Genomic DNA, 142,071 nt, shown 5'->3' on the forward strand with positions numbered 1-142,071 from the left:
GACAAGAGGTCAACAGCTGCAGCTCACACCTTGCTGGATGATTAGGAATGAACTGGATGGCTTACTGAGGTCATCAAGGCAGCTATTTGCAATTAACTCTTTCAAGCCTGAGGCAAAAACCTCCAATATCCCACACCTTGAGGTGGAGAAAAAGGGCATGTGGCAGTTAGCAACCTGTTATTAGTCTAAACAAGGAGAAGGAGCAGGAATGACCTCTTTAGGAGGAAGAGTAGTTTATGCTAAAGAGAAAGGATGTTAGGTCAAATATGTTGCGCATACACTCCTGCTTTGGCTTCACAATCTTTCTGTTGCTTCCAGGATGCCGAGACCGTCTGACACCAGACCATCAACTCCCATTTGATAAGATTCTGTAAGATGTTGGCTTGTCTGAGATGACACATACAGAATGGCACCGTGATGGGGAGGGAACCTGAACACTAATAACTAAATTATGCTGCTATCAGCAAGGAAATGTAACCAATCTACAATGTATAAAAGACAGTTTTAAAAATATTCCCAGCACCTCGGGCTGCCACAGAACACTAAGAAATGTACATCAAAGAATATGTACATAAGTGTATACTTGTGTATTCATATTTCTTGTTCTTTTTATGTAAAGCACATTGTGTTTACATGTGCTATAAAAATAAAATAGACATTCCCACTTTAGCTTTTTTTTTTTTTTTAAACAAACTAATAAAACTAATACTGGCAATGACAGAGCTGTTTGCTTACAAAAAGTACTGAACGCATAGGGAAACAGTTTGCCTCTATTTAAAGGCATCAAAATACCCCTACAAATACTTAAAAGTTCACTAATAAAAGTTGGAAATTACCCCAGTGCCATAGTATATAGAAAGAGTACCAATTTCCCACCTGATACAACATTTAATTTTACAAACTGCAAACCAAATAAACAGTCTACAAATACACACATAGGTTGAATGTCTTTATAGAGCTTTATTCTGAAGTAGAGCTGTGACATCCAAAAACACAAATATGTAGTTAATTCAGCCACTGAGTCATATTTTTATGTGGTGCAACATGATACACACACAAAAAATAACATTACTGAAGGCATGTTGAGACCCTCAAAGCCTTTTATCATGTTACCCATTATTTCGAAGGTATGACTTTAGTGCGCCATCTGCTGGTGAATATAAGAAACTGCACAAACTACAGGCTGATGGCAAACAAACATGTAACATAAACATTGTCAGCTGCATTGAATCCAAATTTTTACTTATAACCATAAAACTCCAGCACTGTTTGTCAAATATCTCTTGCATAACCCTAGTGTAAGTGGTAAAATAATACCAAAAGGTCTTAAGAGTTTTAAAAGAAAAACTAGTGACAGAACTTCCTCCAAATCCCAGATAAATTGTTTTTTTTTCTAGTGTTACAAATACTGATCTAAATATAGGGAAGTTCAGAGTTCAGAGATGTATCCTGTGTGGTTTCTTTGACTGCTCAATAAAAATCTAATGAAAAAGAAATTCATTAGAAAAACAGATTATGTTTTTACACATATCTACACAAAAAGCCTTAAATTAAGATGTAACATAAACGAAATGTGTAAGAAGCTTAATGCAGGCAACTGAAGAGTATTGCATACAGGTGTGGCTGCAACCCCACTGCTTTGTAACTGACCTGCATATGCATTTTTTTTTTTACTTTTAGACAAACATATTCCCCAGTATGTCCTTGTTTGTCTAATCTCCCTTTACCACTGTTGTGAAATTTTATGAATAACAAAAAAAACGGTTGTCGTGTTTTGTGACAAAAAAATGAAAAAAACCTCAAAACCCTTAGATGTCTATGTTTCCCAAAGAAATGAGGCAGATTTTCATTGGAAAATGGCTACAAATCTCCCAGTAAATGTGGAAATCATAATCCCTCTTGACCATATACACAAAATAAGCCTGGTAACAGGTAGAGTTTATAAATCGTCTCAGGAAAAATAAAATCTTAACTTGCTTTGGAAATTCTAGCAAAAAGTAAGACAACATCTTATTGATTCTCAAGTAGAGCCAAGAGGAAGGTCAGCACCATTAGGTGATTTGTACAGTCCAGGTTTGACAGGAAACAGATAAACAAATATACACATCATACAGATTTGTATTTGGCAAGACTTTTTTTCTTTTCTTTTTTTCTCTTTTAAACTGTTTAGCTTTTAAGAAGGCAGGAATGTGTCATACAGTGGGGAATGTTCAGTGTTCTCCCCTCTGCTGTCCAAGCAACATGAATTACTGCTGCAGTAAAGTGGCTGGAAGTGCCTGGCACAGTGAAAACTGGAGTTTATACATAGTTCTGACCACAATAATTCAGCTGAGATTGAAATGAGCGACTATTTGCACTAGCAGAACAAGCTCAAACACTAAACTCCATGTTTACACCATTTCTCAATTACGTAAAGACTTGGAACAGAATGCAGAGCGACACCTCCAAGTTTAAGATTAGAAAACATAAGACATCTGTTTCCCTGTAAGAAAAAAAAGGTTTAATTTCAGAAAAGCGCCCTACCGATTCAATGAATTACATCATTGCTGTGGTCATTTTAACTAGCAGGAATGGGTCCAGTGACAGGCTGCCCCCTAGTGACCCAACACCCTAATGAACTATAACGGTTTAAGAAGTTAAAACATGGAGCTTGTGTCAGGAGTTCACATCCTCTGCTGCTGTATTACTACTTAACAGTGTTGAATGAAACTGCCTTACCTGTGGCACCGTAACACTTTTTATTACAGACTTAGAAATACTAGAAATACCAGGAGAATATCTTGCTCCCAGCAACTCGGTAACTTGTCTCCAATGCAAACAAAATACTGAGTCCTCTGGTCTGAATAAGAATGCTGAGCATCAAGAGGCAACATCAGCTTCATGCTGACAAATGGCAAAAGCGTTTAAGTAGTTTTACACTGAATACAAAATGGTCCAATACAACAATAATAATAATTGTAGCAATGCTGGCCAGTCATGGACTTTGGAAAGGCTGGCTGTTTGTGGACCATAGCGTGCTGGTGCTTCATCTACACACACACACAAACACACACACACATACACACACACCTGTGGAGCTACAGGTATGTATCCTGCTCTGTGCTGCTAAGGCTTTGTGTGGATTGATGAAGAACAGATTCTTTGGCAGGGGGAAGGTCAGAGGGAGGCGCTCTCTGCTCGTGAGGCGAGTTTGTTTCAGTTTGTGGCACGATCTCCGGCGTCACGCTGCCATCTGCAGGTGGGGCAGGTGGTGGGGTATGTGGTGGGGCTGGTGGATCAGTGGATGATGGAGGAGGTGGGGGTTCACCAGGAAGAGGATATGGATTAAGGATCTCCTCAATGGGCTGGGATTTCTTGATGCTCTTCTTCTTCTTGCTCTTCCTCTTCTCGTCCTTCTTCAGCTGTGGAGTAGGCACCTCTAAAACAATAGTGGGGTTCTGTTGCAGGTCCTGGTGCCTGGGTGGCTCGGCCAACATGATGAGGCGAGCGCCATGCATTCTTGGAGGAGGTTTGAAATTCAATTCTCCACGGTTCTTCCTCCAGCGTTTGTGCTGAGAGTGATGCTCTCTTTCCACATCTCGCGCCGTCACTGGAACTTCGAGAATCTGCAAAAGGAAAATAGACACATAATCAAGTCACAGCTAACCTTAGATCATGATCTAAAAGAAATTGGGGGGGGGGGACCAGCCATTGATGGAAAATATCTTTCACGTTCAGCTGCTGTGATAAAAATGTGAACTTTTTCAGTAAATGCCAAAGGGCCTTAGGCTGCTCTGGACTAATTGTCACCCACAGTCATGACAGCCAATAATATAAGAGGGTGTATTGTTCAAGGAGACAGAGACTCTCACATAACTTGCTACAGGACCAGACACTGCACAGCCTGCACTCTGGTCAATATATCTGGGTATTGTCAATTTAACTCACTCTCAGACTCCACTGTTCTCTTTGCTTTATGTATGAGCTCTTACAGAGTCCTCTCCAACTCCATACCCACAATGAAACAACATTCTCTGCATCACTGGAGGATTGTGCAACATGACTTAATGTCATTAACAAACAACTGTTCCAGTCTTTGGAAGATCTTGGGATCAGCCTTTGTACATTTCACCCTGCTGTGTCCATTACTATTCCTGTAAGGAAAAGTAACTACTGCACCTCACTCAAAAAAAGTTAATATACCACATAGTAACCAGCTAGGCTGGACAGATTATATTCCTTTTCATACCACTCTTTCACTGACGCACATTTTAGCAGAGTGACCCTTAAACACCTTAGCAGTTCAAGGATGTATCTTTAATTGGCAACCCTGATATGTCCTTTACTCTTACCTCTCGCACAAGAAAGCCCTCCTGCATGTATCTAGGATCTATGGCCCTGAGATGTTCCATGGTCTCATACAGGCCCTGGCAGGCCTTCAGCTTCTCCCGAGTTCCCAATGTGCACTTAAGCAGCACCAAACCCACACGAAATATTATCTTGACTCCTGAAGGATGGAGAAGAATCCAATAAGTGAGCATCAGCGTGCAGATATTGTGATGTTCTGCTTTTGTTTAACACCAACATGCTCCAAAAAAAAAACAAAAAAAAAAACAAAAAACAGCTGCTCTTACCATCACAGAGGAACATGTCCCAGACACGTAACACAGAAGCCCAGGGAAGGGTTCTGGAGAAGGCACACATAAACCACTCAGTCATGTAGAGGATGGGATCAATCTTATGTTTCTCCAGATGCCGGTAAGCTAGCGGACAGAAGCGTCGCAGCAGAGCAAACAGAATTTCTCCATCTAACTGTATAGCTTCCTAAAAAAAGGCAGAAACAAACACAAACAGTGATGTCTTTATTTCTAAGAAATGAAACCTCACGGACATGAGGACGTTACTCAATTAAACCAAATGTTAAAGGGATCAATTTCCTTAACTGTTTCTCCATTTTGTTGCTCCATACTTTGTTGTCACAATGACATATTTTATTGGCAAGCATTTGAAATGAATTCTAGTGTAACTTAATTACACTAGATTGTTACTATAAATCATGATACAACAAAAGAGACAACACCCCACAGGTTTCATCAGGGAGCTGTAACCACAATATGCGTTTGACTGTGTTTGGTTACAGCTTGTTCTGTGTGAGGACATTAAGTCTAGTTTAAATGGTAAACTAAACATATCCCAATTTAACTGCAATTACAAAAAGCCTAGTTTGTGAGGAAAATAAGGTGGAATCCTCTTTTGAGGATGTTACTCTGCAAGCTTTTGTGAGTTTCAGTCTCACCAAGCCAGGACTGTAGTAACCAGGAAGAAACTTCTCACAGATTTGGACCAGGCCCCAGAAAGCATCCTGTGGAAACAAATACAGATGATGTAAGAAATCACACTGTTCATTTTAGAGGACATGTCTCTGCTTGTATGGAAGGTCGATAACACTGGAAATGTTTATTTTGACCATATAGTAAAGTCTTCAAACACACAAGCACATGTTCTGTTTTGCTGTAATGAAGAAATGTCCACAACAGCAAAACATTAGTCTCTAGTTCATCTCCACCATACAGTACAGATAGGCCTGTCACGATAACAAATTTAGCTGTACGATAAATTTTCTCAGAAATTATCACGATAAACGATAATATTGCGCAGAGCGCTAATGTGTCATTTTGAGACCATTCTCAACTAATATAGTGACATATGCCGTAATAATGCAAGTACACATTTTCAAAGGTCAATAAACTAAATAAATAAAAGCGCCTTTTTCACATACGCCGGGATGCCGGCCCAAAAGTTATGCGGCCCACTGGGAATCCTCCCAAACCTCTCGATTAGCCGGCATTGCTCTTAATGTGTATTTTGTCATATACGGTAGTATATAGGCTGATTCTATTTGCGTAATGTGCCTGCGGATTACAGGGGTTATTACGGTAGACCAGGAAGTGGGGGCTTTGTACTGACGTCGTAAGCTAGAATGTGTGTGTTCTGCTTACATGTGGGAAGCAGCGAAACAATAAAAGAGGAGATGCTTGCATCTATTATTTACATATTTCAGCATGAGAATCGGAGGTTTAGCGCGAGAGCGTGAGAAGCCACTTAAATACGCAAGTCTCACGGCCATTGCGTGTTGGCAGCCGTGCAAAACAAATGCGGCTTACCGGCTCGTGCTGCAACATGCTGCAGTCAAGTGTGACACTAGAGAGATCACTCCGCAAGAAACCAGAGCGTTTAGTCGAAATACTCCATAGTGAAACCTATTGTCATACACAGTCTATGGTAAAGGGGGGACGAAAAAAAATTATCGCGGCCGGCAAACTTATCGTGCTCTTATTTTCTTATCGTTCAATTAATTGACTTATTGCTTATCGCGACAGGCCTAAGTACAGAATAACAGAAGTAGCTCAGCAACTGTAAAATCACCTTAAATATTCAAAACACAACACTTTTAAGAGATGTGAAAACAAATCATTTAGAAAAACTTCACTGGAAATGACAAGTAACAGTAAATGAAACTTGCAGCAACAATGTGAACTACAGTAAATTTTTTAACTTTGAAGTGTAGTTTTTTATCTGCACTTACAGTACTGCCAGTTAGCTAAACTGTGTGAACTTAGTGATAAAATGAGATGTGAACGGAGTAATTTTCTCAGTTTTAGACCTAAGTGCTGCATTTGCGTGCACACAGAATGGCCAGAGGAACTGAAAAAACATTAACTGTGTGACTTCTCAAAGGTGACGCTACAGGAAGATCAGTGACCAAGTACAAACACAACTGCAGCAGCAGCAGAGCTGCGTTGACTTAACCTAACAAAGTGACAGAAAAACATTCAACATAAACAAATGCAGACCACAGCAAGAAATGCAAATATTATTACAGTGACACACACGAAGCAACTCGCTCTATACAGGATTCTGCCAGCAGCATTATATTATTGTGGGTTTAAAAAACCCTGATCTTTTGTGAAGTCACCAAGTCTAATATCAACGTGTTCTTAAGATGTCATGAAGCTTAAAAATAGTCTCTGGAACAGCTCAAGATTTATCTGCATATTATATCAGTACAGTTTGTCTCTCTGCTATTAAGCTAAAAATAGACTTGTCCAAGCTCACACATTGAAAGCAAGCCTCAGAAAAAGATAAAAAGTGCCTAATTTTTTTTAACTTAAGGTTCTTAGATTTAAGGTCTGAAGTAGCTCTTCAGAATAGGACATCTACACTAGAAAAACCAGATGAGTGTGTGGATAGTGGAGAGAAGTCATGTAGCACCTCAGCAGGCATGTGCATTAGCAACACAGCAGCAATTGGAGCCTGGGCCTGGCAATATCCCTCCTCTGGTCTGTAGAGAGTGTAGGCCTTAAGAACACGTAACAGATCCTGCTGCCTGCACAGGGTTACAAAATTTAGATAAATTATGTCAGACACGACACAATCATTAATTATGGTGTGAATTGTCACATTACATCACATCAGACAGCTTACCCGTGTCCTCCTCGTGATACAAACATCTCATGAAATGGAAACTGACGATGGAGATCTTTCTCAATCACGTCAAGCCATTTGGGGTCCCCTGGCTGACTATCCAACTCCTGACAAAGCACATGGAGGGCATGTGAGATCCATTTACAGCAGTAACAGCACTGATAATGACATTTTACATTGTAATAATGTAGAATGGAGATTTCATGGTTCAACAACCCAATTAATACCTCATGAATTGTAAACATCAAGCCTTCGTGTGTAAATTAGAAATTCAGCAGTTCATGTTAGACTGTAAACTGACCAACATAAAAGTGAACTGGCTCTAACTTCACGCAACAATCAGGTTTCAGCTTAACCAAAGAGGTACCACCAGTGTATGACCACAGTTTCAGTAACAATTTCAAATGAAATTTCAAAATGAAATGAGCCCAAAACAGCATCAATGCAGCTGTGTGGAGGAAGTGAAAGAAGAAAGCGTCTGACCTCAAACTTTCCTTGGTTCTGCTCCTTCTTTACCTTCCCTCCTGATAAGTACAGCCATGCACGACCTCGCAGGGCAGGAGGAATTCCCTTCTGGCACCGTAGTCTCACCTGGGACACAGAGTAATGCCTTAACAAATCAAATAATACAACAAGGTGCAAGTGTGACAATGGTTTTACATAAGATATAAGATATAATCATAAAGCAATAGTAAAGGTAATGGACATGGTTCTTTCTGTTGGTTCCCTTTTTGTTTTTGTGAGGTTCAAAAAAACTGAATGGCAGTTTTTGTGGAAACAAACAAAAAAACAAAACAAAAGAAGAACAACAACAATAAGATCAGTAAGAGAACAATAAGAGTATACTCTAATGTGTGGTCTGATTACATAAACACTATATCACATAGATTGGATTCTTAAACACAACATATTAACACAAATACATACAGATATTGTTTAAAAAAAATCACTTCTTTGCTTGGATCTGAGGCTGCAAAGGAAAAAAAAACGTACGTGGGATCAAAGTGCAATTACATGCCTTAACTCTAAGTATAACTTGTGATAGCAATGAGCTTTGCTGGACAGTCACAGACCAGTCTTGATGCAACAGACTGGCTGAACTGGAGTAAACATTTCAGTGACCATTTTGTGACTTTTCCCCCCCCTTTTATGTTGTTTTCCCCCCTTTTAAGGAGAGTACATCTTTTAATGTAATCTTTGCAAATATTTTCAATCATAAGAACAATGGGGGATTTGATTCTCTGACCATAACACAACATGCAAATAACAGGTTACTTCTAAATTTACTTTGTCCTCTCATGATCAAAATGTTTGGGCGTATCTTTAACTTATACTCGCATCAGTTGGCTCATGCAAAGTCAGCATAGCTCCACCCTTAATCTGAGACTGTCAATTTGTCACATGGTACATGGGGTGCTAAAGACTTGGGTTGTGTCCTGGCTTGCTGCTGACTCATTGAAATGAGGTGTAGTTACAGTTACGCTGATTGCTGAGAGCGTTTCAGACAGAACTTGCTAGACAAGTGGATCTCCAAAACAATGTGTCCACAAAATCTTTTCCTTGTGCAATCAAATAGTTGAAGCACTTGCATTGTTTGGACATGTGCATAAAACTAGTCAGCCCCAAAAATCAGTTTCCTGGAGACAATCGTAATGACATTTATGTATCAGCAACAGTGCAATGGAAGACATACAAAGCATCCACTAAACAGTTTGTCTTGTTAATAAGTACTGCTGACCTTATTGAATCTCTTAATCATCCACTTGTCCCAGTGGCTGAGCATGTCCAACCACTTCACCTCCCTTTGTCTGAGCACCTCTGGGGGCAAATCTTGAGCTCTGGACATACAGTGGAGACAAAATGCAAAATACTATTTTTATATATAGCACAAGAAATCACATAAAAAATTAACTGTAGAATGTTTTCATGCAGTAAAACTCACATTATATTCTCCAATAGGAAAGCAAGACATAGGCGAGTTAGACCTACATTATGAGTGAAGTCATGCTTTAACTGAACTATGTAATTATATCACTGGCACAAGCCTGTAATTGCAGGGTGAAAATGTTTTCAAAGAGTAGCCCTTTTTTAAAATTTAGAATAGCCCTCTCTCAGTTAAAAGTGTCTGGTGGATAAGTGCAAGATGTTATACCCCAGCTACCGCTTCAAAAAACCCTTAAACAGTTGCTAAGTTACTTTTATGCCCAAGCAGTGTAAGCTAAAACCTGGGTTTGAGACCATCTATAGGACCAAGCCAAAAGAGGCCCTGTAGTAAAGGGGCTCCTGAGCTGTGGCTCCAAGCGAGTCTGCCAAAAACTTCAGAAAACAGGAAACTCCTTGCCAGCTGGTGCTTGGCACAATTTTCACTCTCTCCATCCACTAGCTGAGCTCTGTAATGCAGGCTTTAGGCATGCAGTTACAAAAATGGGGGGGAGAATAAAAGACCTTCTTAGAAAAGGAAAAGAATAAAAATAAATAAATAAAAATAAATGTATGCTGCTTGAAAGGCCATGAATGACTATTCAAACTAAACAGCCAGCCACATCGAAGTCCTCTTTCAAGCCTCCTCCATTAAAGGGTTGTGTGCCAAATATCTATTTTTGTAACATTATATGAAAAAGTTTAGAAAAACTATGGTGATTTTTATTACATTCGTCTGCCTGCTTCTTGCCATATTCTACTTATATTTACCATGCTTTGAGAGGAAAATAGTGGACATAAAAAAATAAACACACAACACATACATACACACTGTGCCACGCAGCTGGTTTGGGAGCCCTGTTGTTCAGAGGCGTCTACTCAATGCCATCTTCCGAACTTGTGACATTTTATCACGATTATGAAATTATTGTTGATTAAATTGCTTACATCACCTTTGTTTAAGTAAACTGGGCGTACTCTTGCAAGACACATTTAAAGTTAATGGGGATGAATCACTGTTAGACATAAAACAAACTTACGACTCCTCCGAGTACTGCTGTGCCCCACCAATAAATCCATATTTATCGGTTTGCCTTTCACTGGTGAAGCCGTTGATCTCTGAGTCAGATCCCAAAGAGCTTTCATCGTCAATATGAATGCTGCTAATAGTCCTGATGCTCCTTGTGTCCAATGATTGACGGCCGTTCTCTATTTTGGCCATAGCAGCAGGAAAGCTAGCTGGCTAGCCAGGGTAGCTAACGTCAGCAAGCTTTTTGACAGCCCAAAGTCAATCAAACTGCACCGACGCCATGATTTCAAGACGTGAACAAAACTTTCTAACTATTGTTATGTTTGTAAATATATTTGCGCGTCTATTGCCAGGCCACATTAAACATGTTATGCATTTGCTAGTACAATTAACTTGAGTCCGAATTAACATTAGCTTGCTAATATTGTTAGCTTTAACTGCTCGTACATTAATCCGATCTAAAACTACTTCTAAACTGACCCTACCTTTAATAAACGAATGTTACATGGTGGTCTCGGTTTTTGTAAATTATTTATTCTATTCTGCTCCTGGTTTGGTGCGCTGCCCTGTTATACCGAGTGCTGAACATAGTCTGCTTCGACCAGAAACTCGAGTCTACAATCTCAGCTTGGTTTTTACCGAAGTTATGTTATGGTTACCCCTAGTGGCTGCCAAGAAGAATGAAATAAATCCTATATCGCTCTTCATATACTGTATCATGTGGTCTCTGGCATCTTTTCTAAACCCAAATCTAGATGTAGTCTATGTAATGTGCATTTTAATAGTGTGATTAGTTTCCAAACTTGACATTTCATTTAATAGCAACAAAAGCACATTTTATTTTTCAGCTCCTTTATTAAAACAAATTAACAATACAGGGCTCTACACGTTCTTGCAAGTTACATGTTTATTTAACTTCAACAATGACATGGACATATTAAGAGTTTAATCAATATTGTAGTAGGGCAGAGAATATATCTTTTACCATTCAATAACAGCATGCCTATCACACTGAGGTGTGTAAACAATGCAAACGTTACCATGACATTAAAATGACATGACAGGACTGAGACATCAATTTTTCCTTCTTGCAGAAAAGCTCACTTCTTTCTTCCACCTCTCTCCTTCAGAGCCAAATGGATGATAGAACCGTTGTTCATGTTGTAATAAGCCAAGGAGTTGGAATCCTTAATGAAAATGCCCTATAAAAAAATAGAAACAATATATTAGTTATTTTCATTTATTCAGATAAAAAAAGCTTAGATGAAATTAAATATATTTACCTCATACTGCAACTTCTGTTTTCCTGCTGGCATGCCTGTGGCTTCATGGATTTTGACTTTAATAACAGACACCTGTGGAGACATTACAATTGCATATCCATAAAAATGGAGTGTACATGCATGCATTCACTCACAAAAAAAACAGAAAGTGGTTTCAGGAAGAAAATAAATAAACATAAAATCACTTGCACACCTGGTCTGTAAGCGGAACAGTGAAATTCAGCACTTGGCCATTCAGCTTCCATTCGGTTTTGTCCTGCATGTTGGGGACTTGTACTTTAACTGCCACAGGACCCTGGAGACAGAAAAAAAAAAAAATTTATAAATAATATAAAAAAAGATCTTACTGAATGACAGCTCAGATGTTACAATTGATCACATGTATTCAGGTTAAATTGTTACTGAAAATGTTTGCTTAGTTTTTTAAATTATTGCAAATAAGGCCATAAATTATCACTGCGTTCACAAAAATTAATAATCCATATAAGCCATCGCTTATTATCCTTTATTTCTTTTTCTCTTGGCAAGTTAAACAGGTTTTGCCAGTCTAGGATTCAATCCTGTGCACTGAATGTTGTTTACGTGCAAGTTATGAACTGAGCCCTTGTGTAAAATGAGACGATGGCATTGGTAATTTACAAATGTAAAGCTGGATATTTTAATATATTGCTGTTCCACCAAACCTTGTTTCTGCGAAGGAACTCCTCTTCTGGAATGAGGTTGTCCTCCGTCTTCATCTTCTTGCTGATGGGCTCATCGTCATGAGGAGGAGGTGGGTGGGCAGGAGGTGCAGGAGCGCTTGGTGGTTGTGGTACTGGAGGAGCAGGCACAAACGCTGAGAAGAAACAGGTTTTTATTTTTAAGTTAAAAAGATTTACAAAAAAGAAAAAAGAAGACATGATTTGCCAAAAAGTTCAATTGATAGATTAGCACAAAGTATCTGTTCACTTTACAATGAATATTGTGAATGTTTCTGAAAGCTGTTGGGAAACCTTCATCTTACCAGTTGGAACAACCATGGGGGGTGGTCTGGGAGCCATGACGTGTGGTGCTGATGGTGGCATGGGAACCACATTGATGCGAGGAGCAGGAATCATTGGAGGCATCGATGTTATAACTTGCCCTGGTGCAAGGCGCACCACTGGAGAAACAGGGGGTCTTGGAATTACAGGTACAGCAGACAAGAGAGTGGTGCGCACTGGAGGTGCCATCTGTTCGTAAACCATATTTGAGTTATAAAAAGGCACAAATTCTTAACAAAAGCTTTACTGTTTTTCTTTCTTTTCTTAAGGACAGCAACTCACAGATAAAGGTGGGCGAGGGATTGGTGTTGGGGGAGGACTGGGTTTAGGCAAACTGACTGCAGATGAGGGCATGGGGGGTGGCTGATGAATTTCACTTGGTTTGCTTGGGCCAATTTTCTCCTTAGTGTCATCTTCTCCCACTAGTCCTTTGGCCTTGTGAATGGCTTCAATTTGCTCTTGAAGAGTGATATTGGCTTGTGCTGCCTGCTGTGTACGAGCCATGCTTCCTGAGTGGCCATCCCAGGTTACCTGACGAGGGCAAAAGAACAAAAAAGTTGCAGGTACAAAGAGACACTGTCATAAACCATCACCTTTTTTTCTGTAATTTTTCAGGATGAAAAGTGTGCTGACTTCATTTCATGCAACTCAAGACATTAAACTAGAAATGTGCAGTGAAACCCTTCAACTGTTCTCACCTTTTCCTCTGGCTTCTGGATTTCTTCTTCACCGATCTTTTTACCTATGGCTGTCTCCTCAACACCAAAGATATCAGTACGCCTCTCAGCAAGTTGTTTCAAGCTGCTTTCGATATCCAAACCAGGTGCATAGACTTCATCTTCTGTCTGCCTGTCTCTGATGCTGCGGTCTCTTTGCTCCAGCCAGCGTGGATCCAGCAGACCAATTCGCATGTGCTCTTGCATCTTACTGGCTGGGATCTTCTCACCAGTAATTGGTGAGATGAGATACTCATCTGGAGTTGACACTGAGGGTGGAGGCTTAGAAGCTGTGGGGAAAGAGAGCATGAGTTTAACACACATTGTACATAGTAATGGCTTGTTATACACTTGATCCTGTCTGATCTGAGGATACGTGTTACCTTTTGGATCATAGTCCTTGCGAATAATAACCTGGTCTGGAGTAGGAGGCAGTGGGGGTGGCATGGGGTTGTCTGGTGGCAGGGGAGCCTTCACACCTTCATCCTCATCATCAGATCCCTGAAGAGGCAGCAGAGTAATGGTGTTACCAGCAGTTGATATTTATGTATATAGTTTAAAACATTAGATTAGCAAAGGAGATGGAAAATAAAAAATAAATAAATGAATACTTTTGCACTTAAACCATAACTATCCAACTTTGGTCTCCTTAAGTAATTGCTTCAAAAATCTTAACCTCATCCATGTCCTGGACTTGGGTGTCTTGATCAGGTTGTGAAAGGTGACCATCAGCCCGTTTCTCCCGTTCATCCTCTTCATCCTCACTCTCAACCTCCATCTCCACTTCCTCACTTTCTCCATACTTCTCATAACGCTCCTGGATAAGGATGCGAGCACCAAGCTCCTCTGGAGTTGTTGGTGGGGGGAAGTGGCCTTGGGAAATAAATAACCATAATAAGATTAACAATTCTTGCAACATTTTGGGACTCAACTGTTGATGTTCATTGTAGTTAAACTACCTTGCTCATTGGGCTGGAAATCAACAGTCTCCACCACTACAAAGTCATGCCAGTCGATTTGCGCATATGCCACTCGTTCTTTTTCTCTTTCCTCTTCCTCCTTCTTTCTCTGACGCTCCTGGTACTTTGCCCACTCCACACGATACCGCACCTGTTTGTGCCATAAGATAGACATAATTACCCAGGAGAAATAATCTGTTTACCAATTAGTTGGACAGTTTCTGCTTAAACAGAATACCTGGTCCATAACCTCTTTTGGGTTCTCAGCCTCTTTCTTGAGCTTGGTCAATAAGCCTTTGGGTGGGATCAGTATCTTAAAGTTGAGAGACAAGATAATGATACTGTTAACCATCACCATCCAAACCAAAAACACCAATAAAAATCTAATAAAATAGTTTGTTAGGTTACCTTTGTGTACTGTTCAACCAGTTTAGTAAAGTAGTTGAAGAGGCTGTGTTGTGGCCGCAAAAAGTCAAACTGGTAGTTCCTCTGTTCTTTCTGCATAAGCTGAGTGAGAAATTGACGGCCATTGCGAGCAACAAACTGGGCAGTGAGTTTTACGACATCCAGGTCAAATGCTGAAATTGATGGAGGGTCTGCAATGAACTCAAACTCAGGGGGAGGCTCTTTGGGAACCACAGTCTCCTGAATCACCTGTGACTGCACCTATTGATAAATAGAAAACAACAGTCATTAGAAGATTTACTAATCGTAAGCAACTAAAAATAAACTTAGAATTAATGCTTACTTTTTGCTGTGGCGGCTGCATAGGCGGCAGCTGCATAACCTTAGGAACGGCTGCAGATGGTTCTTGTGCTTTACCCTCTTTAAATTCGTTGACTTTGTGACGATAGTAAGCATGATAAGGATCATTGGGGTTGAGGAAATTAAACTTTGGATTGTTGATCTCATTCTGACGGATTCTGGCTTCAAACTCAGGCCCATTCCTGTGAGATGACAAGAGCAGAGTTATGCTACGAACAAAAACGCATTTAACATAGCTGCTGTATATAAACATTTAGAATAACCAACCTGGCAACAAAACTGGCTGTTTTGTCAACAATATTTCGGACCTCTGGAGGTGGATATATGATGCCAACAATTGGTTTGGTGGCTGGCGTTTCTTCTGCTGGTGCATCATTCTATGGCAAGATTTACCATCACCAACCAGTTTAAACAAGATTTACATGAAGACTTGAACATAGAGATTTTCAAACTTAAATCACACAAGACATTTTAACTAATAAAAACGTTATTTAATCGGTTTAAGGCCATTTTAAGTGTTAAAAACCCACGAGATTTAATGTTTTAATAATAACAACAACAACAACAATAATAATAATAAGCTGTGGATAAACTATTTCACTGTAATGGCGAAAAAAATGGTACTAAAAAGGAAAAGGCATAAAAGAACTCAGTGAGCAAAACAAAGTAATTACAACTGTTTTTCTTGAAATCAATGTCAAAGTTAGTTTCACCACCAAAAAATCGCGCTGTACTGAAATGTAGTTATGTCTCAGCAGATATCTACAAGCTTATTTTATCTTCAGATACCCTGACTAAACGAGAGCATCACTGCTAACAAAGTTAGCACGTTGCGCTTTATGCATCTTACACAAAAGTGGACGCTGGGAGCCAGAATTAACTTATCTTCAATTAAATTCGTCCGTTGTGACTAAATGGGTCAATATTACTACAGTTGAAAGACCGAGTTGACGTTATTTATTAACTGCCAACAGACGACGTGTGCTAGCTTCACTGCTAACATTAGCTAACTTAAAGCGTTACCTTGTCGTTGGGCTCCGGCTGAACTATTTGAACAGGCCCAGGCGGCATGGCTGTATCTTTTTGTGAAAGCTACCTATGAACAGCCAGCCAACAAGAAGATGGTGAGTATCTTCAAAGTATTTCTACTATATATTTAGAAAGAAACGCAATTCGCTTTAACTTCGCACTTAATTTATCTACGGTTAAATAGTTGGCACGACGCGGTTTCCTTGACCCAATGGAGACGTTTTACTTCCGGAAAAAATCGCAAAGGATTCTGGACCTCTGAGTTTTTTTTCTTTTTTTTGCTTTAAGTTGCCAAGGAAACACATAGTCAATAAGCTATACATATTCACGAACCATATAAAAACAATCTGCAAGACATGACTGAGTTGTTGGGTCGTCAAGACTGTATCAAGAGCCTCAGAAAAGATCTGGTCGACATTCAGGGTGCAATTCTGGACGTCTTTTCCAGGACCGGACCAGTCCAATTTTTTTCCTGGAAGTTCCCTGACAAGCTTTCTTGTGATTTGGATATGTTGGCTTTGCTGGAGGAGTATGACTTTGTGGATGGGGAAGACGCTTTCAATCAGCACTCCCACATAGTTTTACTGGAGCTGGTGATTGACAGGTAACATTACGCACACGACACTAACAAAATACATATTTTAAGATTATTTGTCAACACTTGCTATTCTCCTTCCCGAACAAGACTACTGCTTCTTCTACAAAGTGTTAGTGCTTATATTGGGCAACAGAGGGGACTCCACAGGAGAGAGCATACCCAGCAGAAAGGTTGCCTATCAGTTGGCCTTGTGGTTAAGACCTATTGGAGTAATCTATTTCAGTTTGCTAGCAGGAGGGTAAGTATATTGCTTACTTTAGTGAAAATTATAGAGATTTAAATATGTACAAAATATTAACATTTAAATGATAACCGTAATTACTTTTTATGCTCTCTTTCCTTTTACAGGAGACCTCAAAAGACATGACAAAACAGAAACAAACAAAGGCATTTGACTGTAATGAAACGAAGACAATGTCACCCATCTCCTCTATATCTAACGCAAGCTGCAGGCATTCATCTGCCTGGTCTTCAACAAACTCATTTCAATTTTATCCACAGATGAATGAATCCCTCATGCCCAACCACAAAGCCCCATGCTATCCCAAAGCTGACCGTCACAATGTTAGCTGCCAGACTATAGAATCTTCCCTCACTCCCTGTGATGCATGTCATCAAGCACAATCTCTTTTGAGAACTACAGGAAAGACTTGTGTAGATCTGTTACAGAATGAGGGCCTGCCTTCATCTCTGCAGCCTCTTTCAGACATCATGGAGGCCACAGTAGAGTTGGGACATATGACTGCAGGTGATGTTGCCCAGTGGGCCAACGAGCAACTCAAGGACATGCGCAGACTGGCAAAACATCTCCAGGATGTGCGGGGCACAGTGCAGCCTCTTAAAGACAAAGTAACAGCAACTGAAATTGAACGCAACAGATTCAGGTCTCAGTTGGAAGGTGCACGGAAAGAGTTCAAACAAGAGGTGGAAAAACACCAAGCAAACATAGTCCAGCTGGAGTTTTCCCTGCAGAAAGCACAAAGATCCATGAAGGAGACGGAGCGGAAGCTCCAAGTGGAGCAACGAGAGCTGAAGAGAGGTAGAAAATGTACAAATAAACCTGATAATGTTCCACTGAGATCACATTTACTGCAGTTTATCTGTGATCATTTTCAACAGAAATTTTGTCACTGGAGGAGAGTAACACCAAACTAAAGGAGGAGGCAACATTGCAGCAAGAAACTATACACACACTTGGTAATAACATCAAGGATAGATTTACTATACATTTTTTATAATAATCATATTTTGTAGCATACACTGTTATGCCTAATGTTTATTAGTAATTTTTTTTGTGCTAGAATGTGAAAAAAATATGCTGCAGGAGAAACTGCAGAACCTGCAAACAGAGGCGGAGGCCTGTTACAGACTGCAGCAAAGGGTCCAGCAGCTAGAAACTCAAATCTCTGACACTCAACTTCTTTTTGACAAGGAGAATGCCAAGTACCAGAGTGCTTGTCGTCAACAAGAGGTCAGTGTCACACTGTTGTTGTGAAAACCTGAACTTCATTTTTCTTTAATCAGTCATACTAGTCAAGATTTACCATGGAAGTTTTTATTTTCTTGTGGTTGTGTATCCAGTCAATGCAGGCGAAACAAAAGTCTTTGCTAGAGAGAGTTGATGCTCTTGATGAAGAGAATGAGGAGCTGCAGAGGGAGTTGGGAGAGAGAGAAGAGGCCCAGATCAGCTTACGCAATCAGCTGCAACAGATGTCAGAGGTGAAGGAACAGCTACAGACTCAGCTCACTCAGCAGCAGGTGTGTACGAGCACTTAAATGGATGTGATCTACAGTAATGCCATGAAAAAGTATTTTTATATGTGGTGGCTTTGCATCTATGGTTTGTTTTTCTCCCACCAGGACTTGTGTGTAGAAGTTCAAAAGGAGAAGCAGGCACTAGAAACACATGCAGATCAGCTGAAAACCCGTGTGGCTGAGCTGACAGAACACGTTAGAGCTTTAAGGGAGAGGGAGAGGCTGCTGGTGGCTTTCCCAGAGCTCAACAATTGGCCTCAGGCCCAACCACAGAGTAGGCAGTTCCTTACTATCATCAACTGCCTTTATGTACACAAACCTGAGTTATTACACTCCTCTTGAGCTACTAGTCTGTGATTGTTGATGAGGCTGTTGAAAGTGTAAATTTAGTTTCTAGTCTAGTTATTTATTGCCCAGGCACCTATCAATAAATGTTTACTTACATGTTGTTCTTTGCATACAAGGTACAGGAGACATGCTTTTGGATATGGAGCAACAAATGCAGGCAAATAGTGTTCGTATGAAAGTACTGGAACAGGAAAATGCTACTCTGCACAAATGTCTTGAGAAACTGAAGCAAAAAGCACATAATAGTGTTACCACGGTAAGGAATTGTGAAAATAAGCAATTTTATATTTAGCAAATTTTTATCTGTACTTCTCGCATAGTTTTCAGGATCCTTGAAAATTGCATATTTGTATTTCTTTCAATAGGAAGTTTTGCTTCAGCAGGCGTGGAGCATACCAACAGAAAAACAACAAAGTGACTTGGGACAAGTGCAGAAGAGTCCAATGTAAGTTTTTCACTTTGTAGTTTTACTTGAATTGTTAGTCTTACAGGTTTTATAAGTGTGTTACATAAATGCTGTTTCCTTATTTCTCTACAGACAGAGCAGCAGTGAAGCTCAAGTAGGATACAGTAACAGAGAAAAGAAAGTAAAAGAGGCAGAAAGTGTTTTACAGTCAGCCAAGTCTGAGGATCATGTGCCTGTCCTCCCTTTATCCCTGCAAATTCATCCACAGACTATCCACCTTGACACAGGCGCCGCTGATGTTAAAAGTTGCATAAGAAACACTTCCTTGATCTCTCGCTGCAAAGACTTTACTCAGAGGAAAAAATAAAACCCTGGATTTGTAAATGCATTTAAAAGATGGTGCAACACTGTGTAAAGATAGCTGCAAAAGTTACACTCTACTCCTAATATTTATCCAAAATTTGTACTAATAATTTTGTTGTTTTAGTTTCAACAAGAGTTTAAACCATGACACCTCTCAGTACACTAAGTTAAACATGTCCCAAGCAAACTTACTCTGGACTTATAAAAGGGTGTGTGTTAGTGCTGTTTAAATAGAGTTTGATGGGGAATGGATATTAGGTTACTGAGTACCTGTTATATGATATGCGACTCAAAAAAAACCTGCATGTCTCTGAATGAATGGCTTTCACAGTGGATGAATCACATGGGTCTCAGTAAATGGGGAGGTTGTACAGCCTTGAATGTCGCACAAGTAATGTCAGAGACATTGTTTCTATGTTGTCTGACAAAATGGGTAACGTTTCCATGGAAACACTTGATTGCTGGATCCTCCAGATATATGCTCTGCTGGGCAAGACCTCAGCCGATCCAGTCTTTCAGTACATCCCTTTTAGTGCACAAAGAATAGGGCCAATTGTTCTGTTGTAGAATACCTTACGAGTTATATCATTAGCGTATATTTATCCCTCGTTGTCAGCTAGAGTGGTGATTACAGGTGACAAAGTTGTGTATGAGAAAGAGCGACACATGAAACACGTTATTAATTACCTTTGGATTGGCACTGACCTTTATTAAAACCTGAACAGACTCATGATCTGACTTTTCTTTCTCTGAGCAGACAGCTTGTGAACACAGAGATAATCTCTAACTTAACTAAACACTTGTGACATCAAGCATAAAACCTCAAATCTTAAGCTCTTTACCCACTGATGTCAGTAAAAGTTATGTTGCCATTGATTCACATGAAATAAGGCAAAGCAAGTTTATGTTGTACCTTTCAAACTAATACATCTCAATTCAGTTTTAATGCAATCTTCTAATACTTCGGTACGCAAAAATAGGTTTTGAATAAACATAACTACTTTTATGTGAACATTTAAATCATTAGTCAAACAAATATTGTTAGTTCTGTATTCAGCAGCCAGTATGAGTTTGAATACATGAATTATCAAGTTATAGGTTTTTATGAGAGAAGAGCACTGGCATGAGACATTATTGTAAGTCAAATTTTATATATTGGGAATGTGGTGGCTGAAATTGAGAATTGTGTATCTGATGATAATATAATAAAAAATCGAATACAGAATAAAGGATTTATCGATAATCTCCCAATATCAGCCAATTTAGGCTGCCTCCTGATGTTTTGTCCGTAACCTGATTAGGTCTCTTTTAGTGGCATGAGGAGGAAATTTAGTCAGTTGGTCACAATGTATTTGACTATGAATGTATCAGCTCTTCTGTATTGTTTTTGTAAATTAACATATTGCTGAACTGTAGTTCTACCTCTGCAATTCAGCCTCAAACCAGCACCTGATACACAAAACAACTTCATCTTATGGGATATGATTCTCTGACATGACACCTGATGTATAGTAAGAACACACCATAAGTTAGATTTTTTTAAATGCTGCTTCAAAACATTTATTTTTTTTTTAGTCTTTTGCATTGTACACAGATATACACTATAACATAAAGATTCAAAACTTATGTGCAAGTACAGAGTACAATAATTTTCAAAGGTAAGAAAAGAATCGGACCAATTATATGTGTGCATACTGGCATAAAAATGACAGAGTTAAGAGAATATCCGGCTTAAAAAAGCACAACAGTAGAAATACATGTACTGGGTCTGACATGAAAAGCATAACCATGAAACTGAATTTTTAAACTAAAATAGTTTGCAACTTGTGCAAAGTTGTATAAAATTCTCTTTAAACCTTACTCTTTTTTGAAACTACGCCAAAATGCCTCCTAATGTACATTCTCTTCCATATTTGGATTTTTCTTCTTTTTTTTTTTTTTTTTTTTGGTTTGACAATTCAAGAGGATAAAGTTCTGGATAAGGGTTTTTGTCTAACAGGCAGATAAATGAATCAACCAAACCAGACTGGCTTTGGAGATCAGTCTGTATTAATAACATGTTTAAGGCCATTGGTTTCTAATGTAACATGCAAATAATGATAATAATAATAATAATAATAATGATATTATTATTGTTATTATTATTATAAAACAGAGATAAATAAAAACAGAACTGACATCTTTTAAGTGCTCTACAATATGTGATATAAAAAATGCCAAATTTGACTTAAATTATTTACACAAGTGCAGACTGAAGGAATGTTTCTCCATATTATGGGGGAATGTTTTCACACATGTGGATTCCTTTAATCTAGGTCAACCAGCAGACTGGTGACAGGGACTGTCACAAATCTGTTGGGATTATGGAGGCCTCAGACAGATAAGGCAGATCCCAGGTTTAACAAAACAAGTGCCTGCTGGCCAATTTCTGTGTGTTAAGACTACCATTCAATAGCTTTGTGTTTGTCTATGTGCTCATTTATCTAATTATTTCTCTAGTTTCTCAGGGAATCAGCTGTAATCAGCATCAGTGTTTGATGTATAATCTCATGCTAAAAGGGTATTAGGGGAAAACTGCAGTCTAAAAATGCACGAAGAAAAAAAACTGCTCAAGATGAGCCAAAAAAAAAAAAAAAAAAAGCAGGGTCATGGAGTGAGATTTATGAGATTAAGAGGGGAACTCATTAATACTCAGTCAGTTAAAGGTGAACACAAACGGCTGAAAAAGACAGTAGCGCTGTATATAAAACATATTACACAGAAATGGTAACACAAGAAACACAACATTGACAACAAAAGAAAATATGAGTGGTAATAATAGAAAAAATAAATAAATACATTATCTTATAATATAGGATTAAATACTTTGCCAGAAAGTGGCATATTTAAGAAAGTCTAGAAGTACCACAAGGAGGAGATAAGTGAGATGGAATCAGATATTAAAGCCTACTGTTTCTTCTGTGGCATAAGGGAGAGCAATTTGAGAAAAGGCAAAAATGTAAACTGACAAATCTGCAGTCCTCTGCTTAACTTAACAAAACAAAAGATGCATCTAATAAATTATTTTTCTTAAAATATCTTCCAAAAATTATGTTGGTTTTCTAACAAAAAAGTTATTAATTTCTCTACAAGCTCAAGGACTGTGCTTGTGTGTGAAAAATAAATAAATGAAAGAACAATCCTCCACTGTTTGTAAGAAATAAAGCACCATATACATCCTACAACCATGTGGATTCTGAAAAAGTGGCAAGCTTGTAAGAGAAGAGCTGGTTGTGTAGGACCTCGATGCTAGTTTATAGGACATTAATAAAGCTCTCTACTTTAAATTTTAATATAACAAGATATACAAATGTGCTTCACAATACGACAGAGAGCATCTCATCCTGTGGTGTACATACTTTAGCAGAGCAACAGGAGTGAGATACAGAAAGTACACTAGTAGTAATACAGTATGCGTGGGACACAACAGATAACATCAGGCAGTAATAATGACGACTCCCACCGGTAACACATCATCTCTTTCCACCACAATCCTCAGCTGTCGGGGTAGTGGATGAGCTGATGTGGTGCGCTGAGGTTTCCATTTGACCATCGGGCTGAACGGATTGCACCGTCTCCACCAGGCTGCCGCTGGGTAGCACCACGTACCGGGCAGCCATGTCTTTGGGTTCCAACTCTCGCATAGCTTCCTTACTGTGCCAGATCCCATAGCCAAAATACACAAGAAGACCTGGGAAAGGGTCAGCACATAACACTTTACATGGGCAGTAACACTGGCTACGTATTTTGAAAGAAGACAATGATTATCATACTAGCTTTGTATAATAAGCTGTAAACGTATTACTTACCATCTTTCAAAGACCCAGAACAATTTGTATGACTAAAAAGCTTTTAATCTTGCAGATAGCTATAAACCAAGTATAAGCTAGAAGCCTGTTTTTTTTATTTTCCTCAGCCTACTTGTCATGTCAGATCAGGACATTTTTTTTGCAGCTCACTATCCACCAAAAGAGGGCTGACAAAACTTACCAGATGACAATGTGTGAAGTACCACTAATGTTAAACAGGACTGGACTGAAGCCAAGACTCATGAAGCAAAATTAATCCTATTTGAGTTAATGCAACCAATGAGGTATGCAAGCTTCGATTTTTCATGCATAGAGTATACAGAATGTGTTTGCTAATGTGTTTGCTCAGTCTACGTTTTATAGAATGTAATTATTGTGTTTGGAAGCAGCTGAACTATTAAATTAAACAAGCTGTATTTGTGTTTATTCTCTATGAGAATACTTTGTGTTTATAAACGGTGTGTCTTTTATTCATTCCTCAGGGCATGGTTGTCTTAGGTTCACGTGTGCAAATAAATACCATTAGACAAAGAATGCATTGTGTCTGTGATTCAACCAGAGAGGAGTTTCTTAGATATTGAAAATTCCCCTTAATGACCCATCACTACGTTGTACCATTAGATTACTACAGTAGCAAAAAGGGACACATCATACACTGAGTCTAGAGAAGGCATTTTGGGTATATTAAAGGCAATCACATGGTTTGATTTTAAATTTGTGTTCTTTGATGTCATTGTACAAAGGATGTGAAAGAAGTTATCTTGATTTTCTAAAGTTGAGCCTTGAAACCTGGTTGCACTAAGAAGTGCAAACCTACGACTGGTCCATAACATGGATGCAACTTTATGATGATTATCCCCATTGGCTTAGTTTTTTATTTCTGTGGCCAACTAGATGCTGTATTTGATGGCTAGAAACTCGGAATTTCTGCTCAGTTGACTTGATAAAAATTAAATATATTATCTTTAGAAATCTTATTTCTTATGCCCTAGCAAATATTTATTTGATCTCATTTCATAAAATGTTCAAATAACTAATTTTCCCCCTGCTGACAAGCATTTGCACTTCTGCTATCAAACTCTGGAATATTTTAGATCACTATTTTTCCAGGGTGTTTTGGCTATGAAAGATACACGCCTGGGAAGGAAAGCCTTTTCAGCCCAGGTGTCAGATGTAATATTTCATGAGTGTGCATCTTGTTAACTTGCAGCAGGCTGACAGTGGTGTTTAAATGGTTTACTGATCCAGAGGAGCCTTAAGCTAATACAGATAATCATGTTTCCCCAGTGATCCTGCCCTCACAGACAGGGCTTAAACACTGCTTGGCCATCTACATCCTCATAGAGCTGCTAATGAAATGGAAAGGTTTTCTGTTCTTTTGGGGGAAAATGTTTGTGCAATCTGGTATATTAACATATATACTACAAGTTTCACATGACACATTATTAGTCAGCCATATACTCCAATCCAGTATCTGTGTGGACAGGAAGTTGTAAGCTTATTGCTCACTGTAAATCCTTTTAGTTACTTATTAAGCTGTGCAACAAAAGTATTTGTTTAGCAGAAATATATTTGAGAAACTTAGCTGGCCAGTACATTTTCTGACTTTCTGAGGCTGTCTTACCTATAGCAATCCACACGGTGAATCGAATCCAGGTTAGCAGGCTGAGCTTCATCATGAGGAACACATTTATGAGGATACTGGCACCTGGAGTCAGTGGAACCAGAGGTACCTTTAAAACAATTAAATAAACAATGTGAATTATTTACTCAGTACATAATTTTACTCCATTTTGCTTTATTTTAGTTACACATTGGCTTAATCAATAGCATGTAAATGACAAGTTTGATCACAAAACTATATTGTATTGGTTACAATGGATAATTTAATTTGATGTTTGTTGATATTTCAAATTCTGAAATGATACAATTTCACTTTGAATTGATTCAGGATGCAGCCATTATCCTCATCATTTTAGAATAAGAATTGTTGGTTAGAGTAAAATAAATGTAAAACAATTACACATGTTTTTTGAGCCTGACTTGCTGATTATTGAATCAATGTATTGATGCAGATCGTTGTATTTTTATACCCCTATGAAATAACAACAGTGAAATCTGACCTGGAATGTTGTGGTGTTTTTTTGTGGCTCATGAACCCATATAAGCACCAAGCTGATAATGTAAGCTAAGCTGAAGATCACCAGTAGCATTGTGAAGCTCCACAGCGGCAGCTGCAGCTGTGTGTTTCCAAATTCCAACACAGCACAGAGGGATACTGAGCTCACAATCAGAGTCATCACGCCAAAGGCCACCACTTCGCCCGGCTCACAGTCCCCCAACAGCTTGTCCAGGTAAGGCTCCCAGTAGGCTTTCAATTGTCCCACCCCACGTCGTTCTCTTGTCTTCTGCCTCTCCACCAACTGGAGTTTGTCTGAAAAGGACTCATATTGCTTGGGCTCCTCACTGTCTTCGGTTATGGTCTGAGACTCAGAGGGGCCAGGAGAAGGCTCAGCGTTGGGATTAGGAGATGTTGAAGCGGTGCCCTTAGAACTGGTTTTCTCAGGCTGGAAGCGCAGCACAATAACACTTGCTGCTACGAAGGTGTATGCCAGGAGAGTGCCGATAGACAAGAACTGAACCAAGGCTTCCAGGTCAAAGATCAGAGCCAAGATGGCCATGAGAATTCCAAACACCAGAATAGCATTGACAGGAACTTTGGTAAGGGGATTGACCCTCGCGAAAATGGAGAAGAACAATCCATCTTCTGCCATGGCATACACAATCCGTGGTAGGGAGAAAAGATTGCAGAGTAGCACAGTGTTCATTGCTAAAAATAAGGACAGAGAGAACATAAGTCAGAATACATGACTGAGAAGTCAACACTGCAGCTTAACATAATATATTAAAAACTATTTAAGTTGCACTACTCAGTTAAGGGTTGACACTCACCACAGATGGAACCTACAGCCACAACAACTCCAGCCCAACTATAACCACGTCGAAAAAAAGCATCTGCTAGAGCTGAGTTGGGATCCAGCGTTCGCCAGGGCACCATTAGTGTGAGCACTGTGGAAACCAGGACATAGGCTGTTGCTGCAAGTCCTAGGGAGATAGCAGTGGCAACAGGAATGGCTTTCTGTGGATTCTTTGCCTCTTCACTTGAGGAAGCAATTACATCAAAGCCCACAAACGCGTAGAAGCACGTCGCTGAGCCTGCGAGTATTCCAGACAACCCATAAGGTGCAAAGCCTCCTTGCTCCTGGCTCCAGTTGGCTGGTTCAGCCAACATGAATCCAAAGACAAGGATGAAAACAATGACACCCATGCTAACAGTGGAAAATATATGGTTTAGATAAGAGGACACTTGAACTCCAAAGGAAATAAAGACCGAAGCAATGACAAGAATTCCTGCTGCAAGTAGGTCAGGGTAATGGGCAAGGAAGGGCACGTTCCACTGCATGATATGTGTCTCTGTAAAGTTCTGGATAGCATGGTTAAAAATGGAGTCTAAATACCCACTCCAGGCCCGTGCCACAGCAGCACCGCCAATCATGTTCTCCAGAATCACATTCCAGCCAATGAGAAAGGCCCAGACCTCTCCCACAGAGACGTAAGTGAACATGTAGGCAGAGCCTGTTTTGGGAATGCGTGCTCCAAACTCTGCATAACAAAAGGCAGCCAGTAACGAAGCAAAACCAGCAAAAAGGAATGATATAATGACTGCTGGCCCGGCCTTGTCTTTAGCCACTGTTCCTGTCAGGACGTAAAGGCCAGAGCCTACCATGCCACCCACACCCATCAGAGTCAGGTCCAGGGTGGAGAGACAACGTTTCAGGGAGGTTGCCATCATGTCACCATCTAGTGTCTTGAGACGGTTCAGTCTCTGACAAAAGCGCACAGCTGGTGCACAGCCTCTTGTACAGGTTGCCATAGCTACAGTGTTAGACAGGCAGGCTGGGTGGGTTGATCTTGCACTTGTCACACTCGATCCATTACCTGTGAAAATTACCTGGAAGAGATAACACAATATTTACACAAAGACACATGTAAACATGGGAATCAGATGTAGCTTTGCCTTCAGGGTGTGTTGTTGAAGTCTGTATTTTGGTTCATGTTTTAGACAAAGATGCTGATACACACATACCATCTATGTGAAGAGCCAATTTATATGATGTATCATTTTGGACTCATACTACATGTGTGATCAAACAAAATGAGAAGTGGCATGGAATATGTATTGTTTAAAAATGTTTCAATTTATAAAATAAAAACCATTTAATTATTGTACTGAGGACCCTCATGTGGTTTTGGTGCCTTCTAAATAAAGTGATCTTACTGAGAGCAACACAAGGAAAAGAAACATATAATGAGGTTTTTTTCAAAGAAGCCTTGTTATCTCTTCCAGAGAAAAACAGGGTGGACACAACCATTTTGAATTTAAGTTTTTTATTTATTTGTTTATTTTTTATCTTTTATATATTTCTTTTAAAGTCTATTTGTGGTATCTAATCAGAAACCCATTATGTTGGCACTGCCCTCACCGCCCTGCAGGCCCATAGTCCACGTCACCTAAAAGGCATCGCTGATGTGTAAAATTATTACACTAAAATATTATTTTTCCTTGTTTGACGTGATTCTTTTTCTTTTATTTTATATCACAATTATGCAGTATTTACCCTCCCTGTCCACGGTGTATCATCCGATTCCTGGCGTTGATAAACATATTGCGACTGCAGGATGCCTCCATTATAATTACGTAACGCTTTATTCCCGTCCACAAATAAGGCAGCTGTCATGAAGTATATGACTCTTTAATATAACAGATTCTAGCAAATGTATCCATGACCAACTAAAAGAGGCAAGAATACGACGGCAAATGAAATAATAGTTGTTTTAAATATCACATTAATAATTTATAACAAAATGGACAAGAGAGCAGGGGAGGATCATTCGTGCGCCTCACTATGCGCTGCGCTACATTACACTTTTTCATCCGTGAGTTAGGTGCGACCATCCCCGTTCTTCGTTGTAATCACACAAGGAAAAGCGTCAGCAGAAACAGAAAAAGATAGATAAGCGAATAAATACCCTTGCTGCTCAGGCCTTGTCATTTTTGCTGCGGTTCCAGCGCAGCATTGTTAGAAGTTACCGGGCTGCATCGTCTGGTGATGGAGCTGAAAGTGCACCGGAGAGGAATAAAACCATCATCCAATGCCTGTGCTGTTTCTTAAAGGCACAGTTTCCTTTTATCCAGCTTTGCGAGGGGTGGGGGGGCTTCCCCACCCTGCCGCACCCAACATATATTTTATAACCCCTGGCAAAAATGTACGGATTCACCACATTTGGAGGATGGTTATTCAGTTGTTTTATTTAGTACCTTTTTTAAAATAATGAATAAATTATATATATGACATATATTCTTTTGCACATCTAATCATTCATTGTTGAATGTGGCACAACAGTTTATGAAGCACACTGCACATTTATGTACATAGATTGTTTACTCAGTTTTTTGTTATCTTATCTTTATCTCCTATTTAGCTTTAAAGTTGCTTTCTTCTATTTATATTCTTTTATGGCATTCAGTGTGGACGGCAAAGTGAGAATTTCATTGTTCAGGGAAACTTGTTTCCTTACTGGGCAAATGACAATAAACACTTTGAATTTTGAATCAAAGCAGTTTTATTTAATATCCTGCTTTATAAAACATTTAATTTTACTAACCTATTTTACTCTCCAGAATCCCCAGTTACCAAATTTATCAATCTTTCATTTGTTGAACTTATTTGTAGTTTGTTTTTGTAATTATAGTTGCAATACTGAGACACACAAACTGCAGCCACTTAATTTTAGAGGTACTTATGTCGCCATCTTCCAGTTATTTGCCATCTCATGAGATTTAACCCTAATTAACTTTCCTTCAGCTACAATCTTGTTTAGAGATGTGATAACTTGGATCAAGCACTGACTCCGATATATATATATATATATATATATATATATATATATATATATATATATATATATATATATATATATATATGTTTGTGTGTGTGTGTTAACTCCAAATGATTATATATTTATATTTTAACTCCAAAAGCAGAAAAAAACCCACAGCTTCATCAAATCATTAAACTTTTTCTTACATGTTTAGAAACAGAACTTTATTACAAACTGAAAACACACAACACATACTACTAACAGATGATAACAAAGCCATAAATAGCTACACATCAGACCTACCCTTGTGTGCAGGAAATCAAAAGCGGGCTAGGGCTGCTCAAAATTTGAATTATAATTAAATTCTGCCCTTCTAAGAAACTAAGAAATACTCATGTGATTTAGAAGGATCTTTGCTCATCTCATTGAGTCTTTAAACATTTATACAGCTGAAAGATTTGTAACATCATTTCCAAGAGTACAAGCTTGCTTTTAAGCTGTCACTGTGTTTTGCTGCACTTCTGATTGTGCAAGTCTTCTCCAGGACTTGTAATGTTCCATTTGAAAGGGAACCTTTCCCAAAAGGTTTATGGTACTGATGTTATTCTTCAAAGAACAGTTCAGCACCTTCTTGACTTCTTAAAGCAAGCAGTGCTGCATGCTGACGGACGTCAGCTGAATCTTACAACTAGTGACATCAGTTCATACTGTAATTGGCTATGTTGTATTTGTTGTGGCACAACTGGATTTGCCTCTCATCTTTCTTATAGTAATCCAGATTGTGACTCTTTCTGCTGAAGCTTAAGAATCAGTTCAAGGAGGTTCATCTGCATTGTCAGCTCCTGAAACATAAAAAAAGGTTAGGCGCAGTTCATGTTAACATACTGGATCATCTACTGGATATTTTTCTCTATTAAACATTGGAGGTTGTCAAACAACCCCATTATCATTTGTGTTGTTAGTGAGCACTTCATCAACGATTAGAGAAGTGGGGGCATTAACCTGAGGATTAGTGGTGATATAAAACCCAGGCACTCCTGCCTTCTCCAGGGTGTTCTGTTGGTCTATCACTTTTTGATCCATTTCCGCTACAATCTTCTTATCCATCATTTTTTGTTCATCTCGCACTCGGATTTCCAATGCCTGAGAAACCAAATCTCGGCTGTTAAACAAACCAAAAAGCATACGGTGATACCACATCTCTGAGTAATGATAGGTACTGGAAATCCCATTCTTACCTCTAATTCTGCTTGTTGGTTTGACTTGAGAAGTGCAAGGTTGTGGGACTTACATGACTGCAAAGCATCTTTGTGCTTTCGTGCCAGATCTTGTTTCAGTGCTATCAACAAAAAAAAAAAAAAAGAAAAAAGAAAAAATAACACTAACAACTGCAAATTGAAACCTCAGACTGAAAACCTGTTTCAAGAAGCACATTTTTAAGTTGACATTTGTGTATTTCAGAAGACGGCAGGTTTTAGCTATTTTCAGTCTAACGGGCAGGAGGATCCATCTCGGATAAAAACCTAATAATCAATGTGTGTTTTCTCTGAAGCAGATCACAGACCTTGGTGTTCACAGTGCAGCTTCTGCCTTTGGTTATACAGATTCTTCTCTGTCAGATGCTGAATATCCAAGAGGCCCTGTACGATCTCATATACTGTCCCATCTATGAGTGCTAAAGCTAAGTCACTCAGCGTGTTGTAGGACAGGCGCTGCTGGAAGGAGCTAATCGTGGAGAACAAACAAAACAAAATGGAATGACCAGGATGCAAACACGAAACGTCCAACACAACCAGTTTTACGACTTTTGTTCAGAAAGGGAGTTCAAGAGAAAACAATACCTCGGTAAGCCTTTCACTAAAGTTTGTAGTTCAGATAACAGATAGTAATGTCTTTCTTGTTGTTTAGTAGAATCACCATCAATGACTCCCGGGTAACCATCCATGTTTCTAACTGAAAATTATACATACGGCTGGACAATGCTGGTCAACGTAATCACCTGTATAACATTACCCCGTTCAGCTAGCCTAATTGGAATAGATTCACGCTAAAACTTTAAAAAAACACAACAAAATGTATTTATTGAAGAATAAACTGTATCTAATAACCCTTGAAAACCAACCAAAACAGCGACTGAAGCTGCTAAGCAAACAGAAAAATGGATACTTCTTGGTTTTAATCATGCATTTGTATTCGTTTGTATACTCAGTTCTAGCTAAATAGGACCCTGAATTGCTGTCTGTAAAGATGCCTGACTGCAATTTCACATGAAGTAGCTTAATATGTTCAGCAGATGGCGCATTATGTAAAAAAAGCCGCCTATGAAAGAACATCGTGCCCAAATGTGCAGCTATTACAAATGAGAATATCTTAAATTATATAAATTATAACCATTTTATAGTCATTTACCGACACTATGTTCTATACTAACAGAATATAGTTGATCAAATCTTGTTTATTTCTGTCTGGCCCATACCTTACAGGTGATTTATCCAAATAAAGCAATATGAAATAGCAGCTTCAAACCTGGCAGTCTCACTGTGTTTAATTCGTAGCCTATAGTCTGTGGACGACGCTGAAGTTAGCTTCTGATTCGCTGAACGTGTAAAGGGTGATTCCATTGAATTAGCAGTAATAGACATCTCTTGACAAAAAACTACAGCACCTAGATTCTTCAAAGCTGGACTGAAATATCCAAAACAACATCCAGAATAATTAAAATACAGTTTATGATTTTTGAAACTTTTATTCTTTTTGTAAAAATGCAAATTAGGCTAATTTTATGATGTTTTTGCCACCTGGACCCCCTTAGACCTGGTCCTGTGAAAATACTACAGAGAATAAAACTTATAAGCTGCTCAAAACGCTGCTGCCAGGCTTCTAACAAAATCCTCAAAGTTTTCACATGTGACTTGGTTTCTGCTTTATTTCAGAGTGCAGTTCAAGATTCTTTCACTGACCTGGAGATCTCTTCACAGACAGACACCAGCCTATATCAGATGGCCTTTGAAGCCATGTACCCTGGCAGGTCCCCAAGGTCCTGTGACCAGGGCCTGCTGATGGTGCCCCATGCAAAGTTAAAAACTAAAGGAGACAGAGCTTTCTGTTCAGTGGCCCCCACTCTGGAACTTTCTTCCTTTTGGATTTGAGATTGATGGACTCTGTGGTTGCTTTTAAATCAGTTAAAAAACACATCTTTTTAAATCTGATTTTTATTCATTTTGTTTGTTTTTACATTGTTGGCTCTTGTGAAGCACTTTGTGATTTTGTATATTGAGAGCTGCTATATAAAGTTTTACTTATGTTTAATTTAGGATTTGATTGCATCTGCATGTATATAATATATGTATTTGTGTTTGTTATGGGGCTACCATGGGTGCAGATCCACCAAAGGGATGAGACCCGTAGCCAGAAGGATGATGAGGAGAATAACGATGAGGCTGAGTCAGGGGATATTCCCAGAGAGTTACACAAGCAGGGACCATGGCTGTTCTGGCTGCAACAATGGTTACATGATGCAGCTGAGACATGTCGTTTCACTTTGATTTAAATGTGATCACCTGACAAGCTCATCACAGTTTGTTAAATGCTTGTGACCTCACATCTATGGTGGTTTTTCTAAAACATGGTGATCTCCTTAACTTTGCAAACTACACCTGCATTAAGCTACACAGTAGTGAAGACAAAGAACGTTAAGGAACAAATAATTGTGTTGTGAATGTGAAATAACTGACTTAACAAATCTAATAACTAAACAACCAAAATAAAGCACATATTGTTTATATAAAACTGCCTGTTTAATACTTCTCTCCCTCATCTTCTTCCCCCACGCTATTAATGCCAACCTCTTTATACTCTATAACCTGGCCTCAGACAACTCTCCCTCCTTCATACATCAGATCAAACTTGTCCTCAAGCCGAGCCCAGGCCTCTGCAATAGCTGTGGTGTTGCTCAACATGCACACAGCCGTCTGGACCTTGCCCAGGTCCCCACCAGGTACTACAGTGGGCAGCTGGTAGTCGAGGCCTATCTTGAAACCAGTTGAACACCAGTCCACAAACTGGATGGTGCGTTTGGTTTTGATAGCAGCAATGGCAGCGTTGACATTCTTAGGCACCACATCACCACGGTACAAGAGGCAGCAAGCCATGTACTCACAATGGCACTGGTCACACTTCACCATCTGATTGGTTGGGTGAAAAGCAGGCATCAGTGATCTCAGCTATGGTCAACTTCTCTTGATAAGGCTTCTCTCTTTTTTTTTTTTTTTTTTCAAACCTGTCCGGTCCAGCATCATTGCAAGCAGAATGATAGTTGCTGTGTTGTGTCAAACAAATTTGCTTTGCCAAGGGGAGGCTTATGGGTATAAGGCTCCTCTTGATAATCTGATTAATTAATTTATTTATTTACTTTGAATATTGGAATCTGTGTAATCTTGCTGGACCTGACCGGAGGGGACAGAAAAAGAAGCAAAAGGGAAAGCAGAAAGAAGAAAGAGGAGACAAAAACACCACAAACAAAAGGCAACGACCCTTCAATCCACACTATCACCAGACAACAAACTGCTACATTTGTACATAAACACACCAAAAAAATTTCCTACGGCTTTTATAGAAAAACAGAGCTGCCAGTGATTAAGAGGTCTTAAATAATAACCAAATCGAAAAGATATATTACAAACTTATCACAACAACAACCAGATACAAACTTACAGAAAAAAAAAAAAAAAAAAAGATCTCTTAGAGTATAAACCAACTGGACAACTCAGTGACTTTCATGCATTGTTTTGCTCAATAACTATGTCATGTTCAAGGTCCTTTTAATCCCCTTCTTCATTTTGAGGCTCAGTTTGAACTTTGGGATTTAGTTGCTGCCATGTGATTGGTTGATTAACTATTTATATTAACAAGCAATTGAACAATAACAATAATAAAGTATGTAAGGGTTTATGGTTTTACATTGTTTTTACCACCACAGAACATAACAGAAAAACACTGCAGATGTAATGATGCAGATGTTATGAGTCTGGGTTCTTGACTGATTTGTATGAGTGAGGATACGGCAACATCTAGAATTTTCCAAGTGATGAAATGGATGGCAAGGAGATTTAGATCAGAAAATAAAATGATGTTGTATCTTTCGATGAAGACCTGACATTACATCAATGGCTTATTTGAGTCAATCACATGCAGTTGAAGCTTTTTTTTCCCCTTGAAATTACCTTATTTTACCAGCAGATGTCTCTGTTGCTCCATTTTGCTGCTCAGTTGTGTTACGTACTGTAGATGCAGGTGAGTGACAAATTAAAGGAGAAATCAAAACCTTTGACCCCTGTGTTGAAGCGATTTAGAGGTCCCATTTGCCCCCTTAGAAGGAAGAGTCGTCATCCATAGGGCGTAACGTGTAGGTCAATGTCTTTATGTGTTTGAAAAATTTGCTTGAATCATATATTCCAGCATTTGAAGTCATCATCACATCTCTACCATATGAACAGCTATGATACTTTGAACCAAATTGTCAGACATCATCATTATCAAAGCTCTATGTGAGAACATTCTTTTTGGAAGAGTGGTATCCCCTTCACAGTAGCTCCAAAGACTTGTAAAATCAATTAATCTGGCCATGAGATATTGTGCATCATGGGGTTCACTTGTGACTACGATCTCATGACTGTCTTATAAGGAACCAGCTGCACCGCTAAGTAAAACTGATTATTTTCATTACCTGTTCATAGAATATAAGTTATTAACATATTTGTTCATCCTGTCTGTGGTTTTAGTCAGAAAATGTTCTACAGTGGCAGCAAACTATGGACAGTGTACATTCTCTTGTTAAAGAAAGTTCCAATTTCTTGGTAAACTATGACATTTTTGCTCTCTAATGTGTTCGTGTGTGTCATTTCACCGCTAATCTCCGCCTGTCTATTTTCTTCCGTTTATCCAGGGGTCAGATAGTTGGGGTGGCAGCCAAAACATTGAAACCCAGAATTTCTCTTTCACAGACAACTTCTTCCAGCTTGTCCGGGGTGATCCACGTCAGCCGAGAAATGTAGTCCCTCCAGTGTGTCCGAGGTCTTTGGGGAAGACCCTCTGGGAGGAGGGTCTTGCCCGGAACACCTCACCAGGGATGCGTCCTAACCGAGATGTCGCCATCTAGGACATTCATGTGAAAGAAGGCCTGAAATGCTGGATTTAGGGTCAGCACACAGTCTATGGGTCAGAGTTACATCACATATTAAATAAATACACACGCATAAGCTATTTCAACACCCTCTGAGAAATAATGTGGAAAATGTTGAATAAATAAGGTTTTTTTTTTAAGTGAAATTGGAATGTAAAAACTATTTACAGAGGGCAAAAGTATATAGTTTTTAACTGAACATAAAATATTATCAGTATTTGCTTGTGCAGTAATTAAATAATGCACCCCTGGGGTTTTAATGTAATGCACTAAGTCCTGTTTGATTAAATAAATTAAAGTAAAGCAGGGTTTGATGAGACCTGTGTAACCCCATAATGATCATATTTGTATAGTAGTAGTTCAAGATTTGATCTGCATACACACACATGGTCTTTCAACTATACCTGTAGGCAAATATAGTTTCAAGTTACCATCATAACATTAAAACCGGGCCAAAATATTGAAGTGCTTTAATGGATGTCATTCAAACTGGAAAATAAGAAAAGGAAAAATTTCTTGTATATTCCTGAAACAGACATGAAAGTAGACAGACAGAGCCTGTTAAACTCCACTTATGTCCCAATACACTGGCAGGTTGTAATTGGAAATGGAACGCAGCCCATTAATGCTCAAAACAGGATGGAAACGTGTCATGCACGTACCAACATCCATAGCAACCACGTTAACAACGATCTTGCGAGACCTGACATACTGTTTAGTTTTTCTAGTTCTAATTTGTTTAAAGTCCATTGGGATTGAGAAGCAGCCTTTTCATTGTTGTTTGGCTCATAGTCACAGTTAAAATGTCCTAATTTTATGTAGTTTTTCCTGAAAATGCACTCCAGTGCTGAGGATTTAAGGTCTACTGGCATCAACTGGAATCTACTGGATTCTAGGGGACGGGATCAAGAGTCTTCCTGTATTAATACTGCTGATCAGCAATATTGATAAATGATAAGAGAAGTCCTGCAGACGACTCAACAGAGCACCACTGATTTATCATGGATTTTGGATATGTGGATTATATGTCATAAGAAATCATACAAACCATTTGTAGGCTGAATTGATCTGGGTAACCTAACACATGGCCTAATAGAAAAATGTCATATTGTTTTTTCATTTTGTCACTCATCCTGTATGTAGATCAAGCATGAATTGATCTATAAACCTTTTATTCAAACTTTCTGATTATTTAAAAAAATTATTGTGTGGATGAAAAAGTATCATCACACTGAAGAATAAATTGTTATTCATCTTTGCAGTGAATGGGGCATACAGGTCTGTAAATAGCTTACTTAAAGGAAGCAGTTAAAAGAATATAATAATACATATCAAACATAGGTCAAGTCAAGTCTGTTGGACTGAGTTTAGTTTCTTGAAGAGGTTTCACTCTCATACAGAAGAGTTTTCTCAGTTCTGATGGAGATGGTGGAAAATTTCACTGAAGTAGCCTGTAAAACTACTGATATATTAGAGTCTATGATGATTATTGAGTCATGAATCACCTGAGGTCTTGTTAAAATGACCATTGCTTATAGTTTCACTTGAAGCAAAGTGTAAATAAATGTGATCAATCTCCTTGGGATATCTGAAAGGATGCTATTGTAAATGAGGGAGAGGTGATAGATCCCTCCTCCTCTGTTAATTGAAGTGAATTGAACTTTTTCTACTAAGATACAGTAGATGGCCTCATTCCCTCCCCACTCAAACCACTTGTCTTCTCTGTCCAAGAATCCAGCATTGTGGTCCTCAGAAGTGTCTTTGATCATTACGGTGTAGGAAACAAACTGACTCCTAGCCAGATGAGTTGACTCTCCTGTGCTGAGCAATCCATTTGCTAAGTGGCTGTTTGGGTTCCTCAATGTAGAGCTCACCCCACTGAACTACATACACAAGCTTGCTTTTTGTGAGTGTTGGGTCCTTAATAAATTTCTGTCTGATGGTGGAGCTGTGTTTGAAAAACATGGGTACTGATTTATCATATCTGCCCCTGGGCAAGACACTTCACCCACCTTGCTTCTGTGTATGGATGTTTGATGGTGGTCAGACTGGCATGCTGCCACATTTCCATCAGTCTGCCCCAGGAGCTGTGGCTACACATGTACACACATGTACCACCAGTGGATTAATGTGTAGTGAATGATAATGATGGATTCAATGCTAAACACTTTAGGTGCCTATTGATTTCATTCAGACAATGCTTTGTCTTGTTTTTAAGGGGAAAAAAGCAACTATTAATAGAAATTCTTGCATTCAGAAGGATAATTTTGTTTAAGTTCTTTTCTCTCAAAGTAAGAAAGAAAACACTGAAATAAACATTGACAGTTTAGTTTTGAGGATTTTTTTTTAACTTCATAAAGGACTTGGAATGAATGTTTCACCACTTGTTTTTAAAGATTTCCCACTTGTCTAAAGTCTAGAATTTTAAATATTTCATTTAATCTTAACACACTGAATTACATGACTGCACTGGGAGATTATTTTTTACTTGATTAAATCTGAATCTCCTCAAGTTATGAGTTTTTTTTTTTCTTTCTCCATAAATTCAGATAGTTCACTTTCGCAGTGGACAAACTTCAAAACAAGCACATGTCGGTTTCAGCTTCTATTTTCTTCTGTCATTACGCACTGTTTATATGTCTGAGGGGCCCCAACAGAACATGTGGCTTCTTATTAAAATGTTTCATTGTGGCTGACTCTCAAATGCAACCTAAATTAAAGATTTTATTTTATTTTATTTAGTAAATAACGTAATTCGTATGTGTAAGCAAGATGTTAGCAGCGAAAACATTAGTTGGCGTCTTGTTTCTCTAGGAATCTTCTCATTAGATCATACAATGTTTATTCTGAAACCGGATACCGGAAGTTGTAACTTTTTTCAATATCAATCCCCACCACCCACCCACCCCCCGGCTAAATTTTATGGCTATGCATACAGGTGTGCCTGGACGTGCTTTCTTGGATACCCAGGATTGCGCGTTTACAATTTGAATGTGTGATTTTTTTTTTGTTTAGCTTTAAGGAAGGGACCGCGCGCCTGCAGCGGAGCGGCTTTGCTCTGCAGCTCATACTCTGCAACTGGGGCATGCGTTCAGTTAACACAGCGGACCAACAAGCTGCTGTAGTCGGGATCAGATTGACGGGAATGAAACGACGTCTTGGTCCTCTGTAATGAATGGCAGAGCCTCGATGTATGTAGGAGGATTTCGACTTTAATACGAAGAGGACGTAGAAATCCTAAATGTGAGAAGGCAGGTGCTCTTTCAAATATCAAGCTCGGTTTTATTCCAGTTTATTTGGCAGAGCGGATTTTCGTCCGGAGCCTGTTTAGACGCAACGTCTACCTGACAGATGTGTGGCCCCGCAGCTGCTACCTACAGGTCTGTATCACCAAAATGAATTCAAGCATATTTTCCTTCATTCAGGATGAGTCTTTTCACTCATTTTCATTGATAGATAATAAAAAGCAACAGCGCCTGCATCGCTTCTATGTCCCCCCCCCCACCCAACAGCTCTGTGCAAGGTATCTGAATGATAATCGGTCTGGTTTAGTTGTAGCATTATCTAACTGTATTTGCACCCGATATTTACCACAAAAGCTCATGCAGTTTTTATAGGTCTGAAATAATCAGTTTAGCTAAGATGCAGACAATAAATAAATAAATAAATTAAAAAATATAAAAAAGGAAAGGAAAAGGGGGCCTGCAGCACAGAACAGCTTAGATTTGTGCCATCTCTGCTGGAACTGTACCTAGAATTGCTCATGGGATAAATCACAGCATTCATTTACTAGTATATCTGTGTTCCTTGTTTCCTATACCTGCTGCAGATCTACTGTGTTTGGCTGTGAATCACTGAGACTCCTGCAGCTGCAGTTATCATCATCGTCAACAACATCTGCCACTTCAAACACAAGACACACGAGGACAGAAGCTACCTTTGAGCTGATCAAAGTGTGAGAAAGTACCTGCAGATGATGACTCTGGCAGGGCTGCTGAGAGCAGTATGAGATAATTCAGGACTACCACACTAATATCTGATTTAAGCTTTTTTTTTTGTTTTGGGGACTGATGAAAATGTTCCAGTGTGTCAGTTGACTGACAGAGTTGCAGTGGTGTTCTAGCACGGGACATAACCAGCAGCTCAGGCGCAGACACCACCAAGCAGATGGCTCGTCCAGGATCAGGGTTGCTGGTGCCCATGAACGGAGTGGGATACCCCCCTCAGAACCTGGCCAGGGTGGTGGTCTGGGAGTGGCTGAATGAACATGGGCGCTGGAGGCCGTACAGTGCGGCGGTTTGCCACCATATAGAGAATGTATTGAAAGGTGACGCCCGTGGAAGTGTAGTTCTTGGGCAGGTGGATGCTCAGCTTTCTCCTTACATCATCGACCTGCAGTCCATGCACCAGTTTCGACAAGACACAGGTAAGAAATGTGAGGTCTTCCTTTTTTCGGGGACAGAGGTTTCATCCATAGAAATCAAGGAAAGCACTGAAAAAATATACAACAGTATACCCAGTAGTTATCATGTCTGAAATGCATCAGTGAATTATCTTTGATTGTCTGGGCTGCAGATTATGCCATTCTGTCTCACTGGAGCAGAGCCAGTTTTGAGGTGGTTGCTACACAAATCCTGTATAGCTTTTGAGGGGGTAAACAAGAGTCCTAAGCGCCTTGTCTGCTTTGGGACTCCTATAAATGGACCACAGGTTGAGCTTCGAGGAGCTACAGCAAAGGGAACAGAGCACCATGCTGGAAAAATGTAATCATGATATTTTCACATGGGAGCATCTTCATGCAGCTGCTGGTATGCCATGACCTTGGCAAAGGTCAGCATGTGCTTGTATATACAGTGGGTGGTTACTTATCTGAAACAATACCATTACACACATGAATCTGTTACGTGGAAACAGTTACTGTGTTAGAACTGTTTCTGCTTCATTATTTGAGTGTTTCACACAATGGAAGCATTTTTCAGTTTAATGTGGAATCTGTGAGAAAGCACAAGACCAACATCATCTTGACTGAAGGGTCAGTTGCTTCTTGCCCAAACATGATAACAGCTAAAGAAGGGAAAATCCACTCTGTGCAGTTTCTGTTTGGTTCACAGTAATTCTCTCTGATGACTGCTGGCTTTTTAAGTAGGACCAGTTGTTTTTGCTGTACTTCAGTACTTAGCAGAGACTCTGCTTACGCCTCTGTGTGTGTGGATTTACTTTGCAGCTGTACTACTGTTCAAAGATCTGGGAGAGATTGAAGCAGCTGTTAAGATTAGCTTAGGAGAATTCTCATCTCTTGGTGTCATTTGTTTAGTTTCATCCCCACATTACTGTGCTGGAATCAGTTATAAACATATCAGCTGCTTATTAAGTTTTCTTTGTTAGATTCTTAGAGAGTAGAGAGGTCAAATCTGTGAAGGAATGAAACTTTGACATTTTAAAATTAGAGGCTGGGTCTTTAAGTGTTTACAGACATTATGTAACGGAGCGTCATCATGTATGGGGAGATACACATGAGGTGCAGAAGGTGACCTCACAGTGCATGGATCTGCACTATGTTGCTTTTCAATAATCTGCAGTGGTTAGTTATCATATTCACTAATACATTAAAGTAAAGAGCAGAAAACATCTCAAATGCAGTAAACTGTTTGTGATGAAATATTTCTGAAAATGCATCAGCAGTGTAATGCTGTCTTGTTACACTGACAGAAAATGACTCAAGCTGCAATTTCTGTACAAAGTGACACCGTCACAAATCTGCACTTGCTTGTACTTTGACAATAAACATGAACAGTAGCAAAATACTCTAAAAAATCTGCGTTGAATATACTTTTTAGAAGCACAAAAACACAATGAAGTGTGCTTGAAAATGACGCGGTGTCTCATTAGAAGAATGTGTATAATAGTGATATATAGCAAATATAACATTGATTGAAGAAATTATTATTTAATGTTTGAGTTGCTGAATGAGAGCACAACTGGCCATAGAATACAGTCAGGAGCTGCTTGGCTGGCTCTCTGCTACTTTCGCCAGTGCCTTCGCTTCTAACAGAGCATAATGCACAGCAGCACATGAGTCTGGAGTTGACTGGCTGTGAGATGAGCCACTGAATAGTTTGTCAGCTATTACCACAGCGCAGGAGCCAGGCCTGACGTTTATCGCTCCTCTTTGTGCCATTTAGTGTGTTGTTTTCCTCCTCCGTTGGGATAAACCTGTCACGGTGGAGTCTGACGGACAGCATATCTGATCCCTGCTACCTCTTCTCCTTTCTCTTTCCTCATATCCTCTGAACTCTCATCTCACACACACACGCAAACACACACACTCAAACCTTAGCTAGGTCATCGTCATTGACTGATTGAAACTCCCGTGTGGGCTAGCTTATAGGCTTTTGTGAGGTTGCTGTGTTGCTGCTTGCACAAAGGAGCTTTGTAAGCTTGTTTTAATGTGGATTGCGATGCATCTGTGCCACACTGGTGTCTGCTGCCTTTGTAGCCGTGCAGGTCACCCGCAGTCACTTACTCTGTTGCAGGCTTACAGAGTGTCCCTGTGGGGAAACCCCATTTCATGGCAGAGCCAGTGATCTTGTCCTTCGAGGCCATTTTCAGCGAAGGCTGTGAAGAGTTATGCTGCCTGCTGTGTATGTGTGTGTATATGACATGCTTGTTTCTGTAGATGTGAGTGAGTTGACTGGCTTTTGCGTATGCTGGTGCTCTCTTCCAGCTGTGGTGTTTGTGTCCCATCCCTGCAGCCTGTGCAGGAGCACCCTGCTCTGCTGTGGTTTTGGGAGGATCTCCTGTGGGTGGCAACCATGCTGAGTTACACCAACTAATGAGGCAGCAGCTATAGTTTTTGGCGTGCCCCCTGTAATCAGTGCGTCATGATGACCACACTGGCACGACAGACGATGCAGCAGGACTCTTCTTTTTTGGTAGCAGCCTAAACACATCTGTATTTAATTGCCAAGAACATAGGTCATGGGTTTAATTTCAGGACATCTGCTAGTGATGAACACTCGTCTTTGGTGAAATCCTGACTGAAAGCACAGACATTTGGCTTCAAGCCAATAAGGATCGATTTGTGCTTCTCCCCAGATGCACATTTGAACCTCTAAACACTGCTGAGGACGGATCCCCTTTCACTACAGCCGCTCCTTTAGCAAAACACATAGACCTATCTGCCACTTCTCTCATATACCAACACTTGTGGCCTGTCAAATGGATGTTACTCTGCCAGTATTGATTATGCTGCACAGCTTTAAAGCACTTATATCTTCAATATTTTCCCTTTGGGGAAGTGGCACAAATCCAAGACCAACTCATCTGCATTCGTTCGCATTGTTGTGCCATGCTTTGATTTTTGATTTATAGCAAGCAGAAATCTAAGCTGGGAACATGTCAGAAGGTCAAAACACAGTATTCACAACTCTGATAAATGTGCTTTACCAATGTTAACAAACTGAATTTAATTTCTAATTATTCAAATACTGTATATATATATATATATATATATATATATATATATATATATATATATATATATATTTTATATATACAGTTACCAAACTAGTGGGAACCTGTTCTAGAGTTTGTTTTTTCCAGCAGAATACAACAAAATTTTACTTCACTTCAGCTTTTATATCAAACAGACTGTGGGAACAGATTGCATGTGCTGTTATTTTGTACATTTTTTCATGTGTATGTGTTGCAAAGTGCTCATTGTTGTGAGACGGTCCATGTGTGACTGCAGAGATAACTCCCTATCAGCAGCTGTTGGCTGCTGTGCTGCTGGAGCAGGGGCCTTGTTTGTTTTGGTTCCAGATGCATGAGAACCACCTTTACTCTGGCTTATTTCCCTCAGCTAAATGCCCTCTCTAAATACAGTGAAAAAACACCAAAAGACAAAGACCTTATCTTGTGTTATGTGTTGCGCTGACAAGCAACAGCAGCCGTGGCTGTGGTTTCTATGATACCTGTAAACTAGCTGATCATATGTAGGACTGCAGACTTCTGAAGAGGGTTGCGCATTTGCTTTGCTTTTTCTTTAATGTTGTCTAGTATGAAGTAAGTGTGCGTGGGAGCTGTTTTGGTGGTCTGTGGGAGGAAGCTGTAAAAAGGATTTCTGCTATGTACGTGCGAAAGGTCAGGCATTGTATGCATCAGCTCTGACTGTGAAGTCCCACCTGTGTTAGAAGAAAGCAAAAGGAACTGAAAGTGGAGCCCAAAGACGCTAAAGTTCACGTTGAGTGAAAGTGTAACAAAATGTAAAGAACGAACTAGAAATAGAACAAAGACGGAACCAGTTACAGTGAGGTGCAACTTTAGCATCTATATAGTTATCTAGTATGTTCATGGTTTGTGAACAGATTAGCAATGACGTTAGGAGGCTCAGTGTCAGGTAGTACAGTATCTCTAGATATTTACGGGTTTATTTTGGTCTAGATACTCCAGTACTGCAGTTTGATCTCACATAGTTGCCAATCCATAACGTATATGAACTTTTAATACTGAATAAAAACTTATAGTCACATTCGGTCGTCAGTCAGGTGAATTCATTTTAAACAAAAATTATACAGTCATCAAAACAGTTTTTCTCTTAAAGTTACTTGAAATGAGTGTAATTTGAGAGGGACTTTAGCAGATGCCACTTAGCTAAGGTGCGACAGTCCTCAGAGATCCATTATACCCCCAGCCAGAATTCCACTTGAACATTGGCAGGAAAAGGAACTGGAGCTACGCCGTGGAGTGAGAGGGAGGAGCTCACAGAGGTGAAGAGTGAAGAGGAACAGAGGGAGAAGTAGAGCGATTTCCTGATGGAAAGTGACAGCTTGGGCAGAGGGAATAAATCCCTGCAAACAGTTTCTCGTCCAGGGCCTAAAGGTTTACTTATTTTAATTATAGAATAATCTACCCATGTTTGCTGTCGACTGTCTAACTAAACATTTTGTTCATAAAATGTAATGAACAGAGGCTGTAGCCTGCCACAAAATCCCAAAATCAGAAGCCTAAGCTGTAGTAAACACTGACACAATGCTTGGGACTCTATCTATATGCAAGAAAAAATTAGCATTTGCAACACTATAAAGTCGTTTAAAGTAGTTTATCATTGTAAAGTTTGCCTCTTGTCAAACAAAAACTTATACAACAAAAAAAGATGCAAAAGACAGAAGATAATGCCATCTGTATATTAGTCAATGGAGTGAAATGAACAAAAATGGTTAATCAATTGAAAAATGGTTTCATGCTGTTGAGTCTAAGAATGGCCTAATTTCTAGATTTGCTTTGGTCTGTTTCTATCCACATCTTTAGTCCATTAAAGTGATGAGTAGGCTTCTGTTATTCTGTGGCTTTGGTTGCAGAATCATCTCTTTGCATCTCTTTTTAACTACTGATCCAGCAAGTCACCACTTTTAACTTCTAAAGTGGATATCTTACTTTAAAGCCACTCTCTGCGCTGCTTTCTTATCAGACCTGTCTGGAAGGTCAGTCAGATCAGAGCGTGTTGTCTGCCTCAGTGCGTCAGCATCCTTCTGCCAGAAAGAAATGAGGCGTCATCACAGCATTATATGTGTAAACTATCCTCCATCCTCTGCTTACTTTTATTGACTGATCTCTTGTCTTATGTTGATCTGTCATGTTGGACTGATGACTGAACTCTTTAGTATACCAACCTAATATTTGCTTGCTGCCATTTTGAGAAGGGCCAGAGTGTCTCTGCTGTTGCAAATGTGGTGTCTTTGATCTGGAGGAGCTTGTGGTGTAACATTTGCTGAAATCATCTTTTGACTGAAGCCAGAGCTGGGCTGATACTCCTCAGGCTGCCAGCGGTTGCACTGAGCCAAACTCAGAGCTTCTTTGATCAGCCTCTGTAAAAGTAGAAACAGTGCAAGAATTTTTGTCTGCATCCTCACATAGTCACTCATTTTACAATAAATACACCCACACCCACCCCACTGCAGCAATATGAAGACATGTCAAACCTCTAAAACTGAAATGGCCTGAATTTTTCAAAAGCATCTCAGTGGTAAATCAGTCTTCCTTTTTCCCAGTGTTAGTTAGCTTATGTAGTTGGCATTAGTGTGCTAAAACTCTGACTGAACAGTTAAGTCCCTTGAGTTTATTAAATAACTTAATTTCACAAGAATGTGTTAAATGAGATACAGAAAATCTTACCATCATGACCTTCAGTTTACACTATTTCTTTTGTGCTGTTTATTAAAAGAATATAATCAATATAGTAATACATCTACCAATGTGAAGACATGAATATGCTAGCATTTTAGCACCACGATGATGATCAGTTCAAACAAAAACTCAGGCTACAAGATCATCAAAACAATAAATAAACAAATGTATAAATATGGAAATGGAATCAACACGCGTGGAGGATGTTATATTTTGTAAATCATAAATATGGAACAAAACAAAATGACTGTTTTTTGGTTTTTATGTAATTTAACTTAATAATTTGGTAATAAAAATTTAGTAATACAATAATTGTGAATACAGTGTCAAAAAATATTTTCAAATACATCTTTAATTACCAGTTCCACAAGTATCCACAACCTGGCTGCAAGTGTCTTTATGCAGACTCGTATTCTTTGAGCAAAGCCACTGGGTGTTTGGAGCAATGAAAAAAAAGGAGGAATTACTGCAACAAGGCATGGGACGAGCTCACGCTACACAAGAAATATAACTTATTTTGATTGTTTTGCTGCCTGGGTGCTTGGTAGAATGTCAGTGTGAAGCACTCTCACCTTCCTCTCCTTCTTTCTCTGTGTCACCTGTAAGTATTTCTAAATCATGGCTCTTGGTGTTAGGCCAAATCCTGCCACTGTTCGGCAGGAAAAACATCCTGCAGTAGCCTGGGAGGTGAGGAGATTTGCCTGATGCTCCTGGCAGCCTGCATTCACTTTTGCTTCTTAGAGGAGCTTCTCACATCCCTTTTTGGGGGGGATTTGTTCAAGACTTATACCATTGATGCATCAAGGTTGAATCCCAATTTTGTCTCCTCTGTTCTGTCAGTTGCAGAGAGGGTTTGTATGGGAAGCAACTTTACCTGAAAGACAAGATGAGCAATAGAAACACTTAATAGAAAAAAAATGTCAAAACAGTGACATTCTGTTGGAAATGCATGGATGTAGTGCTTTTTTCTAACCTGTCCTGTCCAGCATGGTAGCAGCAGAATGATGGTCTGACTGCTGTGTCGTCCCGAACGAATTTGCTTTGCCAAGGGAAGCTTTATGGGTATAAGGCTCCTCTTGATAATCTGATTTATTTAATTTTTTAAAATCTTATTTATTTATTTATTTTGATTTATGGAATTTACCTAATATTGCTGGACCTGACCGGAGTGGACAGAAAAAAGGAGAATAGTGAGCAGAAATAAAACGAGTAGAAAAAAGAAAGAGGTGACAGAGATATAACTCTGAATTTAAAAATTAGGCCCCCCCCCCCCCTAAATTTCACATTTAACATCACAAGTGATAAGTGACCAAAAACAGTTTGAAAAACATCTGCTCCAGATGTGTTAAAGCCATATAGTCTTAGGCTATTAAAGATATAATTGTTATTTATATCAAAATGTTTGACGTTTGATGCAGTTACAGTATCGACCTTTAAAGTAATCATTCCAATAAATTGTCTACCATTTGTTTTCTGTCTACTGGTATGTTTAAGAAACCATACAGCCAGGTGCTCTTCCTCAGGGAGCTGTAGAGTCCAAAGCTACAGAAAAACTGCTGATTTCTGAATGTCATTTTAAGAGTTTAAGTAATTCTTCATTACTGATATGAGCACAGCGTAAAGTTAAGTTGACCCTCGTCTGTTTTGGAATAATAAGACCTGAGAAAGTCAGAAATGATTTATTCATTATAGTTCCATATAAATTATGTATGTTTCTCCCAGCTGTTATACACCTGAGGGCATGAAGTCCTCTTGAAGTGATTTTGTATGGAAACAACCTTTTTATTCTGATATCAATGCACCAAAAGAAAAGAAAAAAAAAAAAAAATCTAAAGCACAGTTCTCACATACGTCATTTATATTTCAACAGCTTCTGTTTCCTCCTTTGACTCCTTAGCAGAACTGATGACTTCTGAAAAGTGGATATGTGAAATAAGTTGCTTTACATGCTTTATGTCTCCAGAGTCAGTGCACCGCTGTGTCACCACTGCAGGCGGGATCTGCAGTCTCTTTCAGCTTTTAGCCATCCTACAGCAATTTCTTTGCTAAAGGAACATGACCTTAACTTTATTCATCCGTGATATTTAGCCTTGACAAGCATGCATTGGTTCTTTGATAATTCTGTCAAATTTAGGAAAAGTGTACGCTATTAAACCAGTTAGTTTAAATAACCAAGTTTTTAAGTGAGTTATTTATAATGAAAAAATAGCTCTTTATTAAGTTTTATGTCTGAACGCAGCAGAAATGTGATTACACTTGTGATTCTGCAGGGAAATGGATCTGAGACTGATAATAGGAAAAATAGGTAGAGTTGTGTTTGTTAAATCCATCTCAGCATACAGTGGGTAAAACATGTCGATGCCTTCTCAACGCTCTCACACCATGTCCACTCTACTGCTGATCAAAGCTGACCACTGTAGTCTGGCACCGCGACACTTTGTGTTAATGTAGGCAGACGTTTCCTCTGATAAGACCTGACTGTGTCTGACAGCTGTGAAGAGGACCATAAAAGCCCATCTCAACAAGCTCATTTACTGCATGTGGTTCTTCTCCATTAGCAAGACTCAAGTATAATATTTTAATTTTTTTTCAATAATTTGTTAGAAATGAATGTTGCAACCACAAAGGATTCTTGTTGGAAAATTGTTTTAAGACCCACTTAACATGTCTTATGTGAAATGAGTGTTGAGTAGGTTATCATCATACTGTGGGAGGTTGCGTGCTCGAGGAAGTGAGTCAGAAACTTGTGACGTCTAAACGCTGACCACACAATAGAAGATGAGCTGGCATGCACGTATGAGTCTTTCCCTTCTTTTTAGGTTCTGATCTTATACTGTTAACTTTTGCTGAGTGCAGTGCACCAGTCACAGATGAGGATCCAGTTGTGTAGCGCGTGCAGTGTGGCAGAGGTCATGTGATGGAGAACACATGATTTATTCCTTAAAGTCTTTGTGATGTTGTACAGCCATCAATCAAGTATCTGCTGAGCAGGCTAAAGGGGCTTTACTGATGCATGGCTGGTCGTAGAGGTGTGGTTTCTGACATGAAATATTGTGTCATCTCAGATGAACTTCTTCATGTTAGAGTTTGGGAATTGGAGGTGGATGTGTCACATTCTCCTAATACAGTAGATAATAAAAAATAATGTAGTCCTTGATGAAATTGGGTAATGCAACTTCATACAAACCACAGCATGCGACATATTGCACTGTTATTATTTATTTAACACAAACTAAACCAAAAGCAGAAGCAGAAGCAGTGTGTGGAGTTTACCTCTTAATGCAGAAGTCTCTAGCACCATCTTTAGTAATGATAACTTGAAATAATTTTCTGTATTATAAGTCTTTCTCATTGCTGTTGAAGAATTTTGCTGCAATGGTCTTGACAACAATCCTTCAGTTCATTAATGTTTGTGGGCATTTGTTTTAACACTGTGTTTTCAAGGTCTTTGATGTGGTCATTGCTGCACTTTAATTTTTTTCTTTTTCAACCATTGTGCTGTAAATTTGTTGGTGTGCATGGGTTTATTGTCCTGTTGCAAGACCCAGTTTCAGCCCAATGGCCACAAATCTGACTTTTGGTTTACAGATAAGTTTATAGTCAGCTCAATGTTTGCATGGATGCAAAACAAGCTGTGCATTATTAAAAAAATCTTCTGTTGTCTCGTTTGTGGTTTGTTCTGGTGCAAATTTTCTATCAGGTTGTTTTTATAAAGAAGAGACTTTCTCTTACAACCCTTCCAAACAAGCAACAGTTGTTCAGTCTTTTTATGGGTGCCTAATGCTGAAAAGATCAGGCACACCTATTCATCATCGCTTTGTCATGACTTCGGCATTGTACTCCACCCACAGCTTTTTGACTTTAACCTCACAAAAGTTATATCAAAACTAATCTCAATCAGGAATAGTGTGTTATGACTTTTGCAGTACAAAAGTCTTACAGTATTTACGTAATTCGCCAGATTCGCAGAAATGAACCAAAAACCAGCCTACTTTGGAAACTTACAGCTCAGGGCTGGTTTCACCCAGAAACATCATTCAAACAGGTCACAAAAGATAAATAATTAACTGACTAAAAGTACATTTATATATTAGATTTCTCACATGAATAAAAAAGATGCATTGCCAGCATTGCAGAAGGTGCATGTACAGATGTTAAATTTATTATGTAGAAATTCATTGGATGGATAAATGGCATTCAAGATTTTGAAATGATTTTCTTTTGCTTTGGATGGAATTGGAAAAGAGAGATATTGAATCAAAGTTGTGTGTATATATGCTAAGATCTCAGCAAGCTTCGGTAAGTCACGCGAGCGTAGGGTCACGTTACTGGAAATGACATTTAAAAATTTTATGAGCCAATATTGCATTTATTTAATTTGAATCGATTAAAATCAATCAGTTTTTAAAACCCAGCCCTATTTTCCACAGTGAAAAATCCTAAATTTATGGAAAGTAACAGTTGCTTTTATGAGATCACTGCTGACGTCCGTTCTCATGTGTTAACATGTAAACTGATTGCTCCAGACATGCAAACTGCCTAAAGTTCTCCAGTAAGCAAATCAAGCCTGCAAATCTCACAAAAAAAGTTAAAAATGCCAAAATGCAGCTGGATATGCATCTCAAAATGTTTTTACAGGCAAGCGACTTATATGTGATTGAGGTTAAAGTTGGTATCCAGGGTTTCTGATCTATATAGCCCCCCTACTCCTTTCCCCAATACAAATCCTAACCTAATGGCTTCATAATACTTCAGTTCTGCTCACTATAATCTGTAATCCATGTGTTCTCTTAAAGTCATCATGTGTTCATGTTTCAGAATGATAATTTTTTTATACCATGTTATAACCATTGGGGGAAATCACAATGTGCATTGATATAAATTTGAGATGGACCAACATCAAAATTAGACTTCTACAAGTTCTTTTGTTTTTGAGACATTAAATGTTTTATGAATTTATACATCAGTGGATTTGTCATTAAAGTTCAGGGATTATAAAAAAAATATATATATATATATACTGAGCGACAAACATGGCTTACGGTTTTTTAAGATGGATTTTTTTTAATGTGATCCTGTAAATCTCATTAGAATCTAACATGCTGAAATATTTTCAACATTCACATGCAATCATTTTTGACAACCTAAGGATAAGAAGTCCCTATAAGAAGCATAAGAAGAAAGTTGGCAGCAAATAATAACCCTCTGTGCAGGATGGAAGCAGGTAAAAATTACCAGAAAATTAATCAAACTCATCTCAAAATGAAATTCTATAAAAAAAAATGCCTCAACCATATTAACTAAATGTGTGATATAGCAGCTTTTTGCTGTCCGTATGACTTCACTGCTCACAGGAAACGTTATTTACTGTAACACTGACCCCAGTCTGTGGCTGTGTCATGCGAAGTCAAGGCTGCAGGATTTTTGTATGTGTGCTCTAAATTATGCCTGGAGCTGTGCCTCTTGCTCTCTTGCCACACTGACATGACGGCACGGCGCTGAAACGCTAACAAGGTTCCTGCTGGACATGATGCTGCTGAAGTGGTGTGAAATGGAAGCTGTTGTGCATTGAAGCACACAAATGCCTGCCCCCATGTATTCATCCACACTCACCTCTTGACTGTAGCCCTTCTCCTGTTCAGTCTTCTGTTCCTAATGCACACTCACATGAGCATAAACTGTACTCACACATAGTCAGAGCTCCTTGGCCGAGGACACTCACAGTGTTACGTCAGAAGGGTCTTTCAGGGTCTGCTGCAGTGCAGGAGCTGGCAGGTGGACAGGACTGTAACTTAATTGTCTCAAGATTCTTTTTCTTTTTTATCCACTCTGTCTTGTTGTGGTATCTCAGTATGTGCAAACTCTGCACAAGTGCAGAGTAACTGGCCAGCTCCCTGCACCATGGTGTGGGAGAGTTTGGAGAGTTGAAGAGGATGAGGATGGTTGCAGTGGAACTTTTTTTGACAACTTTGTCTTGCTGGCAGCAAAACTATTAGTTGGGCCGGTTTTACTGCAGTGTTCACTTTCTAAGCTCAGGCAGAAGAAGTGAGACGTCATCTTTTTTTTTTAATTCTTTGGCAGAAAACTACTCATCACATGCCTTCTATCTACTCCCTCTCTCCTTCTGTACTCATGTACTGTAGTGTTTTTTTTACTTTTCACCCTCCTCCCCATTGGTCTGGCTTTTATCCATCTCCATATCCTCCCCCTCAATTCTCTCTCCTCCCACATTTTCTCCTCTCTTCCTCTCTCCTCCCTATTCCTTTTCTCTCCTCTTATTCCTCCATCAATTTTTGTTTCCTTCTTACCCTTGCCTGCAAACCATTGGCTTCACCTCTGCTTTTGTTCATCAATCACTTTTGCCAACAAAGAGATGGCAATGCTTAAGGGAATCAAAGTCACCGCTCACTGCTGAAGCCCATTATGACCAAGTGCATTCTGGGAAAATGAAAGTGTCTTCTCAGGATAGAAAATAATCTTTAATGTGTGATTTTTGTGAGAGGGGAGCAGAAGAACTGGGATATTGTAACATTTAATGCTGTTAAAGCAGCTTAATACCAGTCTGTCACACTCATTATTACGGCCTCTGATCTCTGGGTATTCGCTAATGAGCAGATAATGCTCTTATGGATCTTTCAGACTTTGATGTACAGGTATGACAACAGCTTTTGAAAAGGAGAGGGGTTTTACATTTAAAACGTCAGTGGTGCATGCATTTCAATGAAAAGTTGTCCTCTCATCATACTCACAGGCTATATTATCAGATCTTTTTGGAGATGATGATGCTTTCTTTCAGTCTGTGAGGCATTTTTAACCGGAGCAATATTCTCTCTATCTTCACTAATAACCAGCTTGGGTGAATTGTTTGTGAAAGCCTTTTTTGGGAGATGAAAGTCCTTTTTTTTTTTTTTTTTTTTAAACAGTGCTCTGAGGGTTTATGTAAAAACGCGCTTCAATTATTTTATTTCCTGCATACTGGAAGATGTATTAGCATATTCAACATGAGTTCACTATTCATGTGAAGGATATCAGGAAAAGCTGTATGATGCTCTGTTTCTGCACAGATGCTTTGTTGGTTGGATTCATCTCTTTTCTACACTCGCTTTTTCCTGTTCAGGTTCATGACATGTTCCAGCTGACATTAGGTTAGAGGTGTGATGACTGACAGGAAATGTAATTTTTTATTTTTAAACTCAGCTGGTGATAGATTTCTCTGTGTGGTTGTGTTCCAGGCACAGCACATCCTTGAAGGCAAATAACCTTCTTCTAACTCATCCTTGAAAAAAATGGAGACAAACTCCTGTAATCTTAGTTGCTGTGAGTGGATGTGATTTCCTCTCTCACATTCTGGATATGATATGAACTTGATTATGTGCATATTTGAGAGATTCTGATCACGACATCATATTACTTGGAGAATCTACATTTTATTAAAATTTTTGCCGGCGAATGAGCTGAGGGACTGCAAAACGACCAGAATAGGAAAGAGTAAAATCACTTGTGCACCATGTTTCCAGTAGAGTTCAGAGTACAAATGTAGAGTTGGATTAAAATGAATTCTCTTACAATGAAGAAATGTATGGGCTTCATCATCTGATGTTAAGTCTGTGTTTATCTTATTGTTGTTTATCTTTTGATTCTGCTTCTAATTGTTAAACACTTTGGACAACTTTGGTTGTTTTTTTTTAAAATATACAAATAAATTTGATTTGATTTGATTTGATATGATACTTTGATATTTTAAAGAAAATATAGCTGATGTGTTTTAGACCAGTTTGGTATTATTTACCATTTTTTTCTGTTTAGTTCCCAACATGACAAAAGTACATTTTATTCCCCCAGAATGCATTTAAATGAAAATTATTAACTGATTATTATTAATAAATTATGCACTTTGAAGTGAGAAAAATGGATAACACTACTTTTACTATGAGTGTACTTTTAATAGTAATTTTAATGGGCGGTATGACCTAAATTATATATCTTGGAATTTTTAAAAATTATACCAGTTTCAAAGTATTTGACAGAATTCTTTTCCATGCATTACTGGATGTTAACCACATTTTATACTGACTGAGCTAAACATCACTACTTCCTTTGTTATGAGAATTGTACATTGAACAAAAATGAACATTTAATGTCCACAGCATCTGAGATTCAGTGTCTTGATCCTAGTTCTGAACCCATTTTTCTCCACAGTAACAGAACCATGTCTTTGGCCAAATGAACTGGGATGGTGTTGTGTATCTCCTCCCACCGCTTGCTTTTATTTGTTTTTTAGCATAACCTCTAGAAATGTGTAAAGTGACATCTGACTCAAGTATCCTGTAACTTTTTTCAGTTTGCTTTTTCAGTTTTGTGGAGGATGTGCAGGGTGCTGATTTCACAGATTCTTGGTAATCCAAAGCATATTTGTGGCTAAGGTGTTGCAGCAAATTTCCTGTGTTATTACCTCAGGGAACAACTTCAGCTTTTTGGCAAATTTTTTTGCAAAAAGTTCCTTTGTCGTCTATTTAACTTTAACCTCTGCTACAGCTTCCCTTTCTGAACTTTTTCCATCTATTCCCATCACTCAACATTTCCAATAACATAGTTGCTCTGCTGCATGCATGTTAAAAAATGTCTTCTCTAAAACAGCTTCCCGCTGCCCCACATTCCCAACATTGTTTAGGCTATTTTATTTAGTATTGCGTTATAAGACAAATTCCTATCATGACAAAATAAAAACTGGTTAAGGAGAATTCCTTAGAGATATTTAAATCTGATTGTTGTTTACATTTTAGTTGTACATGTTTTTTTTTCCAGCTTCAACTGAAATCAATTTTCTGTTTTCCCAGAATTAAAGAAAACTGTGTCTTTGCTTCATATAACTTGATTAAATATTATTCACAATATAACAATGGCACAAAACGTTTTCTGGTAAAGAAAGAATAAGAGGGACGGTGTGGTGTGTACTCTAACTTGTTGTTTGAATAACACAAAGCTACTGAAAGTGATAAGCTGTGACTGCATCTCTGCAGCTAGAAGTCAAGTAGAAATTGGCTTTCCTATGTCTGCTTTAATAAATGTCTTCTTGTGTGCTTGGTGAGTGTAGTCTGAAATAAGTGAGTCCAGAAAGACACAGTTTTAGCCTCTTGTTTCACCAAGGTTTGCTCCAGTTTCATTTGAGGTGGTCTAAACACAGTATTTCTGTGTGTGTATATTTCAGCATTTGTTGCATCTTCGCTGAAAGAAAGCATTTTAGTTTTGCATTTCCTTATGTTTAAAGTATGTCTCCTTTAATAAATAGGCTTCTCAAATCAAATCAAATTTTATTTATAAAGCACTTTTCATACATCAGCCCCTAACATAATAAGAATTTAATCTGACTTGACTCTACTGTGAGGGAAACAGAATCTTGGGGATCCATCCACACCAGGAGCCACCATGGCCATAGAGGGTGCCACCACGGGGACAGCCCAGGTCCAGGTAGGCCAGGGCCCATGCCACAGCCATTTGGGATGCAGTGCTAGCCACCCAGACCCCAGCCATCCCCATGGCAACAATCCTGCTGACCAGGCAGGCAATGATCCCAGCGTGGAGGGTCCCCATGAGGAATACATTGGAGTTAAAAATGTTAAATGTAGAAAAATAAATACAAAAATTAGAACAAATAAGAATGACAAATATGAAGGTTTAACTAAAGGAACCCATAAAAACAATGTGTAATTTTTTAACCTATTAAAAATAAAGGATTCTACATTTCCATATATGCATCACAATATGCATTGCAGAGGTGTTTGCAGTATCCAACCAAGCAGAAATACTTTTGCTTTACTTTCTAACAATCCCATTGAATGCTAACAGTCAGCATTTAAAGACTTTGTGTGGAATTTGATTTAAAATGTTTAAAATAAAAGAAAATGCTCCAGGGAAGTGAAATAAAATAAAAAAATACTTTATCAGTCCCCCGAGGGGAAGTTATAATGTAAGTTTTTGACTGGGGTTAAGAATGACTTCCTGTATCTTCATATCTTGCTGCATATTTGAAAAAGCCACTGACCGAACATACTTGGTTGTTTTCTTTCTGTGTTGTGTTGAGTGTGAAGGCTTCCCGTGATGTTTAGCAGCTTGTGCAGTATTCTTTTGTGGACAATCGGCTCCAGAAGCTCCAAATTGGTCCCCAGTAAAGAGCCAGCTTGTTGGAACTTGGCTCTTAAAAGACTATTTAAATGACAACTCACTGCTAACAGTTGCATGTGCATTCCTTTATCATGACTTGTTCAAATATACATACATATTTATATAAACACATAAAAGTCTGGGATATATTCCTGCAGCTATGTCTTTGTGAAACAAATGCTACTGAATTCTCGTTTTTCCTGTTGTGTCCTTGTTAGCTTGCTAAGCTCGTCCATTTTGTTAGCTAGCAACAACACATTTCCCATTAGAGCAGTTGGAAGAAATGTTATGATTTTCCTTAATTTCCTCTGTCTGCGCTCAATATTCTCTTTGTTTTCTCATCAACTCGATTGATATAAGTAATGCTGCATTTTTACTTTTGGAATGGAAAACTGATGTGCCAGGTGAAGATAGAGCAGGGCTACTTAATTTGGTCCCAAAAGCAGGTTTTCCATGTATCTCTACTCTAACACACTTGACTCACATCAATGAGTCATTGTGCAGAACATGGCTGTTAGATACATTTAATTTGATTCAGTTGTGTTAAATCAGGAATACGTTAAAAACCTGCTGGATCGCAGCCCTCATAGGGGCCAATTGAGTAACCCCGAGACAGAGTAATGCAACAAGGTGCCTTTAGGTTGTTGTTAACTGTTTGTTTTTTTAACTCAACTTAAATAATTTTTGCCTTGTATGACATATTGCTAGCTTTTCTTGGGTTTGTGAAGTAAGGTTTCTAAGTCTTCAGAAGGTGTCTGTTGCTGTGGTGCATTTAATGGCAAAGTCAATTACTGGTCAAAGTTGGCTGAGATAAGAATGGTCCAATTCTGATTCTGTCAAATTCATAAGTACATCCGTAAATTTAAGTAATTCATCCTGAAATAATCAAACAAAAATTGCACAAACAATTATAACTTTAATGCAAGTAATGACGTTAAATTATGGAGTTCAGATAAGTTATGAACTTTTGAACTTGATGGAAACATTTGGTGTTCACATGAAGTGTGTGTGTTTTTTTTTTTTTTTTTTTTTTTTTTTTTTTTTTTTATTTAAATTTGTATTTTTCACCCAGTCAACAAGGAAGATCGGATAATATTGATATTGGAGTTTATTCTACTCTTTGTGAACGTTCTCTGGCAGCAGCTATAGATTAGCTACATCTAAGTACCTCTCAACCAGCATTGAGTTATATGATGCTGGACCTGTTACTGGCCTCTCTCCCTCTGTAGTTAAATGGAAAATTCAACACTGTGTTTTAATAAGCTCCACAGAGCCCCAGGGAAGTTGGAGAGGTTTGTCAATTACAAGATCCAGGCGCTTTCGTCTGCCTTTCCCTGCGCAGCAGCGGGGTGAGCAGGAGCAGTTAACTACAAGGTGATGTTATTCAATGACACAGATCTCTAATCTCTGTCCAAGAGCTGATAGTCATGCGAAAGAGAGAGAGAGAGAGAGCAGTATGGCGTCCAGTGACTGGCAGAGTGGAAAATGTGAGGAATAGCTCAGTGCGACAGTGTTGGTCAGGATCCAGGAGTGATGGTGTAGAGTGAGGGAGAAAGCTGGCGTCAGCAGTAGATGATGAGTACAGGAGGAGTTGACTCTGCTGCTGCTGTTCTCCGGGAAAGGACTAGCAGGAAGGTTCACATGTGTGCAAGTGTCCCTCCCATTGCTTTTTCTCTCAGCTGCAGTGACGGCTTTCGTGAAAACACAATCTTTCCCCAAGTGTGTCTGTGGAAACAGATTTTGAATCTGTTGCATTTTAGTGTAGCTCTTCTGGTATTTCCTGTGGTGACATCAAGTTGCTGATAGCTTCCTGTAAGAGTGTTTTGTTCACAATTTCTTGGTTGACCACAGTACAGATGTCTGATTGTGACACAACATTAGTCACAGATTCATGAAGATTTGCTGGTCACAGGAGTGAAGCTGCAACACTGGCTGCACAAGCTTAGAAGGATTTTTTTCTCCTTCTTTTACATCGAGTTGTTTCATGATATAATCTGTAAAAGTATTGGAAGACAGAATATAATGAGTATACACCAATAATGATAGCTTGAGTATATAAAAAAATCTGCATTAGAGTTCTGCTTTGAGATTAAATTACACCCTCAAGCCATCCTGTATATCTTGTATTCAAAATGGGCAATAATTGTGCATTCCTGAAACAAGAATACAGTGAAATTAACTACAAAGGATGATACCTTCCCTGCAGTATGCCTCTAAGGGGAGCTGAGGATGTTGCAAGTTAATGATGCCTGTCCTTCCTTTTCAAAGAGTGATCCTGCCTACACTTCCACACAAAAACAAAGCTATTAAGGATAGAGACTGACATGGCCTTATTGTCTCCCCAGTAAGATGTGAAAGGCCAATTGAGCTCACCCTGAACCCACCCAACTCTGCATGAAGGTGGGGTTAGAGTCCCCACTGTGAACCAGATTGTAGCAATACATCACATTGCTACAGCTTACCCTGAGATGGAGGGGGAGGCGACATTGGTGCTGGGAAAGGACAGCTGGAGGACATCGTGGGAGAGTGATAAGTGATGAGAAGGGAAGGCAGGAAAGATGGCTGCCAAATGCACATAGGGTCGGACAGGAAGTGGCCACTCTCGCTTTGTTTCCTGATAGAAAGAGCAGGAAGGGTCAAGCAGAGAACATCAGCAGCTTAGTTCAGGCTTTTTGGCAGGGACAGGTAGTGTATATACAGCGGTAAGTTACGCAACTAATAAGAGTTGCAGGGTGTGTGTTTGGCTCAAAACTTTCCACATTAGGGCCTGGTGCTGTAGTTTCCTCTAGTCTCTCCTCCCTGATCAGGAGCTTTCCCACCTCTCCAAAACACATGATTTTAAATGCCATGCAAACCAATAGTGTCAGAATGGTATGTGGCTATACTTCTCATCCAACCACAATCAAATTCACTTTATCCAGATGGAGCAATTTATCAGGATAGGTTTTATTTTTGTGTATGTGTGTGTGTGTGTGTTTTGATGACAGGCTGGATTAAAAACAAGCAGAAATGAAATGGGAAATGTAAGGAGTAGAAAGTACAGATAACTGTGTTTAAATGTAAGGAGTAAAAGTACAAAGTCTGCTGATAAATATGGTTGAAAATGGAAAAAAATACTTCAGTAAAGTATAGACATTTAGGCTTTGCCTTTTTGAGACTGTAAGTTATACTGGACAGATTTAAAGCACATAACTTTAAAGGTGTAATAATTACTGATATCTAGTGGTAAAGATGGGCATAGAAATGACTACAAATGCCAAGCAGAGTTGTGAATGGAAAGTAGTCGTTAGTGGCCAAAGGTCTCCCAGATATAAACAAATTTTAATCTGCAAGTGAATCCAGAGGCTATAGGTGCAGTGATGACTGCACTACAAAAAAATTGTATACATGTGGACTGCCTTATTTTCACTGCCTGTTAAGGCATTACTTATCTCACTTTTTAATGATATATTACATTTCTGTCATTGGCCTTTGATTTTCACACACGTTGCACCTTTAACTACAGCACAGATGACTGATGTTGCTCATGATATGTCCTGTAACATATCCTATACACTTGTTAACAAGGTTAAAAATGTCATTTTTAGCAGAGGAAGGCTTTGACATAGTACAAGCTTCTACCACATATTGTGGTTTTAAGACGTCCTGCTCGCTTGGCATATTTCTGTGAGACCAGCGTTAGTTGTACTAATAGGCTTTCAAAAAAGACATACTGTTCATCTTTTCTTGCCTAAGTAGAGTGGACTAAATTTATGCTTGGTAATAAAACATCCCCACATGTTCAAATATTTATGAAGCATGTGTTAAACCGACCCCTGTGTTAGATTGTGTGGGGCTGCGCTGCTATTGATCCTGGCCAGAAACATACAGTGATTTTCAAAGTCTAGAGCGTAATGTGACTCTCGGGATTCACAGTGCAGATGTGCAGCTCCCCATCACAGTCTTCAACTTCCACAGAGTACAGATGTGGATTTAATCCATTGTTGTTATTTTTCATTATTTTCTTAAAAGTGGTTGAGATTAAACCAGCAAGCCATGACACTGCACAGATGCCACTTGCTGAGAAAGTTGCGTATGGCTGGCTGGCTGAAGATGTGAGAGACACAGGCAGCTGGCTCACTGAGCAGTCATCTGTGAATACGTGTGTGTGGTTCTCAGCAGCTCCAAATGAAATTTGCCATCAAACCAAGTCCTTTCAGAAGCAGTCTGCAGCAGACACTCAAGGTCAGACTTGCTGATTCTGCTGATGCAGTTTGTTCCCTGGTGTTGCCACCAAACTGTCACATGAGGGGTTACCACTGTCCACCAGCCCCCCGAAGTCAGCCCCACACCTATCCATTCTCTGCACAAACTCCTGTCCCTCCATTATCACCGTGGTCCTCCCTGGCATGGGAGTGTGCATTTACCCGTTAAATTAGCTGCAGGGAGGAGGGGTGATGCTTTGTGCTGGAGTGCCTGGATACCCTTGCTGACGTGCAGTACAGAGATGGATTGGTTTAGGTGTCCTGATTTCCCTTGTGACTACAGTAATTGTGTTATAATGGAGGCAGGAACCGAGTGACCATCAGCAGAGGGACAGAGGTGCAAAGCTCCCGGCTCAATGTCCCACTCTTTTCTTCCATCACACGGGAGAGAGTGCAGACTGAGACAGCAGGGCATTGTGGGTATGATGCCTGTGTTTTTTAAAAGCCATGTTTACCCCTTTTTTATGTAGTGGAAGCTTTTTTGAAATTTCACAAATGCTGAGACTCCACTGTTGTCTCAGTACTTGTTAGTTTCTTGACAAACCCAAAACTGTAGGAAGATCCCTTTTCCAATCCCTTATTTACTTCAATAACCTTTAAATATGATGGCAGACTCCCATCATGAACTATTTTTGAGCTAGAAGCTTTAACATTTGGCAAAATTTTCACTACCTCCCCATAGTAAGGAATCCTTTAAAAAATTCCTGGGTCCAGACGGTGATTCGGATCACCCCCAAAATCTAATCACTTGTTCTTTTTTCCATTTCCTGAAATTTCTTGAAAATCTAATCAAAATCTGTCAATAACATTCTGAGTTATGTTGTTAAGAGACAGCTACACAGACAGGCAGACAAACCAACACCAGCGAATACAAGACAAGCGATAATCTGTAGTTGTTAGGGTTCATTGAGATAGTGTAATTTCTTAGCTGCTATAATAATAAAAAAGAAAAAAAGAAACAGACACTTGAAAGATGCTGGGAGGCAGAAGATATAAAGTTATGAAGACCTGCCTAATATTGAGGTAGTCTTCTTCATGCATTTAAAAAGTCTCTGATTAGCAAGTGTGTGCAAATGTTATCTGAGTGTGTCCTTAAGTTTATTTCACTGGAATGATGGCAATAAATCCCATGGAGCTCCGTGGGTTCTGGGATGGGGTCTTTGTGGATTGGGCTTGCTTCCTGCAGATTGGTATTTGGGGAATTTTGAGGCCAGGTTAACACCTCAGACTCTTTGCCGTATTCTTTAAACCTTTCCTAAACAGTTTTTTCTGGCCTGCTACAGAAAGCTGATACTGTAAGTTAGTGCTGTTGTTGCTGGTCTGTAGAAATTAGGCAGGGGGCAAATGTCAAAGTAACACCCAGGTGAAAACCAGGATGCAGGTTTTTGTAGCAGAACACTGCATTGTGACAAGATTAGAAGCTTTACTGTCTTTACCTGGCCATAGTTTTTGTATTATGATTGATTGATGTAGGATTTCAGTTGCATTATGTTGTTGCGACTTGACTCATGTAAGACTCGAAGGCCATTATGTCCTTCAACTTTACTTACATTATTCTAAACTGCAACTTTAAAAATGAGAAAACTTTTTCACGTTTTTTTTCTCTGTTCTTTATTTTAGGCACCATGAGACCAGTCCAGAGAAACTTTTATGATCCATCATCTGCACCAGGGAAAGGTGTGGTGTGGGAGTGGGAGAACGACAACGGCTCATGGACACCATATGACATGGAGATCTGTGTGACCATCCAGAACGCCTACGAGAAGCAGCACCCCTGGCTAGACCTGACCTCTTTGGGCTTCTGCTACCTCATTGACTTCAACAGCATGTCTCAGACCAACAGGCAGAGTCAGCGCAAGCGACGCCTACGAAGACGCATGGACCTAGCCTACCCCCTCATTATGGGCTCTATTCCCAAGTCCCAGTCCTGGCCCGTTGGCGCCAGCTCTGGCCAGCCCTGTTCCTGCCAGCAGTGTATCCTCGTCAATAGTACAAGAGCTGCCTCTAATGCTATTCTGGCCTCTCAGCGGCGTAAGATTTATGGAGGGACAGCAGGCAACTCAGGCGCTACAGGAACCCTTACTGTAGTGCGGCAGAGCAACACCTTTGCTGGTACCTCACTCTGGTCTCCAACATCCGTCTCCTCCGGCACAAACAACAATAACATAAGTGTGGGAGGTGGGCAAGCTAAAGCCGAACAGGTGCAGTCGCCACTGTCTTCTGCCAACTTCCCCTGTTCCCCTGTGATGCCATCTCTTTCATCCGCCCATGGCCACCACACTCTCACCATTAATGGACAGAACAACCTGAACCGGCCAGGCACCCAGCGTATTTCCATGGGGACGGCCCGAGGAGCCATTCCACCCGGGTAATGATGTTTACAAACAGAATCATACATTTCTTATATTTTACAATTCTGATTTTTTAAGTCTACAGTACCATTACATTTGTTATAGCAAGGGCATAAAGCTAGGATTCAGTTGAATTTACAGTTCCTCTGAGGCGATGGGTAGATATAAAAAGCCAAGAGCCTGTCTCCATGTCTGCCTCACAAAGCTTTACGCTGAATGTGTCTGGTGTGTGGTGCTCATTTTCTGTCTTTCTGTACTTCCTCCACTGCTGATTTATGACTACTCTGTTTTACGTGCTGATCAATGGATCTGCAGAGGAAAGTCCAGCTTGTTCTCATTTGTGTGACTATACTGAGCAGTAGCCCTTTTCTTCCATATGTGTGTCTGTCATGGTTGCTGCTCCATAATGAGCTTATGCTGGCCCCAGTGGGCATGAAAAACTGCAGCTCTTCTGGATCATTCTGTTGCTTGTGCTTTGAACTAATTTGTTGCTATCAGACTGCGTTATGGTTGTATTGTCAGAGGATGCAAAAACAGTCTGACACTGCACGTGGAATATCTGAATGTGCATTTAACTGGACATTTGTTTCATTGTGTGCTGTGTGTGTGAGTCATGTATACGCACTGTCAGACCTGTGAAGCGGGCATTGGTGTAACTGTGGAAACCTATTTGCCATGGAGGCAGTACTCCACTGGGGAAGAATGAATAATGGATCAAGGAAAAATGGGAGCTTCAGCAGAGCGCTCTGACCTCAGAACAAACGGAGAAAGGAACCAGTGAAAAGAAGTGTGTTAGTGTTGAAACCAATACTTCTGTCCCCTACCCTGCTTTCTTATACTAAAATAAACCTTCTCCTGGTCTAATTTGATTCCATTCTGTTCTCACTGCTCATGGGGAGAGACACACTTACTGCATGTTTGAATAATACGGTCCCTCACTCAGGCACTTTAACGTCCTACGGCCTAATTCGGGTCACTAAATCATACAGGGTTTTTTTTTCCTGTCACCATATCTGCCGTGACTTTTTTTTTTATCCATTTAACCTCTGAAAAATGGTGTGTCTCTGCCCAAAAGTATCTGTGATAAAGAGAGGTAGAATAAGATAACCTGTTCAGAGACATCTCTTCTGTATTTCCAGAATTCAGTGAAATCTCAGGTGCGAGGAGTTGTGGATTCAATGTGACTTTTTAACCTCACAGCACAAAGAGTGCTGTAGGGACAGTGAGAGCTAGAGCAAGAGAAAGGAAGAGAGATGGAGGGGGGGGGGGGGGTTGAAGCAGAGTACACTGGTTCCCAGGCGAGTGGCTCGACACACAGGATGAATGTGGTTAGCATACACACAGCAGGACCTGAGCGCTTGCAATCACACAAACACAAACTGAAATGTAAACTCCCTCGCACATTCCCACAAGCGTGCTGCAGACAGATAACAGAGGAACCCACACAGAATGTAAATCATCAGATCTGTTTTTCACACACCCACACCCTAATATAACTGCTGTTGTGCAAGAAAGGTATTTGTCACAGCGGGGCTTGTTTACATGAGTTAAATTTGCCTTTTTACATATAAACACTCTTGTGATATTTGATTGCAAAAATACTTTTTGCATACAACTGACTTGATCTGCATGTAAGCTAGCGGAGTGTGACCATCGTTGTCATGGCCTTTGCATTATTAACTGTGATGGCTTCAGTTTAGATATTGATCTTTTTATTTAGTCATAAAACAACTGGTTGTGGGTTGTGAAGAGGATGGGGGTTGGTGTTGTGTTGCCTAATGCATCTGTCTTACATGCACAAATATTAGAAGTGGCACCATCTGCTGGTTTGTGTCAACACGTTGGTTTATCTTATAACTGGGCAGCCCACACATCACCATCTCTAGAGTGTAATGGTGACAGATGCAGACCGCTTACACACTGCTGTTTGCACTAAAGGAGGAGCTTCTTACTTTCATTCATGATTTATGATCTGATTGTTTTGTTTATTGATCGGTGAAATTGTTCACAAACTGAATCACTCATTTGCTAAAACACGACAATGACTGACACTTCAAATTATTTAAATGTATAAAGTGTAAACAGAGTGGACTCATTATAAACAGGAATTTTATGACACTTGGTTGGATAATAGCGATACCTGTTCTGCTCTGAATGACCATGAAGTGTAAGACATAACAATTTGGTGATTCAATTTTAATTTATGGTGAGACTGTAAGGTTCTTAAATCAGAGCAGTGTAGAAATTATGTATATAAGCTCAAAGAGGTAATTACTGAGTGTCTAATATTTGTTTAAATGTACCTTGCAAGTTAGACCTTTATCAGAGCTGTTATCAGAGCTTTGGAAAAACTATCCCCAAAGCTTTGTGTGTGCTTGCTTTAACAAATCATCAGCCAGTTTAAGCTTGTGTTTGAGGTAAGGTAGTTCTCCTTTTACATTATTGCCTTGTCTTTGTGCAATTATGTACTTTTTCAATGAACCCAAATAACTCCAATGGATGAGACCATCACCAGGTGATACTGTGTTCTCATACTTTTACTCTTCGTGTGTTATTTGACATAAACTTTGTTCAAGGAAGCTTTTTCTTAGGGTCTTTTTACTCTGACTGAAATCATCTGAAATCAGAGCTGGCACCAGTCTAACACACCCAATTACTGCATTTGGGATCAAATTACTCCTACATTTGCAATCAACTAGACTCAAGTGAGCCTGTCATGCTCCAAAAGTTCAATCTTGTTGCATCTTTTTTTATATATATCTAAAAAAGTTGAATTTAAGTGTGTGAATACAGCTTTATTCTCTTTCACACATTTTTCTGTTTCATCTGTCAGATGGCCGACTGGATTAGAACTGGTGGCTAAGAAGCAGTTCATTAAGGTCATCTAGCAAAATCATTATTTAGCTTAAGGATGTTTGTGTAGTAAATTTGGCTATACTTACATAGAGTATGCAGTCTTCCCCACAAAAAGTTAGGAGTGCAGCATACCTAGAACATTTTTGTTACAGTCCAAATACTTCGGTCAATAACTCGATCCCCCTCCCTGGTCCCAGGTGGTCCAGTAAAATGAACAGGTCAGACTCTAACTACAGCTGGACTCCATTCTTGCTTGTATTTGTTCAGTCTTACTGGTTCTTGGGATCTCTTGACTTCTAAACTAGTTAGTTTTTACAAAGATGACAGTCTGGGTTTTCTTTCACACCTTGGAAAAGTAGATCCACCTCCAGTATGCTGTACTGATGTGCAGTTATTTTTGCTGACAATCATTCAGATCGCAGTTACTTTTAGAGACATGGCAATCTGTTAATCAGCAGCACAAATGGTTGTATCGTGTACGAATTTTTAGTTTTGTTTTTTTTGAATAAGTGACTGGTGCAACCATTCTTCCCCAGAAGAACAGCGGTTCAAATAAATAAGTGAACACCCAATAATTTTTTTAAACTGTTGCTAAATACATATTATTTATTATTAGTGTTGTCAGTTTCATTCATTCATTTTTTGACACACCAGCCTCAGTTTATTATGAGCTGCCACATAAGACAGAATTAATTTTTAACTCTAACAATCAGCTCTGAAAGTGTGCATATATTATAATCTCCTGTACAAGCAGTGTCTCGCATGTAAACTATTAAAAATTTACACAGACACACATCTAATGAGCACTTTGTAGTATTTGTGCGTGAGAGATAGTTTTGTCATGGAAGAGGTGCAGCCAAACATCCAGTAGGTGGCAGTAATCTAGTGGAGTTGATCTGTCAACAACAATAAGCCATATAAAGAGGAAGGGAGGGTTTGGCTAACTATGATTTAAATAAAGAAAGAATTGGTCAAGTGGCAGCTATTTTAAATAGTATTATCTCAGCAGTTTTGACTTTTCTGCTGGCTTTTGAACCTTAAAATCAGCAGTGCTGAATATTATTCTAAAATATTCTAAAATAACAAATTCTTTAACAGCCTACCCGTTGTGACCAAAATCCATTATTAAATTCTCCCTAGGAGTGAGTGTGAGTGTATTTATCTCTCCATGTTGGCCCTGTGATGGACTGATGACCTATCCATGGTGTGCCCTGCATCTCGCCTTGTATCGACCCTGCATTGGAATAAGTGGGTATAGACAATGGATAGATGGATGACTGAAATGCTCTGCCAAAAAAACAAAAACAACAAAGAAACATAGAAAACATAAATATCTAGATGAAAAGAATAAAGAATTTTTTCTCAGTGGAGTAGCTCTTAAACTGCCACCAATAAAACCTACAAAAAAATACTGCATCGATGTTCCGCTGAAATTCAGCTAGCTTTATCAACATGAAAAAATTAGGCTAATTCACTCTTGCCTAAATCAGTGTGGTAGTTTAGAAGCTTTAAAGGAAGAGACCACTCTAATAATATGAAGAAATAAAACATCTTGATTAAAATAGCTGCTGATTGATCTATTCTCTCTTTATTTAACCTACATTATTGTTAGCCACACTCCTCCCTTCTTCTTTTTATGGTTTATTGTTGATGGCAGGTCATTACTGCCACCTCAGATGTTGGACTGCACATTTGGCCTTCGATCTGTACAGCACATCATAGTTTATGGGTGATTAAAGGAACAGATCAGTGCATACAAAACTTGGGGGACATTTAGATGCTACTGTTCTTATAAAAAAAATATATATATATATATAATGTGTGTGTGTGTGTGTATATATATATATATATATATATATATTAAAAATATTTAAATAAAAATACATTTTTTATATTTTCTTTTTAAAATATTTTTATATATTCTTTTTGCATGATACTGTGACCAACAAGCTTTTAAGCAAGCATCAAACATGATGCCCTCACAAGAAAAAAAAACACAAAAAAACAAAACAAGACATGGATTTAACATGCTTAAAAATACAAACATGTTGGAATGAACAAAGAAGCAAGTACGTTTTTTTTGGGGGGGGGGGGGGCTTTAAACTACTTCCTTGTATAACAGAGCTGAAGCCTGCTTTGCCATAGTACTTTCTGTATTCTGACAAGTGAGAAATAAGAAGTAAAAAAGAAAAAGTTCAGTTTTCAGCTGAAAGAAAAACAGTTTGAATAACATGTAACTGTCAGCTGTGTTTACGAGCCTCTTGTGTTCAGAACGCTGCTTTGAGTGTTGGCCAGAGGGCTGTGATTGTGTGGAGCGCACAGATCATTATTCCTCAGTGAGATGCTTTGCCACTCTGCTCTGGTGCTCCCCTTAGGATAAAAATTAATATTGTAACAAATGAATAAACCATGAGAGCTCATATAGGCCAAGCTTACGCAATTTTGAAATAGTTGCTGTCATTATACCTTATTATCGGGGCATTTCTTGTAGCACTGTGACATGTATCATCCCATTTCCATTCCATCCACTCCCATAAAAGAGAAAAAGTCTTGCCTCTGCTTCCTGCAACCTGCATCAATATAACAACAAAGCACTGCAAAATTCTCTCCATCCAACCCTCCTCACACTGTCTTTATGGTGCATAATAAACAGATGATGAGATATTAATCCTTTGTCAGCACTTTCTTATCTTGGTTTAATGTGGTTCCTTATTTGGGGAATCAGGTCTAATTAAGTCCTCAAGGAAAGCTGGATATTCCATCAAGATGAAAGGGTAGTACTGAACAGAGTAGGTGCAGTGACCTTCATGCCCTAACCTGGCAGGGACCACAGTAATGTAAATTAGGAATGTAGGTATTATACAATGATTTTAGGTAAAAAAAAAAAAAAATATACATATATATATATATATATATATATATATATATATATATATATATATATATATATATATATATATATATATATATATATATATAGCCAAGACACTTCCTTGTCAACGACTGCAAATACAATAACGATACATGAACATAGGTCATCAGGGAAGAAAGCTGTTCAATTGGCAGCATGAAAGAAATGCAAAGGTGACCCGTTTCTGTGTGGTTATCACAGAGGAACCATATCACAGGCCTGGGCTTGTTTACTGATGATGTATAATTGCTTGCATTTGAACACAAGCCAACAGAGACTATTGTTCATTAAGAGTTTGATTAGATTCTAATTCTTCTGCTCACAAGTCGATTAAACATAGATTCTGAGTCCCTCATTCTATAAATGTCATTCAGTGCAAAAGAATTGTAATTTAATAATCTATTTAGGTCCACTGTGTGCAAGATAAAGCAATAGTAAGCACATTTAATTTTATGTAAGTTCACAATGATTTACAGATCTCATAAACTATCATGTGTTTCTATTGTGTGACAAAACACTGGAGGAACCATCTAGCTTTTAACATTCAGTTCAAAAACCTGCATTTCTGTGATGGTGTGGGGATGCGTTTGTGCCGATGAAATAAGCAACATGCACATCTTGAAAGAAAATAAAGGCACCATCAAATTTTTTTTTTTTTTTTTTTTACTGTCATGGAAATCCTTGAATATTTAATCAAGCCAAAGCTAAACCTCATTCTCATCTATTACAGCTGCATGGCTCCATAACAAAAAAAAGTCCAGATGATGGACTGCACTGTTTGCAGTCCAGACTTGTAACCAACTAAAACATTTGGTACATTCTGAAATGCAAAACTAAACAAAGAAGTCCCAGGACAGCAGAGCAGCTACAGTCATGGCACAGTTACAATGATCATAAATCTAAAGCCTTTGTTGTGTTCATGTATGAGGGATGGAGGGAAACATGAATTTCGAACATGAACAGTTTTGTTTGTTTTGCATATCTAGGATTTCCTGGAAGCTTTGTAAAGTCTTGTAATATGTGCTGGTCAGCAGCTGCACTTTTAACTTATCCAACCACTTTCAGCTCTGGATGACATCAGATAATACAAGCCAGGACATTAGTGCTGTTTCCAAAGTACTTGACTTTCATTTTGTAAACCTTGCATGTTAAATGAGTCATGCCCAGCTCTCTCCTGAACATTGTAGCATCCTAAAAGCAAGCACTTACTTTCACTCAAGAGGGCTAGGTTGTACTTTCTTGTAATTTCTTGCAGCTTCATATTAATTAAAATATGCACTCTAGACTATGAAAGCTAGCATTAGCAGCAACAGACTTACATGCTATCACCTTGACTACATCAAGATGTAATCTAGCATGGAAATCAGAAGAGACGTGAAGTCAGCTTTGCACAAACGGTTATTCAGTCTTAGGGATTCAATTTAAAAACAAAAAAATAGGAACCACAATTATTGTGTGAACTGTAGAAATGAAAGTTTAGTGAGGACAGCCAACCCTAATGTACTCATGGTGTTTCTGAATGAAAGAATAAACTTGAGTTAAATCCTGGAAGTCACCTAGTTTTACGCACTGTCAGCACAGTGCAAGGAGGTGGCTTTTGTCTTCAACCCATGTGCTCCACGCACAGCCAGGACGGACAGGGTCACTGCTTCAAGAAGTGCATATTTCTATATAAAGTAAACAGGTGAGGAGGGAGGAGAACAGAGCGAGATGAGGGGTGGCAGCTGCAGGCAGGTCTCAGGCTGACTGGCTGATTAAGGACTCAGCCTTGTATGCCAACAGTATCTGCAGTGCTTAGATGGGCAGTCACAAACTTTAGGAAACTTGTTTACAAGATGTACATCAATCAATAGTAAAATAAAGCATAAACGCAGGGTAGAGAAAAATGTTAGTTTCTCTTCGCCTAGCAGGTACCTTTTGCCAGTCTTCATTTTAGCTGTATTTTCATTACGCTGATATGTCTATATTTATCTTTGGAAGAATGGGAACGCAGTAAATATGAAAGGTATTTTGGTTTAATATTAGACATGGTACAAGTTCTTGATAGATCATCTGTAGGCTACTGTCTGCTTAGAGTTAGTATAAGAGGTGCAGACAGCACTTAAGGGGATAATGTTAAGACTTCTCATGATGTGTAATGTAAATTAGTTGTTTGATTACTGCGCATTTTGTGAACAACATGAATTATACATGAACTCAGGAAGTGTCTGGTTCTCTGTTTTGATTTGTGAACTTTCTGGCTTAAGTGTATGTTGAAATGAAGGAGAAACTCACCTGCTGGACAGCACTTCTTCTTTTTAATGGTTTTGAGTATAAGGTTGTTTGCTTTACTTCATCAATCATACTTTTGATATTTATTGTTAAGAAGTTGTTCCCTTGCCTTCAAAGTTTTCCTCAGTAATGAAAACGAACATTTCCATTGACAGTCAAAATAGGCCACCTACCTCTGATTCAGGCTGATACTTTATTGAGTGAAGGGCAGCAACATGCTGTGAAATATCGACTGGTTAGTTTTTGCTACAAGAGCAGGCTGCAGGGGGTGAGTTCACCTATTATTTCCTCTTGTTATAGTTGGAAAAAGGTCTTTTCAGCTAAAATCACACCTCACATGGTTTGAAACCCCTAAATATTTTTTCATTTGTCACATTATGACTCATTCCAGTGCTGCCAGTACTTTCTGATCCACCAGTGTGTGAGACACAGTAACTGAGTATCTACAGGAGCTGCTATGGAATGCATAAACTTCTCAGCCAGGCCTCACATCCCTTTTTTATTAAAGGGCTTTCCCTGGCATGGGAACAGAGGCTCTCACTTATATCAGAGCAGTCTGGTGATGCGGATTCATGCAGACACCTGCAGGGCGAAAGACCTCCGCTGCCTCATTGTCAAAGAATGAGCAGATTCAAAAGCATATGCAGTGGCATGTGAATCTATAGCTTATGAACTTGGGAATGTTTGATTCAGTGAGAGCAGATTGATGAACATCTAGCCTGTTTTGATTTCTTTACTCCTATCTCTTTTTTTAATTTAATGTATATACAGATAGGAAAGAAATTGAGCCATAATATGAGAGGATTGATGGTTCTGTTGATATGGGGGCATTTGGCTGGGATCTTCTTATCCCCTCAGAGGGACGGTTCACAAATCAGTACAAATTTGTTTTGACTGATTCTTTGATTAAACATTTATATCCTAATGGGTACAGTGTCTAAAAGTTTTTCTTTTTCTCTCAAAGTAATCACACACCAGAAGAAGAGAGAGAAGGAGAGTATATGTACCAATGTTAACGGCAGTCACTGTAGAATGACGGAGGCTTGAAAAGACATAATAATTAATAAGAAAAATTAATAAATTAATTAATTGCTTCATAATTAACTATATAATTGTGTTTAGGTATGTATTTACGTATTAATTAATTTATACATCCATTTATTTATGTGTATCTGTGCTGTATGGTAAAAAGGTGAGTGTTTCTAACACAGTCCTAAAGCAGGATTATTTATACAGAAATAAATAAGAGAATAATAAATATACAAATTTAATAAATGTAGAAATACATAAATAAATAAATAAATCCATGCATACATAAACACAGAAATGAACAATATATTAATATTTGTATTAGTATTTTTTTATATTTAATCATGCTCCACCATATAGATTCAAGATCTTTATTGTCATTATGCAAGCATAACAAAATTTTGAGGAGTCTCTCGGCTTAGCAGACATAAATAAGAAAATATAAACATAACAGGCACAAATAAATAAGTAAAAATAAATATATAACATATATAACAGATATAAGAACAGTTCTATATTTACAGTAAATGAAAGAATTTAAAGCAGACAGTAATATTTACAGTGTGGATAAAGTGCATCCTAGTACAAGGATGGAGGTCTGTGGGTGTGTGTCTGAGAAGGTGTGAATCTTAAATGTCTGTGGAGGGTTGGGTGCATGTGTGTGATTATGTTAGGGCGGTATAAGTGTTGAACGACAAGGAGGCTATTGCTTTCACAGCTCTGGAGATGAAGCTATTCCTGAGTCTTTTTGTGGGGGTTTTACCGCTTTCCTGATGGAGACAGTACAAATAGTACATTGCTTGGTTGGATGGGGTATCTGACCCTCTTCTGGACTTGGGCGGTGTAGATGAAGTCCAGATTCGGTAGACAGTGGCCCACAATCCCCTGAGCTGTCCTCACCACCCGGGCTAAGTTCCTCTTCCTGTGCTGTGCAGCTGCCATACCACACCGTCACAGTGAGACACAGGATGCTCTTAATGGTGGCGCTGTAAAAGTTCACGAGCAGCTGAGAAGAGAGTCCCGTCCCCTTCAGCTTTCTGAGAAAGAAGAGTTTTTGGACCTCCTTCACCAGGTGTGAAGTGTTCAGAGTCCGGGAGAGGTCAGAGGAAATGTGGACGCCCAGCAACTAAATGCTGTTCACATTCTCCACTGCCTCTTCATGTATGCAGAGAGGAGCATGCTCAGTCTTCCCGGACGACCTGTAATCTACTATGACCTCCCTCTTCTTGTTAAACCAGACTGTTCTTGGGACATTATTTCGTGAGACTCTGGACCTCTTTTCTGTAGTGGGTCTATCATTGTTGGAAATGAGACTCACCACGGTGGTATCATCTACAAACTTCACAACCATGTTGGTGGGGTGGATGGCAGAGCAGTCTGTGTGAAGAGGGTGAAGAAGGTGGGGCTGAGCACACAACCCTGCTGCGTTCCAGTGTTGAGGATCTGTGGTGAAGATGTTGACTTCCCTATCCTCACCATGTGGGGCCTGTTAGGTGACAAAGTCACTGGTCCAGGTGCAGAGTGAAGCTGACAGACCCAGGTTGTGGCGCTTCAGGGCCAGCACTTTCAAGAGAATGATGTTAAAGGCTGAGCTGAAGTCCACAAACGGCATCCTAACATAGGGGTTGGGATGCTGCAGGTGAGGATCCACTCGAAAAACTTCATGATGACTGGGGTGAGAGTGACTACTGAACTTTGGAAGATCTTCACACTTTAGTGCCCCTAACAAAGGCTAATTTGACATCTGTCTTGCAGCCAGTCTGATGGTGACTCTTTTCTTATCTCTTGTTCTATCTTTTTTTTCCCTCACTTCTTCCAATAATGTCATCTTGGGTTAATTTGCTAAATCAGCCATGGTGCATGTTCAAAACAGATCTGATGTAGTGCCATAAAGCAAAACGCAGCTGTCCTATGATGCACCAGGCAGAAATGTAAAGTTGTGAATTGCAGCACCAGGATGCTGCAGGGCAATGACAGCACAATAAATGTCCATGTGCCATCAAAACATGCCAGAAGCAGAGTTTTAAGGTTGGAAAGTTATGTTGTATAGTTTTAATTGTATGTTGCCATCAGCAGGCTCATGACAAAACACACAGGTGGTATTCTACTGAAGAAGGTAATTTTTAAAATCAGACCTCATATACACAATGTATATCCAATTATAAAAAACAAAACATACCTTGTTTTATCATTACTCTAAACATGATTTCAACTGTGATTTCAGCAAGCTTGTCGGTGTTGGTAAAACCTGTTTTTTATATTGGGAAATGTGGTTGAATTTAGTTTGAACTGAGGCTTTGGCCCTCTGAGTTACTGAATTGTGTACTCAAATGGATGCCCCAATGGTTTTGTCCGCTCTGCTCCACAGATCTTGCAGCGTGTGCGAGTCAACTGTCGTCTGTGTTTGTCACAAACTCCAACCTCTCCAAATGTCATCCTGAATCAGGCTCTGATACAGTGCTTTGTACACGAATCAGGCCGTCTCGTCCCATTGCAGTTATGTCTTGTGTTGAAGTGGATGACGTTTTAACTTAAGTGCTTTCTGCTGCTTGCAGGGAAAAATTTTCTGCTGCTTTATGATGTAATAGTGATGTACATTTCAGATAATTCAGTGCCCAACAGATGTTAAAATTTATTTATTACTGTTTTGTTTCATGCTTGATTGCCTTCTCTTATAGTGTTCCTGCTCTCCCAGTGAAGAATCTAACTGGCTCTGGACCAGTGCACCCAGCACTAGCAGGTTAGCTTTTGAAATTGCAATTTTTGTTAGGTTGCATGTTTTATTTATTTATTTTATTATACATCTACATTTACTAACCCAAAACAAATTTACTATAACTTTCTTTTTCTTTACCTGTGTGTGCATTTGTGTGTGTATGTGTGTGTGTGCATGTGTGTGCTCTACATATTCATCAGGTATGACAGGTATCCTGATGTGCGCTGCAGGTCTGCCAGTTTGCCTGACCCGAGCACCAAAGCCCATACTGCACCCACCACCCATCAACAAGAGTGACATGAAGCCTGTGCCAGGGATCAATGGCATGCGCCGCAAAACCAAGAAGAAGCACCTCAAGAGAGGTGAGTTTTAAGGAATCGAGAGAAGAAAATGGCATAAACCCAAATGACTTGGGTGTGGTGCCAGCTTTATATATTTTTGTAGTGCATTGGTGAATGACTAGAAAATATACAGCGGAGAAGAAAAGACCAACTGCCAACAGTCAGCAGACTGTTTTTGTCCTGCCAAGCTTTGCAAGATGTTCCTGTATCAGCTGTCTGAGTCTGTTGTTTAGTATGCAAATTAACCCGCAAGTAAACTGTTTAAGGATTCATCATTACTTTTACAAATCTTTCATTTAAGCTCCATATTTTCATCTCAACCAAGCTTGCTGATGGTCACTTAGAAAAGCAATTCCTTACTTTTTAACAAAGGTGTTATAAAATGTCATGATGATTTGTCAGTTAATACAGTAAGCTGCAAATAATAATTTTATAGCTGTAATACTATGTGCAGTTTAATGGAGGCAGCTGTGAGGAGGGTAATGAAAAGGGTTGTTGGACTGAACTAGTTTAAAAGGGGATCTTGTGTTTAATTTAAGGACTCTGAAAACAAGTAAGTTTTGCTTGACCGAGCTGCCCTCCTAAGAGGTCAGTGTGCCTGTTGGATGTCCACCTCAATAAAGTTCTGGTCTTTTTAGTCTTTCAAGTACTCCTTTACTGTAAACACAGACTTGACTAATTTGGTGTTTTTCTGGTCCTACTTTACTATAACTTCCTAAAAAGGGGATGATGTATGGCTGTAATTTGGCCCATGTTTCACTTTAATAATGAATATATAGAAGATTGTAAATGTTCCAACATTGAATTTCCTCAGAAAATCAACAATGAGACAAGTTGTTAGCATGCTAAAAACTTTCTGAGGCTGTCAGCATTGCAAAATGCTAGCATGAGCAGCAAACACTGAATATTTAGCAGATAACTTTAACAGCGGTCAATATATTACTTTAGTGTATTAGTTTGCTAAAACATGGACATAAAATAGAGAGTGGGGTTGTTAAGTGTAACTCATACATTCATACATAAAATGGTTACTTATATCAGCTTACATGTTTGTGTGACATGTTTAATAGCATCTTTTCACAGAGGAAAACCCCTTTACATGGTTGGTTAGTATACACTGAATAAGTCTGTTATCGTTATCATGCATAAATGATCCTGTGAATGATGTGTAATTGAGTCGATACAGTGTAGGCAAGTAACTGTGGACTATTAAAGTACTATATGTGTTAACATGATGGTGCCTGTTCCACAAACAATGGCTGTTCTTGTACTGCTGAGAAAACATGTATTCAGAGATCACACTGAAGTACTGGCCCAAGATGATGACTGGCTTAAGAGCCAGTTCTAATTATAAAGAAATTTGCTCTTATGACTGTGCAGAACTGGGTCCCGTTTTAGGAAATGATTGCTACCATCCTCTATTTCTGTGTTATCAGATCTGACTTTCCTCTACCTGTGATCAGCAATTTAATCTCACAGAAGTTCCTGCTCTTTTTTTCTTTTTATTGTTGATTGTTTGCTGTTTGTTATTATTGTTGATTGATAACCCTTTGCATAGTAATTTACAGAAAAAACAAGGTAGGCTTACAGGCTTGTGCACATGAGCTCAGTTTCACATTCATTGAGATTTGCGAAGGAAAAGTGTGCAGGATTCTGCATTTGTATCATTTTAAATATCTGGATAGTTCTTATTTCATGCATAATTCACCAACACACACACATACACACAAACACACACACACACACACACACACATGACACACACACAAGAGTATCTTCTGGTTCAGTGTTCAGTTCAAAACAAGCAACTTCAGCACATGATGAAATGAGAGGATAAGCACACAAGAAAAAAATATTCACCACAACTCATTCTAATAGTTTACGTTTCTATGAGAAAAATAGAGCAAATATTCATTTTGTCTGAGACTGAGATATGCACCCTGTTACTTTGCAAGGCAACTGTATTCTTGCCTATTACACAGAAATTAATTGTGCCAGGTTCCAAGCTGTGTGTTTGTGGCTAAGGCACAGTTGTTTTGGCCTAATTCACTTCCTGTATTGGTAGATACAGACAGATTTTAGATCAGACAACAGTCAGCACTGTTGTTGATGTTGTTGTAGCCTTGATTATGCTAGATGTAATGTATATAGATTTTGTTTCAGGACAGAAAAGCTGACATATCATAGCAGGAAGTGTGCAGGTGGGTGCATTTCATTCGGAAGAAGGTCATTCTGTTGTGTTATGGTATTTTGTGACAACTTGAAAATGTCTGCTGTGAAAAAGGTCTATTTCTTCATTAAAGGTGAGCAAAGTATTGAAGTTTTTTTTTCTGTTCTTCTTCCAATTGGTGACAAAAAGAATTTGCTCCTACCAGCTGACTCTGCACTCTTCACTGGTTGAAACTAGCCTATGATAGACAGGCGCCACATCCAATCACCTGCCAACTATTTTTCTACGGTGCCCGTCTCTTCTCCAAACATTTTCCAGTGAAGACTTTGCAGATGGTTCTGCCTAAGGAACAATCTGGTGTGTAAGGTTAGCAGGCAAACATTGCCATCCCACAACAAAAGGAGGCCTCTACTTTACCCTTTTATTGATTTAACTTCTTCGTGAAAATTTCTTAAACATTTTCAACCAAAAAGGCTGTCTTTATGTGTTGTCTCAATTATGAAAATGGACTCTGGTTGACGGTGAGAGAACTAAAAAGGTTCTTGGAAGGGAATTTGGGTTGCTTCTGCTTTATTTTTGCAGAGAAGCTTCAGATCCTGCCTAATAGATCTGTCAAATAGCAGTTGTCTTTCTCCTCTTCTTTGCTAGCTTTTTTTCATTGTTGGCCTCTTTCCTCTTCCTCTGCTCAGCTTCTACACCTCAGCGTGGTTGTCTCTTTCGGCTGCTGTTCCTGCCTATGCTCTCTGACTGCTCCTCAAATGAGCAAACAAAGACTTGTGGGGAAAAGAGGTTGCCTGTAAGCGTATTAAGGGTGTAAGCCGGGGGTGTGCTCTCAGCCATGGTAGTCTGGTTGCACACAGGGATTATAACAGTGTGTGGGGAATGGCTGTTTGCTGTGTGCTGTTTTCAAGGTGACCTTTTCTTCAACATCACATATGAACTGTAAACACATGCAATATATGCATGAACATGCTAGATATTTTCCTGTAAAAGAAAATGGCACCTGGGCCAGAGTGGTAGCAGAAACACAAAGAAATATGAGATGAATGAAGATGAGGATGTACTAGTTACTCTCCTGTGCAGTAAAAGACAATTAAAATGTCATGCAGAGGACCACTTTTTTACTTGTAAAACTTGTGTAAGTAGCTATAAGTGGAAAATTTTTGTTTGTTTCCTTTAACATTCATCTTTTCTATCTTTTCTGTGAACAGGAAAAAACCCAGAGGATGTGGTGCGAAGATATACAGAGAAGATTAAAGTAGTGCCAGATGAGGTAAAGAAAAGGCCCTCGGAAGTAACGAACACACACACACACACACACACACACACACACACACACACACACACACACACACACACACACACACACACACACACACACACACACACAGAGAGAAAAGACTTTCAAAATCATTTATTTTTTTCCTCGTTGAAAATAAAAGTATTCTAAAAGCACAACAATATATACTTGGAAAGTAAGCTGAAGAATTTTGGTGTGACTATTCCAGGATTGTACCATCTGTATGGAGAGGCTGGTAATGTCGTCAGGCTATGAAGGCGTCCTGCAGCACAAAGGCATCAAGCCAGAGCTGGTGGGCAAACTTGGCAAATGTGGTCACATGTACCATCTGCTGTGCCTGGTGGCCATGTACAACAATGGCAATAAGGTGGGTAAAAGCTTGTCAGGCAGACATTGTTATGTCACTCTGTGCTCAAATTATAGACTTATGATGTCTTACAGTTTGACTGTCTTGCAAGGCACTGGCCGATGATCAGGTCTCTATCTGCACATGTTGCACACAGATGGGGATCTTATATACTTTTATGAGATGTCATATGAGCACAGTACTTAGTAAAATCTCGATAAATTCTGCTCATTTCACTTTGCTTGCATAAAATACACATTTACCACATGCTGGTGCAGATGAGGCATATAAAACTATTATAAACCAGCAACCATCAATGTTGCTGATTAAATCTGAGAATGCATTTAGCGTTAATGAGCAGTGAAGTGACAGTTCCACAAGAGTCGTCTTCAGTATTTCTGCCTTCAACTCATTTTGTATAGATGAAAGGAATAACCAAATTGCCCAGTTAGTTGAAGATACAACTCAAGTCTGTTACCAGTTATTGGTTCTACAGCATCAAATCTAAGCCTATATTAAACTGGAGTTTTTTTTTTCTTTCTCTCTTTTTATTACTTTTTTTTAACCATCTGAGCATCTGGCTGAATGCATAAAGTCGTTATGAGGATAAATTAATTTATATGATCTTGCTGTTTTCAATCCCAGACATAAAAGTGGTAACAAAAAGTCACTTTTTTAGCCTAAAAAGATATTTTAGTATTATTATTTTTATTAATCAATGTTTGGACATGAGATGTAAAAGAGATAGAACAATCCATCACAATTCCAAAGTAAGTCTGTCAGAAATCCCTGAAACATAATGAGTGGAAATTTCAGAATTTCATTTTAAAACTATTTGTTTTTTTTAGTGCTAAAGGGACGACGTTGGCCCACACTGTATGGATTTAAAATGTTAAGTGCAGCTGCCAAAGAGCCTGATGTTATGTAGCCGAACAATGTCATCAGCATAAAAGTGAAAATTTACTTATAAAACATTTTTATCAGAACTATATGGCGCTAGGGCAGGGTTGATTACTGCTGCAAACCTTTTAATAAACCAAAAATATCTGTAATGAAACACTTTTTTTTAAACAATAGACAATCACAGCTTCATGCTGATTAACTTTAGGAAAGTGTAGGTGCTTTGGGATATAAAAGTGGGTCAAAAATAAAATGATCCCGTATCCTCCAACATGCGCTTTTGCTGCTTAATACTGCCTTTGACCATGTTTACCATCTAGTTGCTAACATTCTGTCTGCTGTTCAGTGTAATGCTCATGGTTTTCTGATGATGAAAAGAGATGCCTGCTGCAGCCAAAAACAGCCCCATGAGATTAGAGGTGAGACAGAGCCAACGCTGTAAAGCTTCGTCTCGTAGAGAAAACAAAGAGCCAAAATTCACAGTGAAGTTGTGTAAAACCGAGGAGAGTTGCACAGTCAGGTGTTAATTCCTACTGGTTTCATCAGTCTGAGCAACTTCTTTTGCAATAAACATAGAGATTCTCATTGTGAAGATGAGCTTTTTGATTAATTGAGCTTTAAATGATATCAGACTTTTAAGCACTGCAAGCTAAATTTGACATCACTTGGAATATGGTCAGGAATCTCGTAGATCAATAATAAAAAAAAAACTATCATAATAACAACTACTGAAAGTACAGAAATATCTTTTTATTTTTATTTTATTTAAAAGCAACATTAAACAAAATGTTAACAACTACTAACATCTTCTCATTGTTGATTTTTCTGTAAACCAGGATGGCAGTCTTCAGTGCCCAACATGCAAAACCATCTATGGAGAGAAAACAGGCACCCAGCCTCCTGGGAAGATGGAGTACCACGTGATCCCCCACTGCCTGCCCGGCTACCCGGACTCCAAAACCATCCGTATTGTCTATGACATTCCTGCTGGTATCCAGGTGAGAACAGTCTCACCTCCCTAAATCCACCATGCTGCCTTTGTGCCCGGATCCACTGTCTCTTCACTCTAAATCTGCGAACTGCTTAACCGCTTTAGTTTGACTGACAGATACTCATGCAGGAAGGTGACTTGTTGGGGGCACAGAGGAAACTGCAACCTTAGACTGTGAGTGTGAATCATAGGCTAATCTGAGACTGTGGGAAAGTCAGACTATTTGTAATCTGGAAGAAATGTGATACTATGTAATGCGATGACATTTCCATGTGAATTTAGTTGGTTTATCTTTCAGTAAAGACAGTAGTAGTTGGAGCTGTTGGGTAGTTGGAGATGATAGAGCTGCATATTTTATTCTGACCGTAGATATGAGTGTTATCGAAGTTAATGTAGTGACCTTTTTCTACCAGCCGAGTAGGGTTATATTCCCTAGGGTCCTTAATACTGGAGGTCAAGATCAGCACAGCAGCACAATATATCACTGCCTGGTAACATTACTGAAGGTCTGACACCTCTCTTTGTTTCCTCTCACACCTCAGTCCACACTCTACACACCACGTTGGTTTTCATTAGGCTTTGAATGTTAATGGACTCGGTCTACAACATGAGAATAATATAGGTTTTAGAGGTGGAAAGAACAATAAAGAGAAGCTGTTTGGTTGCAACACCTTTTATAGATGTAGAGAAGTAAGAAATATATCAGTGGATATCAGTGGAGACTGCTCATACGTCTGTCTAAATCAGACTGATGTGATTTTTTTCTACATGGTGGCCTTAAAACAATCTTTCTAAATATGGTTATTAAAGAAGTAATTTCACATTTACTGTTGCAAGTCTCTCAGTGGCCTTTCTAACAAAGGGCCATTGTCAGCAATTTTCACAATAAAGCTTGTCCTATGGGTGCTTTTGGCATTTTCCACACAATTAAATTGTATTTGGAATTAAGTGAGTTTAAATATTTGTTTTTGCTTGTGGCATTTTCACCAGACTGATGAGCACCCAAACCCAGGGAAGAAGTTCAGTGCGAGGGGGTTCCCTCGACACTGCTACCTCCCCGACAACGAGAAAGGCAGGAAGGTGAGCTCTGGCAACAAACCCAGAAACATAATGACCTTACATTTGTTTTCTTTCCTGCACATGGTGGGATTTTTACAACCCTTCTGCCTTTTTTCTGTGTCTCCAGGTCCTGAAACTCTTGATCATGGCCTGGGACCGCCGCCTCATCTTCACCATCGGCACATCCAGCACCACAGGAGAGTCAGACACAGTGGTGTGGAATGAGATTCATCATAAGACAGAATTCGGCTCTAACCTAACCGGTCATGGCTACCCTGACACCAACTACTTGGACAACGTCTTGACAGAGCTGTCGGCCCAGGGGGTCGGCGAGGATAACCTGAAGGACTGATAACCAGCTGAGCTAGCACACAGGAACACAATCCACCATGTCCCGCTGTTGTTCAGAGAAAAGGGATGCTACTTGATGGGCCATCATGCAGCTGACAACTCCTAACTTCCTACAAACATCCTTCAAAAGTGGTGGAATAAGAGCAATAGAATCAGAAATAAAGTTGGGTTTTGTATTGCATAACCTAGAATATCCCCCATGCTGTGTCTTGATCCATGCTTTGAGCATGTTGTATCCATGACAGTCTTTAATAGGGTTATGGATATGAGAAGGTTTTTGTACTGATGTTGGAAGCTGCAAGCAAATTGTATTTAACCCCTTTTAGATTTAAACCGATGTCCGCTCCTTTGCCTTTGGAGTTAAATGCCAAGGGGCCAAATCATACATATTTGCAAATGCTGAACTTTTCAATGCATGGCCCCGACTAACGCTGCAAATGAATGTTGAGTAATTATTTTTGCAATAAAGTGAAAGGTGTTGCTTAATATTATGAAGATAAATGGAGGAGACTTTCAGCTTTACGAATTAATCCAAATTATTGGTCATTTGCTTTTCCCATTTACTTTTATAATGAATCATTGACCTGCCTGAAGTGGTGCAGCCTAGTTGTGTGATTTTAAGAAGATTCTGGTTTTTGGTGACATTTTTAACCTCTGATACAACAGGTTGGTTAATCTGCAAAATGGTTCTGCAGTTTCTGATTCATACTCCAGAGAACTGAAGACTACGAAATATTGGTGTTTGTTTATAAATGTGTTTTGTACGGTTAAATTTGTGGATTGTGTATGAGAAGAAACAAGCGTCAGTTTATCGCCTGTTACGGCATGTTGTACCTGAGGCTCCGAGTTTGTAAAGCAGGATCTGCACTTGCGCTCCAAGGTGAAACTCATTTGTTTCGTTGACACGCTAATGTTGTGACCTCTGTGAATGTAAAGCCTGCATTATTATTCTCCCTTTTGGAGGAATCCCAGTCACTAGCGTGATCCATCATGTTTACCCTACGTGAGGGGCGAGTGTGCGATCACTTGCTGTTAGGCATTACTATGCTGGCTTTAAGTCCTTGAGGAGAAGGCGGAACACACAGACAAATGTTCTTCTTTTAGACACCAACAATTTTCCTGTGGAGATCCATCTTGGGTAGCACTCCTGCTCGTCTGCAATCTGCAAGTCTCCTGTGAGCCTGCTCGCTCTTAGGCAGCATACTGGGCTCAGCTGCCTGCATTGTGTAGCAAGCAGCGAAACATCTTATTTCGTTCGTGAGCTCACTTAGAGTGGTTAGGGCCGATACTGATGAATGACTTGGACCCCAGTCTTCTCCTCAGCTGCAGAGTGCTTCATCATAGGAGGCATGCAAATATTGGTCTAGAATTGAATTGGATGAGAACAATTTTTTCCTACTCGCTTCTTTTTCTCTGTTGATGGTGTCCATGGGCTAAAGACTCTTTGAAGGTCTTTGTGATGCTTTTTTTTTGCTCTGAGATTAAAAATAATCCAAATGGTGCATAATTCTCCATCAGTGGATCTGATCAATTTAAATGCAGAGGGGCGCCAGTGTTTCAGTAGGCACCCAGCAGTGGGTTAAATCATAGTCTTCCATAGCACTTTGAGGCAACTGTTTTTGTTTCTTTCTTTGTTTAAACAGTATGTTAATTTTCGGAAAATGTTTTAAATTGCAATTAAATATGTCCTTTTTTTAAGTTGACGTTTGTAAAATTGTAATGCTTTAAATTATATACATGTACATATATATATATATATATATACATATATATATATATATATATATACAGATGTGACATACCTTTAACTTAAAGCTCAGTTTGAGTCGATGGTGTAACTTTAGTTTATTTTTATATTCTTCTATATAGAAATTATAAAAACTGTCCCACATATTTATACGCAGGCACATGTTAACATAAATACATGTAATCTGGCAGGATTTGTCAGTTTGTCAGGGACTGAAACATGTATGACTTGTTATGGATGTCTAATATTACAGGTCTTAGCGTATGCTGCTGTTGTTACCTTAACCTAGAATCTTTGTAGTTGATCTGCTGTGGGATGCCAGTAAATACAATTAATGTGTCTTTATTATTGGTGGGGGAGCTCTAGCAGCATGAAGAAGATGGTTGCCCCCCCCCCCCCCCCCCCCCCCTTCCAGGATGGGGCCATTTCCCTTTTTCTACTTGACCCAACCATGGGAAAGACATGGAGTTGGTCATTTAAGTGAAGTGTGAAGGTTAAACAGCAAATATTCTTAAGTTTGTTTGTTTTAGTTTGGTAAAGACATATTGATGGGACTCAGCTTAGATAGATGTCAAATATAAAGAACTAAGCTGAACTAAAGATCTTAAAAATATATTAGAGATCAAGTTTACTATGTCCTTGCAAACTTTGGTACACCAACACAGAGATGCCTCGCAGTTTTAATAATGTGTATTTATGACTGTCAGAAGAGGAAGTTTATCCACAGTTAAAATACTTGTAAAATTGCTTGTTAGTTTAGCTACACATGCCAGATATGGAACAATGATGCAGGATATCTGATTATCTTCATGACAATATACTTAATCTCTATAAATAGAAATGATAACATTCCATTAATATCCAAGATCTACTAAAAATATTTTAATTAGGTTTCTGCTAAAGTTTTCTCCTTTAGATAAATGTTTATGAAGTACTGGATTTGTAAAAATTCCGTAGTGTACGAGCCTATCCATGTTGAATTCTGCAGGGTTGAAATTGTATAAAAGAAACTTAATTTAAATCATATTTGGACTGCAGAACCCATGAGAAAAGGAACCTTTAGAAGTACCATGCCCCTAGTCCTTGTTTGAAGCAAAATAAATATATAAAATAAAAATAGAGAGAAATTTTCCCAAATTATAAACAATAGGAGGGTTCTCTCTATATGATGACTCTGCACCTACTCTTGGCTTTACAGCAAGTTTCATCTCATTGTTCAGGCTGGAAATTTACTGTTTAGGCAGCAGAGAGTTTGCAGAATTTGGAAATCCCAGGAGGTCAAAATTACAAAGCAGCACCTTCACTTCTCTGTCTGCTTCTATGCAGAATTCATTCAGCAACAATAACTGCAATCACACACAAAAAGCAAGAGGAATTAATTGTGGAGTCCAAAATTAGATAGCTTTTTACTGAAAGTTGAACTGATTTAAAACAAGTAGGTTAGATCCAAGTGAGACTTTTGAAAACATTGGCTGTTACCTGAACCAAAACCAATTAGTTGTAGCAGATTTAAGCATGTCATTAACTACTTTAGGTTGTATTTTTTTTAAAACAATGTTTCTTTCAAGAGGCTAATTGAGATCTGTTTTACCTTTTGGCTGTGCTTTTAAATACAGCTTCCAAGTAACCTGCACAAGCTAAATCAAACTACTAAAAATATCAGAGCTCAGTTTTGACCCAGGTGTTAAAGAAAGTTGCTGTTCAGCCTGTTCCAATTTAAGTTTTCTTCTTCACATCCTATAACATTAAAGAGCAAGAGAAAATACTTGTAATCTTTCAGGGAATTCTTTTTCCATGTTGAAGGGAGTTTCAGTAACTAGAGGGATCCAGATGTTTTACTCTTCAATTTTTCTTTTCCATTTGTAGGAGTTGTAGTATGAACAATGCAGGCCCTTTAGACTTTTCAGGTGTGTAAAGACTCATGGGAAGGATGATGCTTAATTAAAGAAGAGAGAGATGGTTTTTATGCAATTTACTATTTTTGAGATCTAGTACATAATTTATGTGTAGCAGGAATGCTGATTTCTGGTATAAATGGCATGGGATGTTTTCTTTATGGGGTGCTTACCTCCAGGTTTCTAAACTAGAGGGTTGCAGTCCGAGGATGTTAACATGTATTTGAAAACATATATTTTTGATGTCTTTTTTTAATGATTGTCTCTAAAAGAACTCTTACATAATATTTCCTGTATTATTCTTATTAAGATTCATGTCATATGGTTGCATTTGATTAGAAGTGAGATAAGGGATGAAATTATTTTGTTCATATTCTCTCATAGTGTTTGTTGCAAACTGTACGCCTCTCTCTAAGTGATACCATAACATTTTGTGTGGATATACAGTTTGTCTGTGTCTGTCTGTGAGAATGAGTGTGTGCTACGTGAGCATCTAGTAGACAAAGCTGAGGTTCATGTCCTTTAAAGATACAGTAATCTTCTCCTAGAGGTGCATGTCAACCAAACTGTGAGCAAGTGTACTGACAATGCATAGCTCTTTGCGTATGAAGAAAATCATAGTGTCTTTAGAAATAATATCACCTTTTTTTTCTGGTGAATTCCCACTGTGGTTTTACAACTTTTTCAGTAAGAAAGATGTTTTTTTCCGCTGTTGGTTTTGATTTACGCAGATGAGGATGGGACAGCGTTTGGCTGCTCTCCTCACTCTTCAGACACCATATAAAACATCTGAATGTTTTGCATTATAAGTGCCCATTTGATTTTTGTGGTTTATTTAACCCTAAGCAGTGTGACATAATCTAAAAGCAAGATATGGAGAGACATTGATTAAACTATAAAGGGCTTCTTAATCAATCAGTCTTTATTAAATTGTGATGACCTTGTTGCATGTTTGTTTCTTGTGAAAAAAAAATAAATAAATGTGCCCTTGATGGGGGTATTATGTTTGGCATTTTGTCACCTCGGCTCTGCCTCATTTTTAAATTCCCAGTCGGTGGTGTGTCCTTCTTCGTTTAGCTGCACGATTGCCGTTTCCCCGGGCAGCTCTGTGCTCTGCTCCTCATTATATGGATATAAATGGGCTTTGCTGGAGCTGTGGAGTGCAGCAGAACCAGTTCTCGCTAACAGTAAATTTGCTTTATAGCCATTTTCTGTCACTGCTGTGGTGAGGAGCTAGGGTTGGTGCATGTTAAAACAGGGCTTGGGATCTGTTTAGGCAAAGATTCCCCCTTGTAGCCCCATCATTCTCCAGTACTGGCCCAGCCACTCAGAATTCTGTCCAGTACTCACCTTGCCCTGCCTCTTCTTATCGGTCACATATCATGCCTAATGTGAGTGTAAACAAGGAGATTCTGCTGTATCATGCAGGTGCATCTGCTCTCATTAGCATTTTAATAAAATGTGACTCAATTTAACATTAGATTCTGACACTTGTTGTATTGTGAAGGCTGTGGTCACGGTGGTTTGATTAAATTATTCATATGAACAGCAGGGTGGTGTGGTAACCATGACACTGTGAGCCTGCTCTGGAGTCTGTCACATGAATGATTGGATGTCATTGCCTGTGCAGAGTTAAGCCTTCCCCTTAAATACTAACTCAGGAACAAATATACATAGAATGTGACATGTAAGCTTAATTTTTCTGCAGCACAAATTCAACACCAGATTTGTTTAAACTGGGGATTTATTAAATAATACCGCTGTGCTCACAATTACAAAATGCCTGGAATAAACCATTTCTGTGAGTTGGAAAATAAAAAGCAGGCAGTGTGTTTGTCTTTTAACAAGACAAGCTCTGACTCACAGAACATGAAGTTCACAAACCAAGTATGTCTACTCTTGTTCTTAAAAGAGAAAGTCAAATGGCAAATAACTTTTCAAAAGCTGCAAATACACTGAAATTGGAATACATACTTACAGCAACCCATCTGTTACAATGGAAACAACATTTTAGGCCAAGAGACCTTAAGTTTATCAAGGTCTTGCATCCTAATTAGCTCCTTACAGCTATGGCTGGTTTATTGCAATCTTTGTGAAAGTCCAAGTGATGCAAATTACAAATTCTTCTAAAACCTTGTCCCAAAAAGTAGTTGTTGTGGACACCACTGTGAAGAAATTTTTTGTTTCCTTGGTGTTCTAAAATGTCACAGAAATAAAAAATAATACTGATTAAAATGGTAAAATAAATATTTCAACATCATCTTCTTGCTTAGCTTTACACACAGAATTTCTGACCACTTTTGCAAGTCACTGTAAAAAAATCTAGCCATGCTGGGCATGAGTTACCATGTCTGGTATGTGTACCATACTGTTTTATCTAATGCAGGAAGAATGTTTCCTCCACAAAGTGGCAGCAGAATATAATTGAATCAGCTCCGGAAAAGCCAGTTGAAGTTTTCCCAGATCACAGATCTGATCTCTGTCAAAGTCATTGACCTTTTCTGCTCTTCAGTCACTGAATTTTACTTGATCTTTAGAAAATGATTGTACATGCTCTAAAAGCAAAATTGGCATCTAAAACATATCCTGACACTTGTGAGTCAGGTAAATATTACCCATATAACTTAAGGAAAGGCTACATCAAGTGTAAGGACATTTTAAAAATGCAAATCACATCAGAACATAACTTTGACTGGGCATAGCACCAAACAAAAGCACATTGTACGGTATAAAGGGATCAAAGCAACATGTAAAGAAATATTCGGTTTGCTGATTGTACAGGCAGCGTTACACTGAGCATGTGCATCACTGTTTCATAATTTTGTGGTGGAATGACCTGTACTATTTATGTCACTGCTACATTGTTGCCACGGTGATCAAGTGCCTCAAAAAAAGGTACAAAACATTTAAAGTGGTAATATCAAAACACCTCACATTCAGGTACTGTAAATTACACTACAACAAGCCTCTTGCATAAAAATGTGACTGTACAGTATCTTTAAATATAAAAGCTTCTTTTCACATTTCACAAGCAGATGCAGGCCATGCAACAGACTGCTTCTTATGCACAGAAAAAAAAATCAAGCCAGATCATGCCTCAAAGTCGCTCACACCCCTTTATCATCAACAATCTCCTCCTTAAGCTGTTGTTGGTGGCACTCAGAGAATATAAAAAGATTAAAAGACACTGAATCCCATCGTCACTTGGCTCTACAGCCAGTGGGAAATGTACTAAAAGGTTGGAGGAAGTTGTACCATGTAGCCACTTTTTCTCCCTGACAGTAAAGAGAGTGGATAGACGATGCTTAGTCATATTGGTATCCCTCCATCACAACCATCACCAACCCCCACCTGCAGGCATTAATAGATCTCAGGCCATGGGTAGTCTAAGGATTCAGAATAACACTGGCAGTGTCCTCTTTCTCTCTGCGCTGAAAGGTGGCGTGAGCCTGCTCCAGATCCTCTATCACTGCCAACAGCCGAGCAGCAACACTCTGACCTGACTTCATCAGCTGAACGTTACATTTGGCGCCATCTACGAGACAAAAATATAGAATATTTTAACTTTATATTGAACAGAATTCAGAAGATACTATAACAGCATACACATAAAAAAAAATACTTATACAATTATCTTTTAGCCTCACCTGGGTGAACATCAGAGTTTCTCTTTTCCTTATTGTCTGACATCTGCTCACCATCTGGCATCTCCACATATTGTTTCCTGCAGCATCAGTCATAATCTTATCATATTATCATTGCCTCCTTTATAATCATTGCCGTGACAGATAAAAGTGGGATTCACTGTGAAGCCAGGAAGCAACACAGACCTGTGTTGCAACATAGACCTCTAGTGTACAGTTTGTGAGCTGCACCCAGGCTCATGGTGTTGGCAGACACTGACCTGAGTTTATCTCTGCCCTGAAGAAGTTGCTTGTAAATCATTTGCGTCTCTACGTCAGGATCCAGTGGATCACTCCAGTCACCCAGAGTCACAGCTGAGTGGGTTCTGCTGCAGCCTGTAACTGAGATTCAGCCTTGATTGAACAGTAGTGGCCCACACAGGAAACAGACTTCAAATGGACAACTGGCACATTTTACATAATATTCAGTATGAATGTCCCTTGTGGCAGTCAACCCACAAATTCCATAGTGAAGATATATCATATAAATGATGATCAATAAGTTTATATTCACAGCAGTTGGAAAAAATGTAATAACGTGTAGCTCTATTTAAGTGCTCACAGGTCATTGTTGTCATCACAGCTTCTTCTAAATGAAGCAATAAAAACATGGTAGCAACAAACTGCCAGGGTTTGACAATTTAACATAGATCATCCTGAACTTATTCACTGTGCAAAGCCCGACACAATTTACCTATAAGGAGTGGAAGTAAAAGGAATAATATCATGAGCCAATCCACCATGTTGATAACCTATGCTGCTTATACTCTAGGATTCTGTTAATTCTTGATAATCCTTCTGGTGTCTTGGGTTTATTTCAGCATATTTTCATATATTCTCCTGAATGATTCAGAGAAAATGGGTCGGTAATCGCACCACATCCTGAGTCCTCAGTTGAAGCTTGTGCAGCATTAGAAGTAATAACAGTGGGATTACCAGCACGGTCCACCTGCAGGCAGCAGGTCCACTTGCCGCTGCGATGAGCTCCTGGGTGGAAAGAGGGCAGGATGCACTCATTGTAGATGCTGACTTTCCTGATCGCAGACAGCCACTGGTTCAGCTCATTCACATTCTGTTTGAACCATGAGTGTAGTGGCCAAAAATAGAAAAAAATGTAATAGTTAAATAAAATAATGTAGTTTGTTAGTATTTCATTTCGTCTTAGCTTTGATCCAAGAACACTGTAAAATCTGGCAAACTGAAAAAGGTCCTGCACTTTGTTGGTGACCAGCTGGTGTTGGTACCTACGCACCTTGCACTGGACGTACATGGTGTGCAGCTGCCCGTCGTTGTCCTGCGTGATGACCTGCATTACATTCTGCTGCTGAAAGGCATTTTCATCCACCCTCTCCACAGCACACACACACTGAATAGGGATTGAAGAGCGCACCTGCAACAATTTAGCCACAAATCACAATGCAAATTAACACACATCCACATGCCAGTAATGATGTATCATACTTTTGCCTGAGGCAATTTTCACTATGGTTTAAGCTAAATAAAGCTGACGTTTGATCACAGAGCAAATTAATGAATCTCCGTCTGCTATAGAAATATTTTGCACACATTAAGCTACGAGAAAGGAAGTGAAGATGAGATCACTGTGGCAGCAAAGGCTACTTTTAAGTGTAAATCAGCCACTTCCGATGGGAGCTCGCCTCTCTGAGACTAGAGTGCTCCAACACGGAGGAAAGGGGCCAGGACATTGTCTGAAATCTGATTTGCAAAGTTAGCATGAATATCCACAGCATTCAATTAACCCTCGCTTTTATTCCAGTCACACAAAGCAGGAGACTCGCTCAAAGAGAGCCTTTTAGTTGGTGAGATTGGGCTGCTCTCCCTCTTTCTCTTACAGTCTCTGGATGGTAAATGAGAGGAGATCATTATCACGAGGTTAGGCACCACATGGTAATAACACTAATGATGATCTCACAAGAGGATCAACCCAAATACATTAAAGCAAGCTGGGGATCACCAACATGTTTTCTCACTGAAAGAGCCATGATGATAAATTTCTATGAAAGGGTACACACAGAATAATTCATCATAAAATGGCAAATGTGCCTCTAAAAATTAATCATTCACATTCACGTGACTTTGATCTAGGAGATGAATAATTATCATGATTATTATTGATATTTGATCCAGATTTCACAGTTGGAGCCAGATCAAAGTACCATGTTTTGTGAAATGATGGAGAAACAAAACATCAAACAGTCGCTGGCCATCAAAACAGCTGGTTGCTAGTAAAGCTTTAACTTAAGAAACATATGTTGGTGGATTACAGAACTTTTTAGCCTTCTTGTTCAATACCAACCTGCCAATCAGAGGTCTTGGCATAAGACAGTGTCTCACTGGTCAACCAGAAGTAGCGTTTCTTAAAAGCAAAGCGGGAGAGGAGTTGTGGCCCCTCTGCTTTGTGTTTGTGGAGGTATCCCTCCTTAACTGTCACTGAAGGCATGATGACAGCTCTCTGAGGCACCTCAGATGCTGCAAGGAGAAGGGGATACAGGTGAAAAGGAAAAATGTAGCTGTGAAACAGAGGGGCATATGCATCCTGTCAGACACAAGGTGGTGCTGTGTCAGTAAATAAGACGCACACATATAAATGTTTAAAGTTAAGAACATGTCTTTATTTTCAGCATTCTTGTTGGTGGCACCTGAATTTCCATCCATCGCAACAAGGGCACCTTGAAAGAAAAATAACAAATCTGCAAAACTAATCCACCCAAAGAGCGCTAAATGTCAGTGGCCTTTTAAGAAATAAGAGTGGGTGCAATGTGAAGAATGAGGCTGAAACATGATATATCAGAAAGAGAACATGTTTCACAGCAGCCTCATTGACACAACAGTAAGAAGGCAGCCAAGACATGTTGGGTAACCAGTCTGGCATGTACAGGGGCATGCAGTTTCTCAGCACCCTGCCAGCTCATTAAACAATGTCATCTATTTTCTAGACTTCAAGTTTGCTATGAATATTTCACCACAGAGCAAACTGTAGTACCTCATTTAATCCTGATGTTAGCTGGGAGGTGCCACACAGGTGGCAGATAGCCAGTGGCTGGTTAGCTAAACAGCATGACTTCTGGACTTGGCTTTAGATAACTAGTTTAGTGTCCAGTCTCATCAGACTTACCACTATCATGATCTATGTCGATCAACTTGTCCAGGAAGTCTTTGACAGAAGCCACACTGCGAAGGATGATGGGATGAAGAGGTGCCATCCACTGCTCCTTTCCATGGCCCAGCTGAAGCCCCAAGTTGCCGACACTTTGTAGTGCCTGGCGACAATAAAGACACAATATTTGCTCTTGACTTGCACCTTTCATCATGTCAAATTTCCACTCACTGACAGCAGATCTCAAAGTCAAAGATCAAAAGGGGCCCTGAGGCCTAGCATGCTGTGAGGCCCTTTGTCCAGCCCACACCTGGCCCATGGTGAGGCGGAAGTCCCTCTCTATGCCCCTCTCTGATGCTCAGCTTTGAACCGTAGTCTGGTTGCAGCACATGCAGAGGTAAAAATAGCCTGTTGCTGTTTTTGTAGAAGACTGATGGGAGCAGCGTTTCAGCACCATGGACAGCAGCATGTGGGAGGGGAATGAGATTTCACTTCTATGTGGCCTGTATTTTTAATCATATTAATGATAGTTCACTCCCTGGTTTTACTGGCATCCCTTACCAGTGGCACAAACATACTTTGGTCACTGGAGTCTGTTCTAATTTCATCTATTCCCCTATGATGTGAGGCAATATTGTTCTAATTTTATTTCATTCTGTGTGGTTCCTGAATCCATTAGGCTCATTTGTATTATCTTGAGTTGTCATAAATTGTCTTGTTACTTGGATTTGTCTGATAACATACAAAAAGGGTACTTTAAAGATAATAATGTGAGTATTATAGGAATTTCTTTTATATGTTTCATAAAACTTCTGACTGCTTAACAGCAGACAGCATGCAGTCTCACCACCAAGACACCCACCCTTTTACTGTTTGTTTCTGCCTTACCTAAGTGTGATGTCTGGACATGAATAAATTATCAATAATAGCATCTGTGTGCATGTCTGTGTTTCGACTCGTACCTTTGCCAATAGTAACAGTGTTCTGCTTGTCCGTGTGTCAGCATGCTGGTCTCTCAGCTGGAAAAGTTTAGGTGTGAGTATAGCAGGAGCAAAAAAACGCAGGAAGAAGAATCCACTGATGGCCAGGTACTTCACATCCTGTTAATGTTGTGGTGAAAAGATATTCACTGAATTATGGACAGCTTCCCTAAAAACACTCTGGAAATTAAAATTCCAAATCCTACAAATAAATTGAATCTTTTTTGAGGAGGTGTTTACAGCTTCTTTTCTAAGTGCCTGCCTCCAGACTAACCTCATTCTCCGGTTCGGTAAATTGCTCCTCTACTCTCTTGTGTAGCTGTTTGAAGGCCACTCTCATGACAGGAGGACACTGATCGACTGAACTCACGATGGATTCAATGATGCTGGTTAAATAACTCTGCAGCATCTCCACACTGCTGTCGCGTACCTCTGCCTCAGACACCGCACCCTTAAATGAAATACGTCTTCAGAGAGAAAGATAGCATAAGTAAACCACTAAATCAATGCACTGCAGGCAAATACATATTCCAAAAAAAAAAAAACTGTAATATTTGGATTTATCTAAATTGTGTATATATCAGATTCATCTCAATTTACTTATCAAGTATACTTCAATCTATTCAGTCATTGCATATAAGAGGAAGGTATTTCAGAAACTGGACTGATGAAGACAGACACTGAGTGCTGTACTGAAAATGCCCGATAGGTTATATTGACACAACCCACAAATAAGATGAGGATAGGCAGATCTACTGCAGATGCAGGGGATGTTAGATCTTGGATCTCCCTCCATGTCAGGGATAGATACACGTCTCAAGGGTCTCATGGCAGTTGCCAAGCAACAACCCTCCCCCCTTTTTACATTTTACATTTTTTTCCTAGATTTTCTCACAAATATATCTTTCTCTCAGGGGTAAAGTCTATTTTAAAAATGGACAGTTTGCTCTGACTGTTTTCCAGTTTCACCATTTCAAGACTCAAAACTCACTCGCTCAAAATGTTATTTTCAATTACAGCATTTATAGCATAAGCATGAGCCAATCCTGAACTATTTTTAGGTTGAAATGTGATATTGCTATGGCATTGTGAACCAGCAGAATGTTTTATGGCTGTTTTACCTTGTGCGGTTCAAGTCAATCTTACATGGGTCCAGCTCAATGTACTTTCTCTCATCAAAGATGCGATTGATGATGGGTTTCAATACCTCATGCAGATACAGCATGCCAACAGCCTGACAGCAAAACAATGCCATATTTTGAAGATATTTAATTCACATCTTTGGTACAAGAATGGGCTCAGAAATGTAAAAATCTTAATAATGCAGAGAGCAAACAATGAAGAGTAAGGGTCAATGTGCATTTAATATAAGTAGAAAATGCAGTTAGAAACATGGACAATATGGATTAGTAATCATTAACAGGCAAATTATTTCTCAGTAAAGAGAGATAAATAATCAACTTACATCCCCCTTAAAACTAAAAAAAAAAAGACTATTTAGCTTACCTTCATGAACTGCTCCATGGCCTTGGAGGCGAGTGAGTTTGATCGAAATAAAGTGTTTGGATCAGCTAAAAGAACAAAAAATAAAAGCTTAATATGATACAAATACAAATACAATATATTGAATGTTTGCAGTGATAATACAGCTCAGATTTTAGAGAACATTAAACTGCAGCATCTATAACTCCTCTTTTATGCTGTTTGTGATGTAAATCATGGAAAAACAATGGATGGTGTGTATATATACAGCTCCTGGAAAAAAACTTAAGAAACTACTGCCATTTATTCCTAAATCTGTATCTCTGAGCATTACTACCAAAAATTGAATTCCTATGCAAGATAATCTCAAACAACAAACAAACAAAATTACTGTTTGGCAGAGGGTTAAAACAACTTTAACCGAAAGGGATGACCCCAAACTCGTCACTCAAGAACCAGAGGCGGACATCAAGTGAATATCAAACACAGTGGCAAGCTGAGACTGAGGTGAAGTTCATGACAAGAACAGTTGGAAACAGACTCCTACAGGCAAAACTCACCTTAATCGGTGAGAAGCAAAGCCCTCAGGCTGAGGGTTGAAAATGACCTCAATTTGGACATGTAGGTGCCTTGTCACAGTGGTCAACCCCTAAAAATCACATTAGCCTCCTTCTTTATGAGGATTCTGACAGTTTCTCAGTCTTACATTTAGAGGATGCTGCAAGATGACCCATTTGATTCATCACACAATCACTAAGTTGTCACTTGGGGGGTGGGGGTCGCGAACACCAACGTATGTTATCTTGGGGGTTGCAGTTCAAAAGGTTTGAGAACCCCTGTTCTACTGGACTGAAGAAGACTGGAGTATGGTCATCTCTGGAGTCAATTTTCAGCTTTGCCCAACACCTAGTGGTTTTAGGGTTAGATGGCGACCTGGCCGGGCCTACAATGCACAGTGTATTACACTGACTCTTAAATATAGAGGAGGGTCAGCAAAGCTGGAATCTGGCAGATGTGTCTTTGTAAAGGATACATTAACAAAGCCATATACAAGATTATCCTAAGAAAACATTTACTTCCTTATGTTACGTCTGTTCTCCCCAACTCAGAGGATTACAGCAGGACAATCCTCCACGCCACACAACCAGGGGAATCAAGGTCTGGAGGATCACCACATCAAGAGCCTGTCATGGTCACCTCAATCTCTAGATCTAGATATAATTGAAAAACTAGAAACAAAGAGCATAGTGTCACAAAGGAGAGCAGCCTGACCTTGTGGCAACAGAGTGATGATAGTAAAATACCCAAAGCCACATGACTGATTAGCATGGTGCACCTATGGGGACAGCAGGACTGCTTTCATAAACCCACTGCCCACTGCTTTGTCCTCTGTGCCTAACTTTAATGTCTGGCTGCTCACAGCATCTATTCCTGATCAAGTAGTTACTGTTTGGATCATGTGGGGTTGCTATGGAGTTGCTAAGCATACTGCCCATACTTATTATTATTATCTCAGACTACACCAACAAAATCCAAAGACCAGAGCACAACTCAGTGTGAATTATCTTGGGGATATGGTGCGGAGGCAATAACATGACTAATTCCGACCGTAAGAAGCCATGAAAAGACTGTTGGGGTGAGTAAATAATTGGCATCAGGATAGAAAATATAGTGCTAGCAGGCTTTTACCACCCGCACACAATCCGTAGCTGCAGTGTTCAGAGACTTTAATGTCAACTCAGAGTTTAACAGTAGCAACCCTCAAAGGGTCTCTGGAGACGATGAAGCAATAATTTAAATTGGCATGCGCCAAACTGACAAACACTAAGATAACAGAGACTTAAGTCTTACACGCTTTATGTTTTGTGCAAGTTGTTATATGTAAAATGTTTAGAGCTTATTAATGTATGGATGTTACCTTAAAATAAACCAGAGCCATAAAATGTGGGATTGTTACACTAAGCTTGGTGAGCATATTAAATTCTAAGTTTCTTTCTTTTAAGTCTGGTGGCTCAGACTAACAGAATTATTTTCATCCTGATTTCATTTATCTCTTACTGGTGTGGTTGACCTCCCGGGTGTTAAGATAATCAAGGAATGGCACCACCAGGCCTTGTCCCAAGTAGATCTTCACCAGAGTCATTGCAACATCCTGCCTGCTTTCAACTGTGGTCACCTCCTCCAGCATGGTCAGGGCGCTGCTGTCCTCCACCTGTTGAGAAGTGGACTCAGGTCATGTGCTAGGAATTAGTGTATCTTTGGATAGCAGATGGAGAAATGTAATGTATTGTGCAGACTCTTGGCACGATGATGGTGAATAAGTGAATATCCGTAATGAGGACGAGCTGCGATGCTGACCTCTGCGGGGGAGATTACCGACTCAACCAGAAGGTCGATGAGAGGCTGATAGTACATGGACGGCAAGATCCGATCCTCCACCAAACGCACCTTCAGACGAAGTGCTCCCAGCTTGCCACTAGAAGCAAAGGACAGTAGCATAGCACCACATGAAGTAGCATTGATCCCTTTTAAAACAGCTTGAAATACAGATATGCTTTTAATTAGTTAAAAAAAAAAACATTAAAACATTAAAAAAATGTTAAAAAAAAGTTACTCAGTCATATGAAATTTCAATTCTTAAAACAAGAGTCACACTGCTTCCTCAAACAATTACTGGTGATAGGATATTTTCAGGGGCTATTCAAACAATGCTGCCTCCTACAAAAATCTTCTAAGCTGGGGATCATTTCCTAATAAGTCTCAGAGCTTCATTTTACCAGACACTATTTTCCTGCAGTTCACCAGCTCTCTTTGTTCTGCCTCATGAAACAGATACTGCACCTGTGAATGTTCATCGAAATGCATGAAAGAGTGCGGAGGAGAGAAGCTACTTTTCTTGGGTGAATTTATAAGGAACACAGTGATTTCTATGAAAATGTATTTTAGGTTTCCAAAGGCAATTTGGTTCAGGGATATACAAATAAGCAGAGTGGCCACACTACACAACCTGGCACGTCTATAATCCTCACCCTGTCTCAACCTCATTATTTCCCAGGGGTAGCAAACGAAACCAGCTCTCTAACAGAGGTGTCTTGTGCAAACAAGCAAAAGGGATTTCCACCTGTGGAGGGAAAGAACAAACAAGGATATAATATCAGATAAGAAAAAAAAAGTAATTATATGTGCAGTGGATCAATTATTTTTAAAGCATTTATGAAATTAAATAGGCAAATCCTGACCTTTCCCAGAAAGTCATTCTTGCCCACCATGTCCCAGTCCCAGACCTCTACAGTAACAATCCCATCCTCACTCAGCTCCTCTGGATCTAACTCCAGCTCCAAGGTCTCACCCCAGTGAGGAAAACGGGTCTTCTTGATAATCTACAGCCCAACAAGAATTAATGTATAAAAAAACAAAACTAATTATTATTAAAACTAATTTTATTTAATATGTTAAACTGACTGTACATATACTATGGCTACAGTGAAACCTATATATAATCTACATGCATGTTTTCAGAGCTCACCGAGGTCTCTGCACTGTGATTGTTAAAAATAACTCTTGCAAAGGGATCAGAAGTTCCAGAAATGTCTCTCGGAGCCAAATCTCTGTGTGATACAAGAAGACGATAGAACTAATCAATAAATAAAAATGCTTATATCCTATATAAAAACCTCTCTCTCGCTCTCTCTCATTTATATATTATATGTACATATAATATACATATATGTATATATATATATATATATATATATATATATGTATATATATATATGCAAATCAAATTAGTTATTGTGGTATAGCATAGATATCAAAGCGAATCACGACCACTTGGTGTTATTCTGACTTACTTCACACCTAACACAGCGTTAAGCCCTGATCGACAAGCTCATTAGAGGCCTGACTGAGACTGAGAGATTGTAGCCTGGGATGCACAGATGGGGCAGTGAGTAGTGTAAAAGTGACAGTATGACTCAGAAGGGTGCGTGGAGGCCTGTAGACCAGTGGTGATAGGATTTCAGCTAAGAAATAGTAATTTAGTTCTGCTACAGAAACTTAACTACATATAAGATGATAACATGATACGCATTTACACATGCCATTATAGTTGATCTACCTTTCTAATCCCAAGCCTGCTGCTCTGAGGTTTGGGCCATGGATGTCCAATGCTAAATCCACATGAGCTCATTTCCCTCAAATTTGCAGAACAGTTGTCGAGTTTTGTTTTACCTGGCTTCAATAACTTTACAACGTAGACTTATCTTCCTTGTGCATTTCAGGAGCTCCAGACTGAGATGGATCTCTCCTTGGACTTCTTCATCAGGGTCAACCCTTGTCAGGTTCAGCCAGCTATCAAGACCTGATCAGACCACACAGAGAGATGTAGCCTGCTTAAGTATTTAAATTATAAGACTACAGTATACTTGACACTCTTTTTTTTCAAAACACATATAGATAGAAATCTGTTGTCAAAGTATGAATGCTATAAAACTGCTGATGACAGGTAAACAAGGACATTTATCATTTATAACCAGAAAATTCTGAATACTTTTTCATCACTTTTACACATTTTATGGTCTAATTAATTTATTAATAATTGATTGTTATCAATAAAAAAGATAAATGTAGAGTGCAGTTGCTCATATTGGAGCAAAACCTAAATTTCTGTCCTTTGCTTCTGCACACCAACCCACTGCAATTCAAATAAAGGAATAGAGAGGTGTTTGGGGTGTGAAACTGATGAATAATGTTCCATGTAACAGTTATTATTAAACATTTGGGAATTACAGACATTTTTCTAATAGTAGTTCTAATGTTCTGGTTCAAAAACAAACAAAAGAAAAATTATCTACCTAAAGCAGTGGTTCTCAACTTTTTTTAGTCACGTACGCCCAGAATAATTTGGTTACTGTTCACGATAATCCACTAAATTTAATTGGTTAATTTGATCCAATTAGAGCTTGTGTAAATGCTCACTCAGAGTCTTAAAAACATACTTTAAAAAATTTACTCTAAAATTATGTCTGATACAGGCAACATAATGAATACACCATTCTCTAGTATAATATATTCAATTTTATTTCTCATATTTTATTTTTTCCACAACCATCGAGCAACTCCTCATAACCCTCTTGGAAAATAATACCCCCTAGGTAGGAGTCACTGGTCTAAAAAAAAAAATCTTTTTCCAGAACTGGTTTCACACATTCTCCCCAATATCTGATCTGGCCTACTAATGCTACCAGTGGTTTACATCCCTGTTTTTATATTCATGAGGATTTGCTTGAAAAATAAATAGCAGAAGACACAACTACCTCCTCAATGCTGTAAAACCAATGTCATTACATTACAGAAAAAAGTATGCGAGGATACGTGGAATACTATCCAATACCCAACGACAACTAGACTAATCCTAGCAATGACATTAATCCACAACACTGTACAACAAAGAGGGAAACAGATTAAGCTGCACTTCACATCTTCTCACAAACAAGTGTTACTCACTTCTTATCAAGTCACAGCTTCAGAGATTTAATACAGATTACAAGTAAATGTCATAAATGTGAGAAAGTGAACTGTAAACATAACTGGGAAAACTACTAAAACAGATTACTTACATCTATAGATTAAATCTATGAACTTCGCTATATACCAGAAAACCCATCCACATGCCTTCATCGTAATCACTGCTGTCTGTCATGGTTAAATAACTATAAACTTTAATCTTACTGGTGTTAATAAAGAAAAACAGTTGATGTAATCCTATTGGCGTTTAACAATTAATATATATTTCACTTTCTAACTCATCTACTATAGTCTTGTGATATTTAGATTATTTAAATTCTTGAACCCTCCAGGATGATTTATTACAGTTCAGACTTGAAGTTGAGTTTTCCTCTATGATGAAATTATTCTGCAGTCATCTAATTTAATTGATAAAGAGGCTGCCTCTGTGCTGGAAACTGCACTGTCGCCCCTGGTTGTGTTCTACAAGCGTTTTAACTAAATGGACAACACTGTAAAATGTCTACACAACATACTGAATAAACAGATAGTCCAGGGAAAGGCTTCTTCAGCTCCTATTCAGCAACTTTTGTCTAGATTCTACAAAGTATTCCACAATGCCTTTCTTATTCAGTCATTCTTCATATACTTTTACAGTGCTTCTTCTTACATGCAGTGTATATATACATTTCTTTTAATGTTTATGACGACCTCTAAATATTAAGATTAACTTTGAACCAGTGTAAACTGAGAGACTGGGTAAAAATGGCAATCAACTGAGTTAAAGGTGAAAGTCCAAACACTGATCCTATTCAGATGCTTTATTTCAGACTTATTGCAGTGTTGAACTAAGACAAAATTATAAATGTATAAAGACATGCTGACTAGACTGGACCCTGATGATATGAAAAACATGTATTTTGATTTTTAGAAGCATCAAATATGAGAAAAGATATAAAGTCAAGGCCAGACTATGAGAAAAATCCTGCAAGGGAGTAAGTGACTCAGTACCAACATGAAGCAATGAATCACCAGAGTGAAGGCCATGCCAGGTGACTTTCAAAGGTATCGGTATGGAGTAAACATGCCGCCACTCCAGTGATGCTATCGCATCATAGCATATTTTAAATGCCATATGTCTGGCCAAGACATCACTGTGTGTTATGTATTTACAGTAAAGCTTTCTGTGAGAGGAGTCAATCATTTAATGGTGGGAGTCTGTTTGAAATTCACCTCTTTTCCTAGTTTTTGATGAAAAATCACATAATGTGGAGAAACTATGTTATGAAAGTCATTAATAAATGTGAGCAAATAATAATAAATGGTGTGAGAGAGTATTAAGAAACATTCCCAGACTAAAAAAAGACTAGGATTTTTGAGTTCACCATGGAAATACATGTACGTTCGACCTCTGACCAGAGCTCAGAGGTTAAACACACATGGTACTTTAGCTGCGATAAACTAATCTGGATTTGTTGTCATACCTTTAGCTTGAGATCCAATGGCTTCTTTGCTCAGTGTAATCTTACCAATAACATCATCATGCCTGTGGAAAGGGGCAAAAAAGAGATTATCAGTGGGAATCTAGAATTTGACAAAAGATACTGAATAAATTATTACATGGAGTGGCGTGAGAGGAGATAAAAAAAAAAAAATTAAATCAACCTTTAATCACTTGATCTGTGTGACCATCTGGCTGATAATGTTTGTTTATTCAAAGCTTGGAGGGATTTTTTTCCCCCAAAACATTTCAGATGAGCATAAGCTCTTAACCCAAAGATATCAATTCACAAGGCAAGTTAAACAAACTTTGAGGACTATAAATTAACTGCCAAGCTCTGCCAGTAATAGCTGAATAATCCATAAAAAAGGCATTGGATCAGTGTTACCCAATTGTGTCCTCATCCATGACATGGAACGAGAGTGAATGGAACCCCATGGGAAGGTGCAATGTGTACTCTTCACCCCAGAAAGGATTGAGATTCTTCCACACTGTAGCAGTCCTGAAAAAGATGGGTTTAACAAGTCTGCAAAGCAAACCAAACAATGTCATTCCTCATGAATGGATGAAAGATGGTGGAGGTTGAGGGCATGTCTCATATGTATCTAATTATCTGCTATGTTTATAAGACGTGGAATTCCTCTGAGGGATCATAACATAAGGCTGCATAAAAAAGAAGAAAAATCATACATCTATACACATTAAGCTAATGTCTTTTTATATGCTTAGTAGAGACGTTCTGCTGAGGGCACGTGGGGTTTTGCTTTCAGTACAACCATGACGTTCTCAAATCTCAATACATTATTTAAATGTGCTCATAACAAATCTTCTGTCAATAACAAATATCAAGTAATGAATGTTGGGAATTGATGCAAAGTCAGTAGTTCCTGAATATTTTTTTCCAATATTGCTTTAATTTCCTTCATTAACTGTTTTCTAATCCGTTACACTTAGAAAATATTCTAGAGAGTTTCAATCAAATCAATGTGATCACAGTCAGGTGTGAGAGGGAACCTTGATTCATTTATGGCATTTTCTCAGTCAAATTTTTACAGTACAACTGCAAATGCACCACAGCACATGAAAAGGAAATGTCAGTAGAATTCAGAAAATATTTTTTTATGCTCATTAGGCTGGAAAACACTGCAAAGCCATGTCTAAACAATTTGCACTTCACTTCCTTTATGAGAACACCAAACAACAATGGTGTACATGGCCAGACCGCAAGGGAAACCCACAACCATACCAGGGTGGAAGCTGTTCTGTGGAGAGGAATGGACAAAAACTCCACTAATGAAAAGCTGTTTTTCTACATATCTGCAAATGCTTCACATCCTTTAGCCCCAGTAATTTGATGTTGCTCATGACGTTTACTTTTGTGGAAATCTGGTGGTTTTTAACTTCATATTTAAGCAAAATAAAACATATGTGGCATTAACCAAGTTAATAAATTGTAAACTTTGAATGAAGAAATTTTCAAAAGGGTGCACAAACTTTCAAGCCACACTGAGAATCAGTACAGGTCATAATTCATACTGCCAAGAGGATCAGAAAAAACCCACAAGACTGTACAGTAAAAAGAGTATTGTAACTATTACTTCCACCACAATCCATCAGCCTCATCATCTATGAACATCACACTCAGTTGGCCAGTAACATTGCAAGTGCAAAGTGACTAGCGTGACTGTCTCCAGTGAATCATTGTGTTGTTTTTCATCATCATGCCAGATGGAACAATAGCCACTGAATACGCCCTCGTTTTCTGTGCTTTAGTTCTTTTACTTGAATATCTTCTTTCTATACTGAACTTTACAGTTCTGGGCAGTATTCTGCTCTCAGCTCCCAGCATTCTCCTTTCTTACAGGTGCTCCCTGATAACTGATGCATCCTCTCCATGGTTACCCAAGGGTGTTTAAAGGCCAGACCAGTATCAGGTTCTCTGATGGAGGGGCCACGCTGTGGGCACCAAAACATACACTCCACCCTGGTTACAGGTGCAGAGTAGCAGGACAGAGCAAAAAGAAAAAAAAAAACAAAACAAGTAAACAAAAAAAATAAACAAAAAAAGAACAATGCATGTACTATATATAAACTGAGAACTTGGATTGAATGCAGGATTAACCCATCTGTTGCTGCAGGTAAAGCAAAAATTTTTTCCTTGACTGTATAATTCATATAATCAGAGAAGGCTCACCTGGCAACAACTTCATTGTCAACTTTAACGATGCAGTAAGGATCACTGGTTCCAGATCTTAATATATGAAATAAAGACAGAATAAGCAGAGTGAACGTTCTTGCAGTAAATTAATATGAATTAATCCCAATGTTTTTAATTTGCTCAGGTCGATAAAAAAAACAACACATACCCACCTTACTATTTACTCAGAATGTACAGGAGACACCATACTAGAACATGTCATTTGAAATTTTGTTATCTAATTTAATGAGAAAGGATTTTTAAAATTCCGGGCATATTTTAACAAATTAAGACTTGAGTGCGGGTACATGTCATTCAGAAATTACTTACACGTCTTTGGCCGGGAGGTTCCTGCCCTCGACAATTCGAAAATAGAGAGAAGTGTTTTTGGACATTTTCACCGGAGCAAGCTATACAATCAATTTCTCGTGTCTTGCCATACGGGCTCGTATAAAAGGCGCTCTTCTCCGCCAGTGAGTTTTCTTCGTTTCATGACACCTTCAGCTCGTGACGGCGTACAGCCCACCAGTAGCGCGCGACACAGGCGCGTATCCGCTGCTCGTTAGTGCGATGACCACAGGCTACGTCGTTGAAGTTAGCTTCCGATTCCCAGCTTCAGAGTCGCAGAATGTGTAAAGGGTAATTCCACAAAATTTACAGCAATCTAGACCACAATAGACTGCTCTTGATAAAAAAAAAAAAAAAAAAAAAACTACAGCACCGAGACTCTTCAAACCTGGACTAATATATTCAGAACAACGTACAGATTCATTAAAACACAGTTTCTGATTTGTGAAACCATGTTCTATTTGTGAAAATGCAAATTAAACACGACGCAGAAGTTAGCTTCCGATTCTATTTGTGAAAATACAAGTTAGGCTTTTTATGATGTTTTTGCCATCTGGACCCCTTACACCAGGTCCTGTGGGAAAAAAACAACAACAAACAAAAAACAAACAAACAAACAAACAAACAAACAAACAAACAAACAAACAACAACAACAACAACAAACAAACAAACAAACTAGAGAATTTTTCTTAATTTGTATTCAAGGCTGCAGAGGTGTCCGACATGAATGACTACATTGCAGACATTCTGGATTGTGGCTATACTGGTATATACTGCATTCCTTCCTTGGGTAAATGTAAGTTATCAAAAAAAAAAAAAAAACAAACCAAAAAAAAAAAACGTGAGGGTGATCATTACTCAATAGGAATTATCCAAGGTGAATAAGAAAGATATATTCCAAGGCAGATCTTCTAAAACGTTTAAGATGCCTTTATTTCAGGCAGCTTGCATCCTCATGAAAGCCAATGTCAGGATGATACATGTTGACAATTTAAGATATAAGCCACATGAAATGAAAGCTGTATATACTTTCTTAAAGCACTACCTCAGACCATCTCTTTATTATACCTTGGTATGTCTTTTCTTCCTTTTTAAATATGGTGCAGAATTTGGCAAAGCATGATGCATCTGTGATTTCCATTTCATGTACTTATGTTCAATTGGGAAGTCTTTTTATTTCAAGACTACCTAGTGTTTTGATGAATAAAACCTACATTTCTACATCAAGCTTTTCTTGTCATTACTGAAATGAACTAGTCTATTAAATGATTAACATAATGACTTTTCCCCACAGACCAGGTAGTACTCCCCTGGCGCCGGTGAGGGAATGGAGTGTGGCTGTGTCGCAGTGGTCGGTGGAGTTGTCATGCAAAGTGTGTGCAGTGGGCGGCGTTCAAACACTTTCTGAGCTGCCATATTAAATATACACCTGTAAGCTTAACTATTGTTCTTTAGAGTCACCTGCTGAGACCATTTAAAAGCTACAAGAAGCATTTAAAATTATTCAGCTCAATCTTGTTTATTTTTTTTTAGTTTTTAAGAGAAGACAACTAAAAACAGTTTTACAAGAACCATGCCTGGTTTAATTTCTCACTCCTACGTCACACATTACAGGGCACGCCAGTAGAATTAGTTTACTCATACAAATACCTGGACTTTATGTTGGAGGAAAACTCTTTTAAGTCTTTTAAGTTCTATGTTGAGAATTACTCACAAAAAATTACTCAAATTTTTGTCTATTTTAGTAGCAACCTGCACCACCCATTGGTCTGTGTGGGGAAACCCTGATAATAATTTTATAGACATTCATGCAAACTGCAATATAAACTATTCATACCTCAGAAATCCTGACCGAGGCTCTGAGAGCAGGAGGGTCAATGAAGTATGTAGTTAATAAAAGGGCTAATAGGCTGTTTGCACAAGTTAATCAATTGAAACTACCTCCCCCCAGTCTTCACTGAGTTGGCTGTTGATAAAAGGTAATACTTTTGGTGTGGCGCATGGATGGATAACAGCATAATAATATACAGAGCTGGAAGTTGAGAGCAACTTGATTTTCAACCAGAATTTAGTGTTATGCCATCTGGTGGTGGTTTATAGTTCCTACAACCTTACATATACCATAAGAGATGTGAATTTAAATAGAAAAAGTACTGCATTTTAGCTTTGTTCATTGCTGACAGTGCAAACATCAGATGTTAGGAGTGTAACGGTATATGTATCCGTATTCGGAAGTTTTGGTACGAAACGGAGGCATACGGAATGTTCCCACACGGAAGAGTAACTGCGTTGCAGACATTTCCTAAAAAACAAAACAAAACAAAACTAACACACACACACACACACACACACACACACACACACACACACACACACACACCCACCCACACACACACACACACACACACACACACCCACACACACACACACACACTGGCTAGCGACAGTATCAAGGAGAAACCAGAGCTTCAAGACACTAATCTGTTGTTAAAATCTCATGTTTGTCAGAACTTTGGCTTCCCAGTGAATTTTTAATGATGTTCTGATGTGTGTGTGTGTGTGTCTGATCGCTCCCTTCACAAGAGGACGACAGCGCGCTATCGCTGAAAACCTGTTCTGGATAAACTGCTGGACCCAGAAATCAACACAGAAGCAATGAAGCCTTTTCCCATGCGGAGTTTAAATTGCTTCCATTTTAAAGAGCCGTTAAAAAGACTTTATTATAGGCTATATATATATATATATATATATATATATATATATATATATATATATATATACTTTTAAAAGAGAATTTAACTGTGGATTAAATTTATATTTGTACAAGTCTGAATTAATAATCTTTATTTTTCTCTTGAAACATCCCTCCCTCCCTTATATGTGTAGATACTGTCTATTAAAATAGACATTTTTTAATTTAAGAATCTTTTACTGTGTAAAGTTCCTGTTCACACCAAAGTTAAACAGTTTCATGTTTTACTTTTATTCCCTTACTGTACTGAAAAAGTACCGTGACCTTAAAACAGGTACAAACATAAAAACCAAACTGTGAATTTGGCATACCATTACACCCAAAGTTAGGGATATCCAGCTTTTGTGCAATGTCAAAATGTACTTAGAATACACAATAACCTTTACAGGTGAACTTAATTAAACCTTCTCTAAAATTTTGAATGCACATGTACAACCGTTTAATGTGAATGTATTTATTGCATAACATGCTGTTGTCTAACAAAATGAATTACTGCAAAAAAAAAAAAAAAAAAAAAGTGTCTGAAACGTGAATCGACCACTAAATGTTTTGGTTAAATGACAAATAGTATCTAAACAATTCTTCTTTTATGTTGTCTGTAAATTTCACCTGAAAGTTGAATATCCCTGACTTTTTATGAATAGTATATTTAATGAAATTGTAACATGATTTCTGCTGCTTGTGGTGCACATAAACCTGTCCCTGTCTAAATTAACAGATGTAATCTTTCAGTCTGATCTGACAATTGTTAAGTTTGTTTTTAAATACTCTCTTTAGTTTAAACTCGGGATATCCTTTCAATCCAGACCATTTAAACAGAATTGCATATTAGATTCACAATAAGCGGATCACACATATAAATGAAAAGAAACCAGTTTCTGTGCCAATAGGCTGGAGAAATGGTGAAGCTGAAAAACTGATGAGGAAGATTAAATCGGCTCCATTGATGGTGTCAGTTATGTGGAGAACAGCACCATCATGTGGGCTATTTGTGTTGGTGAAACTTGATAGTTATCACAGTAAACATCACCCTTGTGCTTATCTGCTTTGGATTCCAGCTTATCAAAGCCTCTGTTTATCTCACAGGTTGTTTTTTTTCCTCTCTCTCTTTTTGTTTTTTTAATAATCTGACTTAGAAAAGCTAAATAAATCTGAAAAAAAGCACACCTGCAACTGTAAGTTCGTTAAAACCTAACAGCTTTGTTTTACATAATACAGGCCTTCTATCAGGAATTCAACAATTAAAAATTGATACCAAAATAAGCAGCTTAAAGATATACAGAAAGTGGGTCAAGGAGGGTCAACATCATGGGCTGTTATCTTGTATGTGTACACATGGGCTGTAGGTCAGTCACTCAATCTATCCAGGGACTCCACATTAGTCCCCAGCAGAGAGCAACAGTTCTTCACAGGCCTTTTTTTGTCATAGAAGACATTTTGACGTGAACTAATATGACAAGCTCAGGTGTGTTAACGAGGGGTGCATTACGATTCTGCACCTGTGTGCGTTGGTAAGCTGTAGACCATTTACAAAAACACAACATCCTCCCAGTGGAAAGTAGCCTTCATTAATACACCCATGTTTGTCTGACTATTCCAAACCAAAATGTCGGCTGTTGAAAAGGCCTATCACATTTAATATGTTTGAGTCATTGGTTCTGATGTTGCTGCCTAAACAGATGAGTTAAAATAAAATTGCATCCTCCAGCAAAGACTTATAGGCTTTAAGCTTCCTCAAAAAATAAAGTCTTTGCTTCTTGTGAACAGCATTGTGGTTGCATTTGTTGCCTAAGTTAACAGCAAGGTGTCCTGTATCCAGTGATGCTCTACCACCTCTATCTCTTCTCCCAGAATGGAAATGGAAATAGAGGTCAGCTTATTTCTACTTCTTCTTAAAACCACATTTATCTCCTTTTCCTTTAAGACAATTGTTCCCTAGCATGATAGCATATGAAGCAAATCACTGTTCATGCTGACCTCTTAGCAGGAAGGGAAAGTCAATGGAATATATAACACTATAAAATTAACTTGTAGACATGATATTTACTATTACTGCAGATCACAGAATATCATAGTGACTGTACACTCACTAGCTACTTTACACTTTATCAGTACTCTGTTGAATTTCCGTTTACCATTGGAACTGCTTTCATTCTTGGTGGCATAGATTCAACAAGGTGTTGGAAGCATTCTTCAGAGATTTTAGACCATATTGACATGTTTGCTTCACACATTTGCTGCAGATTTGTCGGCTGCACATCCATGATGAGAATTATTCATTCTACCACATCCCAAAGCTGCTCTATTAGATTGAGATGTGGTGACTGTGGAGGCCATTGGAAAATAGTGAACTTATTGACCTGTTCAAGAAACCAGTTTGACATGATTTGAGCTTTGTGACGTGGTGCATTATCCTGCTGGAAGTAGATGATGTGTATACTGTGGTCATACAGGTATGGACATAGTTAGCAGTAATACTCAGGTAGGCCAGTTAACCTGACTATGTGTACATGCCTAAATGTATTACGTTGCTGCCATGTGATTGGCTGATTAGCTATTTGTGTTAACAAACAGTATTTATCCCTAATAAAGTAGATGGTGAGTGTACATCTACTTTGGCTGGAGCAGCAACAGCACTACCCAGTGCATTTTTTATAAAAGAATAAAAAACAAAACAAAACCATATTAAGTCCTTACTAGTTAAGTATAATATTTATACATGTATTATAAAAATATACTTTCACAGAAATTTAACTTGTTAAATGTATCTCTTTTATTACAAACCATGCTGCTATATTTAACTTATACACAGTCATAGTACCATTCTGTGACAAATGTTTCATTGGTGACAAAAGTACAAGTACAAATCTCTTCACATAAAGTGGTTTTATAATTGTCTACCCAACAATGCAAAAATACTTTGTTCTTTTAGGATTATAAAACTTTATCTTTTATACTGTATGTTTTATATTGTATGTTTTTGTATAATTATTTTAATGATCCCTATCTGTAATGGAATTTGGACTGCTGCTGTCTTGGCCAGGACTCTCTTAAAAAACAAATCTTGTAATCTCAATGAGACTTAACTTGTAAAATAAAGGTTGAAAAAAAAACAAAAACAGTGGAATGAAAGTTGTCCATTCTCACTCTCTGTGAGATGATGACTGGTTTGATTAATACATATTGCTTTTATACAAATATACAGATTAATATACAGGATCACAGTCTTTTGGACATTTGAGCAGTGTAAATAGAGAGTCTACATAATTCATGGACACTTCCACGTGAGATAAAATAGACTTAACTTTGTAATTACACTGAGTAATATATAAATCATTAGCAAAGAACATACACAGCATATTCAGCACATTTTTTTTTACAAAGATTCAAACAAAACAACGTCAACAGCAGTGTATCTGAACAGTAGGAGGCTCACAGAATAACATGTATGAAGAGAGCCATAATGGCAGCGCTGATCAGCCCGGATATAGGGACTGTAACAAACCAGGCGATGAAGATATTTCTGAACAGACGCCAATCAACTGATTTCCTGGAGCGCAGCCATCCCACAGCCACCACAGATCCCACCTGTGTGCACATGATATAACAGTTAAGCAGGTGTGCCAAAGGACACAAGAAACCATGATTTTACAATAGTAAATCTTCATATATTTAAGTTTTCTTACCTTGCAGTGGGTTGTGCTGACAGGAAGACCAATGTTGGATGCAACAACAACGGTGACAGCTGAAGCCAGCTCAATGCTGAATCCACTAAAGTAGGAGAAAATGTTAGTATGATTTGACAACATGATGAATCATAATTTTAGGTGTTACAGGAAATGGATATGTGCCATACCTAGAGGGTGTAATCGGGGTAAGGTCTTTGCCCATGGTCTGGATTACCCTCCGACCCCAAACCCAGAGTCCACTGCAGATTCCTATTCCACCATACAGAAGCAACCAGATGGGTGTGGGTGAGTTGGACACTACAGAGCCACTCTCATAGAGAAGCCAGAGTGCCACCAAAGGGCCAATCGCATTGCTGGCAATGAAAAATATATGAAGTAAATCCTCTGAATTACCACACATTTGTATATTACTAAGAAGAAAACCACCCTTTCCCACCTGACGTCATTTCCTCCATGAGCAAAAGAGCCAAAGCACGCCGTTAGAATCTGCAAAAACTGGAAAAGTGTAGAAACAGCAGGTTGGTCGACCTCCAGCTCATCCTCCTCCGGAGCAAGCTCCTTGCCAGCTTCTTGAGTCACACTCCCATCCGGGACCACACTCCCATTGGTCACCGTTGAGCTGTAGCTGCTGTAACTGTCCACCCTAGATCTTCTCTGTGATCCAGTGTCTACATCTTTATATTTAGGATCTCCTTGAATTCCATATAAAACCATGGTGTAGGAGGTGTAGCTGTTATTCCTCCGCATGGACCGCTCTTCTGTGTCACTGTCACCGATGCAGTCCCCAACCTTGGCCATGTGGAGCTTGTGAAGCAGGTCTTTGTAAAGGCCAGAGTCTTTGTGAATTGTGTGGGAGCGTCCGCTGTGAGGATCAGTGATCATCATGGGGCCAATGGTGCCATTTAGAACTATAAAAGCACATTTTTTTTTTTACTAAAGATCATGATGACTTCATCAGAGTCACTTGTGGTTAAGCAGTATCTTTATAAACATGAGAAAATACTTCAACATTTGAAGCACAAGACAGAGAATTCTGTCAACCATGTCATGCCAATAATGTCTCACCGTTGGAGATGTCCAGGTCTTTGGAGTCCACATCATTGTTTAAGTCAGCTTCCTCTGAGCCTCCGAGTTTGAAAGCGACTTTTTGGCTGTTTGCAGGAGAAGTCTGAGGTTGAGTGTCAGATGGTGCTGAGGGCTGCTTCTCTAGCACTGGTTTGCTTATGTTCTTCTCTATTAGTGGAGTTTCACAGGGACCAGCAGCTGTTTCTCCTGCAGTAAAGAGCCAGAGTTGTATTTATTTATTTAGAATTTCATTACTTATTTTCCTGCCGGATAGTGTTTTGTTAATACCATTGATCAGTTTAAGTCTCATTACAGTCTAAGGTAAGACATTTTCATCTTTGCATTACTCATCTTCAGAGTAAGCAGAGTGTATGAAGTAACAACATAAACAATAAGGCATGACAACAAACCCACCTATCTTCAGTGTTCTTACTCAAGACTTATGATTTCAGCCTTGATGAAAAGTGTCAAACTTTCACATTTACTCACGTTTTATTTTCTTCTTGAGACGCGGACAGACAGCAAACCAAACAACGAGAGCGGTAACTAAGGCACAGCCAAGAGAAATGCATAGAGTGCCCCACCATGGCACTCTGTCAAAGCCCAGCACTGCACACACAAGACAGGGAAATGAGAGAGAACTCCACCTCAAACTAGTACAGACACTTAACTCTTCGTATTATTTAACTCTTATTCTGCATGACTGAAAAGTGGGGAAAACTGTTAGTGCCTGTATAAACTTTGGTGAACTTTTAGAAACATCATGACATCTTGAGAGGCAGGAGGCTCACAGTGTCATCCAATTTACCATTTTCTAATTCCCTGAGCTGTAGTCACGTGATGTGTAAAAACTTGTACAATATGTCTCAACAGCTTGTTACACACGTGTCAGTAAGTTCTTCTGGACAACAGTATCAGTGGTAGTACACACTCCTCCAATCAGATAGTGAGCACGAGGCCAGTCTTGCAGGACTGTGATAAACATTCTGTTAGAAACAGTCAGAATTTCTCTTTTACTCTAATATTAACACTGGAGGGCAAAACTGCTGTTGAAATTTGTCTTCTGAAGAAAAAATGAAAAAAAAAAAAAAAAAAAACAACAACAATAAAACACAGGTTTTTATTGCAGATAATTACTAATTACTGCTCCACCCTTCCAAAAAAAAAATAAAATAAAAAAAATTGTGAGCGTTCCCTATCTTTAGCATGAGTGTAGAGCGAGACTGGTCTCAAATATCTTTAACTGCGCAAACTGTCAGTCTGTGTGTGTGCAGTTGGGTTGGTTCATTTTTAACTTGAGAAAATCATACATTATAATGTTGTTTTCTCTTTTTTAAACTGTCCTCACACCATTTAGTTTTGATATTTGGACAAATATTAGAGATAACATTACTTTTTTGGCAGAGAATGTTCAGTTCAGTTTATTTGCCATTTGCAGTATAAAAAAACCACATTGGAAAACAGTTGCAAGAAGCTCAAGCATCGTCCACATATAAACAGACGAAACATAAAAAACACAAGCCTAAATAGTCACACATAGATAGATCATAAGAACACATAGATGCCAGTAATATAATAAAACAACAAAACCCTGTATAAATAAGTAGCAATAAAAAGGCAATAAAAGCAATACAATAAGGTGCTTGTTCGGGGTATTCAAGGTGCATTGTTCAAAGTCTTCACAGCTTGTGGGATGTAGCTTCTGTATAGTTAAAAAAAGTCTCTGTTTTATAATATCTACTTCTGCCTGTCATCAGCTCTGCTTTGTGCACTCTGTGAGCTCTATCCACCTCTTTTCTCCAAGGATTTCATCACATTGTGCAGTTGTTCAGCACATCAACAAAAATAAATACTAATGTGGTGGATGAGCTTGATACTCACAAGGTGCACCTGTAAACATGATGGAGAAGAGGTTGATGCCCATTGTAATGGCATAGAAGATAGGAAGGGCTCTCAGTCCATTAGGTACAGGGTTAGACTGTAAAGAAATAAAATTGGTTGGGTCATATATATATTTTCAGAGACCCAGTGGTGGAATGCAAAAGCATTGTGACATTTTCCCTTTCTTACCCCTGAGGTAGATGAAAAAGATTGATGCACCTTTTTAATGATGCATTTAATGGCAGGAGACACGTTTTTTTATTCTGTACGCTGAATTGCAGGCAGCTGTCTGTAGCAGCTGTGATTGCATTGTGAAGTCATTTGGTCTTAAAGAGCCTATAATATGAATATTTAGTAAAAAATAATTGTACTAGAGTAAAATAGATTTGCTGCTGCAGCTTTTAACACATTTTGAACTAAAATGTTATCATTGCAGCTTCTGTCACATCGTATTAAATTCACCATCAGGCAAGCATTACACATTTCTTTCATTACAATGTGCTAAGATAGAGAAGTAAAGGCTGTGTGACTTTTTTTAACTTGTTAGATGGTTTGACATGCTGTAGAGTACACTTTTAGTTTTCATGCTTTAAATTCTTGAGCTTCATTTAGGTATCATTTAATCTTTTACAGCTAAAACTCTTTCAAATAAGTTTGATGGGAACATTCTTTTGTTTAAAAACAAGGGTCTTACCTTGTTGAGAATGAATTTGCGGACAAAATAGAAGAGAATTCCTGACATAATTCCTGACAGCACAGGCGACAGGAACCAGGATGCCACTTAAAAACATTTAACAAAGCTTTGATTAAGGATTTACCTTGCCTCTTCTTTTATAGATTGAACAGTTAGTTGAAACAACAACAACAAACAAAAGCAAAATATATTCACCAATGCGTAGCAGTTCCATCCATTTGACCCCTTGGTGGCCTCTGGCTACCATAGAATATCCAATTGTAGCTCCAACAATACAGTGGGTTCCAGAGATGGGGAGCTTCAGAAATGATGCAGCCAGCTGCCACACAGCCGACCCTGTGGTACAAAAACATGGATGGTAAACAATGTAAATACTCACATTTTAAGTCATAGACACTAAGAAGCCATTTATGCATGCATACTCACCACACATCGCACTTATAGATCCTGCCATAAGGACATGTTCTGAGCCGTTGTACATCCGAACATCAATGATCCCTTGTCTGATAGTCTCACTGACTTTGGCCCCCAGCAGCACTGAACCCACTGTCTCAAAAACAGTGGCCAGAATGCAGGCTTGCCGCAATGTGACCACTCCAGAGCCCACCGCAGTACCAAAGGAGTTGGCCACGTCATTGGCCCCAACAGAGAACGCCAGGATGAAGGCAATGACAAAGCCCAGTACCAAGAGCCACAAGTAGCCAGACATGTCAGACTGAGAGGCCAGAACTGCAGTGGTGGCAGCTGCTAGGGTTGCTAGTGTAGTGGTATCCATTGCTATTAAATTATTATTAGTAGTAATTATTATTATAATATATATATATATATATAATATTATATATTATTAATATTATTTAACTGAATAAAAGACACCAAGCCAATTTGTTGTAGTTTGAAGGTAAGTTCTAAGGTAGTATGTATTTATAAATAAATACTTATCATAAAAATACGTAAGTAGCACTTCAGATCTAAAAGTGCTAATGAGAAAAAAAAATCTTTATTGCTAGCTTGGTATAGAATGTTTCTCTGTGGACTCTATGTTAAAGTGATAGGGTATAAAGATGAGGGAGACATCCATGGTGACACTTAGTCTCTGATAGTAGGACAATACACACTGCAAAAAAATAGAAATGCACAAGTTAGAAGTAATATAGCCTACACAAACAAAACCTAATCTGAGTTACATATTAACAACACCAGGGACCATGATTTACTGAACTATGGAAGAGGGAAGTGTTTTCTATCTGTAGTATAAAACCAACCTCAGACCAGTGACATTTAAGTTTGGCCTAAAACTGATCAAATATAACTTTACTGTAGAGTGTGTCTGAGTGTGCAAAAAGCAACAAAGTCAACTTCAACATGATGAGTGTCTGGATGCAAGAGTGCAGTTGTGGATATAAAACAGGAATAAAATTATTTACATAAAAACCAGGAAGAGGCTGTTTAATATTTTAAAAACAAGAAGTACTTTGACATTGAGTTATATAATTTAATTTATGATATATAGTTGGGTCTATGGGTTGAGTGTTGCTGTTCAGTGTTGATGGAATAATTATAAGTTACTTAACCTTCATGACTTATCTGCTCTTTTAAGCTCATTTCACCACCTGGAGGTTTATTAATGGGGATTACACAAAATTGCAACGTTAAAGCCATGTATGTTGAATTAATGTGGGAGTGATTATTTTCTTTTTAACGTGCATTTCTTTCATTGTTCAGTTGAAAATGTAGTGTTACATCATTTTAGTAGCCTCTAAAATCCCACTTGCATATAAATCCACTTAAAACTTCAAAAAGAGGTTGTAAAGCTGTGAATAATTGGCCTATTCACCCCTGCTGGCGATCAGAAACTTTTGAGCAAAATCAGCATCAGTATGGAAAAAAAAAAGAAAAAAAAACACAGTGGTATGTTAATCTCATTAGTTGCTGTTGTATAATTGAAACTGAACAAAAACACAGAGAAATTTTGAAATAAAAAAACTTACATGAGACCAGACCAGTTTTCCTGTAGACTGTGGCGTCCTCTGTGTTCGCTCTGTCTTGCTGTGAGGTGTGAAAAGTTACAACAACAGATGCTTCAGAGAGCCAGGGGCCGTGAGAGGAGGGCAGTGCAGCAGCCTGCAGAGTGTGGCCGCCCCTGTTGGAGGCTGGTTTATATATTGTACTGAGTGAGAACACGCCTTTTGGTCATGAGACAGCAGCAGTACAGAAGCTAATGTTTAGCTTGTTTGTTGACAGGGAGAAAAATAATTATAGTTCTCTGCTGATTATGTTGCTTTACTTTATCCTCAAATTGTGTGTTTTTTTTCAAGCACCTGGAAGAAACAGTAGTGACTATTGTTTTTATATAATGGATGTTGTATTCCTTTAATATCACTTAAAATTGTGTCTAAAAAGTCTTTATAATTATAAATTATTATTTATAAAAGTAATTATGGATAATTAAGAGTCATTATAGATATCGCCAGCTTGGGAAACTTTAGTTGTTTTTTTGGTTTTTTTTCATTTGATTCTCCTTATCTTTGTCAATTTGTTCCTGGATTAAAGAACATTCTTCTCTCTAAAAAACAAAAAAACTATGTTTGGTCACTGGCCAAGCCAAAGGGAAGTTCGAGGCTCAATAGCACATGAAGCAAACTGTGTTACTCATCAACCTGTTGATCAAGTCATTTGACTGAGAAGCTCCAGGAAAGTAACAGGAAGCCCTCAACGTCAGCAGTCTTGACTCTGGTCTGAAATGCTAGAGTGCCTCTGAATGTGCTGATCACTTCCTCTTCATTACTTATTTATTTAGTTCCTGTTAGATGAAGTGGTTGGGATGTGACATGTGCACACAAGTGCCACCTCTGTGGAATATTTTGACCTCTAAAACATGCAGCCTGTCCAACTGGACTGAAAAACCTGAAATGCAAACGTGGCAGAAGCAGCATGTTTACCATTTCTTTAGTTCGTTAGACACTTTGAAATATATGTTTTTTAAATGTTTGAATTTTTGTATTATGATAGAAATAAAGGAATAACACCCTCCAGATTGTTAGGCAGGTTCAAATTGTCTGCATTAGTCTGATATAATTAACATGATATAGTTTGTCATTTCTTTTGTTGCTTTAAAAAAAGTTACAGGTGCTGCCTCTGCATTATAGATAGATTTTTCTATTGTCTGCATAAATCCTTTTAGAGGTAGGAGGGATTTCACATCCTGTACCCACAGGCAAAGTTCTCATTTTAATAACAAAACAGCTCATTCATCCATCAGCAAACAACCATGAACACTCACACCTATGGCTAGGCCAGAATCACTCAACCCAGTAGTAGTGAACCCTGAGTTCCTGCATGCTTTCCATGTGTCCCTGCGCTAACACACCTGATTTAAATCAAATGGATCCAACGGCCTATCAAGTTCTGCATGGTGACTCATTAATTTGAATCAGGTGTGTTGAAGCAGGGACACAAAATTTGCAGGACGAGAGCCAAGGTTCCCCACCACCTATCATGCATAACTTTAAACTGTGGGAAGACTGAAGTGCCCCAAGAGAACCCACACAATAATAGAACATGCAAACTTCACATAGAAAACCCAGGGTAGAACCCGAGGGCTTACAGCTGTTTTGTAATAGTGCTAACCACCTTTGGAGACACTGGCTGCCAGTTTGGCCGTGGGAGCACAATGCTGTCTGAGACCAGGTAATTGTCATGTGAATATGAAGACTTGAATAAGAACCTCTAAAATTAATCATACCCAACAACACCATGGGAGATGCATTCCATGCAATCATGTTATCATGAGATAAGTGTAATACTTTTAATTGTTTGCTTAAAGATTGCAGATTTGTTGGTGGTAATTTAACAGAAAAGGCTCAAGAACTTTCCCAGATTGACACGGCAAATCTTTTGTATTGTAAAACATACCTAATTACTGTTGCCATGAGGTAAATGTTTTTTTTTTTTTTCTTTTTTCTTTTTTTTAGGTTTCCAATATGATAATTATTATTGTTGCATCACATCACAATGCACATTCATTTTTTAGAGGCATGAGAAGTTTTAATCGCAGCATTCTCATGGCAAGCTGATCTGTGTATTTCAAACTGTGAACTACTTTAATCTCAGCTGTTCTGAACAGCATAATCCAATAGCTAGGCATAGTGTATTTAACTGAACCTTTTAAATATAACTATGATTAAACGCAGTGCTTATAAAGAAATAAAGGAAGATATTTTAAAATGTATTTTAAATTCTTCTTGTTCTAGCATTAAAACCTGGACATAAACTTGACTTTCTGGGTAAGAAACATAATCCATGTTTAAACACGTACACCTACAATCATATTTACAGTGGATTAAAGCTTATTAAGAGTGTAACCACCTCCTAATGTTGAGCTGAGCACAATAATTTTCTCTCTCCCTCCAGTTTCTAAAAGTCTTTGTCAAGACATTTTCTTGTTTTTAGCTGCTTGTGCTGCTCATCATGCAACATGAGACCATTTGTCACTGGCAGTGCTGGCTGTTTAAGGTTTACCTTAGGGCCTCTAGGTGGCATCAAAGCCCCTATTCAGGTTACACTGGCTGATTAGAATACGTTGTATTGAAATACCAGTTTGGGACTCCATGAGGGAAAGTTTGGTCACTATTTGTTCTCATGTATGTGTTTGGTGTCAACTTCTTGTTTCTGTTTGGAAGATGTTTGAACTCAAACCATCAGGGACATTAGTTATTACATCTTTGGTAGACGGTTTTAATTACCCCACCATAAGACCCATAATAGCACATTCTTCTTACTTGTTTTTCACTTTTGACCTATAACCTCTTTTCCAAATTGTTAAAAGTTTTAGAATATCCACAGTCATCCCTACCCCTTTAAAATGTTGCAGCTTTGTCATTTTGAGTACAGAGGCTTTGGTTTTTTTTTTCTTAAATGCTCCCTATCATATTTAAAATTATACAAGATAGGACATGCAAATAAGCAACTGAAGTGCGTGGCTGGTTCTCATGCTCAGGCCTATGTTAGCCCAACCCTTCCTTCCCCTCTTCCCTCCCTCCTATCCCTTGCCAAACAGGATCTGTAGGATCTTACAGAGTCATTTTCTCAGGAGACAGGAATGTCAGAACACAAGGCCAAGAGCCTGCTGGAACATGCTCCCTACATTCTCTGAAACTTACAGGAAAAAGTCCAGAATGAGACGCTCCTACAGCCATTTAATTTCCAGTCTGTTGGGCAACAGTGTAAGGTGCAGTGTTTGAGCCGGATGTGTTGTTGACACATAGTGACTCAGAACTTACATTACCTTGTCTGGTACATCCCCCTACCAATCTTTTACAAGGTGCTCATCAGTTTAAGAAAGTTTTATTCAGTCTGTGTACTGTTTAGCTGCAACAAAAATGTTTCATTGCGACCCAGTGTTTACTTTGTCTTTACAGATATATCTGATAAAAGTATAAAAAAAAAAAAAATATGGCCACCAAATAATAATAGAAACAATAATAACAAAAAACAACACTGACACAAAAATGTGGGTAGAATTTTTATATCTTTATTCAAAACTCTGTCTTTTGTAAAGCTTGTAAGCACAATATTACACAGCAGATAGGCTAGTCATTTAGCCTAGTTAACCCCGTTGTATCAGAATATAAATATAACATAATAACATTGTGACATTCAGACTGTATTATAAGAAAGGCATAAAATCAAAGAAATGTAAAGGATTATTTGGCTGATTTTTCGATCACCTTATATCACCAACTACACGATCTCAAGTATTCAGATGCTAGAAAGAGGATAGAAATGTAACAAAACAAGGAGGTCCCACTTAATGCTACATTTATCTGCATCAAAACGGATCAACGCAAAACTGGACCCACACATGTCCACAGTGACTGTACCCCTGCATCTGTCAGCTCGCTCTCAACACTAACGCTGGCTTTTCCTGTCACATAGACGAGCAGAGCTGCTTTTAATGAAATGTAAAAAAAAAGTCACCAAGTCCAGTTTTCCACATGGATCAGTGTGTTTTTCTTTTTGCTTTAATTGACAGACCAGTGGCTGGTAATTGGTGACAAGCTGCTGGTGGATTCTTTGCGGCACCGATTTGGGCTGTGGCTGTAGGCTGGGGAGAGGGTGACACTTGGACTGCTGGGAGGTGTGGAGGAGCAGGAGGAAGACTTTGATTTAATCTGGAGCCACTTGTCTCCTAAAGCCTTGGCAAAGTGATCATCAACAGACACGCTGATTGAGAGCTGCTGGGAATGAGTTTGCTGGTAGTTCACTCCAAGACTTCTCTGAAAATGCTCCTCCAGAACGTGATCATAGTTGCCTTTGGATACCACTGGAAGAGGAGAGATGCATGATAAACGTCATATAAACATCAGTGAGTAATAGTGAGTGGTAATTTACACCATTAGGTGAGTGACAACGAGGGAGTGACTGTCTGGTGAGTGAGCTCATTCGGGGAGTGTGAGACTGACCTGTTGAGTTGCTTTTGTGAACCTCAGATCTGCCGGAGGGGTTTCTTAATGAGGACACACAAGTGATCACAGAGGGACGCATCTGAAAAAAAAAGGAATTATTAATTAAATCAACTTAGATTAACACAACATAGAGACTGTTTTTCATCAGAAGCCCTGCTTTGTGTTTTCTCAGAAATTCCTGTAGATCTATGGCCTAAACCTGAATGTGCACTCTGTTGAAATGTCAAAGGTAACTGAACAGAGTTTAATATGAAACGATCTGAAAAGTGATTCAACTGGTTGGATTTGCCATGAAAATCAGATAAGTCCCTCTGTGTTTGTATAAACAGGTAAAAAAGAAAGCAGTCTGTTTGGTCTTGTTGATGGCATTCCTCCCTCCATTGCTCACATTTTCTTCCCAAATCCTGCTGGATTGCATAGCTCAGGCAAGCCTAGGCTTGCATGCACTCTAGGATTCGCTAACTAAAGATGGGAGATGTACCACTGCTGTGGGTAGCCTGGAGCTATGCAGAGACTACAAAGGGACAGACAGTAGTGCCACGTTTCCTGACTAATGACTGTCTGAGCATCTTTTATCTTTCATGAAATCAGCTTTTTGAAGACAAGCAGCACGATTTGGCTCGGCTGAATTACCTGGATTTGACTGGAAGCTGAGCTTTTAGCCTTTTCCTCAGTGCTTTCTGGATCTTTTCTTGGTTTCTTAATGAGAGCAATAGGTTCGTCCATGACCGGTGTACAGTACAGATGGGTGGGCAGAGGGCTGGTGGGGCTGGGTGCTGGACTCTGGGCAAATGTTGGACTCTGTTGACTGCTAGGCACAGCAGGTGTGGGTGCAGCTCTCTGGGCCATTTTGCCAATGCTTCTGCTTATTGCCCGCTCTCGCCTGAAAATAGTGTTCATTAAAAGATGTTTGCATCTCTGAAACATAATTTTCAATTAGTTTGTTGCATTTTTAAGAAAAAGATCAATAAAAACTTGCATCTACCTTTCTTCCAGAGTTAGTCCTCTCTCATGGCTGCGTTTCCGTTTGATGGGATACACTGCTGGGGCTCTTGCCCGGTCATTTGTCATATTTCTGTACCGGTCCTCACTCCTGAGGTGGGGTTGACCTAAAATACAAATTCAAGCACACAATTAGTAAAACAGAAAGGCAATTTAAAACAGGTAATATACTATGAGAAATAAATCTTATAGGGAAAAGGATCCCTAATTAATTTAATCAATTGACAATTGTGTCTGACGCTTAGTGATGAGTAACAGCTTGTTTTGATCTATGACTTCAACCTGCATGACTACTATTCGTGGGAAAATGTTTTTTTTTTTTTTGGTCACCGTTAATTGTAAACTCCGTTAAGCTGTAGAACTCGAACTACCTGATCAGTGAGGGTTACAACACTACTCAGCTGATTCAATGCTAACGGTAAATGTTGTTTTTCTGCATAAGTTTGGCATTCAGCCCTGTCACACGCTCACAAGGACTTTCTGTTAGGATGGAGAAAAAAAACATCAAGTAGCTCCCAGGGTGTCAGGACCATGACTTGGGTGCCACCCATTTGTAAAAAGGCCATCAAAGTTATCACACACACACACGCACACACACACACAGCAGTGCCAGTACAGTATTTTGTGCAATTAGCTATGTTGAAACACACTAACAAAGAGCTGATGATGTCATTTATGATTTGGAAAAGATTGCTGCAGAGCATATCCAAAGTGCATGTTTAAAAATTTGTGTTTTTAGAAACATTTTAAGTGAAGAGTTAAAGTACAATCAGAACAATTTATGAAATATTACACCAAATCAGTGTGGTCCATGCATACAATTAGAACACAAGCACTGTGTGAAAATGTAATAGCAGAATAATTACACTGTGCCCATTGTTTGACTGTATGCTCTGTTAGCATGTGAAAATCCACACTTTATTGGATGGCGGGAGCATTCAGAGGCATTCAGGAAACAATAGCGTCTGCAGCCTTACTGAAGTGAAACAATAGGCAATTATCTATTTTGTATTCAAAGACAAAAAGAGCTGTTCAGCGTCTTTGCACCTGATTGCTTTGCTCACTTTAGTTTCCATTTCCTACTCATAAACACTCTAACACCTGTGTGTTACTCCTTCACACAGAGTGCTATTGTGGAGAGGGGCAGGTATTACCACACCTATGCTGATTTTCTAATGCCTCAGGCATGGATATTTCTTCCTTATAAGCAGAGGGATATGTGCTCCCTGACCTTCTGCTTTGCTTTGTTTAATCAGATTTTATGAATTTACAAAAGTGGTATACAGTTTACAGAATCTTAGCTGTAGTTTGAGGCCAGTGAAAGCCTATCAGTATTGAATGTTTTGTTCTGTATGTATGAAGATTGCCGCAATAAAAGCTATTAATTAAAGACAATCATCATGTTTCCCAAAATATAATTAGAAAATTCGTGTTGGTGTTGCTTTTTACCACACCCAATTCTTTCCATCTAATTCCGTATTTACATATATTTCATAACAGAGCAAAGGTAAATACCACTGTCACAAAGATGGATCAAGCATTAAGTTGTGACACAACACTAGATCAAAATTATATAAATATGTATAACTGGAATATGAAAGCATCACCATAGCAGAGGTTTAATTCCACAAGCCAACGTTTTACACGTATTCACTATCATCAAACTAAATGAAGGGGGGAAAGAAAATCATTACTCAAGCTTACCCTCCAAAATGTAGACCTTAAAGCCACTGCTCATCCGAGTAATGTACTGGAAATTAGCCACAGCCATGGCGCCTTGTCTTTGTCTGAGTGGAGGAGAATACAGAGGACCACCTTGGCTGCTGGAGTTTACAGGACACAATGAGCCTCAGTTATGGATTGTATTGGAAAGGTAATGAGATGCTGGGTCTGAGCTCAGGTAGGTAAAGTATCAGGTGTGTGCAGATAGGCACTGTGGCTTTACTTGTGACTCATCCCCCTGCACGCAGATTGGCTGCTACCTGGCCCAATAGCAAGCTCCCATTCATTCAGTCTGGTTTGTTATTGTGTTGTAGGCGGAATGTGCTCACAGGTAGGCCTGTCTCAGATGTAAAAGGAGCTGTTAAAAGCTATGGTGTTTGAATGACTTTATTCAGCACTTGCTTTTGTAGCGATGTTCATGGCAAAGAAAAGACAAAACATCTTCAGCCACATATTTATTGTCCACACAACTTTTAAGATTTCCTCCAAATGGTGGGTGAAGTGTGTCTTTTGTTTCCCCTCTATGCAGTCGGCAGCTGTCCCACCCACCTCCCTCCCTCCCTCCTAATCTGCAATCTCACCAAACTGCATTTTTCTGAGTGCTTAGCCCACCGAGTCTCCAGTCATTCCTCTGACCTGCCCTAACACGCTTGCAGCTGTACTCTGAGCCGGCCTCACCAGTAATCCAAAGGCTTTTGTTGATGGCCAGACAAAGACTCCTAAGTCTTGAAAATGCTGCTGCCATGAGAACAATCTCATCTGAGCTGAGGTACTGAGGAACTGGTCACACTCAGATACAATGACATAGATCCAACACACACACAAAAGAAAACTTTAAGAGTGAGATTGGTATGTTATGATCTCAAAAACATAGTTTAATTCTTGTTAATTGTTATTGCCTAATAATGAGAATGATTCTTTTTGCTGCCCTGATGTATAAGCCATTTAATCCTAATAGTGAATATTAGCTTTAGAGTGTCTTAACAGGTTTGAAATGGCACGGAGCTGTTAGAAAGGTCTTGCTGTTGATTCAGGTATGAAAACATGCTGGATTTAATTTCAGCTCAACAGTGCCACCTTAAGTTCTTCACTGCAATAACATCAAAGGCATCAATATGCATTTTCATGCAGGCCACTGTATACTGTGTTTTGAACAAATAGGGATAAAACGACAGGATTTTATTTATAGATCAAATAAAACGTGTTTGTTTAGTGACATTGTACAATGCAAAGAATCTAATTTAAAAATGTAGGGAATCTGTAGGTGGAAAGTCAAGTTCCAGCTTTGAAGCAGTACCCCTTATGGCTGCAGTGCATGTGGACTAGAAAGGGCTTTCCTGTTTGCTAAAAACTAATGCTCAAAGAATATGCATTGCCCAGAAATCTCACATTTAGAAAGTTTTTTTTCTATAATGATATGTTTTTTTTAATGCACTTGTATTGCTGTCTGCACCCTGCTGTAATGATTTATGTAAAGCACTTTGAATTGTCTTGTACATGAAATTTGCTATACAAATAAATTTGCCTTGCCTAATGACAATATAGAAATTCACCAGTTATAATCCTGACATCAGCATGGAATGACAAGTATGGAAGACTGGCATTATGTGCTCATGAAGCTGAAAGTAACAACTGATGCACTATTACATCACCAGCTACCTGTGTCAATTTTGTCATAAGGTTTCTAAGTAGTAATTATTTGAATGATGGACATAATTACAAAGGGTAATGCACTTTCTGTGAGCACCATTTTACTACTCTGTCAATCAACTTCTGATAGTTCTTTAATTAAAAAAGGATTATCAATGCACAGCAGAGAAATAAATCAGTTTATCATTTGAATAGTCATAATATCATTCTATCATTGTATAGATGTATTTGTTTGAATACAAAGGGAATCAAATCCCAATTTATTTAAATCAGTTCTTAGCACAATTCCTATGATATTGGGACATTTCCACATTTTAAACTGTAACTGCTCCTAAAGACCTCCTAGAGGCCTTGTACAGGTTCCATGCATGAATCATCTTGAAAAAGGATGGTTATTTAAAATAAAAAAGCACTCAAGTAATACTAAATTTTGTAAAGTTCTTAATTATGTTTAAATAAAGTTTGATATGTTACAGTATACCCCGTGGGGACAGAAACTAGCAGGTAGAACACATTCACACACTATAAAAGATCAACATTATGTGTATGGAGTGCATTTGTGGGCAGGGATTTTATTTCACTTACACAACCCTGCAACATTTAAAGTCTGGGTTTGAAAAAAACATCAAGTTCAACATAATTTTACAGATTTATCAACCTACCAAAAACTGTTGTTTAAGGTTGCTAAGAATCCTATATATTTATATTTATTCATTCTTAACTCAAATAACCCCATCTGTTACAGTGAGTTGATCTCCATGCAGGCAGGTTTATGTGGAAAACAATTTAGTCGGAACATGAAATTACAAATGGTAAGGTTTAACAATGATTTGACCGATCATTCAAACAAGTCATAAACATTCAAAGGTACAAATGAAAACCTCACACCAAAACTAGCATATCACTAACTGTCTTGTTAAAAATCATGTGAAAAAGAAAGTAAAAGTTTCAGTTCTAGGCTTCAAAGTGCAAAGACAGTGTGCAAAAATACCCTGTATACCCTTACTGTTCCCTTGAAATTAAGAGGGTGAGTAGCAGCCAGGGTCTGCTAATGAGATTGCACTTGATGAATCAGTCCTCTTCTATAAAATCAGAAGTTTTGTAAGTTTGCTGCTCTGGAGCATTGGAGTGTGTGTTACCACAATTCTGAGAAAAGAAAGACACTGGCAGAGAAGCAAATGTATTTGCCCATCAATCTGGGAAAAACTACAGGCCTTAGACTACAGGACTCATTTAGCATGTAAAATATCATAATAATTTATCATAAAGTTAATGATTAGAAAAAGACTGGGCTGTCAGGAGAACGCTTCCCTTCACTAAAAAGAACAGAAATGTTACAGCTGAACAAGCTGTGGAGCTAAATAGGGCCATAACATTTGTTCATTTGAAAGAAATATTTGAAAGTGAAAAAAATGTAAGTTGAAAATTAAAATCATGTTTTGACTGTGAACTTTGAAAAACAAACAATAGGATTCAAAATAAAACTATAATAAATATTTATATAAATTTGAATTTCAACTGGATTATTATTATTTAAAAAAAAAAAAACTTTATTGATAAATTTTCAGTATATTTTCTTTTCCAGGTTTGAGATATGTTTTTCTTTCCATTTTTATGTTTTCAGATTCAGATTTTTCCAATAAAGGTCGATGCTTTTTTCTTTACAGTTTCATATTTTTATTTCACCTTCAAATTTTTATTCTACACTTTCAGATTCCTGTTTTTCAGTTTTCAGCTTTTGGCCCTGATTTTGGTGGGCGTGGCTACAGACGATAAGGACTTGGAATCATGAGTGAAAGCATAACACATGAGGCTGAAGGCATTCCCTCTATCAAATTGCCTTCAGGAAACGTGGAAACTGACAGAATCTACAAAACACCTCCAACGCACTATTATATAACTGGCAGAGAGATTATGACATTTGCTACTAACAAATTTTGAGCTGTTTCAGTCAGCACTAAAGACTCAATCTGAAACTCTAAAAAAAAACAACAAAACAAAACAAAAAAAACAAAAAAACAAAAAACAAAAACAAAACAAAACAAACAAAAAAAAAAACAGACCTTTATTGGAAAGATCTGAATCTGAAATGATAAAATCCGAAACTAAAAGTAAAACATATCTCAAACTTGAAAAAATATATAATACTGAAAATGTATAATCAAAGTTTATTTTAAAAAATAATATATTTAACAATGATATAAATATTTGATACATTTTAGTTTTATTTTTAATCAAATTTTTTTTCTTTAAAGTTCACAACATGACTTTCATTTTCAACTTCCTTTTTTTTATTTTAAAATAGTTCTTTCAAATGAACATTATGGCCCAAATTTAGCCCCATACCTCCTTCCCCAAAAAGGCAAATGTGCTGCATCTGTCTGAGAGCTAAAGAAATGAGGAAGTTGGGTAATGCAACAGAACAATGACACCAAAGACACCGTTAAATGACTGAAAGAGTAACTGAAAAAGAAACATGTTGCAATGGTCCCGTCAAAGTCCAGACCTTAAGAAAACTGTGCATAAATGAAGGTCTGACAATAATTAACTGAAGCAATACTCAACCATGGGGACGTGACTGGCAGTCATGATTCTGCATTTTGGCTGTTTGTCTTGAGTTAATAATGACACAGTCTAAATATATCATATTTTGTTGTTAAGGCAAGAAGATGATTGATATTTATGTCCTCATACTTTGACTTCAGCTTTATCCTCCCTCCTAAAATGGAACAAACATTGCCAGCAAATGCCAACTGAAAAAAAACACCTTTTATATAAACATGAGCTCATGTATTTTCATTATTATGTCATCTTAAAATACTATAAGCTATTTTCTCTAAGGCATTAATGGTTCAGGAGAGAAATGCACCAGAAGTTTAGTCTCCATCATTAACAGCTTCTTGTTACCACCACAGTGCAGTTTCCATAGTAAAGCATATAGGACTCCCAGGGGTTCTGTCTTCATTAGGGGTGTGACGATCACCAACAGATGGCGCATCTCTCAAATCGTTTCGACCTGTATTGAAAATCTATATCACTCTAAGTGAGTGACTCCAGTGCAAAAGGAATCGTGTCACTGCTGTTTTATTGGCTCCAACGGACTCCCATATAACTGCAACACTCTTATACATCATGTTGAGTGAGCAGCAGCAGGATCATGTATCAAAGAGCGACGCCCCTGTCACCGTTCTCTCATCAGCACCACCGTCACAACCCATCACAGAGCTGCGTCAAGTCAGATAAACACAACCAGAACACAGGAAGTCTGATAACGTCTCTTTTAATAAACACTAAAAAAGAGCCCCAGTGATTTTACATTTATTTATTTAATTATTTTTTTTATTATAAGCAGCCAGCAAAACTTGGATATGAGCTGATAAATGAAACATCGTTATTAAAAAAAGGAGAATTTCAATTTACATATCATGTACGAAAATATTAAACTATCAATTGTACTTTCGATTTATATATATATATATATATATATATATATATATATATATATATATATATATATTAATCACAGTGGGGGAAAAAAGCGTGTATTTTGTATGCTGCGCCCGGAAGTCTCCATCCACACGCTGCGTAACTTGATCGTGGTCTTGCAGGCTCCTCTCCCTCAGGATGACTGGGAGTGACGCAGGGCAGACGAAAAAAACTAGGTATTGAAGGGAAACAGGACGGCGGAGATGCTGGAGAGACTGTTGCTTTATTTCACAGGTTGAAGCCCGATGCACGACCTGCCCGCCCGCACAGAGGACATGAAAGTCACCTGGATGCAGGCTTTCCTCAGACACAGAGCTGGTTAAGAACCATCACCTCATCCTTTGGGCGGATCAGTTTGGATACATTCCCAGGTATGCTTAATCATACCTTGATATGGATGTTACTACGAGTAATAATGGTGATTACTGGTATTATCAAGTAAATTAATTTAAGATAATGATGAATCGCTTTATTTTAACATATTTTGTCACCTAAAATATGGAGGATGTGAGGTGCTTGCCTTTACCTGAATCAGTCACGATTTCTTATTGTGATTCGTAATTTAAAAATCTCCTGATTATAAAACCAGACTTTTTCTCTTTAGGCAACGCTGATCCTCGTTTTTGCACATGGGAGAGCACCCTTCTCATTCATTTTTCTTACTGCACACCAAGTTGTAAGTCGTACTCAATTGGAGAATATTTGGACCCTCCTCTCCGTCACTTCAGTATATCTTCATCATGAACTACCTGCGTCGACGACTGTCGGACAGCAATTTCATGTCCAACCTCCCCAATGGCTACATGACCGACCTCCAACGCACCGACCCACCGCAGCAAAGCCCCGCAGTGTCGCCGGGACCGGCGGAGAGGCGCCAGTCCACCAGTCAGCAGCAACCTGCAGGTGGGGGCTCCGGCTTCTTCTCCTCCATATCCAATGCTGTCAAGCAGACTACAGCTGCTGCGGCTGCAACCTTATCCGAGGCGGCGGATCGGGCTGGTGTCTCCAGCAATGCCAAGATCCTCCTGGTTATCGACGACCAGCAGACCGACTGGTAAGATCAGCTCGCATAGGCTGCGCAGCGCCTCGTCTAGACAAGAATCTGTGCCAGACTGTGGGCTGCAGTGGCCTATCATCTAGAAGGTCATATGATTTAGCCGGCCCTGTGAGGTATATCACGTGAAAACGCCCCTCAGTTTCCTGGTCAAATCACTTTAGGCGAGAGTGGATGTGTCTGTACGCTGATCACGTTAATAGCAAAAGTGCAACAAACCAAAAGCTTGCAGGGAAGCCATTTTCATTGATCAGCTATCTCCTGTAATGAACTCAGGTTACAATCTCTCTGCAAGAGATGCCACCAGGATGATGCAGGACATTTTAAACCAAACATCTGTAAGGGGCATAGTTCAGATCCAGAAGTGATAACATTTTTGGTTAAATTCTGATAATACTGATGTCAACTAAAGCATGTTTACATTGACCTATATTGTTCTCAACTTAAAGATACTTTTCCTGCTGACAAAGAAAATGTCAGCTGTTATTTTAAGGGGTAAAAGCTTGTTTAGACTGGCATTATGTTCTGCACGTAACTAAAAAATGGGCTTGTCTCCCTGTTTCACATTTAGGGTGAAGGTCTTCAGAGGAAGAAAAGTCCACGGTGAATTTGACATCAAGGTAGAACAGGTAGGTTTTTACAGGTTTAAGTATGTGCTGCTTTACTTTGAGTTAGTGTTAATGTTTATTCAAATAAAAGGACAAGAAAAATACAAAATAAAGAGAATAGAGAGTGGACTAGTTTAAATAAAACAGCTTAAATGACTGTTAATAGTTCAGCTGAAGAGATGTTACAAGATTTTTTTTCATATAATCTCAGTATTTTATATTTTGCTGATGGATAATGCTTTTTTGGATCTATGTGTCCAAACAGAGATAACCTGATGTACACTTAAAACTTTTTTGGTAGATAAAAGCACTGCCATGATTAATGACCTGGTCATTATCCACACTAAAAACACAACCAGCATTCACAGAATGATAGATGTCTCAGGATCCAGCTCGCCACTGTGGGTGTTGATACCCACTGGGATGACCACTTTTGTTCCCATAGTAACGTGTTCCCTCATGGTATAGATAAATCATCAGTTTGTGTACCCTGACAACCGATTTATAGCCGTTTAGATCAAATTTATAAGTAGGAAAATGTTGCCTTAAAAACTATGGCTACAGTTTTAGCCAGTAGCTATTCATAGCATGTTAGAGCAGAGGGAACATTTCAAAATCTACTTCTATGCCTCAGGCACTTTTATCTTTTTCCATTATTTGCCTCTACTTCTTACAGCACAGACTTGCTGCTCTTGAGATAACACTTGAGATAATGTCTAATATCTTCTAATTCTAGTGTGGCTGATGAAGAAAATCTTGTATGCCATCTCAACCTGACTATAATCACTGCTGATTTTGTGATGTTTAGCAGAGATTGATCATGACGTTGTCCTTTCAGGCAGAATTCTCTGAAATCAACTTGGTGGCCAATGCCACAGGCACCTACAATGTTGACATTGATGCAATCAGAAATGGACATAAGGTTACTAAGTAAGTACTCTTCAGTTAAGAATTATTGCACTGCTGCAAATCTGAATTTCTGAGATTCCACTGCATCTTGAATGGTGGTGAATTACGGGAAAAGTTTGTCTAACTATGCAGTTTAATATTTTGCTCATGTTCTCTTTACCAGATCCTTTAAGCCAGACTTTGTGCTGATTAGACAGCATGCCTTCAGCATGGACAAGAATGGAGACCATCGCAACATAGTGATTGGACTGCAGTATGCTGGAGTGCCAAGTGTTAACTCTTTGCACTCTGTTTACAATTTCTGTGACAAACCATGGGTGGTATGTAGTATTTAATGATTGCGGTCGCTTAAAACCAGTTCAAGTTCATTTTAGTTGCATAGGCATATAGACTAGCATCTTGAGGTTTGTGTCTTCCTCAGTTTGCTCAGATGTCAAGACTCCACAAGCAGCTGGGCCCTGAGGAATTCCCACTGATTGAGCAGGTTTACTATCCGAACCACAAGGAAATGGTTAGTTCTTTGTAAAGTACTCTTCTCCTTTTTCTGTGGCCTTTTCAACTTTGCTCATGTGTACGAGTTCATGCTAGGCAACCTGTAAAGAAACACACATACACAGACACATCATCAGTCACATTTATGGGAGTAATTAGCTACCAAATCATTAATGTAGCTGCAGAAGCCATTCTAATTTTCCATGGAGTGTATTTTTGTTTGGCTTTTTGTCACTGATGCAGGCTGAGCTTTTGATTATTGCTGTGCCAAGTCAGTGTCAGTACAGTTTAATTGAGACTGTTGCTGCAGAGCAGTCATCTCCACCCCTGCAGTTGCAGCCTGACATAAGAGGGCTTGGTTTCAAGTCATCAAAATGAATGCTAATATCTGCAGGGAAAAGGGAGGGTTGCTTTGTGTCCTCTGTATGATTGAAACTAAAATAATAAATTATGTTTGAATCATTAGAATGCCATATTGGAAGTTCACCAATAAAAATCTGAATATGTGATAATGTTGCTACAGATTAGCTCCCCTCGATTCCCTGTCGTTGTAAAGATGGGCCATGCTCACTCTGGAATGGGGAAGGTAACACTGCAGTGTTTAAGAATTAAATAATCTCATCATGAATATTACATTTGTAGGAGTTTTACATGCCATCATGTTTAGATTGTGACTGTTGCTCCTCTAGGTAAAGGTGGACAATCAGTATGACTTTCAAGATATTGCTAGTGTTGTGGCACTGACCAAGACATATGCAACATCTGAGCCTTTTATCGATGCAAAGTATGATGTCCGCATTCAGAAGATTGGCAACAATTACAAGGCATATATGTGAGTTAATTCTGTTTTCTTTAGTTTTTAGTAATTCGCTGCAGATTGTGACACATGAAAGTAAAACATCATGTCAAGCAATTTCCATTTGAAATTAACAGGAGGACATCAATTTCTGGGAATTGGAAAACTAATACTGGCTCGTCTATGCTTGAACAGGTGGCCATGTCAGACAAGTAAGAGCATGTAGCTATATGCTATGAAAATGCAAATAATATAATGTTCCACTGTATTACGATGATATCTCTGTTCAACATGTTATTGCAGGTACAGGATGTGGGTGGATTCTTGTGCAGATATCTTTGGAGGGTTAGATATCTGTGCTGTGGAGGCTTTACATGGTAAAGATGGCAAGGATTACATTATAGAGGTACTAAAAGACAGTGTGATCACTGTAAATATTAATGGTTGTCTGTGATCATGCTGGAAATCAACAAATTTAATCATGTTGTGTTTAAGGTTGATGACTGTTCAATGCCACTGATTGGGGACCAGCAGGAAGAGGACCGTGTTCAGATTGCAGAACTGGTGGTTTCTATGATGAACCAGAATGTTCCTCGCACGCCAAGCTCTTCCACAGTCCGTGCAACAGCAGGACAGTTGGCACAGGTGCTCAAACTACAGATACACACCAGTAAACTCACCTCTGTACCCCACCTTGTTTCAAATATATATGCCATGACTTGTTTAGGAATTAGGATAATAACTGAAAATATAGCAGTCATAATATAGGAAACAGCCTGACAATATAGGTGCTTGTCTCTGACTGAAGCAGTACTCATCCTTGGGGTTATCAGCATTTTACATTGTAGCCCAGGGTAAAGTGACTTATAACTGGGAGTTTGAATGATGAGTAAGTCTTAAAGATGCTTTTTGTAAATAAAGGTGTGTCTGCATTGTTTGCACAATCCAATTTTCTCTGATGCTAGGCTATCTGCATGGTGGGTCAACTAATATGTGAAAAAACTGTATTTTTGTAGAAAGCAGTTTCTCCTCAGCCCGTCTCACAGTCCAGAGTACCACAGGCACAACAGCGTCCCTCACCTCAGGGTAAAACAATTATCTTCCATTATTATGCAAATATATCTTGTATTCATTTAGTAGTACTTCACAATAATAATATGAGTGTATATGAATTTCCCTGCTCTTAATTTATCATTCATAGGTGGTCCTCAGCAAAGCCCTCCATCCCAACGCCCACAACCTCAAGGTCAGCCTCCTGCACAGGCCCAGTCACCTGCCGCAAGCCCTGGTACTGGTGACCCCAGTACCCAGGCTAAGGCTAGTCAAGGACCTGTGGCCCAACCTCGGCCTCCAGGTCAGGGTGCTCCTCAACGAAGCCAGGGAGGTTCCCCTCAAACTCAGAGGCAACAGTCTGTATCACAGCAACAGAAACCCTCTGCAGGCGGCCCTGGCCAGAAACCTCCAGGTGGGCAACCACAGCAACAGAAACCTGCTCAACCCACTAGACAGCAGTCACAGGGGGGATCACAGCAACAGAGGGCATCTGGTCAGCAAGGCCGGCCTGGAGCACCCACCACCCAGCAGCCGCGACCTGCTGGTCAAGGCCAGGGTGGTCCAGGAGGACGACCCCCTCTGCAACAAAAGCCTCAGCCCCCACAGAAGCCCAGTCAGGACAGCCCGGCCTTGGGCGGCTCTCCACAGCTAAAGTAAGTAGCTGCATGTGACAACTGCACTGGGATCTGTTACATCTCATTTTCATTAAGAGAAGCTCAGAGTTGATGTGCACAGAAGATTCTTTCCTAGTTTTTGCTTGCACTTAGATATGCATGTCACATGAGAACTCTCTTTATTGAAATTAGGATCTGTCTGAATGTGCATGGTTTGTTGTTCTTACATTTGTCAATTTCTCAGTGGCAGAAATAGTTTCAGATTGTCTGCAAAGATTGTGATACGTTAAGAAAAACTAAGAGAAGCTATAACAAACTGAAATTTTATAAATCCTCTTTGTTGAGTGGAGGGACAGAAAGATATAAACATACACAAGTGCTATATAAGTGCTATATCTAATTACGCTCTACTTTTAGAAAATTTTAGAAACTGTAAAAAAGACTTAAAACATTATTAAATTTGATATTCTTATAATTTTCAGCATATTTAAATATATAAAGTTAGTGAATAACTATTGGGAATTTAATCTGCTATAATAAAACAAATTCCCACCATCATTAAATATGGTGACAAATTGAAAACAGACCAAATGTATTTATCATTACATATAATAAGAATAATAGACAGATGAATTGATGACCTGCAAACCCTGTACAATTAATTTTCCCTTAAAAGCTACATAGATCGTAAATTTGTGATCCCTTCACGATTTTTTCAGATTTCTACAAAAATATGATGGAAATGTATCAGTAAATAAATAAAAAGACTTCCCTGCTCATCAGGCTAGAAAAAGTTGTAAAACCACTTCTAAAGAGGTTGGATTCCGCTAACATGCAGTCAGACAGAGTAAGTACAGGTAGAAGAAATTCAAGATAACCTGTACCCTCTGCATAAGTGGTGCACCAGTAAAGACTGCCCCAGTAAGGTGTGTGAAAAATGTCTCACATAAACCCAACTTAACCGTTAATCAATTTAAGGCCTCTGACATTTATTGATGCTGATATTCATAAGGCCACCATTAGGAGACCATTAAACAACGGTGTGGGTGTTGAGGCAGGAAAGAGAAAGACACAAAAGTGCTGCTCGTTTTCTCTTTGCTAAAGATTATGCTGACAAACCAGAAGGTTGCACGAAAATATTTAGTGGTTTAGAAGAGGAGTGTTGTGCATGGATGAAGGAAAACGACTCCAGCATCTTATCCCATCTGTAAAATAAGGTGGTAGTAGTATCATTGTTTGGGCTTGCTGGTCTGAATCTAGGCCAGGACAGCTTGATGATGAAAGAATTCATTCTGAATTGAACCAACAAAGTCTAAAAGGAAATTTTTGGATGTTTATCTGTGAACAAGTGTGACCTGCTGCAAGACACGTTTTCAAATCCTCAACAAAAACACTGGATGGTCAGGAAGTAAGCAGTTCACATGATGAAACCCAACATCCAAAGGTTTACATCATAGGCCATTCGCAGATATGCAAGATTGAGGAATAATTTTCCTCAGATTTTGATGACTAATTTGTTTAATTGGGCTTGACTTTAGTGGTTGATAGGCTCTCCAATGAATGCTTTTCATAAATTAATGACTCACATAACCATGCTTTTTTCAAACACCAATCCCTGATAAAACATGCATCACTTTGCATCCAGAAAAGTCATTCACTATTCATATCATATCAAAGCTGACTTGAAATGATAAGGTAATACTGAATGACCCTAGAGAAGGAATGGGCTTTAATCATCTTTTACTGAACCTTTTCTTCCTTATATCGCTCTCTCTCTGTCTTGCCATGATCCAGTCTTCTCACTCCATTGGTTTGCTGCATGACTTTAATAGCCTCTCCTTCTCCTCTATTGCCATTTCCTTCTCTTTATAGCAAGTCCCAGTCTCTTACCAATACCTTCAACATTCCAGAAACTCCAGCGCCACGAGCCAGCCTTAGCCAGGATGAGGTGAAGGCTGAAACCATACGTAATCTACGCAAATCTTTTGCCAGTCTCTTCTCAGACTGAGATGGCACGAGACCAACCCTTAACCCCACCCTTTCTTCCCACCTCCTACTGAGAGAAACGAGGACAGGCAAACTGAAGGACAGATCCCTTCTTCCCCCAACGAGTAAGGACCAACTGGATCGCCAATTTATCTTAAAAGTCTGAAAGGAAAATTGTCACGCACTGCCGAAACAATTTAAATGTATTAGAACAAAAGGTAGAACATGGGCAGGCACTGATGTTTGAAACGTTTTCTTGCCTTGTTTCAAGTTTTAAATGAGTCATCAGCTAAAATCACACAGACGCTTGTGTATGCATGCAACACACTTACACATAAGAAAAGAAACACCACAATACTGGTTCCTCTTGGTTGTTGGTGCTGTAAAGTTATTGTGGATTTTATGTTCAAATAAAATAAAGGGACTGTACAAATGGTATTTCGATAGGGAGAATTGCCCTTTTTTGAAACAAAGAGCCTTTCCAGTGTTATTCTAACAGTAATCTAATGATGAAAATACAGTTATTCTCTATTATTGGGGAAAATCTGATAGATAAACTTTTTTGTGAGAACCTCAATAGTTTTACCCCAAATCCCAAGAGCTTCCCATGCTAATCCGTAAATACAAGACTCTGACTTTTGAAAAAGCTCAAATAAGACCATCCTCCTTTCTCCCTCCTGAAAGCATCGTACAGTCCCTCTTTCATTTCAGCTGCACATATAGGATGTCCAGTTAGTGTAATCAAAGGCTAGATTTGTTTAAGGCGCTAACCGCTCACGATTAAGTCTTAGCTGCATGTCACCAGAGGGCAGCCATTGCACTTTCTAACCTCTGACTTTAGCTCTTGTAACTGTGTTGTCACATGTGGGTAAGTTAGTAAAGTAGCCTCGTACAGTTGGTGTTGTAATTACATTGTCATTCTCATGTTTCTTCCTCTTTTTTTTTCTTTTTGTTTTGTTGCCACACACATATGAAAATTCTATGTAAAAGCATGCCTTACACAGACAAGAAGGTCAAATCAAATGGAGCTGTCTCAGGGATGTCCAGTTGATTGTGACCCTTGTGTGTGGCTGAGGGTCTTCCATTACAGTCTTAACTCGATTGTTTACAACTAACAAAGGACAAGCATGCATTTTCGTGAAGTACAATGTTCTGTTATTTGCACACAGAGTATACACAAAATTATACTTGAATACAATGTCATGGACTGATGGATGAAGTCTGCATTTTCAGGTTTATTCATTTCCCACCTGACAAGGCAGCAACTCACTGTTTCCCTCTGAGTTGCTGCTGCGTCTGTGACAGGTGTGCTGTGGTGGGAAATGGCACAGACAGGGTTGGTAACTGTTCAGGTACAGTTAGTAAAATATTATATTATTTAAGGTTTCATTTCATAGTCCCAGTTTTTTCAAAGCAAAGTCACCAACTTTTGACTGCGTAGTAGCTATTAAACTGAGCAGATTTACAGTAAGTTTTACGTGAAATCAGACTGATTTTAGGGTTTAGCAGTAGTGCTGGGGGCTTTGCACTTAATCACAACCCTTTGCTTCCATATATTGTATGTCTCTTACTTTTTAATATATGTTAAACCATTTCCCAAAGCATACTCAGCCAAGGAATATTCATTTATAAAGCTTATCTATACAATAAAAAAAGGAAAAAAATGTAAGGGGTATAGGAAATTCAGCTGCAGAGTTTTCCTCTGCAGTAGTGCAAGCACTTACTGCCATCCACCTTTTGCACTGACAAAGCTTTCTTTAATCACTATGGAAATCCATTCTCTTACTGAAAAAAAAAAACATCTGTTTCTAGACACTAAAATGTCTTCCAGAAGGCGCGCATACATTACATTTGAATGTTGATGTAATATGGCAATATCCTGCTTTTCAGAGACGATCCAATAGCTAAAAGTAGAAAGGAGTCCCAATTCCCCTGCAGATTCTCTACCCTACCTGTGCTTATTGGTCTGTTGTGTAGCCACAGTGACCCCTTGTGCTCAATGGTGCATAAACGTGTGAATGTTGTTTTGTGATTGATCAAACCAAATAGATGTGTTGTGCAAAGCTCAGAGTGATGCAGATCATCACCTCTCTTCCCCAGCTGCTATTTGTGCTTGTTGATATTTGATGTGTCTTTAAATGGTTTAGTTTTATTTTAGAAAATTGTGGACTGTTGTTCTAATTATTTTGCATCAGTTTTTTTCTCTAGGCACCACTATCAGGTCCTCATAAGTTTATGCAGCAGTGATTCAGGGCCTCATTTTTAAATTTTACAGTAACTCAGTGTCAGTGCATAACTGTTCAACTTATTACAGCACAGCCTGCTGTCAAGAGAATCAGTGAGAGCAGTACTCGTTACACTGGGTGAGTAATTTATGAAAATGAGCCGTCACATTTAGCATGAATGGCTAACTTTGAAAAATGTCATTCTGTCACTCAAAGGCCTCTTGGCCGTGCTGAGACTACATTTGCCAGACAGAATGAGCTGGGACAGCAATGCAGTTCTGTAGATTTGTATTTATGTTTTTGATATTTACAGATTTTTTTTTAAGGTCTGCATTACTTATGGTGGATATATTTGACTGTGAATGTACTTTTGTCTACAGCTAGTTTTATCATTTTCTAATTGCACTGTATAATCATTGTGGAAAAAGTGAAATCATTACAACGTTGTGAATGAGTGAAAACTGAATGTCTGTTCATGCCTGCCAGATTTAAAAACGTACACTATAAATGTAAGTGAAACAATCTGAGGTTTTTGTTAATCAAAAATAAGATAATGCATAATGTAAATGATGGTGGATTATTGAATTCAATGTTAAAAGATTAAAGATCAAATAAATTGATGTTATATGCAATGTAGCTAAATAATGTGAAAATTAAAAAATATGCACATGTCTAATAAAATCTATGACCAACAATATTTGTTGTACTTGCTACTGTTCACTTCATGTCTCTTAAGGAAAATAGTACCTTTTTTTGACACTTGTAGGTCTTAAATCACCTTAATTTCTTTAGATTGTGCTTCCTATGAACTAAGCTCTTCTGTTATATTTTAAAATGGTCTTGAGTAATAGTTAATCATTACCTCAGAGTTTTTCTTTGGACATCAGCTGCTATTTCACTCCGTCGAGTCCTTTACCTGACCATTTCCATTGGAATGTGTTTTTGTTGTTAAGTCACTGAACACTGAATTCAGTGTGTCATTAAAAAACTGAGAAAACTGGAAAGGTGGAGGACAAAATAAGAAGTGTCAGGCCTAAAATGGATCTACAGCAGATGAACAGTGTCTAATAAAATAAATAAATAAACAAAAGGACTTTGGAGATTCATCTGGTCCTTTAGTTGATCCATCTACTGAAAGTTTAGATTCATACTGTATTTCCATTTGCATTTGCTCATGTTTTAATAAATTGTTTCACCAATTTCCTATTTTCTTGCCAACATATGATGATGTAAGGGGTGGCTCAAGACTTTTGTAATACTGTTACCGTAGTTTGACTGTTTGGGCTCTTTTAGTGTCAGTTGAGACCTGTTTGAAACAACATGGCTGGCTATGTTATTGACTGTGTGTTGCGGTCTTTACTAAGCTGAACTCTTTAATAGCAGTTTTAGCAGCAGCACAATGTGACCACACGGTGGTGTAAGTCTACAGCCATCTCCACACAATTACTCACACATTATCTCAGATGGTATTATGTCAATTTGGCTAATGCATTTGACTAAATACCAGCATGTGTATTTTCATCTGACAACAGGGCCTATCAGAAATGCAGCCGTTTAAGATTTAATTGTATTGTGTATCATCATCTATCACATTATGGTATTTATCAAGTTGTTGATGCTGCAGTGGTGAAAGTTTAGCCTTTTTCTATGTGATGAAAAGCAATATGGTTTTATTTTCATTATATTTTGAGACTTGAACTGAACATGTTTAGCCAAAGTCATGCAGGAAGCATAAATACCAATGATTGTATAATCCTATTAATTTTTTTTCAACTAAGGAAAAAAATCCTTTATATTGCCATTTATTTTCATCTTTTATTAGGGCTTCAAATCTGTACACAGCTGCGACGGCTGAAAGAGGCTATTAGTATTATGCTCGTCTCCACTCAAGAGAATGATTTGCTTCATTGCCCTGTCTTGTATAAATCAATGGCTGCATGTGTAGCTAAAACAAATGCATTAAAATTGTGCAGTTTACTCTCCATTTACTCCTCCACATTCATCTTTAAAAAGGATTTGCCCTGTCCAAAAATTTTGGCTGATAGATTGTATGCAGTGTGAAAGAGGGTTCAATTTGAATCACCAAATGGATAAATTTCTTCTTCTATTGAAACTTTTTCATTGCAAACAAAAGTGAGTGGTGTGCAAAATCCAATTTGCAGACAGGATGTTTTATGACTGCTCACTCACAAAAGGTCAGTGTAGTTTTTAAAGCTCTGCCTGCTTGCTTGCCTTTCTTAAAAACCTGCCCAGGGGAACCACACTGTTCTCAGCCAAATTCAGGTTTAGTTTGAAGGTTATCTGATCAGTAAAAACATGATTTCATATATTGTATGAATTGACTGGTATCCAATTGCTCCACCAGAGGAATAAGTTTATTAATTTGATAGAAGACCAGCAGCTATTATTGCAGAGTTTGTCACTGCCTGGCAAATCTATTCACAAGAAAAAGATTATTATTTTCTCCCAGTGACTTTTTGTGTGCTTATACTGATACAACTTTCATGACTTTGCTGGTTACAAATAAAGGATTCAAGGCTATTACAAGCAAGAGTCTTGTTCAGATACAGACGGGAGAGAAGACAAGAGGAGGGGCCATCATGATGTATTCCCTAAGCCAAGATATTTCTAGAGCTGACCCATTTAAACAGCCTGGAAAATCTGCAAGCACAGGTGCATCTGGATGGTTGCAACTAGCATGTGTACTTACATATATTAATCATTAATTCAAAAATGGAGGCATGTGTCAAAACTGATTTGTGCATGTAATGTGATGGGTGGCCATGCAGACTGCACAGCATTCAAATACAATAGGGAAGAATATCAAGGCAGTGGTTTCAAATTACAATTGTGTGTTTAATTGAAATACAGAAAACACATAACAAAAGTTCTTAACATGCTTTTCTAAAGAAGTGAAGAAAATCTTTTTGATTCGACTCTCAAAGGGTCATGCAAATAAGAGACAGTGGCTGTTGCAGCTATTATACATGGCATACAGCCTTGCACAATTAGTGCAACCCAGTACTGCTTTGCATTGTGCTGCTGAGGGATGGAGGGTGAACGATATCCATATTTAGAAGGCCCTCATTGATTCTTCCCAACTGAGGCACAAAAGATTTGTTGTCTGTTCATTCTTGAATAGCAGGACCTTAATGACAGTCCTGCATTATCAAACCTCCTGCTGACCTTAATCACTGTTTGAAAATCTTATGAAACTCTGAACTGAAGCTGTTTGCTAAAACTGAATATAGCTGCATTCTGTTCCTGCATTGTTACATAACAATATCACGGTGACAGTGCATTACCACAAATAATTTGCATCACCAGGAGATCTCAGGGAGAAAGAGCACCCACTGAGAAGCCCATCACTTCGTTCTAAATGTGCTTTCCCTTTAATAAACTTGCACACATGACTGAGTGATTCACTAGCCAAAATGGCAGATGAAGGATGAGAGAGGAGTGTGTAATAAAGATTTAATTAAGTCTCACCATGGGAAGTCTTACAGCAACTCTAGAGACCAGGACAGGAGTTTGTGTTTGCTCAGAGCAGCTGTGAATGATATCTACACTATTCTTACTTTGACCTATATGTATCAAGAGAGGGGCCTGAGAATATGCCCACATCATTGCAGATGTTTCTGTTTTATTTTATTTTCACCA

General features: G+C 38.8%; 11 protein-coding genes and 1 long non-coding RNA gene across 17 annotated transcripts; 3 read left to right on the forward strand and 9 right to left on the reverse strand.

Annotated features, from left to right (window-relative positions):
* Positions 1-945: 945 nt before the first annotated feature.
* LOC121649230 (TBC1 domain family member 10A-like) lies at positions 946-11,075 on the reverse strand. The gene is made up of 9 exons (XM_041999886.1): positions 10,425-11,075; positions 9,203-9,302; positions 7,948-8,055; positions 7,465-7,571; positions 7,252-7,366; positions 5,276-5,341; positions 4,614-4,803; positions 4,332-4,486; positions 946-3,605 (listed from the first exon to the last, which is right to left on the reverse strand). Exons 1-9 carry the CDS (start codon positions 10,604-10,606, stop codon positions 3,078-3,080), a joined length of 1,551 nt encoding a protein of 516 aa, XP_041855820.1. The 5' UTR covers positions 10,607-11,075; the 3' UTR covers positions 946-3,077.
* A 180-nt stretch (positions 11,076-11,255) lies between these two features.
* On the reverse strand, positions 11,256-16,383 carry sf3a1 (splicing factor 3a, subunit 1). Of its 2 annotated transcripts, none has more exons than XM_041999105.1 (15): positions 16,183-16,383; positions 15,427-15,536; positions 15,143-15,341; positions 14,803-15,054; positions 14,633-14,707; positions 14,395-14,545; positions 14,112-14,308; positions 13,819-13,936; positions 13,418-13,725; positions 13,002-13,250; positions 12,701-12,908; positions 12,381-12,532; positions 11,891-11,992; positions 11,698-11,769; positions 11,256-11,616 (listed from the first exon to the last, which is right to left on the reverse strand). In XM_041999105.1, the coding sequence occupies exons 1-15, from the start codon at positions 16,228-16,230 to the stop codon at positions 11,515-11,517; spliced, it is 2,343 nt and encodes a 780-aa protein (XP_041855039.1). In that variant the 5' UTR covers positions 16,231-16,383; the 3' UTR covers positions 11,256-11,514. The 2 variants fall into 2 exon arrangements, with proteins under 2 accessions (XP_041855039.1, XP_041855038.1); XM_041999104.1 differs by having other exon boundaries at positions 14,803-15,060.
* Positions 16,384-16,468: 85 nt separating this feature from the next.
* Positions 16,469-21,254, forward strand: ccdc157 (coiled-coil domain containing 157). 2 transcript variants are annotated; one of them, XM_041999106.1, is made up of 10 exons: positions 16,469-16,792; positions 16,874-17,024; positions 17,135-17,825; positions 17,906-17,983; positions 18,088-18,257; positions 18,368-18,544; positions 18,647-18,815; positions 19,006-19,145; positions 19,255-19,334; positions 19,428-21,254. In XM_041999106.1, the coding sequence occupies exons 1-10, from the start codon at positions 16,545-16,547 to the stop codon at positions 19,660-19,662; spliced, it is 2,139 nt and encodes a 712-aa protein (XP_041855040.1). In that variant the 5' UTR covers positions 16,469-16,544; the 3' UTR covers positions 19,663-21,254. The 2 variants fall into 2 exon arrangements, with proteins under 2 accessions (XP_041855040.1, XP_041855041.1); XM_041999107.1 differs by having other exon boundaries at positions 16,895-17,024.
* A 307-nt stretch (positions 21,255-21,561) lies between these two features.
* slc7a4 (solute carrier family 7 member 4) lies at positions 21,562-28,713 on the reverse strand. The gene is made up of 5 exons (XM_041999108.1): positions 28,598-28,713; positions 26,459-27,518; positions 25,630-26,336; positions 25,131-25,239; positions 21,562-23,388 (listed from the first exon to the last, which is right to left on the reverse strand). The coding sequence occupies exons 2-5, from the start codon at positions 27,438-27,440 to the stop codon at positions 23,171-23,173; spliced, it is 2,016 nt and encodes a 671-aa protein (XP_041855042.1). The 5' UTR covers positions 27,441-27,518; positions 28,598-28,713; the 3' UTR covers positions 21,562-23,170.
* Positions 28,714-29,658: 945 nt separating this feature from the next.
* On the reverse strand, positions 29,659-31,675 carry dgcr6 (DiGeorge syndrome critical region gene 6). Of its 2 annotated transcripts, XM_041998281.1 has the most exons (6): positions 31,558-31,668; positions 31,291-31,402; positions 31,014-31,174; positions 30,688-30,788; positions 30,452-30,592; positions 29,659-30,291 (listed from the first exon to the last, which is right to left on the reverse strand). In XM_041998281.1, exons 2-6 carry the CDS (start codon positions 31,392-31,394, stop codon positions 30,214-30,216), a joined length of 585 nt encoding a protein of 194 aa, XP_041854215.1. In that variant the 5' UTR covers positions 31,395-31,402; positions 31,558-31,668; the 3' UTR covers positions 29,659-30,213. The 2 variants fall into 2 exon arrangements, with proteins under 2 accessions (XP_041854215.1, XP_041854214.1); XM_041998280.1 differs by having other exon boundaries at positions 31,291-31,675.
* Positions 31,676-33,246: 1,571 nt separating this feature from the next.
* Positions 33,247-33,685, reverse strand: LOC121649270 (tubulin alpha chain-like). Its single transcript, XM_041999963.1, is given in 1 exon segment — positions 33,247-33,685. A coding segment is annotated over 1 exon segment (414 nt). The 5' UTR covers positions 33,661-33,685.
* A 4,873-nt stretch (positions 33,686-38,558) lies between these two features.
* Positions 38,559-86,466, forward strand: dtx1 (deltex 1, E3 ubiquitin ligase). Its single transcript, XM_041999648.1, has 10 exons — positions 38,559-39,010; positions 39,460-40,056; positions 61,841-62,588; positions 74,317-74,378; positions 74,555-74,716; positions 78,077-78,138; positions 78,374-78,532; positions 80,248-80,409; positions 81,393-81,482; positions 81,589-86,466. Exons 2-10 carry the CDS (start codon positions 39,798-39,800, stop codon positions 81,811-81,813), a joined length of 1,929 nt encoding a protein of 642 aa, XP_041855582.1. The 5' UTR covers positions 38,559-39,010; positions 39,460-39,797; the 3' UTR covers positions 81,814-86,466.
* LOC121649093 lies at positions 44,866-46,858 on the reverse strand. Its single transcript, XR_006012063.1, has 3 exons — positions 46,388-46,858; positions 46,175-46,244; positions 44,866-45,496 (listed from the first exon to the last, which is right to left on the reverse strand). It is a non-coding gene; the product is annotated as an uncharacterized LOC121649093 (long non-coding RNA).
* A 719-nt stretch (positions 86,467-87,185) lies between the features above and the next one.
* LOC121648751 (rasGAP-activating-like protein 1) lies at positions 87,186-104,476 on the reverse strand. 2 transcript variants are annotated; one of them, XM_041999071.1, is made up of 21 exons: positions 104,251-104,476; positions 103,918-103,974; positions 102,112-102,225; positions 101,707-101,768; positions 98,948-99,077; positions 98,244-98,325; positions 97,957-98,097; positions 97,747-97,838; positions 97,094-97,193; positions 96,776-96,929; positions 94,742-94,806; positions 94,357-94,469; positions 93,510-93,702; positions 93,218-93,355; positions 92,274-92,418; positions 91,455-91,627; positions 90,390-90,527; positions 90,074-90,209; positions 89,359-89,479; positions 89,102-89,178; positions 87,186-88,989 (listed from the first exon to the last, which is right to left on the reverse strand). In XM_041999071.1, exons 1-21 carry the CDS (start codon positions 104,313-104,315, stop codon positions 88,841-88,843), a joined length of 2,445 nt encoding a protein of 814 aa, XP_041855005.1. In that variant the 5' UTR covers positions 104,316-104,476; the 3' UTR covers positions 87,186-88,840. The 2 variants fall into 2 exon arrangements, with proteins under 2 accessions (XP_041855005.1, XP_041855004.1); XM_041999070.1 differs by having other exon boundaries at positions 97,076-97,193; positions 104,251-104,475.
* Positions 104,477-109,770: 5,294 nt separating this feature from the next.
* slc20a1a (solute carrier family 20 member 1a) lies at positions 109,771-116,474 on the reverse strand. Its single transcript, XM_042000562.1, has 11 exons — positions 116,339-116,474; positions 114,777-115,464; positions 114,546-114,686; positions 114,351-114,436; positions 113,657-113,753; positions 112,265-112,384; positions 111,776-111,982; positions 111,147-111,618; positions 110,878-111,063; positions 110,708-110,792; positions 109,771-110,609 (listed from the first exon to the last, which is right to left on the reverse strand). The coding sequence occupies exons 2-11, from the start codon at positions 115,123-115,125 to the stop codon at positions 110,454-110,456; spliced, it is 1,899 nt and encodes a 632-aa protein (XP_041856496.1). The 5' UTR covers positions 115,126-115,464; positions 116,339-116,474; the 3' UTR covers positions 109,771-110,453.
* A 3,384-nt stretch (positions 116,475-119,858) lies between these two features.
* vgll4l (vestigial like 4 like) lies at positions 119,859-123,735 on the reverse strand. The gene is made up of 5 exons (XM_041998602.1): positions 123,521-123,735; positions 121,800-121,923; positions 121,448-121,697; positions 120,812-120,893; positions 119,859-120,672 (listed from the first exon to the last, which is right to left on the reverse strand). The coding sequence occupies exons 1-5, from the start codon at positions 123,585-123,587 to the stop codon at positions 120,371-120,373; spliced, it is 825 nt and encodes a 274-aa protein (XP_041854536.1). The 5' UTR covers positions 123,588-123,735; the 3' UTR covers positions 119,859-120,370.
* Positions 123,736-128,768: 5,033 nt separating this feature from the next.
* On the forward strand, positions 128,769-139,108 carry syn1 (synapsin I). 2 transcript variants are annotated; one of them, XM_041998600.1, is made up of 14 exons: positions 128,769-129,045; positions 129,279-129,728; positions 130,300-130,357; positions 131,175-131,266; positions 131,409-131,565; positions 131,667-131,756; positions 132,261-132,323; positions 132,427-132,569; positions 132,671-132,745; positions 132,837-132,939; positions 133,029-133,178; positions 133,550-133,619; positions 133,735-134,239; positions 136,073-139,108. In XM_041998600.1, exons 2-14 carry the CDS (start codon positions 129,415-129,417, stop codon positions 136,206-136,208), a joined length of 1,956 nt encoding a protein of 651 aa, XP_041854534.1. In that variant the 5' UTR covers positions 128,769-129,045; positions 129,279-129,414; the 3' UTR covers positions 136,209-139,108. The 2 variants fall into 2 exon arrangements, with proteins under 2 accessions (XP_041854534.1, XP_041854535.1); XM_041998601.1 differs by having other exon boundaries at positions 136,111-139,108.
* Positions 139,109-142,071: the final 2,963 nt, after the last annotated feature.

This window comes from Melanotaenia boesemani, chromosome 11 (genome assembly GCF_017639745.1).
Source record: "Melanotaenia boesemani isolate fMelBoe1 chromosome 11, fMelBoe1.pri, whole genome shotgun sequence".
In the NCBI taxonomy this organism is placed as follows: domain Eukaryota; kingdom Metazoa; phylum Chordata; class Actinopteri; order Atheriniformes; family Melanotaeniidae; genus Melanotaenia; species Melanotaenia boesemani.

Bases quoted from the DNA above. Each gene is read 5' to 3' on its own strand.
- LOC121649230 (XM_041999886.1), bottom strand. From the start codon at position 10,606: ATGGCCAAAATAGAGAACGGCCGTCAATCATTGGACACAAGGAGCATC. The intron at 4,804-5,275 runs GTGAGACTGAAA...GCCTTTTTTTAG, and splicing joins GTTACTACAGTCCTGGCTTG to GAAGCTATACAGTTAGATGG. The intron at 4,487-4,613 runs GTAAGAGCAGCT...TCCATCCTTCAG, and splicing joins GGACATGTTCCTCTGTGATG to GAGTCAAGATAATATTTCGT.
- sf3a1 (XM_041999104.1), bottom strand. From the start codon at position 16,230: ATGCCGCCTGGGCCTGTTCAAATAGTTCAGCCGGAGCCCAACGACAAG. The intron at 15,061-15,142 runs GTAAGCATTAAT...ATTTATCAATAG, and splicing joins TGCAGCCGCCACAGCAAAAA to GTGCAGTCACAGGTGATTCA. The intron at 14,708-14,802 runs GTAACCTAACAA...CTCAACTTTAAG, and splicing joins TGGTTGAACAGTACACAAAG to ATACTGATCCCACCCAAAGG.
- ccdc157 (XM_041999106.1), top strand. From the start codon at position 16,545: ATGACTGAGTTGTTGGGTCGTCAAGACTGTATCAAGAGCCTCAGAAAA. The intron at 17,826-17,905 runs GTAGAAAATGTA...CATTTTCAACAG, and splicing joins GCAACGAGAGCTGAAGAGAG to AAATTTTGTCACTGGAGGAG. The intron at 19,335-19,427 runs GTAAGTTTTTCA...ATTTCTCTACAG, and splicing joins CAAGTGCAGAAGAGTCCAAT to ACAGAGCAGCAGTGAAGCTC.
- slc7a4 (XM_041999108.1), bottom strand. From the start codon at position 27,440: ATGGCAACCTGTACAAGAGGCTGTGCACCAGCTGTGCGCTTTTGTCAG. The intron at 25,240-25,629 runs GTCAGATTTCAC...ATTGTTTTAAAG, and splicing joins AAAACACCACAACATTCCAG to GTACCTCTGGTTCCACTGAC. The intron at 23,389-25,130 runs GTAAGACAGCCT...ACCCTTTCCCAG, and splicing joins CACCGTGTGGATTGCTATAG to GTCTTCTTGTGTATTTTGGC.
- dgcr6 (XM_041998280.1), bottom strand. From the start codon at position 31,394: ATGGATGGTTACCCGGGAGTCATTGATGGTGATTCTACTAAACAACAA. The intron at 31,175-31,290 runs GTATTGTTTTCT...CTCCACGATTAG, and splicing joins TTAGTGAAAGGCTTACCGAG to CTCCTTCCAGCAGCGCCTGT. The intron at 30,593-30,687 runs GTAAGAATGGGA...TTGGTTTCTCAG, and splicing joins ACCAACAAGCAGAATTAGAG to GCATTGGAAATCCGAGTGCG.
- dtx1 (XM_041999648.1), top strand. From the start codon at position 39,798: ATGGCTCGTCCAGGATCAGGGTTGCTGGTGCCCATGAACGGAGTGGGA. The intron at 74,379-74,554 runs GTTAGCTTTTGA...CATATTCATCAG, and splicing joins AGTGCACCCAGCACTAGCAG to GTATGACAGGTATCCTGATG. The intron at 78,139-78,373 runs GTAAAGAAAAGG...TGACTATTCCAG, and splicing joins TTAAAGTAGTGCCAGATGAG to GATTGTACCATCTGTATGGA.
- LOC121648751 (XM_041999070.1), bottom strand. From the start codon at position 104,315: ATGTCCAAAAACACTTCTCTCTATTTTCGAATTGTCGAGGGCAGGAAC. The intron at 93,356-93,509 runs GTTAGTCTGGAG...CAACATTAACAG, and splicing joins TTACCGAACCGGAGAATGAG to GATGTGAAGTACCTGGCCAT. The intron at 89,480-90,073 runs GTAATCCCACTG...GCTGAATCTCAG, and splicing joins CCTGCAGGTGGACCGTGCTG to TTACAGGCTGCAGCAGAACC.
- slc20a1a (XM_042000562.1), bottom strand. From the start codon at position 115,125: ATGGATACCACTACACTAGCAACCCTAGCAGCTGCCACCACTGCAGTT. The intron at 114,687-114,776 runs GTGAGTATGCAT...TTTGTACCACAG, and splicing joins ATCTATAAGTGCGATGTGTG to GGTCGGCTGTGTGGCAGCTG. The intron at 113,754-114,350 runs GTAAGACCCTTG...ATTTCTTTACAG, and splicing joins GCAAATTCATTCTCAACAAG to TCTAACCCTGTACCTAATGG.
- vgll4l (XM_041998602.1), bottom strand. From the start codon at position 123,587: ATGGCTGTGGCTAATTTCCAGTACATTACTCGGATGAGCAGTGGCTTT. The intron at 121,698-121,799 runs GTAGATGCAAGT...CACTATTTTCAG, and splicing joins GGACTAACTCTGGAAGAAAG to GCGAGAGCGGGCAATAAGCA. The intron at 120,673-120,811 runs GTCAGTCTCACA...CTCCTCTTCCAG, and splicing joins TCACAAAAGCAACTCAACAG to TGGTATCCAAAGGCAACTAT.
- syn1 (XM_041998600.1), top strand. From the start codon at position 129,415: ATGAACTACCTGCGTCGACGACTGTCGGACAGCAATTTCATGTCCAAC. The intron at 130,358-131,174 runs GTAGGTTTTTAC...TTGTCCTTTCAG, and splicing joins TTGACATCAAGGTAGAACAG to GCAGAATTCTCTGAAATCAA. The intron at 134,240-136,072 runs GTAAGTAGCTGC...TTCTCTTTATAG, and splicing joins GGCGGCTCTCCACAGCTAAA to CAAGTCCCAGTCTCTTACCA.